We start from the raw sequence: 138,903 nt of genomic DNA on the forward strand, positions 1-138,903 counted from the left end.
GTGTGCCCCAAGCTAAACTTTCTTCATTCCAGTTTTAGATTCATCGCATTTCCACCCTGGGCAGGCCTGGTGTCATGGGAGGCGGCTGGGCACAGACCTGCAGTGGCTCCCACAGGCAGGGGGAGGTGGTCGCAGTCAGCGCTCTTTGGGAAAGTTGGGGTGCAGCCAGGAATGGGTGCGCCAGCCCAGCTCACTGCACCTAGCCCACAGAAGGGGAACAGGTGTAACCCCTCTGCTCGCTCCGTGGTTCCCAGGACGGACCTAGATGTCTCCCAGCTGGGGCTGCGGTGCTGCCTGCTGTGCGAGGGAACAGGAAGAGACACAGGTGATGAACCCACGTCCCATAGCCAACTGCGTGGGGCCTCCTTCCCCACAGGAGCCGGACACAGCCAGCGAGGCCTGCGCACCTCCACCCTCCTCCCTGCTGCAACAAAAGAACGTTTTCCGATGAATACAGTTTTGGCGACTAGATTACCGTCTCGCATATTACACCTCGGTAAAACACTCTGAAGCTAGAGCCCGAATGCGTGCGTCTGGCCAATCCAGAGGCCTTTGGGGAGCCGGTGGCACCACGCTCTAAACATGACCTGAATGTTCCTGCAGAGATGCGGCTGTCCAGGTACACAGAGAGACCCACGTACCCAGAGACCCAGGTACACAGAGAGGCCCAGGTACACAGTGTGACGCAGGTACACGGTGTGACCCAGGTACACAGAGACCCAGGTACACAGAGAGACCCAGGTACACAGAGACCCAGGTACACAGAGAGCCCAGGTACACAGTGTGACCCAGGTACACGGTGTGACCCAGGTACACAGAGACCCAGGTACACGGTGTGACCCAGGTACACAGAGACCCAGGTACACAGAGACCCAGGTACACAGAGAGCCCAGGTACACAGAGACCCAGGTACACAGTGTGACCCAGGTACACAGTGTGACCCAGGTACACAGAGACCCAGGTACACAGTGTGACCCAGGTACACAGAGACCCAGGTACACGGTGTGACCCAGATACACAGAGAGCCCAGGTACACAGAGACCCAGGTACACAGTGTGACCCAGGTACACGGTGTGACCCAGGTACACGGTGTGACCCAGGTACACAGAGACCCAGGTACACAGAGACCCAGGTACACAGAGGCCCAGGTACACAGTGTGACCCAGGTACACAGTGTGACCCAGATACACAGAGAGGCCAGGTACACAGAGACTCAGGTACACAGAGACCCAGGTACACAGAGGCCCAGGTACACAGTGTGACCCAGGTACACAGAGACCCAGGTACACAGAGGCCCAGGTACACAGAGAGGCCCACCTCTCTCCGGTGCTTTAAAAACTTTACCAACTGCACCGACATGGATGGACCCGGCGGGTTGTGTGCTAAGTGAAACAAGTCAGACAGAGAACGACAAATACCTCTGACTTCATGTCTGTGCGCCTCTGGAAAGAAACCAAAGCAGATGAACAAACAAAACAAAACAGAAGCAGACGCATGGAGACAGAGAACAAACTGACGGTTGCCTGGGGAGCGGGTGGGGGTGGTGAAAGGCGCAGGGGAGTATGAGGTGCAAACCCACAGTCATCAAACAAATGAGCCGGGAGGGGCTTACAGAGCGCGCACAGAGGCAATAATATCACAGTCCCTGTGCGTGGTGGCGGGGCACTGGCCTCAGCATGGCGATCACACAGTACCGTATACACCTGTGGAGTTACTGTGTTGCAAATATAATATTGCATGCCAGCTATACCTTAATAAAAAGTTGTTTTTCCAATTAAAGTAATTTTGAAAGTTCGTGGCTCACCAGACCACTGTCACCACAATAAACATTTCCGTGGCGCCGTGAGGTTTTCCCAGTGTTACCTCGTGGAATCACACGGGTGGGGACTGTAAGGACTGGCGGCCGTGGTAAAGAGTGGCTGGCGATGGAGATGACAAATGGGGACGGCTCCCAGCGGGAAGGCGGAGAGGTGGCCGCGGCCTCTCAGGGCCGCTGGACGGAGGGAGGGGTCCGGCTACGGTGCGCGGTGCCTGTTTCGGTGTCAGGAGCGACCTGGACGGAGGGGGGCTCCTCTCAGGACCCAGGCCCAGGGGGTCTTCTTGGGGCACCTGGAGCAGAGCTGGCAGCCCCCGTTGCAAACAGCTGTGGAGGGCGGTGGCTTCCCGCAGGCGCTGTAGACAGTCAGAGAGGCGCCCCTCCATCTTCCTAGAGAGGCAGGTGGGGCTCTCAGTGGCGCTGGGGAGAGAAGGGGTGCTCAGAGCCTCCCAACCAGAGGAGTCCTTCACTGCCGGTTCTGCTCCCTGACCCGGAGGCCGGTTCCGCTCCCTGACCCGGAGGCCGGTTCCGCTCCCTGACCCGGAGGCGGGTTCCGCTCCCTGACCCGGAGGCCGGTTCCGCTCCCTGACCCGGAGGCCGGTTCCGCTCCCTGACCCGGAGGCCGGTTCCGCTCCCTGACCCGGAGGCCGGTTCCGCTCCCTGACCCGGAGGCGGGTTCCGCTCCCTGACCCGGAGGCCGGTTCCGCTCCCTGACCCGGAGGCCGGTTCCGCTCCCTGACCCGGAGGCCGGTTCCGCTCCCTGACCCGGAGGCCGGTTCCGCTCCCTGACCCGGAGGCCGGTTCCGCTCCCTGACCCGGAGGCCGGTTCCGCTCCCTGACCCGGAGGCCGGTTCCGCTCCCTGACCCGGCGGCCGGTTCCGCTCCCTGACCCGGAGGCGGGTTCCGCTCCCTGACCCGGAGGCCGGTTCCGCTCCCTGACCCGGAGGCGGCGCTGCCTTGGGAGGCCCAGCCCGGCCACCAGGAAGGAGCCCCCTTCTCCGCTCTCTCCCAGGCGTCCATGCTCAGGCACTTGCCCATCCTCTCTCCCGGCGGGTCCCAGAGCTGCAGGGAAGCCCCCCACAGAGGAGCCCCGGGACCGGCCGGCGGAGGCCAGGCAGCTCCTGGCGCAGGCACTCAGAGTCCCAGTTAGGGACGGTGGGGGACCCAGGTAGGCAGAAGCTGCAGCCTGAGGACACGCTGATGGGATACAAAACCCAGACGCCAGTGTGGTCTTCCAGAAGCATCCACATGGACTCGGCACCCACACGGGCCACATTCACACTCTTCACTCAAGTAAAGTGAGCCACTTCTGAAATCATTTTAAACAGCTTTTTAAAAAATATATATTTTTATTGATTTCACAGAGGAAGGGAGAGGGAGAGAGAGAAACATCGATGATGAGAGAGAATCATGGATTGGCTGCATTCTGAACCCCCACGCCCCTTACTGGGGATCGAGCCCCCAGCCCGGGCATGTGCCCTGACCGGAATCGGACTGCGACCTCCTGGTGCATATAGGTCAGTGCTCAACCCCTGAGCCAGGCCGGCAGGCACTTCTGAAATGACTTTAAAGGGGGGCATGCTTTGTCCCTGAATAACCTCTTCTATCTTAAAAGGTCATCAAAAACATTGCATACTGGGCTACTGCTTGTGAGAAGTGTCTGAATTAACCCAGAGTCCCCTGCACCGATTCCTGGGCAACTTAAGCCCCGGCCAGAGGAGACCGACCTTGACCGTGGCCGGAGCTCATCTCTGCGGGGTAAGAGCAGCCACTGTGGCCTGGTCCTCCTGCCAGCGTCCTGTTGGTGGCTGAGTGTCACACACCAGCTCCGCTGTGCATTCCGCTTCCTGCCCTACAAGGGTTTACTGAGACCCCCGGTAAAAATCCAAGCTGAGTGGGGGGATGGGGGGACATGGGGATAAGGACACATATGTAATAACTTAATCAATAAAAAAATTAAAAAATATATATCCAAGCTGAGTACTCTGGCTGCTCCCACCCCTCCCAGGCCCCAGGCCCACCCTCGCCCCACCCTGCCCCTCCCAGACCCTCCCTCACTCCTCCCAAACCCTCCCTCACTCCTCCCAGACCCTCCCTCACTCCTCCCAGATCCTCCCTCACTCCTCCCAGACCCTCCCTCACCCCTCCAAGGCCCCACCCGCCCCTCTCAGACCCTCCCCGCCCCTCCCAGGCCCTCCCAGGCCCCTAGAGGAGACTCTCAGATGTGTGTGTGTGTGTGTGAGAGAGTGTGTATGTGTGTGTGAGAGTGTGTGTGTGTGTGTGTGTTTGAGTGTGTGTGTTTGTGTGAGTGTGTGTGTGAGTGTGAGTGTGTGTGTGTGCGTGTGTGTGAGTGTGTGTGTGTATGTGAGTGTGTGTGTATGTGTGTGTGTGAGAGTGTGTGAGTGTGTGTGTGTGTGAGTGTGTGTGAGTGTGTGTGAGAGTGAGTGTGTGTGTGTGTGTGTGAGTGTGTGTGTGTGTGTGTGAGTGTGAGTGTGTGTGTGTGAGTGTGTGTGAGAGTGTGTGTGTGTGTGAGTGTGTGTGTATGTGTGTGTATGTGTGTGAGTGTGTGTGAGTGTGAGTGTGTGTGTGTATGTGAGTGTGTGTGTGTGTGAGAGTGTGTGAGTGTGTGTGTGTGTGTGTGAGTGTGTGTGAGTGTGTGTGAGAGTGAGTGTGTGTGTGTGTGTGAGTGTGTGAGTGTGTGTGTGTGTGTGAGTGTGAGTGTGTGTGTGTGAGTGTGTGTGAGAGTGAGTGTGTGTGTGTATGTGTGTGTGAGTGTGTGTGTATGTGTGTGTATGTGTGTGAGTGTGTGTATGTGAGTGTGAGTGTGTGTGTATGTGAGTGTGTGTGTGTGTGTATGTGAGTGTGAGTGTGTGTGTGTATGTGAGTGTGTGTGTGTGTGAGAGTGTATGTGAGTGTGTGTATGTGTGTGAGAGTGTGTGTGAGTGTGTGTGTATGTGTGTGTGAGAGTGAGTGTGTGTGTGAGTGTGTGTGTGTGTGAGTGTGTGTGTATGTGAGTGTGTGTGTATGTGTGTGTGAGAGTGAGTGTGTGTGTGAGTGTGTGTGTGTGTGTGTGAGTGTGTGTGTGTGTGTGTGTGTGTGGCTTGCCTCACCCCTGCGGTCCTGTGTGCTGGGCGGGGCGTGCGGGCAGCTGGACTCACCTTCCTCCAGGCATGACTTGCTCCACAAGCAGCTTCGGGCACTAAGCTCTCCCCGGTTCTGGGTTCCAGATCCAGTGGCTTTTCTTCGTTGTGATGCATGTGCGAGAGCCAGGCCCGGGAGCAGCCTGGGAAGGTGTCCTGCGCAGGTGGCCAAGGCCCCTCTGTGCCCCCAGCTCCAAACGCCGGGCGGACCCCACAGGGCTTCGGGGCGACCTGCAGGGGCTGCAGGGCCGGTGCAGGTGCGGAGGTGGTGGTCCCTGCAAGGTGGCGCGTCACACATCACCTGGGAACCTCTGCCAACCGGGCAGCGTCCACCTGCCCAGAAGCCCAGCGGCACCCTCCCCGCGCGAGTCCCAGTGACATGCGGGTGCTGTGAACGGTCTCCTCAGCTCCCCGGCGGCCGGGCAGGGCACCCCGAGGTCTCAGAGTCAGGGGTGCTGCCTGGTCCTGGGGGGAGGGTCACACCGCTTCTGCAGCCACCCCACCCCCACCCCCCAACGGAGGGCGGGTCTGGGGTCCAGTCCTGAGGCCCGAGCGCCCCACCCTGGTGGCGACCTGCTCAGGGAGCCCAGAGCCGGACATGTGCTCAGGATGAAGACAGAAAGCCTGGCTCTGAGGATCGCACGGGCTGAAACCACACACTCACGTCTAGTCAGGGAAACGGTGTTTATCTCTGCCAACATTACCTTTTTTAAAAAATATATGTTTGTTTTGACTTGGGAGAGAGGAAGGGAGAGGGAGAGAGAGAATCGGCGGTGGGCTGGGCTGCCTCCTGCTCGCCCCACACTGGGATGGAGCCTGCAGCACTGGCTTATGCCTTGAGGCCTGGAATCGAACCCTCACCTCCTGGTTCAGAGGTCCACGCACAACCGGCGCACTGAGCGGCGAGTGAGCTAGAGGCTGAGAACAAAGCCAGCAGCTTTGACTAGATTTGTCTCCCCCTAAAAAAATCATGTTGTTCCCAGAACATAAAAACACAAGAATAAAAATCGTTTAAAAACACACTTTTTAAATTTAATTTTTTTTAAAATAGCGACATTGTGTGATTGAACATCTCTCAGGAGGAGGCGGTCTGGGAAACACCCCACGCGGGACTCGGTCAGCCTCAGCTCTGGGGCTGAGAGTCCCCGGCTTCTCCGAGGCGGGGAGCATGTCACAGCTCAGCTGCGTGAGGAGCGTTTGTTATTAAAATCAGAGCATTTTGTGGCTAAAAAGGACACCCGAGACTCCATGGGCCCAGTTCCTCTCTTGGCGATACAAGGCCTGAGGCCTGAGGCCCGTGGTCCGGACCTCGCGAGGTCTGGGCAGGTGACCGCCCATTGGGCCAGGCCTCACCTGGTCACGGGTGCACGCGAGCCCCAGCGCAGCCCTCCTCCTCCCACGGTTACACCCCCCGACGGGGAGGGCCACCTGCAGGCGGCACAGCTTCCGGCTGTGAGAACAGTTCTGGGGGCGGCCGGCCTGTGGGCTCGGGCCGGTCCCATCTGACATGACACACGGAAGAGCAAAACCAGGCGAAAACTGCAGCCCCGGGCGGGGCGGCTTCCACGGCAGCCTGAGCCCACGGAGCGCCACATGACTGGGCGGCTGTTCCCGCTTCCCAGGTGAGAAGAGCAAGGCTCCGAGAGACTGACTGATCACTCGGACGTGTGTCTCCAACAGGCCTTCCCCGGGCTAAGCCCGCTCTCTCACCCCCGGTGCTGGGCGGCGTCCAGAAATCCACCTTGGCAACACTCCGGGTTCCGATCAACCTACACTGGGGCTGTGTGCAGCGTGAAGCCCCCCTTTTCTCACTGTCGGGTCTCTTGGGCCAAAGAAAGGGGACCCCTCCCCCAGAGAACCTCTCACAGCTGGAAGGAGGGGTTCTCCCCCCATGTGTGCCTACTTGCCTTCTGCCTGGTGGGTTTGAAGAACTGGGCATTTGTTTCCGAAACCACATGTAGCAAAGACTGATGCCAGCCCAGCGGCCCCAACCATTTCTGCCCCCCCACCACGAGAGCAGCTTTGCAGGGGGTGGGGCAGGGGGTGGGGGGCGGGGCTCCTGCAGGAATGCCACGAGTTACAGCTGCATGTGAAAGCGAGGTCCCTGGCAGCAGCACATCCTATATAATAAAAGGCTAATATGTGAAATGACCAGTCGCTATGATGCACACTAACCACCAGGGGGCAGACGCTCAATGCAGGAGCTGCCCCCTGATGGTCAGTGCGCCAGGAGCCGGGCTCACTGCTGGCGAGCACAGCGGCAGTGGCGAGAGCCTCTCCCGCCTCCGTGGCATCCTCCGAGGGCTCCTGGACTGCGAGAGGGTGCAGGCTGGGCTGAGGAAATCCCCCCCCCCAGTGCACGAATTCCGTACACTGGGCCTCTAGTGTCATAATAAGTGTGCATAGCGACAAGTGTCCCTAGACGTCCACGTGACCCATCGTGAGGCATGTAAACGTCCCATCACTGCGTGGTACACGGGAGACTAACGTCATATTGTTTGCCAGTCACACTTGGGTTTAAAAAATGTTCTTAGACCCCCAGAGTCAGCAGGGCCTCTCCACACCCACCCGGACGGGACGTCACAGGCATCCTTTCCGACCTGAGGCCCCGGGGAAACGTCTTGTGGTTCACACTCAGCTCGGCTGACTCTCAACCAACCACACTCATCTCTGGCGCCGCGCTCGCCACTTTAAAGAACACCCATGTCCTTTCCCCTTTTCCTCCATCTCAGTGGAGAATGCAAAGCGAAAACAAGCAAATAAATAAGGACATCAGTTCCACCCAAGCAGCTTTGTAATTGGTTTAATTTTAAGGCGTGTGGCGTTGATGAGATCACGGTTAACGTCTGAAAGTGCCAGGTTAGCGGTAGTGACAGAGGGTAGTCCGTGCACGGACCCAGTTTGAAGGTGACATCGCAAAACTCGCTTACACATCTGGCTCCTAAGCAGCGGTGACGCGTGTACTGGTGACACGTGCAGACGCCGCGACTCTCCCTGGACGTTGCTCGATGGGTCCCAGACCAGTGAGACCCCATCTGACCTTCCTCCAAACGACCCCCATCGCGCTGGCGCAGTCTCTTCCTTTAATGAGCATTTGAGCGGGAGCCACAGGCCCGATCCGCTCTCCAGGAGGGTTTCTGAGATGAGTGTCAATGTCAGAGGAAGGCGGGCAGGTAACACTGAAGCCCTGGGAGGTCTTGTCCTCCCGCCTGGGGCCTGAGCGGAGCCCCACCGGCCCACACCAATGGGCTGCAGGGACGCGGGCGGGGAGCCCCGGCTGCCAGAAAGCTCTGCCTCAGTGGTTTCCACTTCCTCCCAGCCCGACCGGTTACCAGAGCTGCCGCCGTCGCCGTGAACTTCATCTCTCTGGGTTTTCCCGTCCTGATCCCGAGATGACATGACAAAGGGCAGAGCAGCAGCGAGAACCAGGCTGGCCCACGGGTCACTGAACAGGCGCAGTGCCCAGGCTTAGAGAGCGGCCGTGGGCCGGGATCTAGGGCTCAATTCACCTGTAACCCAGGGCAGGGAATTCTCTCTCTCCCTGCGGCTGAGGCTGAGAGTCCCCCTGGGGGCAGGTCTCCGTGTGAGGGGAGGGGAGAGAAGGCCGGGAGCAGGGCTGGGATGCAGGCTCCCCTGGGCCCTGAGGCGAGGGCATCACCTCGGCAGAGCGGGGCCAGCACAGCTCCTGGTCCCTGCCGGTCCCTGCGGGTCTGTGGACTCCCCCGCTCTCCACCCTGGAAACCCGGTGGCAAGCACCTCCCTAGCCCTGCATGGCCGGCGGTTTGTTCTGGGTCCTCCACAGCGATCCCCGAGGCATCACAAGAGGCCCCCTCGCCAGTCCTTCAAAATAACGTACTGCAGTGTCAGGCAGGAATGAAGTGTTGGGGGGGCAGGACAGGGTGGGGGGGAGAAGAGAGAGACACGGAAGGTCTGGAGACGCCCAAGTCGGTTATCAGTGGTTATCTCAGGGCAGTGAAATTTCAAGTGATCTTTTTCTTCTATCTCTACTCTCTGACATTGTGTAAAATGTTAAAATCGGCACCTGTTACTGGGTAATTACAAAAACAGCTGTTTCATTCTGAAAAAAGTTAAAATACTATTAGAGAGAAAAGCAGGCTAACGACTTGAGAATATCAGAGGCAGACGCCGTTTTCATTAAAGGAGGCACTGAGCCCAAACCTGATTTGCTTTGGAACTTAAACTGCAAAACACGTGCCCTGGGCATCCCGACGCCGGTGACCGTCAGAGGCGGTGACGAAGAGGAACGACAGACGGAGGGGACAGCAGGCAGCGCCGGTGCTGCTCAGAGGCACGCGGGAGGGGACGTGACAGCCCCGTGCCGTTTGGTGGTAAGAGGGCCAGTCTGGGGCGTTACTAAAACGGGGGCGCTCTCTGCAAAGGGTGGCTATTGAGGGAGACGCAGAGGGCACCGTCCAGAGCCGCGCCGGCCGGGCCGGGCCGGGCCAGGCCCCCCTTCACTTCATCCTCTTGGCCACGTCCGAGTAGGCGAGCTCGATCTCCCGGTCGGCCGGGCACGTGTTGGTGAACTCGTCCCGGGCGTAGGCGTTTCTCAGGTACCTGGAGATGCCCGTCATTTCAGAGGGAAATTCAAAGTCTCGGTACCGCTTGGCCACGATCTGAAAACGAAGAGGAGACGGTCAGAGGGGAACCCACCAGCGCGGCCACTCGAGGAGATGGCGCACTCCCTGAGGGGGGCCCTCTGCCACCCCAAGGCCCCGGCGGCAGGGGTGACGCTGACTTCGCAGGGGACACACTGGGGACGGGGCAGGTTAGAGAGGTACCGGCCTCCACACAGTGGCTCCAGGCCATGCCGCCCACAGTTCTCACAGCCACCCGGCTCTGTGTCCCGTGGACTCCCCTGCGGCCCAGGTTCCTCTCCGGGGGCTGTGCTCCCGGGGGCTGGGGGTGAAGGATTCAGGATGGATCTTCAGTTCGGACTGTGCTCAGTCCTCTGTGAAGTCCACGCGGGGCCTCCTGGATCCCACGTGTCTGTGTGAGGCCTGCAGACACCCACCTTCTGCCACTGAGGGTCCTTGCATTGTGGTCGGCCGGGTGCGGAGGACAGACTCAAGTCCTCACCCCGGGGACACGGTAGGGGCAGGGAACCGACAGGAAATGTCACGGACAACACAACAGTGCGATGTTCCCTTGGCTGCAGGGGTGCTGTTGGGGAGGTAGTCACAAAGGAAATATCCCCTGTGAGGATACTGTCCGTGTCCTAGGGCTGCCCTGACAGCACCACGAGCTGGGCGGCTGACAACACAGCTTCCTTCTCTGAGTCCTGGTGGACTGAAGTCCAAGATCGAGGTGTCAGGGGGCCATGCCCTCTGCAGGCCATGGGGGACTGTGTCTGGTCCCCCTCCCGGTTCCTGCCGGTTCCCGGTCCTGTGACAGCGGAATGCCACTCCTCACGGTTTTCGCCCTCTGTCTCTGTGCCCAATGTCCCCCTTTTTATAATCATATTGGTTGGGGCCCCCCGACTCCAATATAACCTCACGTGACCCTACTAATCAGACAGGAACCGCCAAGACCCTGTTCCCAAATCAGGTCACGTTCCAAGGTCCTGGCGTTGGGGTTTCACCATATGAATTTGGGGGACACAGCTCATCCCCTCACAGGGATCTGGGGCTACAAAAACCAGCTCTGATGTGTGCGTTGGATCTGGGGTGTCTGAGTGAAGCCACCTGGGGCTTAACCACAGACTAGAAGGTCTTTGGGCTTGTTTCTCGGATGGGGGGGCGGGGCGGCAGCCACGGACGCGGTGTGGCCGCAAACAGGACGCGTGGCCTGGAGAAAGCCCCTGCTTCGCTTCCCATCTCCCCCGGGAGTCCCTGCCCACTGGTGCCCGTGGCAGCCATCCCACTCTCCCGGTGCTTGCGTTTGCCCGCTTTCTCTCTGCCATCGCGGCTTTTGTTTGTTTTGAATATATATTTTTATTGATTTCAGAGAGGGAGGGAGAGGGAGAGAGATAGAAGCATCAATGATGAGAGAGAAGCATCGGTTGGCTGCCTCCTGCACGCCCCACACCAGGGATCGATCCTGAAACCCATGCATGTGCCCTGACCGGGAATCAAACCGTGACCTCCTGGTTCATAGGCCAACACTCAACCACTGAGCCACCCGGCCGGACAAGGGCATATTGTTTAAACTGAAGGCCTGGGGCATCCTTTAGTGCCGGGGTCCAACCCCAGCAGGTCCAGGGGTCCCCAAAGGTATGGACGGAGTTGGCGAAGAAGGAATGACACAGAGACAGTGTTCAGTTGATCAGCAGCCTAGCCAGGATCTCCACCCAGGATCTCCAGCCAAGTTCTGGTTTGGATCTCCAGAGAGGTTCTGCTTAGGATCTCCATCCAGGTTCTGTGTCCATGTTCTCTCGCTAGGTTCTCCAGCCAGGTTCAGTCACCAGGTTCTAGTCAGGTTCTCTTGCCAATTTCTGTAGTCAGGTTCAGTCCAGGATCTTTTGCCATGTTCTCTCCAGCGAAGTTCTTCTGTCTCTAGGTTCTGTGTAGGTTCTGTCTTCTTAGTTCTGTGTTCTAAGTTCTGTGTTCTAAGTTCTGACTTGTTACATCTGTATTTATACCAGTTGATTCAATCCTATCAATCTCTATTCCAAAGGTTAGGGCGTTTCTTATCTCCATTCCAGGGAGTAAAGATTATGTAGCTTAAGCATGATTGTTCATAGTTAAAGTGATTAATTACCCGCCTGGCACTTAGTTAAGAGGTTTTATTCCCTCCCTAACTTCAGGGGAAAATCCCTACCTGGGGAAACAACCTTTCTCAGAGACCTTGGTTAAAACACATAGTGCCAAGAAGGTGAGCAAACATATTAAGAACAGTATGCCATATATGCCAGGTCCCTTGAAACAGCAAGCATGGACCGGCTCCCGGCACTTTAGTTCAAAGTGACTTTCCCTCTGCGCCCCCTTTTTTTGGTTTCCCTTTCTGTCCCCTTGTGCCTGGTCGTGTCCATCTGGAGCTTCCCTCCGGGTTCCTTTCCACTTGGTTTGGGGCGGTTTTCTCAGGCCCACCCTCCAAGCCCCGGCTCACGCCTGCACCGTCCATTTCTACTTCCTGTGGCCTCTCATCTAGCCTCTACGTCTGAAGTGAGTTATTTGTCTTCTTCCTGAGCTCTGCCTGCCTGATTGTCCTCTTCTCAGTGACGTTATACTTATTTTTGACATCTGCGTGTTGCCTTTGAGTTTTTTTCTCCAAAGATCCATGTACTCCTCCATTTCTCCGAGGCTGTAGAGACGCGTCTGTCTGGAATGTTCCGTAATTTACGGGAGCAATTCTTCATCAGATGCGTGTTTCCACCGCCTTTCCCTCCGGCTTCCCGTCTCCTTACCCTCCCTCCCCTTTTTGATCATCTGCTTCCACATGAGTTCTTTCTGGTTGTGAATCATCTTTGAACAAGGAAGACCCATTGCGCCAACCATGTGCTTAACACCAGTGTGAAGGGCCCAGGGAGTGAGACGGGGCCGCTGGTTGGCCAATTTGAATATTTACCCTCAAACAGTCTCTCCAAAGACTGCTCTACACTCTGTCACAGGGGACGCGTTAGGGTCAGGGTCCAGGGGAGGCATCCTCCGCTCTGAGGCTCACCGATTAGGCAGGAGGCCACCTTGGCTGAAAATGAAGCTCAGGCCCTGGTGTGTGTGGCTCAGTTGGTTGGAGCATCATCCTGGGCACCAGGAGGTCACAGGTTCAATTCCCGGACAGGGCACTTACCTAGGTTGCAGGTTTGATCCCCAGTTGGGGTGCAGTCTGGGCGTGTATGGGAGGCAACAGATAGATGTATCTCCCTCACATCGATGCTTTTCTACCTCCCCCCTCTCTAAAAAGAAAGAAAGGAAGAAAGAGAAAGAGAGGAAGGGAGGGAGGAAGAAAGAGAGAGAGAGAGAGAGAGAGAGAGAGAGAGAGAGAGAGAGAGAGAGGCAAGCTCAGGTCATTTACGTCTCGTCAGCAGCCACAAAGCAAAATGCCACTTCCCTTCTCTCCTCCACTGCACCTCCCGCCCTGTCCTCTGGGTCAGGGGACAGTGACAGAATGCAAACAAGGTGCCACCGTGGCTCCTCCTCCAGCTCTGCCCCCCAGAGGCCTCCGCTCCCAGGTGATCTCCGCCTCCTCGGACAGAGACGCTGTGCTGGCTCTCAGGCTGCGGGATGGACCCTAGCGCCACCCGGCCTTGCTGAAGACCGGACGCATGCCGTCCCTGCGGCAGTCACTCTGGGTGGCGTCCCTCAGTCCTCCGCTGGAGTCTGTCCCTTCCTGGTCGTGTGACAGACGGAGCCAATGCTGGGTTTCAGGACGGGGAATAAATGACAAAGCCCTCTGTCAGACCCTCCTCTTTCACCATAAATCCCTTCAGACTGACTCTCCTGTCCTGTGGGAAATGCTCGGCCGGCGAGACCGCGAGGCTGTGTGGTATCTGAGTGCCAAGGGGCTTTGGAGACTCGGCTGATGGGTTCTATATGGGAGCCATGGACGGCTTTACTTCGCTCTGAATGCTTTGTTAAAACTGAAATGTGAAATGCTTTTGTCACAGGAGCACCATCGCCAAGGCCGCAGGCGGGAGGGTTAACACGCTCTCATTAGGTCTCAGGTGTCAGCACTGGCAACGTTACTTATATTGTCGTTATAACGCTACAAAGCTATTTACTATGCTCTTTTCAGAACCCTCCCTTGTGGGATCAGAAATATCTTTAAGGCTAGAATTTCACAGGTACCTTCGAGCACAACAGGAAAGAGAGAAGAAAAAAGAAACCGGGGCAGGGCAGGGCAGGGCTTGGGCCGGGAGAAGGAAGAAGTGCAGGCAGGGCACGGCGGGGGCAGGGGCGGTGCCCACAGGAGCCTCAGGGCCACAGGCTGTGCGAACCCATCCGTACACCTCTAACTGGTGTGTATTAGAGCACAGCGGCGCTGGGTCGTCTCTCCCATCCCCCATCCTTCTAGACCAGTGGTTGGCAAACTGCGGCTCGAGAGCCACATGCGGCTCTTTGGCCCCTTGAGTGTGGCTCTTCCACAAAATACCGACTTCTGAGCATGGGCCACGAAGTTTCTTTTCTTTTTTATTTTTTTTAATATATTTTATTGATTTTTTACAGAGAGGAAGGGAGAGGGATAGAGAGTTTGAAACATCGATGAGAGAAACATTGATCAGCTGCCTCCTGCACACCCACTCCTGGGGATGTGCCCGCAACCAAGGTACATGCCCCTGGCCAAAATCGAACCCAGGACCCTTCAGTCTGCAGGCCGACGCTCTATCCACTGAGCCAAACCGGTTAGGGCTGGGCCACGAAGTTTCAATCGCACTGTACGTGCGCGCCCGCACGTGGTATTTTGTGGAAGAGCCACACTCAAGGGGCCAAGCCGCAGTTTGCCGACCACTGTTCTAGACCAGTGGTTCTCAACCTTCTGGCCCTTTAAATACAGTTCCTCATGTTGTGACCCAACCATAAAATTATTTTCGTTGCTACTTCATAACTGTAATATTGCTACTGTTATGAATCATAATGTAGATATCTAATATGCAGGATGGTCTTAGGCGACCCCTGTGGAAGGGTCGTTCAACCACCAAAGGGGTCGCGACCCACAGGTTGAGAACCGCTGTTCCAGACCAAGGACCCAGCTCTGGACCCAGTGGGGTATGAATAATAAAGATGCCCTCGGAATAAGACTTCTTCCTGGGGCATCTGAGGTCACTGAGGGCTCAGGGCATAGCAGTGGTGACGACGACCTAGTAGCTGACACGTGTAGGTGACAGGGGCTGGGGTACCCCTGCGGGACAGCCACGGCCCAGCATTCCAGGGGGGACCATCAGCCCCCGGATCTCAGGGCCACTCCTGGAATTCTGAGTTAGACGGTCAGGGGCCAGGTTGAGGGGTTCCCGCTTCCACAATTCCTATGCCTTCCCGAGCTGAAATCAGCTGAAATCTCGTCTGAATTCTCGTGCAGAAGAACCGCAGTCCCAGGGCATCTCTCAACCCTAATGATGCATGACCCGTGACTTTCACTTCACGCGCAACATCTGGGGAGACAGGACGCCAGATGCGGCCGCGGCCAAGCCAGAGAGCTGTCCCTGCTCCCCAGCTGTGGGGTTGATGTTAAGAACTGAGACTGCTGCCCGGCCAGTGTTGCTCAGTGGTTGAGCATCGACCTATGAACCAGGAGGTCATGGTTCCATTCCTGGTCAGGGCACAGGCCCAGGTTGCGGGCTTGATCCCTAGTAGGGGGCATGCAGGAGGCAGCCAATCGGTGATTCTCTCTCATCATTGATGTTTTTATCTCTCTCCCTCTCCCTTCCTCTCTAAAATCGACAAAAATATATTTAAAAGAAAGAAAAAAGGAGAGAAGGAGAGAGAGAGAGAATATGAACTAACTGAGGTTGTTAACCCCCACGTGGGAGTGGGCCGGCCCCTCACGGAGCGTGGCTGCCTGGCCGTCACCACACCCGGCGGCCGTCCCAGTTCATCTCACAGATCCCACTCAGCAGGTCCCAGCCTCAGCGTCAGACGCCGGTGTGACCACGCACCCCCTCCCGTGGCGTTCACATGGAGAGAGCGACGAGGACGCCCCGAGGACGGAGGACACCTGACCCCGCGTGTCTGAACCGGTGGCCGGGCTCCTCGCATTCCGGTCGTGCGCTGTCCCCGGCCACGAGTCAAACGTGCGCGCGCAGCCCCGTCCGGGCGGCGGAGCCACCGACCTTGATGATGTGCAGCTTGGGGAGCAGGTTGCAGTCGGCCAGCGTGAGCTCGTCCCCGTCCAGGAACTTCCTGCCGGACACGGCCACGTCCTCCGCGCCGTTGGCCTCCACCTCGTCGGGCAGAGGGCTGGTCAGGTAGTCGTCCAGCCGCCGCAGGGCCCGCAGCAGGCTCTTCTCGTGGCCTAGGGCAGAGGGGGACGACTGAGCGACAAGGGGGGTCGGCTCCTCCCTCCAGAGGGCAGGGAGGAGGCTGGCGTGGCCTCACTCCTCCCGGGAAACAATTCTGCCGCCTGCCCCGCGCTGCTGCCTACAACCTGCTGCCGTCTACCCCCCACAGCCGCCTACACCCCACAGCCGTCTACCCCCACAGCCGCCTACACCCCACAGCCGTCTACCCCCACAGCCGTCTACCCCCACAGCCGTCTACCCCCACAGCTGTCTACCCCCACAGCCATCTACCCCCACAGCCGTCTACCCCCCACAGCCGTCTACCCCCACAGCCGTCTACCCCCATAGCTGTCTACCCCCACAGCCGTCTACCCCCACTGCCGCCTACCCCCACTTCTGTGTCTAGAACTCACTCATTTCTTCCCAAGTCTTTATGGAAACCCTATCGTGGAGCAGGCCCTGGCGGCAGCATCCCTTAAACTGACTCCAGGTCAGCTGGGCACAGCACGCGGGCCGAGTGGTTCGCCCTAAAACAGCGTCGCCAACCGCTGGTCCGTGGGCCACTGATGGTCCGTGAGGTCCGAAAGGTTGGCGACGCTGCCCTAAACATGGTGCTTTCCGGCTTCCAAGCCCTAGAAGCGCGGTGTCTCTGAAACCCACTGCAGGCCCAGGTGGAGGCACTTTTCCTCATCGCTAGACACAGGCCTCCCCTGTGCCATGAGGCGCGGTTCCCGGGACCCCGAACCACACAGAGGCCGAGGGGAGGCTGGAAGCAGAGCCCCGGGAGGCGGCAGGCACTCACTCTCGTGTGCGTCCTTCTTGGTGTTCTTTATAAACGCTGAGAACTTGGCAAACACGTCATCCCCGGCGGAGTTAGACTCAGGGTGCTGGGTCCCCAGCTTAGGGTACCTTGAAAAATTCAACATGGGGACATGGGGATGTCACAGGAGCGATATTTGAACAGGGATGACACCATGGGGGGGGGGGGGGGGGTCTTTCTCCGAGTGGATACAAAAACAAAAACTTTCCCTGAGTGCTGTCCTAAGCGTTTCGTCTCCAAGGCCTGGAGCCACCAGGGCAGGGAGAAAGGTCTAACCCAGTGGTCGGCAAACTCATTGGTCAACAGAGCCAAATATCAACAGGACAACGATTGAAATTTCTTTTGAGAGCCAAATTTTTTAAACTTAAACTATATAGGTAGGTACATTGTTATTAACTTAATTAGGGTACTCCTAAGGCTTAGGAAGAGCCACACTCAAGGGGCCAAAGAGCCACATGTGGCTCGAGAGCCACAGTTTGCCGACCACGGGTCTAGACTGATTGCTCTCGGCCTGAGCACAGGGCTCACCTGGCCGCACTGGTCTTCGCTCCCTCCCTACTCAAAGGAAGGTGCGGGCCTAGAAGGTTCCATTCCGGGTCCAGGCTCCAGGGCATGGTATGCCAGCATGCTCTCTCCTTCCTTCCAGCCAAGCGCCTAGGACGTGGCCCACCCACACGGCACCGACCACCCCCCACTTCCTGCCTTCGAACCAGACCTGCCAAGCTGCAGGCTCACAGCAAAGCCCGGGCCGCCTTCACTGGGCGGTGGGGTGGGGGGGGGTTCTAGTCCCACCCTGTTGGCTGTGGCGCACCCCGGGGGTGGGGGGGCGGGCAGCGAGGAGTGACTCCCACGGCCAAGGCTTTCGAGCTGCCTGGGAAGCGGGTACAGTGGGGACCGGCCGTGAGGCTGCCCCCTAAGGCCTACCTCGGGGGAGCCAGGCACTCCTCCAAGAACTCCTCGATCTTATTCACGTCCGTCTTGACTTCCCCATCGAACGTCATGAAAGGCGGGTTGGTTCCCGGAGCGAGGTTCTGCAGGTCCGCGGGCTTCCTGAGGGGAGCGGGGCCGGGGGTGCAGACAGCAGCCTTGGTCGGCAGCCGCCAGGGCCGAGCTCCGTTTCCAAGGCATAGCGTGTCCCCCCCATTAAAGAGAACCCACCGTTGAGAGCGTAGAGGAGACGGGGCCTTGTGTGTGTCTCAGGGCAGTGACCGTGTGGCCCGCTCTGGACACGGAGGTGAGAGTGGGCTCTCCCCAGGCCCGGCCAGGAGTGGAGCTCACGGGCCTGTGGGAAGCTATGGCTGACCAGGAACTGGGGAACAGGTTCCTTCTGGCGCCCCAACTCATACTCCTTCCTGATTCCCTCTGACCCGGGCCTGTGACTGCTGCTCACCCACAGTCGGGCCAACGCGGGGTCCTGGCTGAGGATGGACATGCCCGGATAGCGCCGTGTGTGTGTGTGTGTGTGCGTGTGTGTGTGTGTGTGTGTGTGTGTGTGTGTGACTGCTGCTCACCCACAGTCGGGCCAACGCGGGGTCCTGGCTGAGGATGGACATGCCCGGATAGCGCCGTGTGTGTGTGTGTGTGTGACTGCTGCTCACCCACAGTCGGGCCAACGCGGGGTCCTGGCTGAGGATGGACATGCCCGGATAGCGCCATGTGTGTGTGTGTGTGTGTGTGTGTGTGTGTGTGTGTGTGTGACTGCTGCTCACCCACACTCAGGCCAACGCGGGGTCCTGGCTGAGGATGGACATGCCCGGATAGCGCCATGTGTGTGCGTGTGTGTGCGTGTGACTAAGCCGTTATTTCGATAATGCAGGAACCCTGTCTTACCTTTTCAGGTCCACTGTTGTCACATTAAATATGACGCCCTTCAGCCAGAGAATCATGAAGAGGCGCTGAGAGAAGGGGCAGTTGCCAATGCTCTCCCCGTCACAGCCGGCCTGCAAGGGGAGACCACGTGGGAGCCAGCCCCGCAGCCACCGATGGAGGCCGCAGTGCGCACCCAACCACCGCACGTGTGTGAGTGGTCACGGTGCTGTGAATACACCTCCCTAGGCCTCTGGGCCAAGGGGGAGGGGGGGGAAGGGCGAGGACACCCGCACACGTGTCCCCCCCGCCCCCCCCGGCCACGAATACCCGCCTCGCTGGGCCTCCAGTAGCCTTGCAGAGTGTAGGCGGTAAGAGGGAACTCCCTTTGTCACCAAAGGCAAAGCAGAAGGCGCTCTGTCCCTGCTCGCCTCTCCATCACATACCTCCCCCTCCCCCCCGCCCCCGGGTGGCTCTCCATCCTCTCCTGCACACACCTCCCCCACCCCCACCCCCCGCCCCCGGGTGGCTCTCCATCCTCTCCTGCACACACCTCCCCCACCCCCACCCCCCGCCCCCGGGTGGCTCTCCATCCTCTCCTGCACACACCTCCCCCACCCCCACCCCCCGCCCCCGGGTGGCTCTCCATCCTCTCCTGCACACACCTCCCCCACCCCCCCCCCCCCGTGGCTCTCCATCTTCTCCTGCTCACACCTCCCCCTCCCCCCCCCCCCGCCCCCAGTGGCCCTCCATCCTCTCCTGCACACACCTCGCCCTCCGCCCTCTGGGGTGACCGTGCTGAGAACAGACCATCAGCCTGTCCCACCGAGACACCGTCCCGCCCTCTGGGCTGTGCTCGGCTGGGAAGGGGGACTGGGACCACCTGCGCCCTGAGCGCCCTGGACACGATGCAACTTTCTGAGCTCCCTGGGGCCTGCACAGCTTCCACCCCTGCCTCCGATTCCCGGGAGCAGAGAGATGGGAGCCATTGTGCGCACACGGTAGATTATGACACAGGGGGCGCCCAGGGCGGAAGGTAATGAGACCATTCCTCTGGTGACCCGAAGCCGGTCACATCCACCCACATCCCCAAACGCAGGCACAGCGCGTACTGAGCATGCGCCCCACGGAGGAGACAGGCTGGTGGAGAAGAGAGGGGGACACGGGAAACGAGGTGGCGGAAGTCCATCTTCCTCACACCACAGGTCTCCGGCGAGGTTGTGGTGCTGATAAGATGACAGTGGAGCCCGGTAATTGAGTGTTGTGTGGACCCAGGAACCAGGAGGTCCCGGTTCGATTCCCGGTCAGGGCACATGCCCGGGTCGCGGGCTCGATCCCATGCAGGAGGCAGCCGATCCATGATTCTTTCTCATCACTGATGTTTCTCTCTCTTCCTCTCCCTTCCCCCTGTCTAAAAAAAAGAAACAAAAGAAGGGAGGGAGGGAGGGAGGGAGGGAGGGAGGGAGGGAGGGAGGGAGGGAGGGAGGGAGGGAGGGAGGGGCCTCAGGAAAACTGGGCCGTTTCAGGAGGGCTTAGCGAGGTGGGTCCCTGACTTCGGTGTTAAGTCACCGGGAGCGGCTGTTAGTAACGAGATGCCCCTACACGTCAGTCAACAAGAATGAAAGACCCACAACCCAACTTTAAAGCCCTGATCAGCCTGTCCACCAAAGGTGGAACGCCAGTGGCCCTGAGCACACAGGAAGGTTCTCGCCGTCATCAGCCAGCCGCCGGGCAAGCGGGAACCACAGAGGGACCCGCTGCACAGCTGCCAGGCGGCTACAGCGGAGAGGCCCCTCGGGTCTTCCCGGGACGTGTCCACGGAGCCGGGTCCCTTCCCTCGCAGACAAGTCCACGGCACGAACAACTGACTCTAGAGTTTGAGGAACACCCTTCCTGGTACGAGAGGACCTGAGGGTCACCAGCCACCAGCACGCGGCGTGTGGAACGGCTGTGCTTAGAAATGCACGCCCCACGCACCCACGTGGACCGGGGCCTCTGCACCCAGCACGCACCACACCTGCCATTTGGAGGTCGGGCTGGGGAAATGTGCCACCCCAGCGAGCAGCCTGGCGGGTGGGTGGGGGACACTCCCTGGACTTCCCTTTGCTCCCACATGGAAGCACGCGCAGGGAGAGCTGGGATCTCTGACCCTGACACTCACCCGGTGGCTCCCACAGGCCCAGGCCGCGGGCCTGGCACCCAGCAAGCACTGGGACAGCGACAGGGCTCGGCTCCCATGGCTCCTAAGCACCTGGAGCTGGTCATTCCAGAGAGCGCCCCCCTCCCTCCTCCTTTTCGGGGCACAGGTCTACGAGCCTTCCCCTTCCAGAGGCTCCTGGCTCCCAGTAGGAAGAGATCACCCCGTGAGTGACATCCACCTCCACCGTGAGGGAAGAGAATAGATGGTGGGGGAGAGGGGAAAGGGGAAGGGAGAGGGAGCAGGGGAGGTGAGCGGAAGGGAGGGCGGAGGAGAGAGGGAGAGGTACGGAGAGAGTGCAACGCCCTGAGTCCAGGGCAGCACTGTCCTCCCCGAGCCGCTCGCCTCGTGGTTTGACTGAAAACGCAGTCTAAATAGATGGGAGCTCCCTGCCTTTGAGAAATTCTGTAAGTTCAAAGACGTGTGTAATCCTTTCCATTTGCCTGGCAAGCTGAAGTTTGCATTTGGACGCAGCATCCCTTGTCTGGGAGGCAACATGGTCAAGGTCATGGTCACAGGGAAGGTGCTACTGCAGCCAGACCAGACCAGACCAGGAGGGGCGGGGGAGGGGGACGGAGTGGCAGGGGCCCCCCTTCCTAGGAATGTGTGGCCTTGAGCAGTTCGTTTGCTCTCCCTGAGCCTCAGCTTCTGCATTTAAAGCAGGAAAACACTGCTGCCCGCTGCACAGGACTCTGTGTGAGATGCCGGGTCTCCGGGCACCCATAAAGGCAGTGATTATTGTCATTATCATCATCAACATCATCATCGTCACTCTTCCAAACCCGTGAGCACAGAACAGGCAATTATGGAATTTAGGGTCCTTTTAACAAGGCTCGATCCGTCTGATTTTCATGCCAACCCGTAGAATCCTTGAAGAGCCGGTCATTTCCCCCCAAAAAAGAGCAACGCCTCCAATACCTATCCCAAGGGGGATTAACAACTGAAGTCATTTCCTTAATCGCAAAAGCAGACAGGTCTTCCGCCAGGAGGCAAGAGAGCAGGGCCCTGGCCTGGCCCTGGGGTCTGGGAGTCCCCCAGCCTCCGGGCAAAGGCCCAGGGGACCGGGCATCCAGGGAGCTGGGGGTGCCTGGCCCTCCTGGCCTCCTGCAGGGCAGACACTGCAAGGGGACACTTCCTTTGCAAGAAACCGTAGCAAAGGCCTCTGCTGGCGGAGGTTAGAGGGCGAGGCTCCGTCTGACTTTTGCAGTTGCCCTGAGGGAGCCTGAGTGGACCCCATTGCCGGCGGTCCACTGTCGCCTGGGGAGGGAAGTCCACGCGATGGGGTGTAGGCAACACGCCCCGTTGGGATCTGAGGTTCAGCATGAAGGAAGGTTGTCGTCACACAGGGAGGACCCACAGCCTCACTCACCCTTCCCTGTCCAACGACAGCGTTTTTGAAGGAAATGTCCTCCCAACTCCGTGATTCCTAAGGCGACTTTTCAAAACCAGTAACAGCAAACGCGTACCGCTCTGATTCCACGGAGGGTCCCACACCATCACGGGCATCCTGGGTTCAATCCTCACAGACTCTTGCAGGACGTCCTGTTCCTAGTCCCATTTTACAGATGAGGAAACTGAGGCTCAGAGAGACGCCGTAACCCACCCGAAGACACAAGCAGGATTCGACGAACAGAGGTCTCCCTTGTCTCCCAGACTGGATCCAGGCACCGGCCCAGCTCCTTTCCAGGCCTCGAGGTGGAAGCCAGGCCTTTCCCAGCCTTCACTGACAAGCAGTCTATCCCCCCCGCGGTGTCTCCTCCTTTGAAATCTCTCCGCCCTGGTCTCCAGCCTCCACCCTGCCTCCCGCTGGGTCTTTGTCTGGCATTTCTGGGCCTGAATCCTGCTGGCTGCATCCTGATAAGACGCCATTTCCTAAGACCGCTCTGCTGGATGCTATTCAGGCACCAACTGGAACGACCCTGCTCCCAAGCAGGTGCCCAGGGCAGGGACCCCTCCAGTGCAGGCCTTCCTCCTCCATGATGGGGGGTCAGGTGCTGCCCTCAGGGTGGGCGGCAGTGACTGTGACATGATGTGGAAGACACACGGAATCATGCCGGACACTCAGAAACCAATAATCCCCCTCCCCCTCCTTCCTTCCCCTCCTCAGCCCTCCCTCCCTCACCTGTCCATCGCTCCTTATTCTGTCTTTCCTTCCCTCCTTCCTGCCTTTCCACTTCCCAATCGATGCCAGTCAAGCCAGTTACGCTCTTCAAACACGACCCCCTCTCAGGCCCTGCTGTGCCCTCCACCTTCCCATGTCACCTTCCCCTTCAGAACAACTGTGTTCCCCGCCCTGTCCCTCCCCCCCACCTCCCCGCCACGAGCTCCCACGTCGGCCAGTGGCTGAGCCCTCCCCTCCGAGTCCCCTGCTCCCTCCGACTCTGGGCAGCTTCCTGCCCCCTTTTCTGCAGGGAGCTGCCAGTTCAGCACCGAGTTGTTTACTAATTACTTCCTGTTGGTCACATTCCTGGGGTGGCCTCTGCCCAGAACCAGTGACCGCCCCGGAGAGCCTGCCACTGCTCACTTCGTCCCACTCCCGACAGCGCCCACGGCCCGGCCCGGCCAGGCCCACGGAAGTCCCTCCGGCACAACTCACCAGGGAGCAAATGGCATTCCTTTCCCAAAGAAGCCAGGCCCCTCCCCGCGGAGAACGGAGCCCCGGAGGCCCCCAGCCCACAGGGTCCCCAGTTGTCCCCGGAACCATCGCCGCTCTGTCCTCTGCACAGGCGTCCGCGCCCGTTTGCTCCCTCTGTAGGGAACTCCTGCTGGGCCTGAAGGGGACGGTGAGGGTGACAGCGCATTGCTCACCCCACACTGGGGCGCAGACAGGCTTTCTGCCCGACTCACAGCACGCGGAGCCCCCACCCCCATGCGGGCCTGGCACCCGCCCGCAGAAACCAGGGCACCCTGCAAAGCCACACGCCCCCGCAGGCACCCACCGCGTCCTCCAGCAGAGCGGGCCGGGGGCGGGTGCTCGGAGAAGGAGCCCGTGGGACCGGCTCCTAGCAGGCCTCACAGCCACGGAGCACGGGCCGCGTCACAGGGCCAAGAATTGGGTCTGGAATGTTCTTCCAGGCAGGTGGACGCAGATGCCTGACCTTGGCCGTGAAGGACTTTCCGTAAAAGCACCCAGAGAGCACTGCGCCCTCAGCAAGGACGCGTCCTGCAGTGGAAGGACGGTCAGGCTTGCCCTCGCATTCCAGGCTCGGAGAGGTCACGGCGAAGGTCACGGCGAGGGTCACGGCGAGCTCAGGATCCGGTGGGACAAGCTCAGGAGCCGCTGCGGACAATGCCACCAGCTGACTTTCCAAGCAGGTCCGCCCTGACCACAGCTCATTCTGGTCATGGCCGGGGCGGCGCTGGCACAGTGAGAACCAGCTCTGAGACCGCCTTCTGGTGCAGCAGGCCCAGGAATGGCCCCCGAGGTGGCCACAGGCTAACACGCAGAGCCCGTGAACATGTCGCCTTCCGTGGCACTCGGGCCTTTGCCGTGCGTCAAGGCTGTAGACCTGAGGCGGGGGGCGAGCCTGGACGTGCAGGGGGCCAGTCGGATCCCGCCAGCCTTAGAAGTGAGGGCGCCCCCAGTGCGGCGGGAGGACCTGGCGAGGGAACAGCGCTCAGAGATGGGCTCTGAGTGTGGAGGGGGAGCGTGAGCCAAGGCTCAGGCGGCCTCCAGAAGCAGGGAAGACAAAGGCACAGATTCCCCCCACGGCCCCCGAGAAGAGATGGGGGCCGCCGAGGCCTTAATTTTAGCCGAGAGACCCATGTCTTCTGACCAATGGAGCTGTAAGATGGTAAGTGTGAGCTGTTCTAAGCCACCAAGTGGGGTGATTCTAATCTAACCCTTTTGCTGTTGGCGCCCCCTAGTGGTCTGGAGATGCACGTTCAGACTCACCACCACTTATACCGCGTCCATCCCCAATTAGGTTCTGTTGGGAAATGTCACCAGTTCCATTTAACCCCTATCAGAGGCTAAACCTTCCCAACTGGCCCAGGACTTAGGGTTCCTGGACCCTAGGATTTTCTGCTTTAAAATCGGGAAAGTCCTGGAAAGACTAGGGTGTGTGGTCTCCATCCCCAGCCACAGGGACCCGGACAGCAAGCCTGTAGGACCGCGCCTTGATTTGGGATCAGCAGCGGACCTGCACACTTTGTCCTGGCAGGGAGTTGACGATGGAAGGTTTGTGAATTACTTCTCCCCTCTCGGAGCAGTGGAGAGAGGAGGGAGGAGGCGGGTGGGGCGGGTGGGACAGAGAAACCATAGACAAGAGATTCTCGTTTCCTCTCAAAGTGTTCACATTCAACTTTCTCTATTTGTTTGGAATTCTCTAGCTCTTTCGCAAAATTCTTTAGAAAAACATGTAGCTTCCTGCCCTGGCTGGTTTGGCTCAGTGAATAGAGCATCGGCCTGTGGACTGAATGGTTGGAGTTCAATTCCCATCAAGGGCACGTACCTCGGTGCAGGCTTGATTGCCAGCCCTGGTCAGGCGCGTGTGGGAGGCAACCAATCAATGTCTCTCACATCGATGTTTCTCTCCATCGCTCCCTCTCCCTTCCACTCTCTCTCTCTGAAAATCAATGGAAAAGCCCTACCAGTTTGGCTCAGTGGATAGAGCGTCGGCCTGCGGACTCAAGGGTCCCAGGTTCGATTCTGGTCAAGGGCATGTACCTTGGTTGCGGGCACATCCCCAGTAGGATGTGTGCAGGAGGCAGCTGATCCATGTTTCTCTCTCATCAATATTTCTAAATCTCTATCCCTCTCTCCCTTCTTCTCTGTAAAAAAAAAATCAATAAAAATGTATTTTTTAAAAAATCAATGGAAAAATATCCTTGGGTGAGGATTAAAAAAAGAAATATGTAGCGTCCTGAAAAAATAAAAAAGTATCTTTTTCTATTTTTCTTTGAAATATTTATAAGTTTTAAGGAGGCCAGAGGCCTGGAACTGTCTATTTGACAAAGAAGAAAATCTACTACCTTGAAGACAATGAGGTTGGTCTCAGCTTAAGAAAGTTCTGTGGGTTGGGGGCTGGGGGGCTGGTCTGTCTATAATACTTCTTGTTCAGACTGAAACTAGTCAGTTAATCAGAAACATCGTAAGGTCATTGAGGGAATTCTTATGAGAGGGGTGGAGAGCTTTCCTTTTCAGACTGAAGGAGGCGAAGTCCGAGCTTTGCGTTAAGTTTTCAGGAAGAAGGCAGGGATCGCCGGGGTGGTGTGAGAGGAAAGATCTGGAAGAATCCACCTGTCAGGAAATGCCTTCACCAGCCTTCCGTGCAGGCCTGGACTCAGAGGGCTGTCGGGGAAAGCCGCAGCCGGTGCGTCAGTGGTGGTGGTCACTCTTGCCTTCCCCAGGGCCATCCTGGGACAGAGCCCCCACGCCGGCGACCTCTCCCCTCCCCACAGTGTCCGTTCCCCAGACACAGCAGGGAAGGGTCCGTGTTGGTGGCTCCCTCCGCAGCTTCCGGCAGGTGTTGGAGGACGTGGCAAAGCCGAAAGAACGCTCGTGCCTCACTTTATGAACGTTCACTTTGTAAATGTGTGCTTGTCAGGTGTCTTTCCAAAAAGTCCCAGCATGCGTGAGAAGCTGTATTAACTACTACAGCTGGTTGCTATGGCTACGGAAGATTAAAAACTCAAAAATAAATTCCAGAGGACCCAAAGTAGCTTAAGCAATCTTAAGAAGAACACAGCTGAAGGCATCACGCTCCTTGATTTGAAACTATGTTACAAAGCTACAGTGCTCAAAACAGTACAGGACCGGCATAGAAAACGGGAGCATCGCTCAACTGAACAGAAGCGAGAGCCCAGAATTAAGCACACGAATACGCGGGCAATTAACTTACAACAAAAGAACAAAGCAGAGCAATGGGGACGGGCAGTGTCTTTAATAAATGCTGTCGGGAAAAGTGGACGGCCACGCGCAAAAGAACGAAACTGGACCCCTGTCTACACTGCACACAGAAACTAACCCAAAACGATGAGACTTGAATGTAAAACCTCAAGCCATAAAAACCCCAGAAGAAAAATATAGGCGGTAAGTTCCCGGACACCAGTCATGGCGATGACTTTTTGGGATTTGACATCAAAAGCTAAGGCAGTGATGGCGAACCTTTTGAGCTCGGCGTGTCAGCATTTTGGAAAACCCTAACTTAACTCTGGTGCCGTGTCACAGATAGAAATTTTTTGATATTTGCAACCACAGTAAAACAAAGACTTATATTTTTGATATTTATTTTATATATTTAAATACCATTTAACAAAGAAAAATCAACCAAAAAAATGAGTTCGCGTGTCACCTCTGACACGCGTGTCATAGGTTCGCCATCACTGAGCTAAGGCAACCAAAGCAAAACTAAACCCGTGGGACTACATCCAACTAAAAAGCTTCTGCACAGCCAAGGACACCATCAACAAAATGAAAAGGCCACCTACTGAATGGAAGAAGATATCTGCAAATCAAATATCTGATAAAGGGGTAATATCCAAAACACATAAAGAACTCATACAACGTCGTAGCAAAAAAATAAATAAAATCCAATTAAGAAATGGACAAAGGCTCTGAATATTTTCCAGAGATGTCAGACGGCTGAACATGCATGAAAACATGCTCCATGCCACGGACCATCAGGGAGTGCAAAGCGAGACCTCCCTTCACACCAGTGAGGACTCTGATTTTCAAAAACAAGAACTAGCAAGTGCTGGCGAGGACGCGGAGAAGCGGAAGCCTGTGCATGTGGATGGGAATGTGAACCGGGGCGGCCACTGTGCAAAAGAGGATGAAGTTTCCTCTAAGAAATTAAAAGCAGAACCACCATATGACCCAGCAACTCCCCTTCTGGTATTTATCTGAAACACAGAAACACTAACTCAAAAACACGTGTGCACGGCCATGCCTGCCGCAGCATTACGTACAACAGCCCAAACAGAAGCCACCTACGTGTCCCTAACGTGTCACAGTCCTGCTGCGGCCACGCCCACTCACAGCTCCAAATCCAAGCCGGAACCCCATCATTCAGCTTGACGTTTGGGGGAAAGGAAGGCTCAGAAACTGGGGTTCAAAGCTGAGGTGGCAAAGCACCGCTCTTCACGCAGAACAGCGTGACCACGGTCACGGGGTAGGCGCCTGGGGGTGGCCTGCACAGGGAGCCAGTCCACCTCGGAGGAGCGTGGCCGTGGGTCGGTGAGTGCTCTCGTGGGCCTGCCGTGGATCTAAAGGAAAAGGAGGGAGTTCGCGGGTGTACAGGGGCATTCTGACCCTAAGGGGCTACCCGCCTGAGCTGGCCCAGCCCACCGCGGGCACCACGTCACCCTGAGTGGACGGCAGAGACGACATGAGGAGACACCAGCACCAATGCGACAGGGAGGGCCGGCCCCTCGGGCACTCTGGGGGGACGGGGTGCAGGCAGCCGCCGCCTTGGGGAGAGGCTGCCATCGCTGCCGGCATCTGACACGCCTGCCGGGTCCCGGAATTCCAACTCTGAGTCCCCTCAGCGCGGTGGGGACCCTGTGGCCTGGCATCTCTGTCCTGAGAGGCCACCTACCGGTCTGACCGTCCTTCTCCCCCTCCTGCTGGCTCCTCCCCGCTCAGCGTCCCCCCTCTGCTTCCTCAACCTTGTGCCCAGGAGGCAGGAATCCTCAGTGGGCCTGCCCGCACCTCGGCGAGGAGCAGACGTGGGCACAGGGGCAGTGAGGACAGGCCATCCCGCACCTGGGAGGGAGGCGGCCCCCGGGAGAGAGCTGAGAGCTGAAGGCAGAGGGCGCCCTGCATGTGGGACCCTGGTTATCAGTGCCCGGGCGACTGCCAAGGTCAAGAGGGAAGGCTGTGGGGGCGCCTGCAGGCCAAAGGCCAGCGCTCCCCGCTGTGCCGTCCACTGAGCAGTGCGGCTCAGGGATCACCTGTAAGGCTCCTCCGCGTTCTTAACTTTTCTGCCAGGCAGAGGGATGCTGCCTGGACAGGAACCCACCCAGCCACCCAGCCGGCCACTGTCTGCCCCCCCCCCTTGCCTCCCCTCGTCCGCCCCCTAGTGGAGCCAGTGAGGACGGCAGCAGCCACAGGGCCAGGCCCAGGAGCAGGCTCCCTGCAGAGGGCGTCAGACCCATCCAGCTCCCCCACGGAAAGGGGCCACGCCCCCTCCCCACCCCCTCCCCACGCCTTCGCGGTGCTGTTTCCTGGCTCTGCGGCGCACCCTGTGGCACACGCGTTACGCACCCCCCGCCCCCCGACACCCCGTGAGCCCACGGAGGAAAACGCTCAGAGGGCAGCGAGGCCCCGGCAGAAAGGGCAGCGGAGCACTTCTTCTTAAATGAATAAAAGCTCGCACACCTGGGAGCACGTGCTAGCAGCAGCTCGACTTCACCTGCAGAGGCAGCCAACGGTTCAGGTCCGTCCCGTCCGAGTGCTGTGGGCGCGCTCCCCTCCCCTCCCGGCCCCGGCGCCCTGTCCACCTGCCACCACTGAGCCAGGGGGGCCCAGTGGTCCCTCACGCCAGACCGCAAAGGGGATCACGCCGTCCCCATGGAAGCACGCTGCCCAGAACCTCAGCATCACTTCACCGTCCTTGCAGCGCGGCCTCGCAGCGTATTAGAGCTGACGGCTTCCTGGAAGCATAGCTCTGGCCTTTCCGAAAAGCCTCTTCGCCCTAACTACTCCCCCACGACGGGCAGTGCCTCCTCCTTCCGCCTGTCCTAACAACCATGTGTTATCAGAGGATGGGGGCGGCCACCCTGGACCCACGCAGCTTAACCCCTGAACCAACCCGCTCTTCGCTGTAAGCTCCGGCCCTGGGTTCGTGATGTTCTTGTTCATGTCACCGTGGGTGGAACCGAGCCACAAGACGTACACGCACGACCACGTGGAACTCGCTATTTATCCTCATGTACGAATTAGGCTTTGAAACTCCAGGGCTATTTTTAATCCTTATTTAATAATATGGCCCGATACCAACAGAAGCTTTTACGCGGAGATGAAAAGCTATTTCCCTGTAAAACTCTCACAAGGAATTATTACAACAAAGGGCCGCCTTGTTCCGGAAAGCCTGCTTCAGAACGCAGCCCAGCTTACGGACCCGGAGGTTTAGGTTCCTGAGTGGCCACGCAGTGAGTCACCGGGAAAAACGCGGGCGGAAGCGGAGGCCTGGCCACAGGGAGTCCTCCATCCCCTCCCTCCCCCCTCCCTCCACCCCCCACCCCCTACCTGCACTCTGCGAGCAGCCCCGAGCCTCTCCCCTTGACTGTCTCTTCGCTCACCGGATTTCAGCAGCTTGAACAACATAAGCCAAGTGTCCCCTTACCTGTGGCCTCAAACAAACCACCCCAAAGGTGGGAGACACAAGCAGCTCCTGCGCCCCTGGTCCGGGTCAGGAATTTGGACCAGGCTGGACTAGCAGGTCCTTCTGTTCCGTGTGGCTTCTCTGAGCGTGGGCTCTGCCCCCCCCCCCCGCACCCCGCGCCCCTCTATGTGGAAGAGTGCACGTGGCCGGATAAGTGAATGAGGACAGTGTACAAGCACGAGGCAGGCGCCAAGAATTGGGGGGTCCGTGTTGACGATGTACATGTTGCAGAATGTAGATTTTATAATCCCCTAAGCTCTCTCCCTCTCAGCCAGATGGTTTTTACAGACACCGGCTTCTACTTCTAGGGCAGGAGACGGGGTACCTCATGCACACCAAGAAAGACGTGAGTGAAATGACAATGGGCGTCCTTTTTCACCTTAGATTCCGGAAGTTGGGGGAGCAGACAGAGCACCATACAGTGATAGGGGAGCACAGTGTAGCATAACCTCTTTGAGGAGGAAGTTGAATAAAGGTCATCAAATTCTTAACTGTGCACAGCCTTTCTCCCAGCAACCCCAGTTCCGAGAATTTAGGAGAAAGTCCACGTGGCGAGGAACTGAGCCTCCTGCCAACAGACGTGAGTCAGCGAACTTGGAAGTGGGTCCTCCAGCCCCAGTCAACCCTTCAGATGAGGCCACAGCCCTGCCACCATCCCCATGGCAACCTCATGAGTCAGAACAACCCAACGAAGCTGCTCCCGGATTCCTGGACATTCCTGACGGATTCCTGGAAATTCCTGATGCAGGAAAACTGTGAATCAACAATGTTTGTTGTTTCAAAATGCTAATCAGAGTATTTGTCACAGGGCAACAGGTAACTAACAGTGAGGAAATGCACATGTCTGCTTGGACCCGCACAGAACCCTCTGGGCAGGCGGTGAATGGTTCTCTCTCAGGAGAAACAAAGACAGGCTGGGGCAGGAGCAGGCTTGCTGTTCAATGTATTGTATGTTTTTATATTAATAAATGTTTTATTATCCTAATGTATCACCTTTTTTAAAAAGGTCAGTAAGTACATTTTACAAAAGAATGCCATGGACTACCTGAATGACCAAACTGTGTATAAATATGTTTAATCTCTATTTTTACTTTACTTAAGTCAAGATTATGGACTTGGCAGGCAAAAAAAAAAACAAAAAAAAACAAAACAAATTCTAACAATATATATATATAAGATGTTTAGAGCCTCAAATCTCTCTTCCTGTGACCGACACTGATGCTTTACTCAGCAGCCCCTCTGGTCCGCATTCCTCTGCTACTTGGCGAAATAAAGCTGCATCTCCGTGCTCAAGGCCATGCACCCACCCCAGATAATGAGTCAGAGCAGCTGAGGCGAGGGGCCGCAAACGTTTCCGAAGGAGCCTGATGGGAAGTGTGTCACCTGAAGGCGGGTCGGACACCGCCTCCTAGCTCCTTCTGTTGTGAGGAAAACAGCCGCCTCCCCCAGCCATGCCAGGCACAGAGCCACTTTAGGAATCGCCCCGCGTCAAAAAGAAGCAGAGAAAATCAACAGGAGCTGAGGTTAAAGACATTTAAATGTTTGTTTTGGTTTTTTATTGATTTCAGAGAAAAAGGGAGAGGGAGAGAGAGATGGAAACATCAGTGATGAGAGAGAATCATTGATTGGCTGCGTCCTGCCCACCCCCTACTGGGGATCGAGCCCCCAACCGGGGCCTGTGCCCTGACCAGGCATCGAACCCTGACCTCCTGGTTCATGGGTCGATGCTCAACCACTGAGCTACTGTGGCTGGGCCTGTCTCTTTACTTTAAAGAGCGCTCCTGTCTTCCCTGCCCTCCGCCCCAGAGAGGCTCAATGGACATAGGGGTTCCCATAGGCCCCCCTCTATGTGTCTCCCCAACACAACTGAATCCGTATCTACTGCATTTAGTGACAACCGCTGTGTCTGCAGGCCCCCCCGCTATGTACTCGAACTCCCCTGCTCCTGCCTGCCTTCCTATCGGCCTTACCTGGGTGTCTGCTCTGAGCCACCCCCTGAGCTGGGGGCGGAGAACAGTGGGGAGCAAGCTGCGTGGTCCCTGCTGCCGCGAGCTTCCGCCCAGCGGTCCTGCTCCAGCCGCGGGACAGAACACGTGCTCCGTGTCTGTCCACTGAGCTGCACGGTGCTCCGGGAGGGCGGGGCCCAGCCAGTCTCGAAGGACACTGTGTCCCCACAGCACCCAGCGCTCGGAGGGGATAAGCCCGCGCTGAGTCAGCAGGTCAATCTACGCCGCTGTGACCCCTTGAGCCTATACCTGGAGCAGAGCTTCGCATTGCACACATTCCTTCAAGCTCTAGGTTTCCTCTCTGTGTCTGAAACAAAGGGAAACTGATGCTCACAGGACCGCGTGTGCACTGTCTGAAGGTGCAGACACTCGGGGAGGCGGGTCTCTGCGTGGACGGGACGGAGCCGAGCAGGCCCTGGGAAACCAAGGGTATAAAGGACCCGCTGTGAGGAGGAGGAAGGGGAGGAGGGTGCTCAGCTTCTGAGGAGCTCACGCTGAGGGCGAGCACAGTGGCTCACTTACCCCTCGGTCCAGAGCACACGACCCCTCAGCCCTGGCAGGGACCCGGTAAGAGGATCACCCGTCCCGACAGCCCTGTGGGTTCCAACATCTGTCGCCTGCTGCCCAGATGTGTTCATGGAGAAGCATGTCTCCGGCCCTCCAAAGGGACACTGGGCCGGGACAGGAGGGGACAGGTCTCGCGTCTTGCCTCACTTGGCCCAGTCGTACCCGGAAGCCCTGACTGAGTGCCTCCCAGAAGCCCACGGCCCCGCCAGGGCGAGGATGCTGTGTGGGTCTCTCCGTGTGCACATGCTGTGCGTGCACATGCGTGTAAGAGCCGAGCACACATGACGTCCTACCTCAGCTCCCACCCCAAGTAACCCTCACAAACTTCATACACGTGATTTGTAAGCAAGTTGTGCAAGACACTCAAAACACAAATGACAAAAAATATCATGAAAGTCACAGAAGTGCATTTTTTGCTCATATCCCTTCAGAATCCATAGTCCACACATAGTTATGAAAATAACACCCCCATTCCAAGCTCCTGGGAGACCAAGCCCCACAGAGCAGGTCTCAGCATGCTCTCTCCCGGTGACATGTGCTGAGAGCCATAGCCTACTGGTCTACCAGAGGTCAGTCAGATGCTGCTCCCACAGACTCCCGACCCACTCCCATCCTGCCAAAGGTTGGGTGGTGAGACGAAGCGTGGATGGCTTGATTGACTGATTGACTGATTAATTGATTGAGGGAGGGAGGCATTTCTGGGTGACAAATATGCAAAGGCCATCTCTTTCTCGAGTCTCCCTTGTGCCAGCCTCAGCTTCACCTCCCTGGAGAGCCAAGTATGATGGCAAGTCTCCGAGCCCAGCAGCAGCTCTACATGAATAGTCAAATGTACGGTGTCCAAAACCTAACTTCACAAATTATTAGACTCTGGCCCAGGGCTGTTCACCGGCCACACTGAGATTTTGTAAGTCATGAGAAATCTGCCAGGAAATCCGTACCTCAGACGAACGCACCCCTAGACCCTGCCTCCAAGTATACACAGCGGATCAGGAGAGCCACACCTGTAGGTGAGACTTCCTTGGTGACCAAATCCCCACAGCTATGCACGTCCTCCCTCCATGCTCTGTGGTTGGCATGCTGTCGGCAGTTGCTATTACGCCGGTATGTTATTATAGTCGCTCTTTGTTGTTTTGAGTAAAGAAGGAAAGAACCTTTCTTACTAAATATCGCAAGGCTGCCCTATAATTTGGTGACAAATTAACACCACTTTGAGAAAACAAAACTGAAAACCAGCCCGATCAGCAATTAATTTACCATCCAAACTTCAAGGGAGCTTTCCTCGGCCGGTTCTACACGTTTCTGGTTCTTTTACATCCAAGAATACATTCTCACACATTTATAGGATAAGACAACAAACTAATAAGATGGCAATTCTCACTCCGATGGGCAACATCAACCACCAGGTGGCTAAAACTAGGAGCAGATTTTATTATTACGTATTACTGGGCCCAGGTGTCATTACTTGCTGGTATATTGAGAACCGATACATTTATTTTTAAAAATAGGAAAACATGTAAAAGTTAAACGTTCACAGATAGGATGTGGGCAAAGTCATCTCACACCGCGTTTGCCAGGCTGCCATGTGAGGGCAGGGCATCGTCCGGAAGACACTGTGGCCCTCGCCCTACAGAGCAGCTCTGTGAATTCACACTCCAGCGATGGCAGAGAACCCCCATGACACCCTGCCGGCACCTGCCTACGAAACAAACCCAGGAGGGCAGAGTCAGCGCTGGACTCGAGGGTCCAAATAAAAGGGAGCCCAGAGGAGGAACCTAGGAAAGGCTCACCGGGCAAAGAAACCCCATTCGGAACTGCTCTCAGGATTTCAAATCGAGTATCACAAGCTCAGAAGGTGCACAGTCTCAGGGGTTCCTGCTTGTTTTTCACTCTGGGGCCTTTTGTGTTGCTTTGAAAGAGAATGATTTGCCGGATAAGAAGAAAGTGAGAAGCCTCAGCTGTTCTATGAGACCATCTTAAGTGGCCCTCAGAAGTCGGATCAGGCAGTAGTGGCTTGAAAATCAATCTCACTGTTTGGAATCTGTTTGTTTCCTTAAAGGGGGAGGAAAAAAAAGACTGATGAACTGATCACGGGCCAATCATCAAAGCAAAAACTTCTGGCTAAGCTGCCATGATATGGCCCTGCGTCTGCCAACACTAACCACTCAGGAGCTGGGAAAACAACTTTTTACTTTTCCTCACATTCTGATCTCCGGGGAATCGAGGGGATTAGGTGCCCACAGGGGTTTGCCCCCCACCTCCCCACAAAAAGGTACAACAGCAGGGATGAAGTAGGAAGGGGCTGTTTTGTTTTGTGTTTTTTTTAAATATATTTTTAAATATATTTTTATTGAGTTCAGAGAGGAAAGTAGAGGGAGAGAGAGATAGAAACATCAATGATGAGAGAGAATCATGAATTGGCTGCCTCCTGCACACCCCACACTGGGGCTGGAGCCCACAACCTGGTTATGTGCCCTGACCGGGAATCGAACCGTGACCTCCTGGTTCATAGGTTGACACTCAACCAGTGAGCCACGCTGGCCTGGCAGAAGGGAGTTGTTTCTGAGCAAAAGCAATGAAAGTGTGTGAGCGCTAGCAGACGAGCAGTGACAACCCCTGCTGGTACTACGCTTATTTCAAGCCAGGAACTGTTCTAAGCGCTTCCCTTAGTCCTTAAATCCCCACAACAACCCCACTGGGCAGGTACGATTAGTGCCCCCTTTTATCCATCAGCAACAAAGGCACAGAAAGGTTAAGTCACCTGCCCAAGGTCACACAGTGAGAAAGTAGCAGAGCCAGGATGTGATCCCGGACACCCACCAGCTCTCAGGTCCATGCTATGGGTTACCAGTCTACTCCCTCATGCAGGCAGCCACCCATTCACACCTGCATCGCTCCTGGACTGTGCTCCACGTCGAGATGCAAGGTGAGCCTCACACGGCCCACGGAAAAGGCGGGACACGCAGAGGGTAGGGTCCTGTGTGAGTGGGGCTCCCACAGAGGATGCCCAGCCCAGAGTGGGATTGGGGGCGACTGCCCAGCCCAGAGTGGGGTTGGGGGCGATACCTGCTCTGGATCTTGGACACACAGACAAGCAGGCACGGGGCATGGAGAGGGGGGAGGTCAAAATGTAAGGGCAGAAAAAATGTGTCCTCTCAAAGGAAGTTGGCACAGCGGTACCACAGGTGGCAAAGGGTGGGTATACCCAGGCGATGCCTAGGGGGCAGGAATAACATCATGAAGGGCCTGTGGCCTGGCTAAGGAGTGTGGGCTTATGGGAAATTCTACAATAAACAACTGAGGAACTTTACACCGAGAAATAAAACAATCAGATCTGTTTTCCCTGGGCCACTGCCTATCGCCAAGAGACTGGCTGGGAGACTAGTTGGAAGCTGTTACTGTTTCTAAACTGTATCAGAGGCTGGAACCGTGTAACCCAACGAGCAGGTGTGGGCAGCACCTGACCCAGCTGCCCCCTCCTGGGACTGCCCTGCAGACTGGAGCTCCCCAGGCCTTCCTGGGGGCTGTGCCCGCAGGTTACGTCCTGATACAGAATCTCCCAGTTAAAAATGCTCAGAGCAGCACCTGCTCACCAGGAAGAAGCCAATGCCCGCCCTTTCCTCCCTACCCTCCTCGCCCCTGCCCGCCTCGCCCCTGCCCGCTGCAGAAATTCTCACCTTAATCACCTTGGGAACGTCCCTCTTTCTGCTCATTAGAGTTCGCTTACTTTCCCGCAGGGAGGTTAGGCCTTGCCTGCCTCTAAGCCCAGAGTATTTGGGAAGGATTAGGGTTCTCCGTGCAATGCGCATTCCTGGCCCAAAGGCTTTCGCAAGCGGCTTTTTAAACAAAGACCCTCCTGTGAGCTCCAGGGCCGGACCCAGGATGCCTTGTAACCGGCCTATTGAACTGAACGCCCTCAGCCGGTCTCTTACAGACGGTCAGACAGGTCAGCGCTCTCTTCCCATTTGAGGTGAGGGTGACAGCGGGACAGCGAGGCGGCTCCGGGGAGTCACGGCTCCCTCTACTCTCCCCAGACAAGTGTTTAAACGGTCGGTCAATATTATCATTTAAATAGAAGCCCGTGTTCCTCCCAAGCAGACCTCATGGATCCCACCAAGGGGGCCCCTCGCGGGGCTGTGACATGGCCAGAGGCCCTGGCGCCGCTCCCGCCTCCACCCACCAGGTTGCATTGTCCCCGTCATTTTCAGCGCTTCCTTTGCAGAAACCGCTCTGAATGCCAACAGGGCTTGTCGCATTTTTTTAAAACGAAGTTAATTCTTCAATAACCTCCACCCGCCTCTGCTCGCAAACCAGCCAGTCCTTCCAAACCCGCTCCTTTAGCTCCTCCAGGCGCCCGGGCGGCCCCTCCCGCCCGCGGATAGGAGCGCTCAGGCGGGTCCCTGCTCCTCCCTCCGCGCCCGGGAGACCAGGACCAGCTGGGCGGGGCCGTGGGAGCTGGGGAGGCGAGCTTACCTTCACGAAGAGGGTGATGTCGTGCTCCCGGCCCGGGGTCCCCTCCTCGGACGCCTCGCCGTCCTCCCCGCGGCCATTCACCGGCGCCGCCTCCTCCTCCGGGGCGCCCTCCTCCGCCAGGTGGTTGCTGAGCTCCGTGGCCCCGGGCCGCGCGGGCGCCTCCCCGTCCTCGCTGCCGTCGGCGGCCCCCTCCTGGCCCCCGGCCGCGGCCTCCTCGCCGGCCCCACCCGGGCCGCGCACTGGACTCTCCTCCGCCGCCGCCTCCTCCAGCTCCTCCTGGGGCACCCCCTGGTCCCCGTCCTCGCCAGCCTCTGCCCCGGCATCCCCGGGGGCCGCTTCCTCCGACGCCTCGGTCCCCGGGGCCCCGCCCTCCTCCGCAGCTCCCGCCTCTGCACCCCGAAGCTCCCCGACCAGCGCCCCGCGGCTGCAGCCCTCACTCTCCGCCGCTGCCTCCATCTGGGGCTGGGGACCGCGGTGCCCTCCGCCCGCGGGCTCGCCCTCGGCCCCGGGTGCCCCTCCCGCCGGCCCCCCGGCCTCCACCCCGGCCCCCGGCGCGGGCCCGCTGCTCCCCGGCCCCTCGGGGCCCCGTTCCGCCGCCGCCTCTGCCCCGGGGGCCGCGGGGTCTCGGGGCGCCCCCTGCGCCTCCCCCCGCGCCTCGCCCTGCGCACCGCGCCCCGGGCTCGCCTCCTCCGCCGGCTCCGGGCCGCTCGCCTCCTCCCCGCGCCCGGCGGCCTCCTCGCCCTCCCGGGCGCCCTCCGGGGCCTCTGCCTCGCCCTGCGCTCCGCTCGCTCCCCGCGTCTCAGCCCCCGAGTCGCCCGCACGCCCTCCGTCGGGCCCCGCGCCTTCGCCCGCCTTCAGGCCGGCCGTCGCGGCTGCGCCCTCCCCCGCGCCCCGCGGAGCCCCCCCGGGGCCCCCGCGCGCCTCCTCCCCCGTCGCCTCCGGTCCCGCAGCGCCCAGTTCGCCCGCTCCGCCCGCCGCAGGGGCCGGGCCCTCCAGCGGCCCCAGGGCACCCGGGGCGCCCCGCGCTGGCTCCGTGGCCTCGGCCATGGCCGCGGATCCCTGTCCTTGGCCGACGACCCTTCCTGAGGCTGCTGCGGGGCCGGGGGCGCAATCCGCTTTGGGTGGCGGCCCCCGGGTGCGCCGGGCGCGGGGAGAACCCGCGGGGCCCGGGACGCTGCGCCCTCCGGGTCTCAGCTCCTCCACCGGCCCCTGCCCGCTCCGCGCCCGCCCGCCCGGGCCCTGACTCCCGCCGCGGGTCCCGCGCGCGCTGCGGCCGCACCTGTGAGCGCCGGCCGCCCGGGTCTGACCCAAGTCCTCCCGCGGCGCCGTCCAGGGGCGGGGCGGGGTTTGCTCCCCACGCCCCTGCCCCCCGGAGCCCGGCCAATGGCGGCCTTGCTCGCGGGTCCAGCGGATTTCAGCGCAAAGAGCCTGGCTCTACCCGCCGGCCTCTCGGTGTGTCCTGGAACCGCTTTCAGTTCAGAGACATCTAAGTCACCCCAACGCACCCCATCCGAATCCCTAGGCCCCACTGGGCCCCCAGAGCCCAGCGCTCACCCCACTGCGAAGCCCAGGTCCCGCCCGGGTCCGAGGGTGAGGAGGGAGGTCCTGGGGGAAAAGGGAGCGGCCACGCCCCCCTCCATCTGGCAGACCCTGGGGTGGGAGGCGCACAGAGTCGGGGTGGGAGGTGCGGAAAGGGACAGCAAGGAACCTGACAAGCTCAGGGGAGGCCTGCGTGGCAGCCTTGCAAACTCAGACCCGAAGTAGCCACAAACGATGGTCTGAAGTTAAAGCTTTTCTATTAAAAACTGTCTATGGCGGGTAGTCAGTCCTAGGCCGGCACCTTCCCTGACAAAGGTCAACTTGGATCTTAGCCTCTTGTCTCTTTGCATCCAGGTAACACACCTTTGGGAGGTCGGGGTAAGGGGCGGGGGCGGGGGGATGTGTAACTTCCCTTTTAACAGACCCTTCATGGCACAACCATGGCCAGGCCCAGGGCGGAAACCACAAACTCCCCCCTTGTCCTTGCTATCCTGTTAATTGTTGACTGTTAACCACCCTGCACCCGCCCATGTAGAAGGTGTCCATCATTTCACTTTTATCCAATCCCAGAGGTCCCCCCTTTGCTTTCTCCCACCTCCCTCCTCTACCACCAGTGGTTCTCATGTACCCACTCAGCACCTCCTCCTTGGATGGTAATTTGTGAAAACAGGTGAAACCACCTTCCCGGGAGCACTCTCCATCCTCTGAGATTCCGCTTCCTGGCAATTGTCAGTTTGGCTCAATAAACTCACAAAAATTTGTTACAGGTTTGAATGTTTCTTCTGTTAACAGAAGCAAGAGGAGCCAGCTGAGCTGCTCTGATGGGGTCCCTGTGGATGGGGGCCCCTCTTCCCATGTGAAGAGCCCACGGGTTGGGGGGCTGCCCTGGGGGAAGGCTCCCCGAGGTCTAAAACCCGCACCCGTGCTCCCATCTCCGAGCTGTGTGTTGGGAGTTTGGGGAGATGGCGATGGGGGGTGGGGGGTGAAATACAGGATTTGAAGGGGGGGTGGGCTGTGGAAATCACCAGGTTAGGAATCTCCCGGGAACACAGACCGGACATCGTGTCCCTAAACAGGGAAGTGATGCCTAAAATCACATAGAAAGTTGATGAGCCAGGCCAGACCCTTGGGTCTCTGCAGGAACGGGTGGCCCAGGGCGGCCCAGTCTGAAGGTGGCGGAGGAGGGGGTCCCTGAGGACTGACGTGAGGAGCCAGGCTCTTGGTGGCTTTGGTGCTGCCCTGAGACCCAGCAGCGCTCCCTGTCCACGCCCTGTCCACAGAGGGTTCCGTTACCGTAATGATCAGGGTGTCTCGAGAGGTGGACACATTTGGCAAATCACCAGATGCCGCCTTCTCATTCCCATGGCTCATCATCGATGGCGACAAGGCAGAGCCCACTGTCCCCCAGATCCAGGCACGCCCTGAGGACGGGTGTTTCAGAAGAAGGAACCCCTAGGAAGACGACTGGGTGCTATTAGTGCCTGAAACACCTTCATATTCCACAGGGACAGGCTCCCTCAGGGGACAGGTCTAAACCCGACTCGCTTCAGGGTCCCCAGGTCAAGTTCACCACCAAACGAGTTCTGGTCAGCCTGTGCTGCTTCCAGGTGAGGTCCGCTTTCCGAGCCTTTGGGGTTTCCAAGTGCGTATAAGGATTGTTCCCGTGGCCCGTGGACAGGCTCCGGGTTTACTGGCGCTGCTCGGAACCCCCCGAGATTCCCCACATCTGTCAGCTTATTCTTAACAGCCAACCGACGGCCCCCAAGGCTCTGCTTCCACAAAGAAATGAGTTCAAGGCACCTGCCTAGGTGAGCAATAGTGTCCCATCAACTTTTCCTCGGGCCACGTGGACAGACACGTCCTGCCAGAGGAAGGCTGGCATCTCTGGAAACACCTCCAACTGAATCAGCCACGAGGTGATTCACTCATCATCTTAATTAGACAGTTAACTGGTGAGTGCAGGCCTGCGACAGGCGGCCGCTGGCTGAGAGCTGGCTGGGGCATGTCCTTGTAGAAAACAGCACTGAGAAGGCCTATTCTATCCTGGCCACTGGTCCTAGCCACAGGTCCTGGCCACGGGTCCTGGCCACCAGTTCTGGCCACTGGTTCTGGCTACAGGCCCTGGCCACCACTCCTGGCCACTGGTCCTGGCCACCAGTCCTGGCCACGGGTCCTGGCCACCAGTCCTGGCCACCAATCCTAGCCATGGGTCCTGGCACCGGTCCTGGCCACTGGTCCGCATGCCACAGGAGGCCCTTTGGACTCACCCTTTTGTGCTGTCTGGGGCAGTTACTCAGTCAGCACTGGCTCTCAACACAACATCGTCCCATCTGGACCATGGAAAGCAGCATCTGCTACTTTTCAGTGAGTGTCTTAGGAAGCAGTTTTCATTCTGATGTTACATAATTCTGCAAATTTCCGTTTGATTTCCTGTAATTAAACAAATGTATTTGTCTAGCCCTGGCCAGTAGCTCTGTTGATGAGAGCACTGACCCAATACGCCAAGGTTGCAAGTTTGATTCCCAGTCAAGGCACTAGAACAGTGGTCAGCAAACTGCGGCCCCTTGAGTGTGGCTCTTCCACAAAATGCCACGTGCGGGCGCGCACATACAGTGCGATTGAAACTTCATAGCCACACTCAAGGGGCCAAAGAGCCACATGTGGCTCGCGAGCTGCAGTTTGCCGACCACTGCACTGGAAGAATCAACCACTGAGTGCATACATAAAGTGGAACAACAATTCAATCTCTCTCTCTCCCCCCTTCTCCTCTCTCTCTGAAATCAATTAATTAAAAAAAATTAATGCATTATTTTTTAATGATTTTAGGCTCAAAGCTGAAAATAGGGAAAACAGAAAATAACAGAGCTCTTTACAATTTATACAGATCTACAGAGATATATAGTGGAATATATATATATATATATATATGAATATATATCCAATTTTCTTAGCCATTCATCCACCGAAGGATGCTTGTTTCCGTATCTTGATAGCAACAATGCTGCAATGAACACGGATACACACCTACGTTAAAACACGACTCCTACACTCTGTCACCCTTTCTGCCTGGTATTTCCCCGCAGTAGTCATCGGCGTATGACGCGGACTATACGGTGCCTACTCATGGCCTGTCTCCCTCATCCACCCCCTAGAACGCGGCTCTGAGAAGCCTGGCGTGTGTTGGTCACGCTGGGAACAGGTGGGAGCTCGAGAAACACACGCCGAGTGAATGAATACACGCAGGCTTCCCTACGTGGATCCCCCTGAACCCATTTTCAAAAAATGCTTTTCTCCGTCGGTTTTATTCGCTGTGGAACAAGCTAATGTCACAAGACACGCTGTTCAGGGAAGTTTTTATCTACTGACTTTGGTGACTACTTCAGCAAACACTTTTAATTATTAGCAAAGGCCAAGCCAGTTCATAGAAAGGAACACAAAGGAAATAACCAAATACATAGAATCGTGAAGGTCACCGTGGAGTCGGAGAGATTTTTTGCACGTTGGGAGCTGGGCGGCCAGCACCAGATTAGCTATTTCAGTGCCAAGGAGGGTGACCCAGAGGTGGCAGACCGCGGAGGGGCGAGAGGCCACTGCTGGTGACCAAGTGGCCCCTGTAACTGCAGAGTGTTCCTACCCGATGCCACGGAGGAGCCGTGAAGCGGGGCCCCAGGGGACTTACAGTTTCAGGTCGTCGTTCTGGCTGCTTTTCCAGGATGAATGGGCTCAGCCCACAGGGCCCCTCCCCGCAGGCCTCCCGGCCGTGCCCTTGGGCTTATGACCAATCTATGACATTCAGACCAGAGCTTATGGACGCCCCCCCCCCACCCCCCGCCACCCTCCCCACCACCCTGCTTCCTCTTCCAGCGGGTCTGCCTCCTCAAACCTGCCCCCCTCGGCCCAGCCAGGGGTGCTCACAGGACAGCGGTCCCGGGGTACCGGCCCTGGGAAGGGGGCTCTCGCTGCAGAAACGGCCTGAGTGAGGAGGCAGGGACCGGAGCACAGGGTTAGCGCCACACAAGTTCCTGAGGACAGGACAGCAGCCCACGTGAAGGTGCCATGGGGCCCGGCCGGCGTGGCTCAGTGGTTGAGCGTCGACCTATGAACCAGGAGGTCACGGTTCGATTCCCGGTCAGGGCACAGGCCCGGGCTTCGGGCTCGATCCCCAGTGTGGGGCGTGCAGGAGGCAGCCGATCAATGATTCCTTCTCATCATCGATGTTTCTCTCTCCCCCTCTCCCTTCCTCTCTGGAATCAATAGAACTATTTTTTTAATGTAAACTGGATAACATCACTCCCTGCTGTTCCCTCTGAGGCTCCGCTGTGCCTCTCGCCTCCCCTCCTTGGTCTGTCACCCAGAGGCGTGGAGGCTGCCTGTCCCGGTCCCTTCAGACCCCTGGCCCCGCCTCACTGCCCGCTCGCTGCCCCGCACTCAGCTAACCCGGGCCCTGCCCAAGCCCTCGCGCCCTCTCCACGGAGCTCCTTCCGGCTTCTGGCAGGTCCCTGCCGGCCTCGCCTCCTTGAAGCCGCCCTCCCGGACCGGCCTGTGCACAGTCTCTCCTCATCCCCACCCCACCCCCTGCTCAGCTGTTGTCTCTGTGGCTCCTGGGCCCCAGGCGCAGGGAGCCTCCTGGTCTCTGGCCCCGCCAGCACCTGGAACAGCGCCGCCTGCAGGCGCTCATCGCCTAGCAGCAGGCATGGCGATGTGGGTACCAGGAGACTCTGCGCTGTCTGAGCTGACCAGGCGTGTCAGGACCGTCTGCACAGCCCATGTCAGGACCGTCTGCACAGCCCATGTCGGCCCTGAGGGAGCCGATGTCCTCTCACCCTCCCGGACTCAGCCCCACGACTGCTCCCGCTGGCGAGTCCACGCGCAGGTGGAGTGACAGCAGCTGTGAACTGTCCTCAAGGCAAGACCCACAGCCGCGCTCACTTCCCTCCCACCCCCCACCACCCCCAGGATCCAGGAGGAGGTCAGTGCCTTCCTCCTGCCCCCACTTGATATGCACGGGAACCCCAGGCGTTCCCCTGCCAAAGGGGTGAGCGGCGGCTCTGGTCCCCAGCTCCACCCGAGGCGGCCCCGTCCCCACGGAGCCACAGGCTTAGCGCCTGGAGGGGCCACGGACCGTCCCTGGGTCCCTTGGCTCCCAGTTCCCAGGGCGTGACCCACATCGCTGCTCCCATGTCCCCCGCGGGGCTCGCTCAGCCCGTCCGGGGGCCCACGCTGTCCCCGAGCCAGCGCCTGAGGTGGGGATGCATCCAGACCCACGGCGCCCCCTGCCCCCCAACCCTCGGAGGCCAGCTTTTTCTTCCCCCAAAAAACAAAAACACCCCTGCTGGGCCCTCCCCGGTGCCTGGGGCAACCACCCGCCCTGTCAGCAAGGTCTGGGTAACAGAGCGGCCCCCCTCTGCCCACACGTAGGTGCAGCTTCTCTCACCAAGAAACGGAAGCGCCCTGGCCGGCTGCTCAGTGGGTAGGGCGCCCGCCTGTGGACTGAAGGGCTGGGTTTGATTCCAATGCCCGGCCCTGATCGGGGCGTGTGCGGGAGGCAACCACTCATGTCCCCCTCACATGATGTTTCTCTCTCTGTCTCCCCTCCCTTCCGCTCTTTCTAGAAGTCCATGGGAAAATAGCCTTGGGTGAGGACTGGCAAAGGCGGAGGCAGTAACGCCGAAGGCCCGGCTGGCCCCCTGGGAGGCTCCTGGCCACTCCCGAGAGGAAAGAGCTTTTAAAAACACCGGTTCCGTTCAGGTCCCTGGGTTCCCGGTGCCGCTCGACGTTTATTAACATGCAGATTGCCTTGAACCCCGATTTCAAAACGAGCCCAGGGCAGGCCCCCCATCCCCCCCGCCCTGCACTTGGGGTCCGGTGTCCTTGGGCGTGTCCTCTACAACCTCCCGCCCTTTCCTCCCAGCCCCTGGGAGTGGTCCCTGCTCCTCAGCAAAGGTATCTGGGACCAAACAAGAAGTCCTGTGAACAGAACTGGGCTGTGCCTGCACCGAGGGGGGGGGGGGGGCATCCTCCATCGCAGGCGCGAAGGCCCTGTCCACCCGGCCGGGCTGCAGAGGGCCCAGCAGTGTGGCCGCAGGAAAGATCCCTCGGTCCCATCTCCAGAAACGATGCTGCCGGTGCGCCAGGCTCCAGGCCCCGTGCAGGTCCCGTAGGTCCCGGATGTCTCCCTCCGGGTCTCGGGTCTGGGAAGACTGCCCTTTGGGTCAGCCTGGCTCAGGGAGCTCCCACCCCAAAGAGCGTGTGCATGCCAGGCCCTGTCTGTGTTTGAGAATAAAAACTTGGTTCCCGTTAAAATGTTAAGGCCCCGAGGACCCAGTGGGAAGCCTGGTTTTCAGGTAGGAAATCTTGGGCTGTTGGTTCCCTGAAGTTACTCTCCCCCCCCCCCCAGGGGGGAGGGGCGGTTTGTAAAGAATCTGAGTGAGGTGTCTTTTTACCACCAGGCTGTCCTCGCGCAGGAGCGATCCGGACCGGGAGGCCTAACCGCCGGTTGGACGCTGGCGGGAAGGGGGACGTTTGGCGAAGTAAGAGAAAGGGGAAGGGGTAGATGGCAAAGCAGCCCGGCCTGGAGAGACTTAACCCGCGTTGGAGATGCTTATGCCTCCTGACACGCCTCAGGGGTTTGCAGGCCTGACTGTGCGTCCCGGGCGCACTCGTGGGCGTCACATCGGGAAGGATCCTGCGGGGCGAGTGGAGCGTGTGGTACGGGGAACCCTGAGCAGCCCCTCCTCGAACCAGGAAGCCGGGCTTTCCCACCACCGCACAGGCTCACGTTTCAGGAGGAGCTCGGAGCTCCGCCCCGGCTTCTCGGCTCTTGCTTTTATTTTTTTCTGTCGCTTTCACCTTAAGAGCGTGCGCCACTGCAGTGCAGGTGCTGGCTTCGCCTCCCCCGGCACGGAGGCCTCCGTTCACGTTCTCGGCCACGGGGACTGGTTCGACGGCTGTAAGCGGAGCGGCTTCTGAGGCCACAAACCACCAGGATCGTGTACCTGCTTGGAAATGGGGGGTGATGCCCTCGGCAAGGCTGTGAGTCAGCCCAGGAAGGAACCACTCCGTCTCCAAGGCGACGGGAGTCCGCACAAAGCCGTGGTCCCCTCCCCTCCCCTTTCAAGGCTTTGGCAGTGGAATGAGCTGGGCGACCTGAGTACAGCCGGGCGCCACGACCAAGGTCCCCGGAACACACATGGATAGGCTCAGCAGGCTCCTGGGGGGAGATTATAGCTTTGTGTTTTTAAAAAATATATATTTTATTGATTTCAGAGAGGAAGGGAGAGGGAGAGAGAGATAGAAACATCGGTGATGAGAGAGAAGCATGGATCAGCTGCTTCCTGCACACCCCCTGCTGGGGATTGAGCCGGGCATTGAGCCGGGGCATGTGCCCTTGATCAGAATCGAACCCAGGACCCTTCAGTCCAGAGACCGATGCTCTATCCACTGAGCCACACCAGGTGGAAATCAGAGTTTTATATCCTTGAACCTCAACGTGAAGTTTAGCATTTCCTTTGATTATAAGTTGGGGGGGTGGAGACAGCAGTAACTGTATCTGTGATGTTGCCTCCAACTGCAAGTGCAGATACTTTGTATCTCATTCCAGACGGAAGTTGCCTGGTGTCACTCTCCCAGTACTTCAGAACCTCGGGTTATTGGACCTGCCTCTGGGTTCCGTTGCATGTGCGCACCAAGACGTACATAGATCACTGCACTTCTTCTTGTGGTTCTTTTTCCTCTTTAATTCTCACCCAAGGATATGTTCACTGATATTGAGAGAGAGGAAGGGAGAGAGAGAAACATCGATAGGTTGCCTCCCAGACGCACCGCAACCGGGTATCAAACACACAACTTTTGGGTGTACCGGACGCCGCTCCAACCAGCTGAGCCACCGGGCCAGGCACTGGTCTAGTTCCTTTCAATCACACATTTCCTCTTCACATTCGGTATTAATTGCATCTCGATACAACTGGCTTTCTTGGGGACTTATGCATGTTCTTTTCCTCATCAGAAACATCACTCAGAGGCTACACAGGCTTGGCTACAGGCTCCGCTGGCCTGTTTAGACCCACGTCCACGCGGTGCAGGGTTCGGGCTCGGGAAGAGGGGCCGCGTGCGAATGACAGAGATGAGACAAGAAATGATAATTTGGAAGCTGGGGGGCCAGGCAAGAGCCCAACACAACAAGAAGGACTCTACTTGTGCTCAGGCCTTACCATCCTTTTATTCAATTTGGGATCCACCTACAGCCCTTAGGCGGGCAAGTTCCAGTAACAGACAGACTATCTTATCAGTGAGGATTTACATGACGATCTGGTGGGGAAGTTGCTTCAGCTACCATTGTCTCTACTAAACAGTGGGTGCCTAGCCCCGACCTTTGCCAGGGCTCAAGGGTCACCAGCCTTCCGGGTTCCTTGTCCACACCTCTCTGCTAGTGAAGACAATGGGCGGCTTCCCGCACTGACCGGTCCCTCCCTGCTCACCAACTCTCAGACAGAGGCCTGACATGAACGGCACATCATGGCGAATTCGTGTGGGGGGTCGCGTTCCGCCCTTTCAGGCCCCTGGGAGGTAACTGAAATTCTCTCCCCATTTTAAAGATGAGCAGACTGAGGCCCAGAGGAATCAAATCGCCCTGGAAAGCAGCAGAGCCGGGAGTCCAAGCCAGGACTCTCGGACCGCACGGGGGACCCCGGCCATCAGGCCGCCGCTGTCCTTGCTTGTCCCGGGCACCTAGCACAGGTGTCCTGCAAATGTTTGCTGTCGGCCTGCCCACCGCCTGCCTGATTTAATTGTTTGAACAACCACACGAACTCCCCCGCCACCACAGGGAAGCCAGCGGGACGGCACGCGCTCAAGTAACCAGCCAAGGTCAGTGTGAGCTGGGAACGCGGCCCAGCACCAGGAAAGGTCCCATTCCCGCTTCGCCTCCAGCCTGATAACCTTGTCCACAGGTTTGAAGTCATTCCCACTCTGGACATTAAAACCCAGACGTGACCACACCCCCTTTGCCCTTTGCCAAGGCTCTGCGCCCCCCACCCCTGCCCCTGCCCCTGGGTGGGAAGGAGCCTGGATGAGAGGTGCCCCCTCCTGGCCAGGCTGGGAAGAGAGTTCTTTGCCTCAGGCCTGGCTCCCTCCCTCCCTCCCTTCCTCTCCCTTCCCACATCCCAGGAAAGGCAGCAGGCCCTGCCCAGGGTGGCTGGTGGCTCATCATAGAACTCAGCACACACACAGCGAGGGGGCGGGGCCAGGTGAGACACCTGTGAGTGCCTTAGTCCGCCTTTGCCTTCTGCATCGTATGCACCCATTTTATTATATTAAAATGTTTAATAGTAAATATGAAAAGTTATTTCTGCCCATTCAGAAAGAATTTCCAATAATTTTTAAAAAGAGGCTGGCAATTCAGATTTCCCCATGTCTGCCCCCTGAACTTTCTTTCTTTTTTAAAATATATTTTATTGATTTTTTACAGAGAGGAAGGGAGAGGGATACAGAGTTTGAAACATCGACCAGCTGCCTCCTGCACGCCCCCTCCTGGGGATGTGCCCGCAACCAAGGTACATGCCCTTGACCGGAATCGAACCCGGGACCCTTCAGTCCCCAGGCCGACGCTCTATCCACTGAGCCACACCGGTTAGGGCCCCCCTGAACTTTCTTGGTCAGCCCCGGGTCTGTCTGCTGACCTCTGTTCTTATTAAATCCATGGTGTCTTCCTCAAAATGCTGAACCGCCCGCCGGCGTGGCTCTGGGGCTGAGCGTCGACCTATGAACCAGGAGGTCAGGGCCCAATTCCTGGTCGGGGCACAGGCCCAGTTGCAGGCTCCATCCCCAGGGTAGGGTGTGTAGAAGGCAGCCGACCCATGATTCTCCCTCATCATTGATGTTTCTATCGCTCTCCCTCTCCCTTCCTCTCTTAAATCAATAAAAATATGTTTAAAAATACAAAACAAACAAACGCCGTGCTGGCTGGCACACCGTCTGGGAACCTTCCTGAGGACGCGCGCTGCTCCTTTAAAAAGGCCCGCCCTTGTCTTCATCTCCCTTCCCGCAGCAGCAGGCAGGTCTGGTTTCAGGAGCAGTTTTTTCTCCCAGGCCTGACCCTGAAGCGCATTCATTCTCCAGGAAACGTCTGAATGAGTGGCCACCTGCCCTCCCGGCTCCCGGCTCCTGTTTCCCCCCCAACCCCCCCCCCCCCCTTCACAGGCCTCTTCAATCCCGGCTGCTGCCTCATGAGGACCACGGATCGCGTATCCCAGCGGGTGAGCCTGTTCCAGGCACCTTCACCTGGAAGGGGTTTTTGGCAGGTGATCAACCTCCAGGAGCTCGAAGCCTTGATTTGCTACCAGAAGCCGCAGGGGTGGGCAAATGTTTTGACTCGAGGGCCACAATGGGTTCCCAAACTGGACCGGAGGCCGGAACAAAAGCATGGATGGAGTGTTTGTGTGAACTAATATAAATTCAAAGTAAACATCATTACATAAAAGGGTACGGTCTTTTTTTTTTTAAGTTTTATTCATTTCAAACGGCCGGATCCGGCCCGCGGGCCGTAGTTTGCCCACGGCTGCCGTAGTGGGGCCCAGAAGCCCCAGAGTCGGGGGGACAGCCCGCGGAGTTGATGGACAGCCCGCGGAGTTGATGGACAGCCCGCGGAGTTGATGGACAGCCCGCGGAGTTGATGACACGTCCATCATCATCAGTCCGGCTGGCGTGCCTCCATGAGGCCCCGATAAGTGGAATCAACATCCTTCCAGGGGTGGCCCCTCGCGCCCCTCCACGCGGCCGGCTTTTCCAGGCAAAGAGGATCCAGAGTCCAGGCTGGACCCCGGGAGTGAGCGAGAGGGGGCCTGAGGCAGCCGGAGACCCAGGTCCCGAGCTGGAGGGCCTTTTCCAGGGGGTTGGGGGCCATGCGAGGCCGTCGGGGCCACGGCGCCAGGTTCCTCCAGGATGCAGCGCGGATGTTTTCCCCGAAGTAACTCCAGTGCCCTGTCTTTTTAATGCTGCTGCCGTTCCCACGGGAAATACGGCAGCGGGCACCCCACGCGTGTCCAATAACTGAGCAGCCAAACGGCTTGTTCTGTGCGCGCACACGGGGCCAGGGATAGAACCTGCCGTGGGAACCCGTGGCGGTCTGTTGGCGGAATCTCCCTCCTGCGTGGGAGGCTGTGCCAGTGAGTTCCACATGGCGCTTCCAGCTCAGCACAGCAGGAGACAGACAACGCGTGACCCAGTGGCACCTGCCAGAGGACTGACACGGGGGCCGCCGGGGCCACACGCTCACCTGACAGCTCAGGGGCGGCCTGCATGGCGGCCCTGCAAACTCACAGGCCTCAGTCACCACAGGGACTGCCTGGAATTAAACCTTTTTAAACTGAAAAGCAGTTTGTGGCGGGCTGTCGTGTCCCAGCCAGCACCTTCCCTGACAAAGGTCCATCGTCACCATAACGGAGCCTGTCTCTTGTCTTTTTGCAGCTACAATGGCAGACGGTTGGGATGTGAGAGTCTCCCTTTCCTGGCCCCTTGCAGCACAGGCAGCGCTCTGCGGCGGCCGCACACCCCTCCGGGTCGCGGAGCTCACTGCCCACTGGCCGCTGGCCCGCACCCACCGCAGGAAAAGCACGTCGTCACTGAACCTGTATCCAATCCCAGAGGCTCCCGCTGCGCTTCTCCCGCCGCCCTCGCCCATCAATCACCGGGGATGTCACCACCCCCCCACGCTCCTCTCCTGACTGTGATGCACAAACAGGTGCAAAGCTGTCCTTCCCCGGAGCCTGGCCTCAACCCGCAGAGTCTGCTTCCCTACACTTGCCGGCAGTTTGGCTCAAATAAACTAAAAAAATAAAAATTCTTCACAGGCGTGACTGTTTCTCACGTCAACAACACTGTCTAGCGAGCTACACGCGCACGTGCCCTTTGGCCCAGCAGGCCCGCTTCCGGGAATCTCCCCCAGGACACGGCGCGGGGGGCGCGGGAGACAAAGGCACAGGCCCTTCGCGGAGCCCTTCTTCCAGCAGCACAGGCCAGAGACACCCCATCGAACTGCCGGAATCGGCCAGAGCCCGGGTGAGTCAGTTAGGACACAGGGGCACCACGGGATGTAGAAGGGGACGAGGAGTCATTCCCTAGACTAGCAGACAGTAGTATTCATGGGAAGGGCAGCCGGCAGGGCTCAGGGGTTGAGCGTCCACCTCTGAACCAGGAGGTCACGGCTCGATTCCCTATCAGGGCACATGCCCCGGTTGTGGGCCAATCCCCAGGGTAGGGGACGCACAGGAGGCAGCCGATCCAAGATTCTCTCTCATCATGCATGTTTCTCTCTCTCTCCCTCTCCCTTCCTCTCTGAAAGCAATAGAAACATTTGTTAAAAGGGAACATGAGCTCTGTCCCAAGCCCTCCACCCTGAGATGTTTAAGCCAACGGATCCTGCCGCAGCCTCTGGGCTCCCAGCTCTGACCCTCTGCCCACGTCTGTCTGTCTGTCTATCTGTCGGAAAACGTTAGGTACCTGACCACTTGGGCGCCCAATTCTCTTTCCCCTTCCCACTCACCTCCCCCCCCCCGCCCCCCCTCCCCCTCCTCCTTTCTTCCGGCTTTTACAAAGGCATCTGCCCCCTTCCCGGCGCTGGGGACAATATTACAGAAAATGGCCAGTGCCAAGCAGCAACCCACGTTTTTTGAAAGTCTGTCTCCCACCACGAGGGGGCAGTGTTGCCCTGGCTTGCTCTCCGTCACCTGCCATCTGCGAGGGGTGGTCTGACAAAGGGGTTCTCTCGGTATTGAAGGGGGAGAACCCGCCACAATGAGCTGCTCGAAAACCAAAGGATTCTTTTTAACAAAATATGTTTTCTCATTGATTTTTAGAGAAACAGGAAGGGAGAGGGAGAGATAGAATCCAGGCATGTGCCCTGACCAGGAACTGAACCCGTGACCTCCTGGTTCCGGGGTCAGTGCTCACCCGCTGAGCCACACCAGCCGCGCCCAAATGATTCTTTTGACTTGTGTTCTCCAATACTGTCCTGGAGAGATGCAACCTGCAGCAAGTTTACTTGACTTTCTTGCTTTTAAATCACATGTTTTGTGGCCATGTTATTAGGCAATTAAAAAAAAACACCTTAAGCCCTAACCGGTTTGGCTCAGTGGATAGAGCGTCGGCCTGTGGACTCAAGGGTCCCAGGTTCGATTCCGGACAAGGGCATGTACCTTGGCTGCGGGCACATCCCCAGTGGGGGGCGTGCAGGAGGCAGCTGATCGATGTTTCTCTCTCATCAGTGTTTCTAACTCTCTATCCCTCTCCCTTCCTCTCTGTAAAAAAAAAAAAAATCAATAAAATATTTTAAAAAAACAACTTAATATATATATTTTAGAGAAGTTTGGGGTTTACAGAAAAATAAGACAGAAAGTGCAGAGTTCCCATGTATCCTTCAGCACCCCCCCACAGCACCCAGCCTCCCGCTTTTATAAACGTGCAAATGAATAGCTGCTCATGGCAGTTTCTTGGTGAATAGCCCGGAGTGTGAACCATTTGTAGTAATTCCAGGACCAGGAGTGTGAGCTGTGCCCCGAGGCGCCCACCCCCTGCCTGCCCCCCTCCTGCCGTGGCCAGCCCCTCCCTCGCCCTGAAGGAAGCGCTTCACATCCCCTGGCTCCTCACCGGGATGCGGAGGCTCCAGAGGCGAAGGCCTTCCCACGCCGAAGGGGCACAGGTCGGGGACGTGTTCCACCACCGCCCATTCCTTTTCTTCCCCCCACGCTCGGGCCAGCCCTTCCACAGAGGCGACGGAGGACAGGGCTGGGGTGTAGACGGGACGGCCGCCTCGGGAGCTGGAGGCGGACAGTCCTCCGCGGAGTGCTGGTCTCATCACTGAGTTCAACGTGAAGAGGGATGAACACCAACGCACGGGGCCATCTGAGTCGGGAGAGGTCCCCCGAGGGTGGGCACGGATGGCTGAGCATTTGCCAGGTGCCACCCCTTCCTCCGTGGCCTCAGATGGCCCGAAGGACAGCCCGGTGCTGGACAACCACTGAGTCCAGCTGCTAGGACCCCCCAGGGCTGCGCGTTCCTGCCTTTGGCCACCAGGAGACGCCCCACAGCCTCACTGCGAATTCTCCCCGTTCGGCTGATGAAGGAGCGTGTAAATGCTCTCGTTGAAACTGTGCTGCCCTGACTCACACAGAAGCCACACAAGTCAGCTGCCTTGACAGACAGCCCTCAGTGAGCCCCTTTCTAGGCTTGGGAAGGGAGAGGAACCCAGCTCCCAGCGTCCCCCGCCCATGTGGAGCTCCAGCGTTCTGTGTAAAGCCCTCGGAGGCCATGAAAACAGAGCGGGGCTTCTTTTCCAGGAGGAAATTTAAGAATGAAGCTGGAGTAAGGAAGAAAGTTCCTGTCCCTGAAATAGCAACAAAAATGGTGCATCTTTCTATTCATTTCCCGGAGGAGGCAGCCCAGTGGGAGCTCTGGGTCGAGCGGTTCAGGGTCCGTGGGTTGGAGGCGGCTTCGGAACAGTTCATTCCTGTGAAAGCAGCGCCCGGAGAGCCAGCTACTTGCCTCCCCTCTTAGAAAAAATGTTTAAATGGCTATAATTTGCCAGAATGTGCGGAAATGCCTTCGGTTCCTTCAATAGGCGTCCAGCAGGGCCTACGGCTCAGCCCCTTCCATTCCAGAGCAACCAGGAAGCGAGTGAGAGTCCCAGTGACCTCTCCCTCCTGGCAAGGGAATGGGCTGGGTCCTGGCCCGAACCGCTGGCATAACCGGCTGCCTGGCTGGAGGAGGCAGGTGCCGGCCCGGGACAGCGAGCGCAGCCTCGGGAGCCCTGACTCCATTCCATGCGGTGACTGTGGGCTGGTGCCAGCGTGAGGGGAGGAGAAGGAATGGCGGTGGTGGAACTCGTTGCCTCAGACCTGAGCCCCTGAGAGCAGGGTTTTTGTTGTTGTTTATGCTGACGGTTCGTGTGGCCCATTATTACTTTATTTTGTTATTTTCTCACTTCACCCTTCCTCCCACCCTCCACCTTTGCCAACCACCAGCTTGTTCTGTATACCTACGGGCCTGTTTCTATTCTGTTGTGTTTATTCATTTGTTTTATTTTCTTCGATGCCACATCAGCGAAATCATACCATAGTTGTCTTTCTCTGCCTGACTTAGTTCACTCAACATCATACCCTGAACCGTGTCCAGCACGGTCAGGGGTGAGCCTGAGGGGCGGTGAAGGATGAAGAAGACAAGAGAAGAAAGCAGAGCTGGGTGGGACGCTGCTCTCGGATGGAGAGACAGCCCCACGGCCTGCAAGCTGAGTCTTTGTTTTATAGCAGATTCCACGAGGCAAAGCAAGCGGGCTCAAGATGTTCACAACGTTCTCGTGGGCTTCGAACCTAGTCAGTTACATGCACCTGAACTCTATCCAGCCCACATCACTCAGCCACGTGGGGCCACAGGTTCGGGCCATGAGGTCAAGCTCACAACCGTAGCCTTTGGCTGTCATGGTGCTGGGAGGGCTTTGCCAGGAGAGGACCTGCCCTCTCATCAGTCCGAGGCTTGAACCTGTGCAAACGCTGTGGCCGCTCTCCACAATACCCCCTCGGCCTATCGATGTCGTCACGGTCAGGTTTCATCCCTCTTCACGGCCCAGTAACATTCCAGGTGTGCACACTCCACATCTGAAGGGCTCGCCCGCGGTGGGCACCTGGCTGCTTCCCTGTCGCCAGGTGTCAGTGATGCTGTGGTGAACGGGGGTGGGGGGGGGGGGTGCGTGCGCTGAGGGCGCTCTGGCCCCTGCCCTTCCCTTCCCTCGGATGTGGGGAGTCGGACCAGGCCGGCTCTGAGAGCCAAGGAGAAGGGGGGCTCTGCGCCCCAGGTGCCGAAGCAGGAAGCAGGCGCTTAGGTTCCATCGCCAAGGCGGGCACAGGGGCAGCTGACCGCTCCCGGGGAGCCTGAGGATGTGTCCGTGTTTAGGGCGCACAGCTCTGGGATTACACCCCCCCCCCCCTTTCTGATTGATTTCACCCTTAGAGATGCCCGCAAGCATTACTTTCGGGCATGTTTCGAGTGGCTTCTAACGAGATGTTGACAGCCTACTTCTCACCGCTTTCCACCCCTCTCCCCCGCCCCCCCGCCCCCCCGCCCCCGTCAATTGGTGTTCATTGCTGGTGGCAGCCAAGGCAGTGGGCACAGCGCCTGCCCCTCCTAAGCTCATAGGTGTGACAAAGATGGCAGTCGCTGTATAGTTTTCTTTTCTAAAGAAGAATCTGACCTTTTATTACTCAACAGGCTGCGTGCACTAGGGCAGGACCCCTCGGTACCCAGACCTGAAGGCGTGATGCTAACCGTGTACCGAGAGCCTCGGTCGCTTCGCTCTGACACGCTGAGAGCTCTCTGTCACTGGAGACCATGCCCCGTGGCCGGGCTGTCTGAGAGCGTGGCCTGCAGGGCCGCTGCCTGGGGGCGTCGCTCCTCCTCAGGGCCATCCCCCTGCTCCCCACTGAGATGAGCTGGTGCTCTGCCTGGCCACATGCTGCCTTTGCTCTTGGGAAAATCATTCCATTTCTTTGAGGCTCAGTCCTGAGGCTCTGGAGAGATGACTGGCACCTGCCCACGGGGTGAGCTGAGCGAGTTGTGCATGCCCACACACCATTTCAGAGCTGCCCGCATGCAGCCGGCAGTATCACTGGAGCCACGCAGACACTAAGAACTACCTGCTCTTGACTGTGCTGCAGGGGGCGGGGGAGGGGGGGGGAGGGGGCAACAGGGGAGGGAATCCAAGTCACTGAATGTGCGTCTCCATCTGCTTCTTTAAAAAATATATATTTTATTGATTTCAGAGAGAAAGGAAGAGAGAGATAGAAGCACCCGTGATGAGAGATTCATCGATCGGCCTCCTGCACGCCCCCCACTGGGGATGGAGCCGCAACCCGGGCCTGTGCCCTGACCGGGACTCGAACCCTGACCTCCTGGTTCATAGGTCAACGCTCAACCACCGCCGGGCTCCATGAGCTCCACTTACGTCCTGGTAGTGACGGCCGGCCGTGGTGTGAAGTCAGCACAGGGACCTGTCCTCACCCCTCGCCTGGGGCTGAGCTGGCCCTCGCCTCTCAGCTCCGCGCTGCCAGCGGTGCGGGCCTACTGCGTGGCATTTGGGTTTCTGCCTTTCTGGGCGCCTTCCTCTCCCACCTTTGTCTGCGCTGGAAGGGCTTAGGGTGAGCCAGATGGAAAGGGCCTCCGGTCCTCAGGGGAGGACACAACAGGGACCCGCCCGGCAGCAGGTTGGCCCGAGTTGTTTTTCCAAAGCTGCTGCCTGTTCCCCTTTGTTCCCCTCAGAGCGTCTGGCGGGACTGAGAGCTTTCAGCTCTGCGGCGTCCTCCGCTCTGAGCACGTCACCCCTGCCACCCATCCCCACACTCTCTCATTTTCTTTTTAAATATATTTTTTATAAGATTTCAGAGAGGAAGGGAGAGGGAGAGAGAGAGAAACATCCATGACGAGAGGATCATTGATCGGCTGCCTCCGGCCCGCCCCACCCTGGGGATGGAGCCCAGGACCCGGCACGTGCCCTGACCGGGAATCGAACCGTGGCCTCCTGGTTCACAGGTCAATGTTCAACCCCGAGCCACGCCGGCCGGACCCCATTCTGTTATTTTAAAATACCAGCCGTACTGAGATGGAGTTCACCTGCAATAGTGTAAAATCCACCCTTTCAGGCACAGTCAGTGGTTCGCGCTGTTTCCATGGAGCTGTGCAAACATCCCCACTCCGACTCCAGAGCACTTCTCCGCTCGGAAAGAAGCCCGTGTCCTTGGAAGGCATCCCCGCCCCCCTTCCGGCCCCCGGCAACCCTCACCCACTTCCCATCTCCTGGGGTTTGCCTTTCCTGGGCATTTCCTGTGAATGGAACCGCATGGCCTGGTGTGACTGGCTTCTTGAACTCGGCATGTTTCAAGGTTCCCCCATGTGACCTGTCTGAGCGCTTCACTGCCTCGGAGGGTGGTAACAGGCCCGTGTGTGGTGCATCCGGCTGACCCGGCATCGGATGAACCGGGCTGTGTCCACTCCAGCTCTTGTGCAGAAGGACGCCATGCACCTCCGCGTAGGGGTGTTTGTGTGGACACGCGTTTTCCCTTCTCTCTGTTCTCTCGGGTCTCCACCCGGGAGAGGAATTGCTGGCCCTGCTGGCTTTTTGCTGACCTGTTGGAGGACCTGCCGGGTGACACCCCACCAGCCGGGCAGGGGGTCCCCGTGTCCAGGTCCTCACAGCACTTCTAGGTCCTGCACCATCTCTGCCTGCACATCAGCACCCCGATGGGTGTAAGCTTCCAGGGGCCACAGGCTTCTAGGAAGCACAGGACACGGGTACATCGCAGCTGCTCGTGGGACGTGCTTGTGGTCATCATCGGTCCAGCCCCAGCGGAGGGTCGGCCTCCAGGAGAAACCAAGTCTCGGCGCCCGCCTGCCAGAACACGGAGCACATGGACGGCGCGGCCTCTGCTGGGCCCTCCCGGGGTCTTGGCCCACTGACCTCCCTCTGCAGCGAGGACAGAGGCCCGGGTCCTTGGCCGAGGAGGGAAGGGCAAAGCTGCGGTGCGGGGGAGGAAGAGTGCGTTTCTTGGAGGGAGAGACGGGGACCTGTGCTTCCCCGTCAGCCCCTGAGGGCACAGCAGGCGTTTCAGGTCTTCTCTGCCCTACGTGGCAAGTCAAAGCCTCACCGATCACGTCAACGGTGAACAGTGATGTCATGACTAGCGCTGACGTCATGGTCCCGCTCCCTCCTCATTGGCGGCTCCTATAATAATGCAGCTAAGCATCCAACCGCCAGCCCAGGCCACGGGCCGCAGCCAGAGCTGGGTCACACTCAGGTCTCCAACGGTTGGCCCACGTGCTTCCAACGTCTCCGCTGGGGGCCCCGCCGCCAGCCCCGCCACCAGCCGGGGCCCAGGACAAAGCAGGACTGGCCCCAGAGGTCTCTGCCCTTAACCAACATGGCTGCCGGGGCTTCAGGCTGAAGCGGGCTGAGGGTCACGTGAGAAAGCTCGCTCTCTGATTGGTTGTCTCTCCTGGAAGGGCGGGGCACAAGAGCCCAGCGGGTCCGGTCTTAAAGGGCCCGCCGCCGACTCCGCCGGAGCTCCGCCCCCGAGGCCTGGCGGGCGGGGCGCCAAGGGAAGGCGGCGGACGGGGCTGGCGCGGAGGCCGAGTCTCCCGACCCGGGTGGACGCCCCGCCGCGCCGCGATCGCGAGCGGGTTCACCGAGGCCGGCGGCGGGGAGCACGGGCGCCGGGATGGAGGACGGCGGGGCCGGGCCCCCGCTCGGGGAGGCGGCCGAGGCGCGAGCGCGGCCGGGGGTGACGCCGCGGCCCTTCGCGCCCTTCGCGGGGGCGGCCGGCGTGGGCGAGGGCGGCGGCGACTGGAGCTTCATCGACTGCGAGATGGAGGAGGTGGACCTGCGCGGCCTGCCCTGCGCCACCATCGCCTGCCACCTGGACCCACGGGTGTTCGCGGACGGCCTGTGCCGGGTGAGCGGGGAGCGCGCCGTCGGAGGGCGGGCCGACGCCTGTTGCGGGAGGCGGCGGGCGGGGCGGGGACCCCGGGGACGCGGCGACCCCTTGGGCGCCCTGCCTGGCTCCCCGGTGCCGCTGGGGTGGGTCGCGCTCCCCGAGGGCCGGGTCCCCAGCACCTGCCGGCGCGCACCCCGCCCTGCGGGGTCCCAGCGCCCCACCCCCCACGCGAGGCCCCTGCCGGGCGGCTGGGGCGGAATGAGCACCGAGTGGCCGGACCTGGGGAGCGGGCGGCCCCGCACTTGCCAGGGAGGAGGGCGGCCGGGACTCCCCGTGGACTGACTCACCGCCGTCTGCGCCGAGGGAGGGAGGACCGGCCGTGTTTGGGTGAGCGGCTGGGTGAGCGCGTTGCTAATCGCCGGCGGTTGGCCAGTTGGGGTGGAACGGCAGGCGCCCGAAAGGGGCTCCCCTTCTGGGCCTGAGGGGCCTTTACTGGGGAATCTCGCTGCTGGAGGAGGGACATGCCGCCCGCCCACAGGGACACTGGGTACAGGGAGCCCCGCCCGTCCACAGTGTAGACACCAGGGACGCGGAGGGGGCAGGTATGAGTAACCAGGTGCGAGGAGGAGTTTATTTCAAATCTGCAGTTAGCATCAGAGTAAAATGTGGACCACGGAGGTGTGGAATGAAGCCTGTCTTCCAGACAGAGATGCCCAGGCGGAGGCAGCTGCCAGGGCGTAGGGCGTCCCCTCCTGGCTCCGGGCTGCACGCTGCATGCTGCACACACTGCATACGCTGCACACACTGCACACTGTCCACGCTGCACACACTGCACACTGTACACGCTGCACACACTGCACACGCTGCACACACTGCACACTGTACACGCTGCACACACTGCACACACTATGCACACTGTCCACGCTGCACACACTGCACACACTATACACACTGTCCACGCTGCACACACTGCACACACTGCACACACTATACACACTGTCCACGCTGCACACACTGCACACTGTAGACGCTGCACACGCTGCACACACTGCACACACTGCCACACTATACACACTGTCCACGCTGCACACACTATACACACTGCATATGCTGCACACACTGCACACACTATACACACTGTACACGCTGCACACACTGTACACGCTGCACACACTGCACACTGTACATGCTGCACACACTGCACACTGTCCACGCTGCACATGCTGCACACACTATACACACTGCATACGCTGCACACACTGCCCCTGCACACGATATACACACTGTACACGCTGCACACTATACATGCTGCACCTGCACACGCTGCACACAATATATACACTGTACATGCTGTACACGCTGTACACACTGCACACACTGTACACACCGCACACTACACACACTGTGTTCACTGTAAACACTGTACACACTATACACTGCACACCCTATACACATGGTTGCACATACTGCTGTACATGCTGTACATACTGTGCACATTGTACATGCTGTACACATTGCACACACACACTGTACACACTGCTGTACATGCTGCACATGCAGTGCACACTATACACTCTGTACACACTACACATGCTGTACACGCTGCCAGTGAGCTGTGTTGGAGGCTTTTCTAGGGGAGCCACTGTGGAGTGGGGAGTGTGTACTTAAGCCCCATCTACACTAATAAAAGAGAAAAATGGTAATTGGCGTACGGCGCTACCCTTTTCATTGGCTAATCAGGGCTATATGCAAATTAACTGCCAACTGAGATGGCAGTTAACTGCCAACAAAGATGGCGGCTAATTTGCATATGTAGGCACAATGCAGGGAGGCAAAAGGGAAAGCAGGAAGAAGCCCCCTGCCACTGACAGTGATCTGAAACCCAGCCATGATCGGAGAATCAGGCGCCTTTGCCGCCCTGGCCAGTGATAGCAGGAAGTAGGGGTGGAGCCAGCGATGGGAGCTGGGCACGGTTGAAGCTGGCAGTCCCGGGAGCTAGGGGTCCCTTGCCTGGGCCTAAAGCGGAGCCCACGATTGCGGGGCCGCTGCAGCTGCGGGTCCCCGCTGCCTGAGCCGGACGCCTCAGCCAGAGGCGTCCTGCAGGGGCAGGGGCGGAGCCCGCGCAATCGCGGTGCCCCCCGCTGCCACTGCAGGTCCCCGCTGCCCGGGCCAGACGCCTCGGCCAGAGGCATTAGGCCTGGGCAGGGGCAGAGCCTGCAACCGCGGAGAGCTGGGGATCCCCTGCCCAGGCCTGACACCTCTGCCGGAGGCCTCAGGCCTGGTCAAGGGGCCGATCCGGTGATTGGTGATCGGAGGGTGATGAGGGTCAACTCCTCTGGCCGAGGCATCAGGCCTTGGCCGGGGGCTGGGGGTCCCCTGCCCAGGCCTGATGCCTGGGCCAGAGGCATCAGGCCTGGGTGGGGCGGCGGAGCTGGGGATTGGAGGGATATGATGGTCCCCTTGCCCAGGCCTGAAGCCTGGGTCAGAGGCGTCAGGCTTGGACGGGGGGTGGAGCAAGCGATCAGAGGGAGATGGGAGTCCCCTGCCCAGGCACGATTCCTGGGCCAGAGGCCTCAGGCCTGGGCGGGGGTCAGAGCCAGTGATCGGGGGGAGATGGGGGTCCCCTGTCCAAGCCTGACACCTCTGGCGGAGGCGTCAGGCCTGGGCAAGGGGCCGATCAGGCGATCGGAGGGTGATGGGGGTCTACGCCTCTGGCCGAGGCATCAGGCCTGGGCAAGGGGCAGAGCCAGCAATCGGAGGGGTCTGTGGGTCCCCTGCCCAGGCCTGACGCCTGGGCCAGAGGCATCAGGCCTGGGCTGGGGGCAGAACCAGTGATGGGGGGAAATGAGGGTCCCCTGCCCAGGCCTGACACCTCTGTCAGAGGCGTCAGGCCTGGGCAAGGGGCTGATCCTGTGATTGGAGGGTGATGGGGGTCAACGCCTGAGGGCTCCCAGTATGTGAGAGGGGGCAGGCTGGGCTGAGGGACACTCCCCCCCCACACACACCCAGTGCACGAATTTCGTGCACCGGGCCCCTAGTTTGATTATAAATGACTAGAGGCCTGGTGCACAAAATTCCTGCATCGGGGGTGGGGGGGTCCCCCAGCCTGGTTTGTGCCCTCTCACAGTCCTGGAGCCCTCAGGGGATGTCCCTGTGGGGAGTAGGCCTAGGCCATCAGTCCAAAATCCTTAGTGCTGCCGTGGAGGTGGGAGAGGCTCCTGCCACTGCTGCTGCTCTTGGCACCCGTGAGCCTGGCAGCTGTGAGCCCGGCTTCTGGGAGTGCACTGACCACCAGGGGGCAGCTCCTGCATTGAGGGTCTGCCCCCTGGTGGTCAGTGCTCATCATAACGACCAGTTGTTCGGCTGTTCGGTCAATTTGTATGTTACCCTTTTATTATATAGGACTAGAGGCCCGGTGCACAAAAATTTGTGCACTTGGGGGGGAGAGAGGGTCCCTCAGCCCGGCCTCTGCCCACTCGCAGTCTGGGACCCCTCGGGAGATAACGACCTGCTGGCTTAGGCCTGCTCCCGGGTGGCAGAGGACAGGCCCAATCCCTAGGTGCAGCCCCTGGTCGGGCTCAGAGCAGGGCCGATTGGGGAGTTGGGGCGCTGCCCCCTGTCATGCACAGAGCAGGGCGATCGGGAGGTTGTGATGCCACCCTCAGTCACGCTCAGGGTAGGGCCGATTGTGGGGTTGGGGCACCGTCCCCTGTCACATTCAAGGCAGGGTTGATGGGGAGGTTGCGGCGCCACCCCCTGTCACGCACAGAGCAGAGCCAATCGGGGTTGGGGCACTTCCCCCTGTCACGCACAGAGCAGGGCCCATCAGGGGGTTGGGGCGCCACTCTCTATCACCCACAGAGCAGGGCCGATCAGGGGGTTGGGGCGCCGCCACTCTCACACTCAGGGCAGGGCCAATGGGGAGGTTATGGCTCTACCCCGTCACACACAGAGCAGGGCCCATGCGGAGGGGGGTGGGGGGGGTGTTGGGGCGCTGCACCCTGTCACACACAGAGCCGCAGGGCGATCAGGAGTTGGGGAGCTCCCCCCTGTCAGGCACAGAGCAGGGCTGATCAGGGGGTTGGGGCGCCTTCCCCTGTCACGAACAGAGCAGGGTGGATAGGGAGGTTGTGGCCCCGCCCCCTGTCACACACAGAGCCGCAGGGCAGTCAGGGGGTTTGGGCGCTGCCCCCTGTCACGCTGATCCCGGTGCCGGGAGGCCTTGCGGCTCTGCTGATCCTGGTGCTGGGAGGCGTATTACCCTTTTACTATATAGGGTAGAGGCCTGGTGCATGGGTGGGTGCCAGCTGGTTTGCCCTGCAGGGTGTCCTGGATCAGGGTGGGGGTCCCCAATGGGGTGCCTGGCCAGCCTGGGTGAGGGGATGATGGCTGTTTGCAGTTGGTCACATACCCTTCAGGGTGGGGGTCCCCACTGGGGTGCCTGGCCAGCCTGGGTGAGGGGCTGAGGGCTGTTTTCAGGCTGGGGGTGACTGAAGCTCCCAACCGCTCCTTTTTTTCTTTTTATTCTGCGCCAGCTTTAGCTTTGAGGCTTGGCTCCAGCTCTTAGGCCTCCGCTGCTGAAAGTAGGTTTCTGGCCTTTGCTTACAATGTTGCAATCCTGCTGGCTGAAGCCCAGCGGGCAGACTAAAGCAGGTTTCTGGGGTTTTGTTTAGCTTCTATATTTGTTACATAGTTGCTTAGAGTTGCAGCTCAGAGGCCTGCAGCGGCAGGCGGGAATGTTGGAGTCCTCCGTCACTGAAGCAAGCAAGCCTCATGTTAGTTTCAAGCTGCCTGGCTGCCGGCTGCCATCTTGGCTGGCAGTTAATTTGCATATCGCCCTGATTAGCCAATGGGAAGGGTAGCGGTCGTACGCCAATTACCATGTTTCTCTTTTATTAGATAGGATAGGATATGCCCTATACTTTTCAGGAAGGATTTACACTGACTGTGAGTGTAGGTAAGCTTCCATGCATGCAATCTAAAGCAACAATGGTCACAAATACAGGGCCTTCCTCACTCCAAAGCCTTCTCTCTCCCCGGCCAGCGTCTAGCTAGCCTTCCCACCTCTCTCGGGGGGTCCCAGGCGGTGTGTCCAGTGGAGCAAGGTCAGGTCACGCGGGACTGTGTGTTTGCCTGGGGGTCTAGCAAGTTGCAGTCTCACATCCTCCCCAGGAACGCTGCGCAGCCTGGAAATGCTGTGTGAGATGGAGCCCGCGATGCTAGCGATTCATTTCAACAGGCGTTTACCGAGGCTCTGCTGTGGGCGGGTGCACAGCTCTAGGCTCGGGGCGCAGCCGTGTGTAAGACAGCACCTCCTTCAGGGCTGGCGGTTTCCTTGGGGAAACAGGAGGTGACTCGGGAAGAAGGCAAGACTCAGAGGCGGGGCGGGAGCGAGGTCTGGGAGGGCGGGGGCTGCTGTCGCGGGTGAGAGGACCAGGACGGATGCTGGGCAGAGACTGGCTGGCTTCCTTCCAGGCCTTTATTCCTTTGCTCTTCATTCACCGCTCGCCATGTCCCAGGCACTGCTCTCGGCCCGCGGGTAGGATGGCGGACAGGAGGGCTTCCTGCTGGTGTAGGTTCTGGGCTGGAGGAGGAGGGAGTGGACACGGCGCTCCCAGGCAGCGAGTGCAGCCGAGGGAGCAGGAGGGCCCTGTGAGGAGGGTGACCGGACCGGCTGGGCGGGCGGCGTCAGGCCCCACAGGGACCTGCGTGGGTTCAGGAGGTTTTCATAAGCAGCTGGTCCTGGGGCAGGACTCAGGAGTTTGCAGGAACTGAGACGTGAAGGTTTTGTATGAGATGCTGGGCAGGGAGGGTTGGGAGGGACACCCCGACTTGGCCTGGATGCTGAGCAGGGAGGCGGGGAGGGCCTGCTTCCCAGGCAGACGTCTCACCTCTGCGGCGCCCTCACTGGTGGGAGGCGGGGGAGGGGCTCTGTGAGCCGTGGGGTGACCTTTTATGAGGGCGCGGATCCCAGCAGGAGCGCTCCACACCATGACCTAATCACCCGAAGGCCCCACCTGCTGATACTGTCTTTGGGGATTAGGGTGTTTGCATGTGGATTTGGGGAACCTGAGCATCCAGGCCAGGGGTCCTCAAACTACGGCCTGCGGGCCACATGCGGCCGCTGAAAACATTTATCCGGCCTGCCGGGTGTTTTTGCCGCCGCTGTGTGCATAGGAATTTGTTCATAGTTTTTTTTTAAACTATAGTCCGGCCCTCCACCGGTCTGAGGGACAGTGAACTGGCCCCCTGTTTAAAATGTTTGAGGACCCCTGGTCCAGGCTGTGGCAGAGGGCGTCTCACATGCGCTCATGTTCCTCTGGCCTCCGTCACAGACGAAAGGAGGAAGTTGACCCGAACGAGCAGCTCCCGGGGGCTGGTCCTCCTGACACCAGAGCCTCTTCCTCCGACAGGTGGGGCCTGTCCGTGGGATGGGCTTTTGTTAGCGGGTCCTCATTAGCCGTAGTCACTGTTATTGAACATGTTCATCGAGTTTACCTAGAAAATAATAGTAGCGTCGGCCATGGATTCCAGGGCACACGGACCCGTGAACGAGGCCGGTGGTGAGATGTCTGGGTTGTGCGAGTGTTCGCTGAGCCCGCCCACCGCTGTGCCCTGTGAGCGTTGTTCTGTTCTGTTTGCTTGTTGCTGAGAAAGCAGAGCAGTGGGTGAGCCAGTGCCGGCACATGCTGTGGGCCGTGGGCTGTGGGCTGTGGGCCGTGGGCCATGGGCTGTAGGCCGCGGGCTGTGGGCTGTGGGCTGTGGGCCGTGGGCCATGGGCCGTGGGCTGTGGGCTGTAGGTTGTGGGCTGTGGGCTGTGGGCTGTAGGTTGTGGGCCGTGGGCTGTGGGCTGTGGGCCGTGGGCCGTGGGCTGTAGGCCGTGGGCCGTGAGCCGTGGGCTGTGGACCGTGGGCCGTGGTCCCCGGTGCTGGAGATGAGGGGCACCCGGCCAGCACCTGGCCAGCCAGGAGTTTGAGTTCTCAGCTGCTGTTCTGTAGTTTCCGGCCGAGCGGGCAGCTCCTGCAGGAATAGGCGTGGCTGCTGTGCTGCGTTCTCTGAAGCACGAACGTGTACTTGACTGAGAGCGTGTGGACCGAAGGCCACGGCAGACAGCGCTCCCCGGACCCCGGCCCTGCAGCTCCATGACTGCCTGAAGCCACGGGAAGGGCATGTGGGCGTGAAGGAGCTGAGTGGTGCCTCAGGTTCTTCGTGCCGGGAGGCCTGGGCGCCTCAGGGCTCTGTCTGGGGCGGGAGACCCTGGTCCTGGCCGGGAGGGTTTGCCTGACCAGAGTCTCGTGTCGTGAGCGGGTGACTGAGCAGTGGGTCGCTGGCGCCACTGCGGCCAGGCCTGTGCCAGCTCCTCCCACCCCACCCCCCACCCCCCCCACTGTCCGCAATGTGTGTGGGGTTCCTGGCTGGCGCCTCTCTGCCCCCGCGTAGGTTTGGACCTGCAGCCAGAGGCAGGGTGATGGGGTCAGCCTGAGCCCCCCTTGGGCAGGGGGCACGTGAGGTAAGATCTGCCTTCCACGGGGTCCGCCCCGGGCCTTGTCCCGTCCGCCCCGCTGCCGCCCTCCACCCGTCAGACCCAGCCTGTCCTGGGAGTAATTTCACGATCGGGACGAGAGGCCGGGCCGTGCAGCTGGACGGGCTCCTGCTCACGGGGTTGGCCGTGCTGGGCTGTGTCCCACTGCCAGTGCGTCTGGGGCAGCGGGTAGCGAGCTGTGACGTCTGGCCGGAGTGACCGTCGGGTTCTGGTTCCGGTGAAATCCAGGTGTCCTTATACCATTTCCACTTTCCGTCCAGGTGCCACCCGGCTTGTAGTTTCTCAGACTAAATTATGCACAAAATTCCCCTTAAGCTGGAGGGAAACGTGTTAAACCAGCATGGAGCCCGGCCGGCGGGCTCAGGGGCCCAGCGTCGGCCTATGAACCCAGAAGTCAGGGTTCGATCCCGGTCAGGGCACAGGCCCGGGTTGAGGCTCGATCCCCAGTGGGGCGTGCAGGAGGCAGCCGGTCGATGATTCTCTCATCATGGATGTTTCTCTCTCTCTCTCCCTCTCTAAAATCAATAAAACATTCTTTTAAAAAATTATTTTAAAAAACCAGTGCGTCTGGTTTAATTTGTTTGAGATGTTAAGACTGTTGTATGTTTTTGAAAACGACATGGCGTGTCTGTGGAGTTTACTTTAGGAGTTGCCGCTACTTCCCTGGTGTTAGAGCTTCCGCCCCTTCAGTAAGTCCAGTGGTTCGGTGTGGGTCCTCCCCACGGACTGACTCCCTGGCCGGGGCTCCCCCTGCCGCTCACCGGCCTCGGCCTCGGCCCAGCCCCTTCTCCGCAGCCGCAGCAGCAGTAACAGCAGCGGGAATGCCATCGCTGGAGGCTCCGGCCTCTCCAGCCCCGAGACGCGGCCTGAGGGCAGGAGACGGGCTTGTGCTGGACGGAGGACCGCGGGCCCTGTGAGGCCATGTCTGCGCTCCAGCCCCTCCTCCCTCTCTGCTTCCTAAAACCGTCATCAGACGGCACACAGCTCTGAGGCCCTGCGCCTGCTCTGTGACGCCCCGCCCGTCAGCCAGCAGGCGTGTGGGACACTGCTCCGTGCACTTCCTGGGGTCAGGCCTCCTTTCCAGGGCTCTGGGGGGGGAAGGGGGGCGGCCATGAGAAATCAGGCTGGTGGTGAGGAGCACCTGCCGTCTACCACAGCCCCCTCAGGACCCGGGGCCGCCCATGTCAGGGAGACAGCAGTGACTCTGCTGAGTCCTGGAGCTTTGCAGGGAAATGCATTCCCGCCCCTCCTTCCTTCCCCTTCTTCCCTCCCTCCTTCCCTCATTCCATTCCTTCCCTTCCCCTTCCTCCCCTCCCCTCCCCCTCCCCCCTTCCCCTCCCCCCTCCCCTTTCCTCCCCTCCCTCCCCTCCCTCCCCTTCCCTTCCCTTCCCTTCCCTTCCCTTCCTTCCCTTCCCTTCCCTTCCCTTCCCTTCCCTCATTTGTCCCCTTCACTCGTTCACTGAGCACTGTCCTGGGCCCACTGAGCACTGTCCTGGGCCCACTGAGCACTGTCCTGGGCCCACTGAGCACTGTCCTGGGCTCACTGAGCACTGTCCTGGTCCCACTGAGCACTGTCCTGGGCTCACTGAGCACTGACCTGGGCCCACTGAGCACTACTGGTCGGGGCACCGGCTGTGGGACCCCAGGGCATCAGTCCCCACCCCCAAGCCCGGCCCTGGCTACAGGACAGTCAACCTTTTCAATTACATAAGAAGGAAAGATAAAAAGTGTGAATGATAAAATGGCAATAAACACCTGCCTATCAAGGACTGAGTCTGAAAACAAAATAAAGGAACAAGCGAGCAGAACAGACCCGCGGACACAGAGCATTGTGGCGCTGCCCGAGGGGAGGGCGGGCCGGGGCGGGAGGGACCAGCACAGCCGGGCAGTCACGGACCAGTCACTGTGTGCCGGCAGCGCAGGGGAGAGTCAGCCCCCGAGTCGCCAGGCTGGTGCGGGGCACGGAGTCCCTGCTCCCGGGTGCGGGCTGCACCCTGCCTACCAGGCACCGGCCATTTGTGCCACATATTTTGTGAGCATCACTTTGTCATCCTCCTTACAGCCTTGTCAGATAAATACTGTATTTGTTCTTCTCCCTCCAGCCTAGGAGGCAAAAAGAACCCTAGCAGCTCTGTTCTAGCACCAGCCAGCGCTGGCCACCAGGGGGCGGGCGTCACGTACATTGTGCATGGAGCCTGGTGGCTGACTATTTCAGGCATCCAAGCCCTCAGCGCCTTTTCCGAAGGGAGAAGCCAGGCCTGGGGCCGCCAGGAGCTGTTACAAAGTTTGAACCATGGAAGCAGAAGGCACCCCACACAGCGCCCGGCCGGGTTTCCTTTACCCGAAGGGGCCCTCGCGGAGGTGGCTCTGTCATTCCCTGGGGTGTGTACATACATTTCCCACGATACCTGCCCGTCATGGCCAGATCCCTGCCTTGGTGTGGAGTGGTGTGTTTTAAAAGCTGGGTGATACCGTGTAAAGAGGGTGGGCCCAGAGCCAGTCAGCCCGACTCAAACGCCAGCTCTGCCGGCAGCGTGGCTGTGTGGCCTTGGGCAGGTAGCTCCCCACTCTGTGCTTTGCTCCCTTCACTTGTGAAGTGGGGTGTGAGGGGGAAAGGCTACCACATACGTGCCTGGCAAAGCGTGGTGCCGGCCCGCGGTCAGTGTTTAGTGCCGTCGCCCTTTTGTCAGATCATTACGCGCAGAGGGCCGTGTCTGTGCTGCTCACTGCCCCCGTCTTGTGCCCAGGACGGCGCCTGCTGTGCCGCGACGGAAGTAAAAGCAGCGTACAGTGAAGGCGCTGCTCTTTTAAGTCCATTAGACATTGAGCCTTATTTTTCCAAAAGCACTTGAGGCACCTCTAGAGGCGGCGTGAGCTGCTCTGGGCCAGCAGAGCCCGTGGCTCTAAGGTCACCGCACCGATGTACGTCCGTTACACTTGTCAGTACTCAGAACGGCTGTGATATCCGCGGAGTCTGTTGTACTGAAAAGGATGTTTTTGCTACAAAGTTGAAAACTACTTAAGAAATGAAACACTTAAAAAAAAAATCTCAGATAAGATAATGAATATAAGAACCTCATAAACTCGAAGGCATGCCATCATTCTTGCTGATGAGCAGTCCTAGCTGCCTGGCGCAAGTAAGATAAATACTGGAATCGGAAAATACACGCCATGTTTGCTGGCGGTCGCCCCCCCCCCCCCCCGCCCGCCCTTTCCTCTCTCTCTTCCCCCCTCCCGCCTCGCTCTCATTGCTCTTCGAATGCCTTTTAGGGCCCACACAGCTCCTTTCAGAACGTGCTTGTCATCTGCTAAATCTCCGCTGCACCTGCCAGCCGGTGGAGCGAAGGTGCTGTCCCTCTTTGGCACGTCCCATCCGAGAGGGCCCCTCAGCCGACCTCCTCATCTCCGCCGCTGTTTGCAGCCATCAGCCCGGAGAGGCGCCAGCGGCCTTCCCCTGTGAGCTGCGCGGGCTCAGGCTGGGCAGCCAGCTGTGCTCAGTTATAGCGAATGAACCGTCTTTACAAACTTGGTTCTTACAGACGCAGCGCAGCGCCCAGCAGTCTGGCCCTGGAGCCCTAATCCCAGGTGCTGCGCATCCGCCGCCCCAGTGGGGACGAAGGGAGCGAGGGCTTCAGCACTGGGGACGGGCTCGGGTGCTGGGGACCAGTTCTCTGCCGCAGGGCCAGGATGACATGCCCCTCTCCAGCCTAACCGCCAACTTAGGCAAAAGTTACCCACCCGTTGTGTTGGTTCCCCACTGGGCTGGCCGGGGGTCCGTGGGGCTGGCCGGGGGGTCCGTGGGGCTAGCTGTGGGGTCTGCGGGGCTGGCCATGGGGACCGTGGGGCTGGCCGGGGGGGTCCGCGGGGCTGGCTGTGGGGTCCGCGGGGCTGGCCGTGGGGTCCGTGGGGCTGGCCGTGGGGTCCGTGGGGCTGGCTGTGGGGTCCGTGGACCTGTGGGGTCCGCGGGGCTGGCTGGGGGGTCCGTGGACCTGTGGGGTCCACGGGGCTGGCGGTGGGGTCCGCGGGGCTGGCTGTAGGGTCCGTGGGGCTGGCTGTGGGGTCCGTGGGGCTGGCTGTGGGGTCCGTGGACCTGTGGGGTCCGCGGGGCTGGCCATGGGGTCCGCAGGGCTGGCCGTAGGGTCCGCGGGGCTGGCCATGGGGTCCGCGGGGCTGGCCGTAGGGTCCGCGGGGCTGGCCATGGGGTCCGCGGGGCTGGTCGTGGGGTCCGTAGGGCTGGCTGTGGGGTCCGTGGGGCCTCGGGGAGCCTTCCTGGGGTGCACCCTGGGAATAAGCGCCACCTGCTGAGGGCCAGCTGGGCCCTGCCGTCTGTGCTGCGGGAGCGAAGGGCAGTTATGAAAGTAACGTTTGGTCATAAAGATAAAGACGGACATTGACAACCCCATCCTCTGCTCTCCGCCCGTTTCCTAGAGGCGGCCTCTGTGAGGTTTTCTGTTGGGGTCCAGCCCCAGCACGTCCAGGGGTCCCCAAAGGTGTGGATGGAGTCGGCGAAGAAGGAATGACACGGAGACAGCGTTCAGTTGATCAGCAGCCTAGCCAGGATCTCCAGCCAGGTTCTGTCCAGGATCTCCAGCCAAGTTGTGTTTTGAAGCCAGGATCTCCAGCCAGGTTCTCCAGCCAGGTTCAGTCGCCAGGTTCTGTCTTTTATTGTCTTGTTACATCTGTATTTATACCAGTTGATTTTAATCCTGTCAATTTCTATTCCAAAGGTTAGCGCGTTTCTTATCTCCATTCCAGGGAGTAAAGATTATGTAGCTTAAGCATGATTGTTCGTAGTTAAAGTGATTAACTACCCGCCTGGCACTTAGTTAAGGGGTTTTATTCCCTCCCTAACTTCAGGGAAAAATCCCTACCTGGGGAAACAACCTTCCTCGGAGAGGTGACCTTGGTTAAAACACATAGCGCCAAGAGGGGGAGCAAACACTTCAAGAACAGTATGCTATATACGCCAGGTCCCCCGAGACATATGCTGTGCAGATGTTTCTTCCCTGCAGCGACTGTGTCAAGCAGCAAGGACGGACCGGCTTCCGCCAGTTTCCCATGTGCGCCTTTCATGTATGCTCTACACATGTGTAACATGCAGTGTCTGTACAGACACAAGTTCTTACAGTGTGCTGGATGCACTCCTTCACCACTTGCCTTGAAAGTCGCCGTGGACATCCTTCCAGTGAGCTCAGTGCATTGCTTTGATGACTGGCTGGCCTTCCATGACCAGAATAGACGTGATTTAAGCAGAGACATTTAGGTTGTTTCTAGTTTTTTCTCCTGTATAAACAGTGTTGCAAGCAGCATCCTTAAAAATAATAAGTGTTTATGAGATGCTTTTGTTGTTGCTGTTAATCCTCACCTGAGGATATTTTTCCATTGATTTTAGGGAGAGTGGAAGAGAGAAGGAAAGATAGAGAAACATCGATGTGAGAGAAACACATCAATTGGTTGCCTCCCTCACGTGCCCCGACCAGGGCCCGGGCCGGGGAGGAGCCTGCCACCAAGGTACCTGCCCTTGACCGGCATTGAACCCGGGACCCTTAGGCCTGCAGGCCGACACTCTATCCACTGGGCCACACTGGCCAGGGCTGTGAGATGCGTCTCTAGGAGTGAAATTTCTGAGCGGGGGTGTGGTTATCTTGCATTTTGATAGACGCCAATTGGCTGTCTGTGGTTTCCAGTCCAGCTCCCGTCACCTGCGTGCACAGTTCTCTCCCCGCCTTCTCGTCAGTCCCAGGATTGTTCTCTGTCCCGCCGGATCTCAGGTGGAAAGACGATCTCACCTTTAATGCTTATTGGTCATTTGTCGTTGATTTTTTCTACAAATTGATTGCTTATATCTTTTTGCTACTTGTCTGGTAAGGTTTTGGTCTGTACTTACATGAATTCTGAGATTTTTATATAAATTAAGGAAATTGACACTTTAACTCATAAATTGCAGTGTGTCCTCCAGTTGGCCACTTGATTTTATGTTTGTTGTGTGGGTTTTGTTGTTTTGCCCCAGAAGTTTTCATTCTTTTTGTTTGCAGTTCAGATGGAGAAACTTCACCTTCCCATCTTCTGCGCATCCCTAGAGAATCCTTTCTGGGCCAAAATGTAGGGGAGTGTGTTTCCTTCTGGAGCTTCTGTATTTTTACTTTGACGCGTGCCTCTCCTCCGTTGGGGTTTGGTATAAGGAGTGAGTGCAGTTTCGGGTTTCTGTTTTGCACGTTACCCGCGGCTTCAGCGTTGCTCCCGAGGCACTTCTGTCCCTGCAGATTGGAACTGGCACCTGAATGGTCAGCTATGCTGGAGCCAGGCTCTTCTGCTGACCTTTGCCCGTCTCTGAACCAATTCCATGCTGCTTTAGCCTATTTAACAATGAATAGGACTAATTCTCCCCCATTCTTTGTCTCCTCAGAATTTATTTTCCTGGCCAGTTTCCTTTGCTTATTCGTATTCTCACTTGTGAACTTTAAGCTTATTCTGTTACGTTCAAGCTATCTTCCACCCCCTCGAAGAAGGAAAACAAAGACACACCCACCAGCCTGTTGGAGATGGCGGAGGCTTCTTGGAGGCGGGAGGCCCTTAGGGAGAACCGATAACATTGGATGTCATGTCAATGTTGCTCTTCTGCGCTGTGAAGCCATCTTTTATGCCATCGGTACAGGTTTGGCGTCTTCATACAGACCCTACCCTTAGCGTGTGGCTGGGTGCAGCCCTGCGCTTTATGCGCTACCCACGTGGCACTGCCGCCTGGAACGGCAGTGGCTGCAGACGGCTCCTGGTCTCACGCGGACCCTTTAGGGGAAAAGCGATAGCATCTACCCTGGGCCACAGCTCGGTGTGCATGGGTGTGACTTACCTGTAGGTGTCTTTGACGAATCCTTTTCTGTTCCATACCTGGCTACACACAACACACATACCCAGCTTTCTCTCATTGCTTCACGTAGGCTCTGACCTTGCATTCAGTTCTCCTTTTAAAAATGTGACTTCCAGCCCAGCCCATGTTGCTCAGTGGTTGAGCATCGACCTATGAACCAGGAGGTCACCGTTCGATTCCCGGTCAGGGCACATGCCCAGGTTGTGGGCTCCATCCTCAGTGAGGGGCGTGCAGGAGGCAGCTGATCCGTCATTCTCTCTCATCATTGGTGTTTATCTCTCTCCCTCTCCCTGCCTCTCAATCAATAAGAATATACATATTTTCAAAAGTGACTTCCAGAATGTTGTGTGAGCTGCATGTCCCCACGTGCACGGTCTCCACGGTGCCCGTGACGCCCCCCGTGCTGGTGGGCACGGTCTCCATGGTGCCCATGAAGCCGCCCGTGCGGGTGGGCGCGGTCTCCACGGTGCCCGTGAAGCCGCCCGTGCTGGTGGGCGCGGTCTCCACGGTGCCCGTGAAGCCCCCCGTGCTGGTGGGCGCGGTCTCCACGGTGCCCGTGAAGCCCCCCGTGCTGGTGGGCGCGGTCTCCACGGTGCCCGTGAAGCCCCCCGTGCTGGTGGGCGCGGTCTCCACGGTGCCCGTGAAGCCCCCCGTGCTGGTGGGCGCGGTCTCCACGGTGCCCGTGAAGCCCCCCGTGCTGGTGGGCGCGGTCTCCACGGTGCCCGTGAAGCCCCCCGTGCTGGTGGGCGCGGTCTCCACGGTGCCCGTGAAGCCCCCCGTGCTGGTGGGCGCGGTCTCCACGGTGCCCGTGAAGCCCCCCGTGCTGGTGGGCGCGGTCTCCACGGTGCCCGTGAAGCCCCCCGTGCTGGTGGGCGCGGTCTCCACGGTGCCCGTGAAGCCCCCCGTGCTGGTGGGCACGGTCGGTGTCTGCACCGCCAGGGCGTTGGCCTCTGACAGTCTGAAATGTGGTTGATGAGGCAGGAACTGAAGTTTCCGTTTTGTTTAAATTTAATTTATTTTCACTGAAATAGCCACAGGAGGCGGTAGCCTGGGTTCCTCAGTCATGTCGTGAAGGGGAGGCTGTGAGCACTGGGCAGGACCTCGAGGCCGCTTGTGCACCGGAGGCGTGGGATCGGCTGCAGGCCACGCAGCCAGTTCATGGCCACAGTGAGAGGAGGAGCCGCCTGCTCTCCCCTCCACGCCTCTCCCCTCCCCCCCTGCCCTCTCCCTTCTGCCCTTCTCTCCTTTCAGGGGCCCCAAGTCTCCCGCGCAGACCCACACGCAGCCCGCCCCCGACCTCCCGAGTGGCCGACCCAGGGCGGCTCCAGGCTCTCCTGTGACGGGCAGTGCCCGGGCCCGGAGGTCAGTGCCCGCTGTGCGTGCAAGGTCTGCTCTGGCCCCGTGGGCACCGGGCTTGGGCCCAGCACCCTCAGGAGATGCCAGTGGCAGGATGTGTGGGCCCTCTGGTCCTGCCCATTAATAGCCCAGCCCAGGGGACGGTGAACTCGGGGCTGCCAGCCAGACCACGGCGTGGCCCCTGCCCGTGCCCCTGCCGCAGCCCATGCTCCCGAGGGCGCGCCTCCGGGCTGGGGCTCCGCTGCCTCTGGTCGCTGCCCCTGGGCTCTCGGCCGTTGCCACTCTGGCTGCTGGGCTGTTGGTCGGCAGATCTGCGCTCCACTCAAGTCAGGCGACGTCCTCTGTGCTCGCCCACGCACACGGAGCACTGTGGTCCTTTCCATTCTGCAGCAGCTGGGAAATGGTCACTTGTCCCCGATGCCGAGGAGGGTGCGATGCAGGTGACCCCGACCCGCAGCCTCCAGCCTGAGCATGGACACATGTAACCAGCCTCCAGCCTGCGCATGGACACGTAACCAGCCTCCAGCCTGCGCATGGACACATGTAACCAGCCTCCAGCCTGCACATGGACACATGTAACCAGCCTCCAGCCTGCGCATTGACATGTAACCAGCCTCCAGCCTGCGCATGGACACGTAACCAGCCTCCAGCCTGCGCATGGACACATGTAACCAGCCTCCAGCCTGCCCATGGACACATGTAACCAGCCTCCAGCCTGCGCATTGACATGTAACCAGCCTCCAGCCTGCGCATGGACACATGTAACCAGCCTCCAGCCTGCGCATGGACACATGTAACCAGCCTTCAGCCTGCACATGGACACATGTAACCAGCCTTCAGCCTGCGCATGGACATGTAACCAGCCTCCAGTCTGCGCATGGACACATGTAACCAGCCTCCAGCCTGTGCATGGACACATGTAACCAGCCTTCAGCCTGCGCATGGACACATGTAACCAGCCTTCAGCCTGTGCATGGACACATGTAACCAGCCTCCAGCCTGCGCATGGACACATGTAACCAGCCTCCAGCCTGCGCATGGACACATGTAACCAGCCTTCAGCCTGCGCATGGACACATGTAACCAGCCTTCAGCCTGCGCATGGACACATGTAACCAGCCTCCAGCCTGCGCATGGACACATGTAACCAGCCTCCAGCCTGCGCATGGACACATGTAACCAGCCTCCAGCCTGCGCATGGACACATGTAACCAGCCTCCAGCCTGCGCATGGACACATGTAACCAGCCTCCAGCCTGCGCATGGACACATGTAACCAGCCTCCAGCCTGCGCATGGACACATGTAACCAGCCTCCAGCCTGCGCATGGACACATGTAAGCAGGCTTCCTGTCACCGTCTGCAAAGCAGGCTCGTGGTCACGCGTGACGAGAGGCTCGGCTCTTTGTCACGGCAGAAGATGCAGAAATGCTACTTGGTCAGCGTCCTGGGAGGAACCACCCATATCTTAAGCCAAATCATCTTCATAGCGATTCCATTATTTCATAATCCGTGACGAGGCATTTAGAGCCGGCAGCGAGGTGAGCTCTGCGTGCGTATGGTCAGGGTGACTGTGCCTCGCCCGGCAGCCCTGGCTCTCTGCCCACCTGTGGTTGTGGGTGGGGCTGATTAGCATGATGTCAAAACACCTAAACCTGCCTGGCCAGTGGCTCCGTTGGTTGGGCGTTGTCCTCGCACCAAACGGTCACGGGTTCAATTCCCGGTCAGGACACATGCTCGGGCTGTGGGTTCAATATCTGGTCGGGTACGTATGGGAGGCAATCCATCGATGTTTGTTTTCTACTCATTTTTTTCCTTCTATTTTCTTTGGGTTACATCTGTTGTTCTGTTTTCTTGTTTTTTGAGATTAATACGTAAATTATTGATTTTCAGTCTTTTCCCCCAATGTAATGCATATAATGCTATAAATTTTCCTCTAAGTATGGCTTTTGCTGCATCTTATAGCTTTAATGTGTCATATCTTCATTATCTTTCACTTCAAGATATTTTCTGATTTCCATTGTAATTTCTTCTTTGAATTCTTTATAAATGCATTGCTTTCTTGCAAACATTGGGGGATATTCTAGTCACCTTTTATGTTATTGATTCCTAGTGTCATTCCAGCGTGTGATCAGAAAACACTCTATCTCAGCCCCTTGACACTCTTTCAGATTTGCTTCATGGCGCCACAGAGAGCCAGTGTCGATTGCCTGGAGGAGAGGGGCAGGCTCGGTGGTTGGGTGTAGCACGTCCTGTACTTCCAGTTAGCCGGGTTCCTTGGTGGTTGCATTGTTCGTGTCATCGTCACCTTCCCAAGTTACGTCTTGTCTAGCTCTTGCTGAGAGGAGTGTTAACAGTTCAGCTGTGACGGATGGATTTCTCCTTTCTGACCTGTCACCGCCTACACCATATTGTTAGGTACATGCAGTTTCAGAATACCTCTCGGGCCAAGTGGAGCTCCCGTCGTTACTAAATGCCCCGCTTTGCTGCGAGGAATGCCTCTCGTCTCAGCGTCTGTCTGCGCGGTGTGAGACAGCACTCTGCTTCCTTCTGATGAGTATTCATGTGGTGTAGCTTGTCCTGTTCTGCTTTTTGTCATCTCAGTGTTTTCCTATTTGTCCCACTAATTTTATATTCCTTTTTCGTCCTTTCTTGACTTCTTTTGAGGCAATTATCACTTTCTCATTGTTTCATTGTTCCACTCTGCTAGTGTGCTTGCTGCACGCGCCTTGGCTGCTCTGTGAGGGCCATTCTAGGGATCGCAGTGTCACCTGGGCCCACTCAGGTCTCATAGAAACGACAGAGCAGAAGTAATATCTCAGCACATGCTGCTTCTGGAGCGCGTGCATTATCATTCTGCAAACGCCTTTGGTCTGCAGCTGTCTGTCTAGCCAACTGTCTGTCCATCAGGCACTAAAGACCGAGGGCTGTTAATGTGATAATCACCCAAGTGGCTGAAAAGGGTGAGGTTGGAATCTTCCATAACCTTTAGAAATTTCTTAATCTTTTTTGAAATTCTGTTACTAATTTTCCTAGAAAAAGAAAAAAACTGTTTTGAACAATAACGTATAATTATTTTCACCAGAACCAGAGAGCACAGTGCCTGTAAAAACTGAAAGCCTTGCCCTCTCAGCACACACAGGCGCGGCCAGTAACTGCCTGTCAGGCACGGCCCGCAGACACCCGGCCGCCTCCGCTTTCATTGCTGAGGCCACACGCTCCCTGGGGTCGGGGGTCCGTGTGCATCTGGTCGTGGATTCATGATGCTCTTCTGAGCCTAGTGATGGAAGTCAGACTGAGACAGTGCCGGGTTATTTCAGAAACACCACCGGCGGGCGGGCGGGCGGGCGGTCCATGCTGCTGCCGCGGGGAGAGGAAGCCCGGCTGTGACTCCTGTGCACCTGTAGGCGCATGGTCCTGAGCAACAAGCAGGGTACGAGCTCCTCGGTCTTCACCCCTTTGGACTGACGTCCTTCACCTTTCCCTGCCCGTCCCCAGTTCCCCCCTCACCCCGCGATGTGATGGAAGCCTTCATAGGTGTTCCCATCAGCAGATCCTGTTCTGTGGGCCTGACATTCCCGCTGCCGTCAGTAGGGGGCGCTTGGTAAAAGAGCCTTTCACAAGGGGCTGTACTGAGGACTCATCCACAAGAACAGACTATAATCAGGAAGATTCATTCATCCGACAAAGTTCAGGTTTTTAACCCGCGTGGCACCTGCTTTCTTGGTTTGGGAGGAGCCTTGGGGGGAGCCTCCGGTGATGGACGGCTTCTTTCCTGCGTTATTTGCGCCGATAAATTCATTCTGAATGAGACGTTTCGGATATTTCTAGCTCACTGAGTTTCTGATTTCATTTTTGTTTCTTAAGATCGTCTGAGGGCTAGGAAGGGATATTAATAGGGATTATTTGAAATAAGGTATGAGATTTTTCTGCCTCTAGAATATGGGCAACAGTTAAAGTCAGCAAAGCACCCCGGATGGCGCTCGCACACTGTCCCTGGCTGTCCCTCCTCAGTGGGAGCTCTGGGAGAAGTTGTGTATGCGTGTGTGTGCACAAACGTGTGTGTATGCATGCGTGTGCTTGGTATGCCCGTGTGCGTGCATGTGTGTGTGGTTTGTTTTCAATGGCCAGCCTCGGGCCTCTGCAGTGGCTGCCCTGGTCACGGAATGGGTAGACTCTGGTGAGATTTATCAGCCAATGGAGATTCAGAGCGAAGCGGAGGCTCCACGTCTGGGTTTGCTGGGGCGAACGACACCAGCGCACCACAGACCGGGCGGCGGGAACAGCGCCCTTACTCTCCCACAGCCCGAAGGCGAAGGAGGCCAGGGTGCCCCGGCGCAGTCTCTCCGCAGCCTCTTTCCAGGGCTTGCAGGCGGCCACCCTCTTGCCGTGTCCTCGTGTGGTCTTCCCTCCGTGTGCACGCCTCTGAATTCCCATTTTTGTCCTAATCTCTCTGATGAATTGGGCCCCCTGAAAGGCCTCTTTTTAAGTTAATGCCCTCTAAAGGCCCCATCTCCACAATAGTCACCTTGGGAAGAACGGGTTAGGACTTCCTCCTCATGTCCTGGGGCCCAGTGCAGCCTGCCGCACTGTCGGGTAATTCTAGCCCCAGTGGAAACAGGCGGTGGCGGTTACGGGGCCGGGCTGTGGGCAGAATGGGGAAGTGCTGGTCAGACGGGTGCACTTTCAGTTATGAGATGAGTTACTTCACAAGGAGACTGCAGTGCACAGCATGGCGACTGGAGTTAGTGATACTGTATCACGTGCTTGACATTTAAAATAGTACTTTTGTATTGATTCCTAAGAGGAAGGGAGAGGGAGGGAGAGACAGAAACATCAGTGATGAGAGGGAATCACGGACCGGCTGCCTCCTGCACGCCCCCTACCAACGATCAAGCCCACAACCCGGGCCTGTGCCCTGACCGGGAATCGACCCGTGACCTCCTGGTTCCTAGGTCAACACTCAACCATGAGCCACACGACTGGGCTGTACTTGACATTTGCTGAGAGTAGATTTAAGTGTTCTCACCACACACACACACACAGGGGGTAAGTGTGTGAGGTGATATATTGATGAGCTTGATCAGTGATTATTTCACTGCATATAACTCATCATGTCCATCTTAAATATATTTTATTCGTCAGTCAGACCCCAATACAGCTGGGGAGGGGTTACCTACAAGACTTTATTAGCACGGTGGTTCCTGAAACAAGCAGCGGGTTGTTCTCTCTTTCATACGACGACTCGGCCAGATTCCAACGTGTGTGGGTGGGACAGGGGGTCCCCACACCATCAATTCTCGGACACCAGCTGGTCCTGCGGTTCATCTCAATTCTCACACTGTCCACCTGGAGATAACACCAGAGCCCAAGCAGGTAAGGGCTTAGTCCTACAAGACTGCCCCCACCACACACACGCACACGCACACACACGCACACGCACACACACCAGGTGCAAGTCCACGCAGGCCGGGGCGGTGGGCCTGCTCAGGTTCCTTTGCATTTGTGTCCTCATCGGTGATACGATGCCACCTCAGAGGGGCGTCCTGGGGCCAGGGCAGGGACGTGTGGTCACGGAGCCGTCCGCGAACGCGCGTGTCAGTGGCCTGTGTCAGTGAGGGCGCCACCTGTCCCTCCTGCTGGCCACCTCTCTGTGTGAGCGCCTCAGGCGCCTCCCTCACCGGCCCCCCTCACCTCCAGCCCGGTTCCGGCTCTCCGTGTGAGCTGGTCTGCACCGACTCACCTTGAGAGCAAGAGCATCGCTTGTTATAACCGGGGGAGGGGGGGGAGGGGGAGAGAGGAGGGGATGATGTCACCAGCCAGCTGAGTGTGGTGGGGCGGGCGCCAAGGTGAAGGAAGAACTGTGTTCCGTCCGTGTTGCTGTCCTTGCGTGGGGCGGCCTGGGCCATGGGGCCCCAGGTGTGGACGGCAGCGAGGGGCCAGGGGGCCGTGGCAGAGAGGGGCTCACTCTGACCGCGGGTCCCAGAGGCCCCAGGACCAGCTGGGGAGCAGTGACCATGACACTGTCCAAAAACTCCTCTGAGGTGCAAGGACAGTTTCAGCAGGTGCCCTCCAAGTCGGATGGGGTGTCCCCTTCCCTCCGCTCGTTCCTCTGTCCGTCCGCCTGTCCAGTTCCACCTGCCAGCAGCCGCGTGTGTCCCGAGGTGGCGGATGTTTCTCTTCTGTGCTGGAACCCTTGTCCCTGTTTTCCTCACAAATTGGTTCTAAACCCTAAAACCCAGCGCGGGGGGTTGAGGCCGGTCCGGCCCAGCAGGACCCGCGGTGCCGGCCAGGCAGGGCCAGGTTCCGCCCGCACAGGCCCAGCTCCGCCAGCAGGTGCCCGGCGGGCGCGGCCCCGGAGCCGCAGGGGCGCCTCATCCGCCCGCCGCCGCCTCAGTCCGCCCGCCGTGCTGAGCCTCGAGCTGGGACCCGACTCCCGAGCAGCGTGTGCCCTGTTCCCAGCCTCCATCGTGTTCGTCTCCGGGCGCCGGGCGCTTCACCACAGACGCGAGTCCTGGCATCTCCAGTGACGGGCGCTGTGTCTCCGCGTCCCCGCGCACGGCTCTCAGACCCCGTCCCCTGAGGGGCTTCCCTCTCCTCCCAGAGCTCCTCCGGGTTCCAGACCCACCTCGCTGTGTCTCCGCGCCCCCGCGCAGGGCTCTCAGACCCCGTCCCCTGGCCGGCCGCGCTTCCCTCTCCTCCCAGAGCTCCTCCGGTTCCCGACCCACCTCGCGCCCTCGTGGGTTTAGGCTTTCTTTTCACTGGGCCACGTCCACAGACCGTCTCCCCCCCGAGACCATGCGCAGCGAGCTGTCTTCCTGAGCGTTTCTGAGAGCGCCTGCCCGCCTTAGAGTGGGTGCCCGCCTTAGAGTGGGTGCCCGCCTTAGAGGGCCTGCCCGCCTTAGAGTGGGTGCCCGCCTTAGAACCCGCGCCCGCCTTAGAGCGGGTGCCCGCCTTAGAGCCTGTGCCCGCCTTAGAGGGCCTGCCCGCCTTAGAGTGGGTGCCCGCCTTAGAACCCGCGCCCGCCTTAGAGCCCGTGCCCGCCTTAGAGCCTGTGCCCGCCTTAGAGCCCGCGCCCGCCTTAGAGCCCGTGCCCGCCTTAGAGCGCCTGCCCGCCTTAGAGTGGGTGCCCGCCTTAGAGCGCCTGCCCGCCTTAGAGCCCGTGCCCGCCTTAGAGCGCCTGCCCGCCTTAGAGTGCCTGCCCGCCTTAGAGTGCCTGCCCGCCTTAGAGTGGGTGCCCGCCTTAGAGCGCCTGCCCGCCTTAGAGCCCGTGCCCGCCTTAGAGCGCCTGCCCGCCTTAGAGCCCGTGCCCGCCTTAGAGTGCCTGCCCGCCTTAGAGTGGGTGCCCGCCTTAGAGCGCCTGCCCGCCTTAGAGCCCGTGCCCGCCTTAGAGCGCCTGCCCGCCTTAGAGTGGGTGCCCGCCTTAGAGTGGGTGCCCACCTTAGAGCGCGTGCCCGCCTTAGAGCCCGCGCCCGCCGCCCGCAACTCCTGGCTGGTTTCCGCCTGCAGCCCCGAGGGAACCTGGCTCGCAGATGCTGTGGGAAGCACAGCTTGGCCAGGGTGGCCGTGGGAGGCTGCCGTGGCCTCGCACACCCGGGGGTGGCGGGTGCTTTGTTCCTCTGAGAGCATCTCCCTTCATCTCGGTGCGCTGAGCCCTTCCTGTCCTAAGACGCGGCCGTGGGCCGGAGGGATGGTGCTGAGCGTTTCTTCATCTCCTCTCGTCACTCACTCCTCTTCGTTCGGGAACCCGGGCAGTGGCTGTGGGGGTTTCTAAATGGGTCTGTGTCTCGTGTGTTCTATCGCCGAGTGTTTTCATGACACGATAATTTTAATTTTTCAGTGTTCTCTTAATTAGGGAAGCGGTGAACACAGGCACCGCAGTGATAAATTAAAGTAGGAGTAATTGTAAGTTGGAGTCAGACTGGGAGGAGGCGGGAGGGAACAGCTGAGGGAACAAATGAGGCGACGTCTTGGGAAGAGGGAGGACGGCACGATCGAGAGGGAGTCGAGATGCGGAAGATGTGGTGGGGAGACGGGGACCCGCTCCGGCGTCTGGGCCCGACGCTTAGGAAGGAGAAGTGGAGTCACTGGCTTCACCGAAGACTCTGGGGCACGAGAAGGTCTGAGCCACCTGCCGAGGCAGCCAGTGAGCAGCAGGCACCTGAGCTGCTCAGGACGGACGGGTGGGACCGGCCGCCTGGCTTTGTAACCTCCAGGGATTAGAACCTGTGACAGGCGGGGCATGGGAATTGGGCAAAGCAAACACGGTGACAGGACGTGCATGAGGGACCTAACCAATGGGCACAATGTTTCATCAGTGATGGTCAGTGCTGAGATCAGATCCATAATCCTGCCTCCATCCAGGGCCATGACTGAATGTCCTCTGCGCAGCCCCCCTCCCCCAGGTCACCGTCCCCATCACCATCACCCTTACTGTCACCGTCCCCATCACTGTCACCATCCCCATCACCCTCACCGTCACCGTCTCCATCACCATCACCTTCACCGTCACTGTCCCCATCACCATCACCCTTACTGTCCCCATCACTGTCACCGTCCCCATCACTGTCACCGTCCCCATCACCATCACCCTTACTGTCCCCATCACTGTCACCGTCCTCATCACCGTCACCCTTACTGTCCCCATCACTGTCACCGTCTCCATCACTGTCACCGTCCTCATCACCGTCACCCTTACTGTCCCCATCACCATCACCGTCCCCATCACCATCACACTGTCCCCATCACTGTCACCGTCTCCATCACTGTCACCGTCCTCATCACCGTCACCCTTACTGTCCCCATCACCATCACCGTCCCCATCACCATCACACTGTCCCCATCACTGTCACCGTCTTCATCACTGTCACCGTCCCCATCACCATCACCTTCACCATCACCATCACCCTTACTGTCCCCATCACTGTCACCGTCTCCATCACTGTCACCGTCCCCATCACCGTCACCCTTACCGTCATCGTCCCCATCACCGTCACCGTCTCCATCACCGTCACCCTCACCGTCACCGTTGCCATGCCAACGTGGGTCCCAGGAAGGACTGAGACAGAGAAGAACTTGGGAGTGTTTGGTCCCCAAGTTTGAGGGTCTCTGCCAAAATCTTCCCGTCCCCATCACGTCCATCTCAGAGCAGCAGCCGTGGTGACCCGTGGAAGCAAAGCCTGGCCTGAGCGCGTGCTGCACGCCGTTCCCGCTGCTGCTGGCGAGGCCTCGGAGCGGAGCTGGGAAACCTGAGCGGTGAGCTCGGGGTTGAGAAACGGTCTTGCTTTTGTTTGTGGTCATTGGTAATGAGGAGCCTTTAAAATGAGCTTTCCCTGAACCCAGACATAAACAGCAGTGGTGCTGCCCATTGCCTCCCGGTCCTGCAGCCCCCGCCCCCGAGTTCCCTGCACCCCGGCACCCCCGCCACACACTCCGAGGATGCTCCCACTTCACCATGATGGCACCCAGCCCCAAAGAGCGCGGGCAGGTCACACCTGCACCCTGTCTGCCTCACCCCACCCCCTGCTCAGTGCACTGTGTTCTCCCCGCCACCCGAGAGGCAGCGCGCCCTGGGCCAAAGTCACGGATGGGCATCAACCTCGGACACCCGAGCCCCCAGGGGACGGGAGGAGCCATCGCCAGAGAGGGTCCCCCCGGCTTCCTCACCGTGGTCCCTGGGAAATCTGTCTGTCCCAGATGCAACCTGCCCTCCCGTGGGAGCGCCGTCCTCTGCGCGTCTCCCAGCTGCCGCCGGTCCGGTCCTCGGCCGCCGCGCCCCGTGCTGGAGAGGACGCCTGCAGCAGGCGATCGCCTCTGCCTCCGCCTGCACCCATTCCGCTAGTGGTCATTACGTCAGGGCTTTGCTAGGCGTGCGAGGAGCAGCAGTTTGCCGTAATTTACCAAATTAAATAAGTTGTCTTCATGATTCATTGTAGTCGTGTAATATTTTTCTCTGTAGTCTCTGCCTGGTTTTAATTTAAAATGAATTGATTGGCATTATTAGGGCAGTTTGGTTTCTTTAATTAAAAGTGCATTCATGCTCTGACACGATACTTATTTAAAGAGGTGGATTAAGCTTCGTTTTACAGGCTGCGTTTAGTCAGTTCTTCAGTGCTGAGCTGTATGTTTCCAGCGTAACTTCATTAGGAACCAGCCTGCGCTCGCCCGATTTGAACGTCCGCTCATGAAGCAGCTTCCTGGGCGAGACCTCGTCATGATCGCGGTGACTTTGTGGGTTTTTGTTAAAGTTCCCAACCGCTTGAGTCTGTGATGGGGAAGGACTTTTAAACATATGTCCTGCAATGTCATGCCAGTCTCTGAACAAAAGCATGTTCCAGCACCGCCCAGGGTGCCAGGCTGCTGTCACTGCCACGGCACCAACCCGCCTCTGCCTGGCATCACTGCTGCCCTCACAGCAGAGGCACTTCTCAGACCCAGTTACAGCTTCACGTCCCTGTGCGGTTGGGAAAACGATTCTACCAGCCCGTCTGATGGTAGAGCGAGGTCCTCTGACGGCGTGGGGGAGGGGGCGGTTACATCACAGAGAGCACCTCTCTCCTGCCAGGTGCACGCAGACGGGTTCTGGGGTTGGAGGTAGGTGTGGGCACAGGCATGTCTAGATCAGGGTGGGCTCTGAGGTTGGAGGGCAGGTGAAGGCACAGGTGTGTCTAGAACAGGGAGGGCTCTGGGGTTGGAGGGCAGGTGAGGGCACAGGCGTGTCTAGAACAGGGAGGGCTCTGAGGTTGGAGGGCAGGTGAGGACACAGGCGTGTCTAGAACAGGGAGGGCTCTGAGGTTGGAGGGCAGGTGAGGCGCCAGCAGGCCCTCGCCCGAGGCAGCCGCAGAGCTGAAGCAGGAGGCCAGCGCCGTGTGCAGGTCAGGCCTCCTCCTCCTGCAGCCGCGGGGCCTCAGAGCTGAGCTCGGCCCTGGGGGGAGGCTCAGGCCCGTAAGAGCTGTTCCGTGCATTGCCACACGGACCTGCCCAGCTCCCCAGTCTCAGAGCTGAGCCCCGCCCTGCCGTTGCCTGTCGAGTCCAGTTTGGTCCTGACTGTGAGAAGGACCAGCCAGATGCACGAGAGACACGGACAAGACCCATGTCCCTCGGTTCTTTGTCCCGCAGCAGCCGGAAGTCTGATGGACACGGCCAAGGAGAAGCGTGGCTGCTCCCTCTTTTCCTCTGGAGTCGCCACCTCCTTCCACAGCAGCAGCCCTCGCCCTCAGTGAGGTTTGCGTGTGGCTGAACATGGTGCCTCCTGCCCTGCCCAGGGACAGGGATGGGTCGTCCCCGTGTGCGCTCGCGCTCTGTGCACACGGATGCACACCTGTGCGGGGTCTGCCCGCAGGGAGTGCGCGCTGAGGAGGAGGACGCGGGGAGCAGGAGGAGGAAGCACGGGGCGTTGGATCAGCCACTGGGGAACGAGGACGGAGGAGCCGTGTTCTTTCGGGGAGCGGAATGGGGTCCCTGCCGTGTTTGTCTTGTAATCAGGACGTCCCATAGACCCACTGTCCCCTCCCCTCACGTGACCGTGCGACAGTTCCTGGGGGGCGCCTGGCCCGCGGTGGGAGCCCAGGCAGTGATGACCGAGGAAGCAGAGTGTGTGGGAGAAACATGGGGTGCAGAGTCGTTGGTTTCCGGGAGTATGAGGAGGTCCCCAAGACCTCAGTACACGCTGCTCCAGGAGGCGCCCATGGCCTTGAGCAGGAGCGCGAGCCCGAGCGCTGACCCTGAGTGCCCGGGGCCGAGCGCGGGGTGACTTTCTGCCTCCACCCTGAGAGCTCGGCGCTTGGGTCAGCTTCCCGGCCGGCCCGCGGGAGCCGTGCCCTCCGCTCGCACCCCGGAGCCAGTGCACCCGGTGGGCGCGGGGCCTGGCGTGACCGGCGCCGGGGTTTCCGGTGGATCCCAGAGCTGGGAAGGCCCGGGGCTCCAGGGGACCCGTGTCCGTGGGGCGTGCAGTCGGCCAGGCCGGACGCTGTGGCTTCCGCTGCCGACCGTGGGGCAGGCTGGCCCGGGCAGGGGCCAGAGTGACACTTCTGAGTTAAAATCCCCGTTTCATCGGTGTCACACTGTGCAGCTTCTCCTCTTTTCACAACCGGTTCCTCAGGCAACTAACTGTAAAGTCCCCCAGAAAGAAGGAAGCCTTTTCCAGAAAGTTCTTGCAGTTCTGCTTTTTAGCATTCACACCCCCAGGTCAGACCAGCACAACTTTTTAATGGAGGAGGAAGGCGAAACCGTCCACAGGCGTTTGTGTGCGCGCGTGCTTCAGAGCAGCCCTGGCTCAGCTCAGCCAGCGGCTGTGGGCGCTGCGCCCTCTGGCCTCACCGAGCCCCGCGTTGTACTGAGAACAGCCGTTTACAGTCGCCGCTGGGCAGCAGCGTCCGGGCAGGGCTTGGGCACTTTTCTCCCGTGGACTTGGGGTCAGAGCGCTGCCTGGCCTGGCTCGTCTGTGTCTCTGTTTCTCAAACTCGCCCGGCTCTCGTGTGCTTCCTGCGCGGTTCCTCTGCGTCGGACATCTTGCCGGTGTCCCAGTGCCTCGCACATCAGTTTCTGTTTTGTCACGGAAACGGTTAAAGACCTGCAGAGCCGTTGCCAGGGGCACCCTGTGTTCGTCGTGCAGAACTCCCAGCATCCCCTTCGGGAGGAAGGTCCCGGAGGCGAGGCCCCCAGATCGGCCCCTGGAGCTGGAGGCCGCGGGACAGTGTCCACGGTCCCTCCTGCGCGTCTGGGTTTTGTTCTCACTCTCGATGCCCGTCGGTTCTGAGTGTGAAGGTGGGAAGTGGGAGGGAAGGTCAGGCTTTTACATGTCACAGAATCCCGGCGCCCTTTGTCCTCGGGGCGGTTTCCCAGAATGGCCTCCTCACACAGTGCCCAGCCCTTCCCCGTGGGTGCCCTCACCCGCACCCCAGCCCTTCCCCGTGGGAGCCCTCACCCGCACCCCAGCCCTTCCCCCATGGGTGCCCTCACCCGCACCCCAGCCCTTCCCCCATGGGTGCCCTCACCCGCACCCCAGCCCTTCCCCCATGGGTGCCCTCACCCGCACCCCAGCCCTTCCCCCATGGGTGCCCTCACCCGCACCCCAGCCCTTCCCCATGGGTGCCCTCACCCGCACCCCAGCCCTTCCCCCATGGGTGCCCTCACCCGCACCCAGCCCTTCCCCCATGGGTGGCCCTCACCCGCACCCCAGCCCTTCCCCCATGGGTGCCTCACCCGCACCCCAGCCCTTCCCCCATGGGTGCCCTCACCCGCACCCCAGCCCTTCCCCCATGGGTTGCCCTCACCCGCACCCCAGCCCTTCCCCCATGGGTGCCCTCACCCGCACCCCAGCCCTTCCCCCATGGGTGCCCTCACCTCACCCGCACCCCAGCCCTTCCCCATGGTGCCCTCACCGCACCCACAGCCCTTCCCCATGGGTTGCCCTCACCCGCACCCCAGGCCCTTCCCACCATGGGTGCCCTCACTCGCACCCCCAGCCCTTCCCCCATGGGTGCCCTCACCCGCACCCAGCCCTTCCCCCATGGGTGCCCTCACTCGCACCCAGCCCTTCACCCATGGTGCCCTCACCCGCACCCCAGCCCTTCTCCTGTGGGAGCCCTCACCCGCACCCAGCCCTTCCCCATGGGTACCCTCACCCGCACCCCAGCCCTTCCCCCATGGGTGCCCTCACCCGCACCCCAGCCCTTCCCCCATGGCTGGGTACCCTCACCCGCACCCCAGCCCTTCTCCTGTGGGAGCCCTCACCCGCACCCCAGCCCTTCCCCCATGGGTACCCTCACCCGCACCCCAGCCCTTCCCACATGGATGCCCTCACTCGCACCCCCAACCCTTCCCCATGGGAGCCCTCACTCGCACCCCAGCCCTTCTCGTGTGGGAGCCACACCTTCGGAATGAAGGGTCTCCGTAGAGTCATGAGCTGCAGTGTCTGGGACTCCGGCAGGTGGGGGTTGTAGTGGAGCTGAAAGTGCCTAGGACCTGACTTCTTGGAATAAAGGATGAATTTGGGGAAATGTTTTAACGATCTTGACCCTTTTATCAGTTTGGAGGCTGAGACCAACGAGCTCACCGTGTTCCCTTTAAGACATGTTCACTGAGTCGTCATAGACATCGGGGCACGCGTGTGCTGAGCCGGCGTTTGTCTCAGGACTCAGGGAAGACATGTTTGGGCCCAGCCACCGGGAGCCGTCAGAGGCGTGAGGGGGCCTGTCCACGCTGCCCGTGCCCAGGCGCACGACCTTGGACACGACCTTGGACACGGGTCCGAGCTCACCGAGCCGCCTGCCCGAGTCCTCGCAGGGCGCCAGGCCTGTGGAGAGACCTGCCGGCCACACGGGTGGGCTGCAGGCCGCTCGTCGGTCGGTCAGAGCTGCACAGTGACCTGGAGAGTGGGCCCCTCTCAGGAGGGCCGGGCCCTCGGGGGACCCAGCTCCAGGGCTGTGACTGCCTCACTCCCTGGAACAAGGGCTGCTTCAGAGCCCACCCAGCAGGACGTCCATGTACCCCACAATTTTCTTAGCTCCTCCTCCGCCTCCTCCTCCTCCCCCTTTTCTCCTCCTCCTCCCCCTTTTCTCCTCCTCCACCTCCCCTCCTCCCCATCCCCTCTGCTCCTCCTCTTCCTCCTCTCCCCTCCTCCCCCTCCTCCTCCTCCCCTTCCCCTCCCCTCCTCCTCCCTTCCCTTTCTCCTTCCCTTCCACCCCTTTCTCCTCCTCTTCCTCCCCCTCCCCCTCCTCCTCACCTGTGAAGGTGACAGAACAGCAGGGTCTGAGGGAGCCCCTGACACGGGAGCCGGTGCCATGCAGTGGGCAGATGGTGTTCAGCTTCCCGAGGCCTCTGACTTTGGGGCAAGGCTTCCTTTCCCCAATCCTGGCCCCGTCCCAGCTTCCCGAGGCCTCTGACTTTGGGGCAAGGCTTCCTTTCCCCAATCCTGGCCCCGTCCCAGCTTCCCGAGGCCTCTGACTTTGGGGCAAGGCTTCTTTTCCCCAATCCTGGCCCCGTCCCAGCTTCCCGAGGCCTCTGACTTTGGGGCAAAGCTTCCTTTCCCTAATCCTGGCCCCGTCCCAGCTTCCGGCGTTTCCAGGGTCTCCGAGGGGATGGCTGCGTTTCCATCTCTCGCTGTGATGGCTCCTGGGAGCCTGTCCAGTGTGTGTGTGACGTGCTCCGATGGTGCTGTGAGCAGAGGGTGACTGTGCCTGAGGACTGAGGCCTCCTGCTCCCACCCTGTGTCCTCCTGGCGGCTGGACGGTACCCTGTGTGACTAGGCTCGCCCCCTCCGGGCCCGGCCCTCACTGCCTGGGCTCTCGGGGTTCAGACCTCGGAGCTGAAAGCTTTGATTTGGCAGCAGATGGGCGAGACCAGAGGTGGGACATTGGGCCCAGCGTCGCTTTTTGTTGTTAATCCTCACCGAGGACATTTCCCCCCATTGCTTTTCAGAGGGAGGGAGGGAGGGAGGGACATCGATGGGTAGCCTCCTGCACGCGCCCCAACCAGGAGTGGGGAGCAAATCTATAACCCAGGTGCGTGCACTTGACAGAGAATCAAACCCATGACCCTTCAGTGCACGGCTGGTGCTCTCACCACTGAGCACACCAGCCAGGGCCCCAGCATTGCTTCTGCCTGAGCTGGGGCCGGGAGCCGGGGCCCTGACTCTGGACAGCGTCCTTTCCCAGGGGCCCTGGTCCTGCTGCTCGAAGCCCTTCACAGGCCTCCCGGAGCGGAGCAACACAACCGTGATCAGAAGTTCAGTTCAGTGAACTGTGTGGGGATTGGTGCCTACAGTGGACGGCCGGACTTCTTAAGTACGGGCGAGCTTTCTCTAGACCATCTCCTGTCTCGGTGATCTCGATAAGCCTTTTCTGGGCCGTCCAGCTCCCCGGCCCCTGCGCCTCAGCCACCGGGCGTGGAGTAGGCGCAGGCCCACAGGTTTAAGACGCCCGGGCCTGAGGCTGCTTCCTTAAGAAGGTGCGACCTCGCGCAGCCCCTGGCCCTCGCCTTTCTCCGGCCGCTCCTCCGGGGTCAGTGCGGGCAGCGCGGGGACAGCCTCCCCGGAGCCCCGACGTCTCGAGAATTGTCCGTGCGTGGGAAGAACTGCGCCTTTTCCAGCAGCATCTCGTGGGCCACAGGCCCCTCCTGCCGCCTGGACTGTGGGCACGGCCTGGCGAGGGCCGCGGGGGATCATTTGTCACTATTGTAAGACTTTGTCTCAGGCCGGGAACGGCGTCACTGTCGCTTTGCTCCAGACTCTGATTCTGAGTCGAACATCCAGGGGTCAGGCATGACGTCATCCTCTGTGAGAACATATGCTGCCTCTCCTCATCTCTAAGCCAGCGGTTCTCAACCTTCCTCACGCCGCGACCCTTTAATACAGTTCCTCATGTTGTGGTGACCCCCAACCATAACATTATTTTCGTGGCTACTTCGTCACTGTCATGTTGCTGCTGTTATGAATCGTCATGTAAGTATCTGATCTGCTCTATGTGTTTTCCGACGGTCGCGGCCCACAGGCTGAGAACCGCTGCTGACGCACATTCAGGGCGGACGTGTCCAGGGTTTATTCTTTTAATCACTGTCTGGAAATTTAAATCCCACCAGCTGATCCTCGCTCATAGGCACTCCCCAGGCCGGCAGCTCAGCGTCTTCCCAGGCGGACGGCGCGTGTGACGGGCAGGTGTTAGCGCAGTGCGTGCGGGCTCTCCGCGTGCCGGGCTGGCTCTGTCTCTGGCCCTCCCCTGAGTCACCCCTGACCTGAGCAGTCACCTGGTCCATGAACCGCGATGCAGGGCGGCAAGCAGCCAGGCCCGAAGGTGCCCTCCTGATCCTGACACTTCCAGCCCTTCTGTGTCTACCGCCTCGTCTCTCATCACACACACCCCTCGGCGGGCCTGGGGACACGCAGCACGGAGGACTGAACGGGCCGGTGGCATGAGTGCCCTGCTGGCTCCCCACCTCGCAGCCTGAACCCTCCTTCTCTGAGTGTGTGGCTGCCACCCACTGCCACAGCCTCGTCCCTCCCCTTCCCCGGGGGCTGCGCCTTCTCAGCGTGAAGACAGTCACTTCCGCTCTGGGTCCTCTCCTCTCGGGGACCCACGGCCGACTGACCTCAGGTCTCCCTTCTGAGGTTCCCCCAGCCCACTGGCCTCCCCGCCAGCCTGCAGGGAAGGGCCCAGAAAGGTCCGAGGACAAGAGGGGCTCAACTATAGTGACCAAGGCGACATTGCGAGTTCTGCAGACAGAGGCGGAGGAGGCTTCAGATTCCTTCAGGGGGAGGTGAGGAAAGAATCGAGCCCTAGCAAGGTTGGCTCAGTTGATAGAGCGTCGGCCTGTGAACGGAAGTGTCCTGGGTTCAATCTCGGTCAAGGGCACGTAAGGCTCAATCCCTGGCCTGGTCAGGGCGTGTGCGTCGCTCTCTCACATTGATGTTTCTCTCTGTCTCTCCCCTCCCACTCTCTCTAAAAATCAATGGAAAATATCCTCGGGTGAGGATTAGCAGAAATACTAGTAAATAAGATGAAGAATCGAGAAAGAATGTTCGCCCGGGGCTGTCCCAGCGGGAAGCCTCCCTAGGTCTGGACCAGCCGAATTGTTGAGCCCAGTGACAACCTTCTTTTCCCTGATTGTCCAGTGGAAAGAGGTGACATCCTAGTGGCTACTTTATGACCATGGAATTTTCAAATAAACCAGCAAATCATTATTTTAAGGTCCTAGGAAATGTGACTCAGGGCTTGTCACTATTTTTCCGAGGAGGAAACGGTGGCAGCTATTTTCTGCAAGAGGAGATCTGCGCTTCCCAGCGCCGCCCGCCAGCAGGCCTCCCCGACGCCACCGGCTTGAAAAGAAACAGTGTTCGCAAGGTGGGAGCAAAAATAGCAATTGGCACGTCTGCTCCCTCGACAGTGCCCGTGCCCGCGGCCTGGGAAAGCCTGTCCTGCTCCCTGGGGTCTTGGTTTAGATTCACAGTGGTTCTCAACCTTCCTGATGCCGAGACCCTTTAATACAGTTCCTCATGTTGTGGTGACCCCCAATTTCATTGTGACAAATTGAACATCATTAGAGCATAGTGATTAATCACAAAAACAATATGTAATTATAGATGTGTTTTCCGATGGTCTTAGGCGACCCCTGTGAAAGGGTCATTCGACCCCCAAAGGGGTCGCGACCCACAGGTTGAGAACCGCTGGTTTAGAAAGGAAGCTCCCCCCCAGCCCACCGCCAGGAGCGGCATCTGAGGAGCAAGGGGGTCCTGGCAGGGAGTAGCTTGTCCGGCATGGTCAGCATCTGTTAGCGGGCGTGCAAATAGGAGTGAGCGCCCTCCAGCTTGGGGGGGGCAGGTACCACTCCCCCCCGCGTGTGTGTTAAAGCGCCGTGCGCACCCCTGGCCGCGTCTGGGTGGCTGGGTGTGTGGGAGGGGATGGGAGCTGTCCTCACAGTCCTGCTCACCGTTTTCTTCCGGAGACTTTTCCCTGCAAGCAGGAAGGCAGACGCAGACAGGACTCGGCCCCGCACACCTCTGCGGGGCGGTTGGTGAGAGCGGTCGCTCAGTCGGGCACCTTTACAGTGTTACACGGGCTCGAGTCGGCGGCTGTGTTCGTGTCCTGGGGCTGCTGCAACAAGGCACCCAGCCGGGGGCAGGAGTCCCGGTCTCAGGGGGTCTCAGGGCCGGGAGGCTGGGAGTCCGGGGGCAGGCGTCCGCGGGTGGATTGTTCCTGAAACCTCTGCCGGGCTTGCAGAGGGCTGCCTTCTCCCTGGTCTCACTCCGGCCTTCCCCTGCGCGCGCCCCTGGGGCCCCTGTGCTCACGTCTCCTCTCCCGAGGGCACACATCTGCGGGATGCGGCCCACCTCACAAAGCGTCTGTTTACCTGCGGAAGGCCCTGTCTCCATATGCAGTCGCCTCTGAGTGCTGGGGGTTAGGGCTTCAGTACGACTTTCGGGTGGGGGACACAGTTTGGCCCATGACAGAGTCTTAGGAACCCCTTTGAAATTGTGGAACAGCTTTCTTAGACTCAGGTTATTTCGCAATTCTGTTTCTTTTCTAGAAGGGTTCTGTCTTCCTCCTAATGGGGGATGGCGCTTCTGGCTTTTTATTTTGTGGAAGAATTGCAACAACATAACCTAATTCTCTAAAGGTTATTTGTGGTCATTGGAGGGTCTTACTTTGTGAGAGGAAGTCTTTCGAAATGCATCGGGGTGTTCTACAGAACAGAACGGACCTTTGCCACTTAGGAGTCCTGGCTGTGGGTCCCCCGTCCCCACTTGCTCCTCCTCACCGTCTGCAGAGGCCACTGCCAGAGTTGCAGGTGTCCCTGAGGGACTGTCAGCTCCTCATGGTTATGATGGATCTGTTCCTGGCGCAGTCCCTGAGTAGTCAGTGCCTAGCCCGTGGTGTAGATATTTGGTGGCTGGGTAGATGGATGGATGGATGGATGGATCATGGATAGATGGCTGTCTGGCTGGCTGGATGGATGGTTAGATGGATTGATGGTTACATGGATAATGGATAGATGGACGGATGAATGGATGGTTGGGTAGATGATAACTGGATGGTTAGATGGATAATGAATGGATGCATGGATGGATGGATGGATGAATTGATAAAAATGGCAAACCACTTCACACCTACTTCTGCTCAGAAGTATTTCAGAAGAATGTTAGCCATCAAGGCTACGACCTCCTCCTAGCCCTCGGTCATTGTCCTCCACCCTGTGCCGCACTCTAGGGACCGCAGTTGTAGAAGCCACCAGTGGGGTTAAACCTCATCTGCTCTGTGTAGATTGGAAGCCAGGCAGGCCTGGCCAGTGTTTATCCCCTCGGCTGGAGGGCACAGCGCCGCCCTGGCTGTGGGAGGGGCCCCACCACTGCTCCTGGTTTTGAGCAACCACAGGGCGTCGTCTGAAGAGTCACGTGCAGACTCAGAAGCAGAGCAGCATCACCCGCCCCGCCCCAGGTTAGGACGTGAACATCGCTCTAAAGGGATGAACACGGTAATTATAGAAAGCCAGGGGCTCTCCTAGAAAGTGACTCCCTCCTTTGGCCCAGCACCTTCGAGGTCCGCGGACAAGTGAGTCAGGAGGCACCAGCACACAGCAGAGCAGGCACGGGCAAGGCGCCTGCGTCACTGGCACAGACACTGCCTTTGCCATCGTGCAGGATGGAGACAGGGAAGAGCCTGAGCGACTGGAGGCCATCGAGGGAGCAGCTGGCAAACGGGATCTCGCTGCTCCCTGTGTGTGACCACAGCCCGTTGGTCAGCAGTTCGATTTAGCAAAGTCGCCAAACCCACACACAAGAAGCACGCACAGAGGAAAAGCAGGCGTTCCTTTTTGTTGATTTCAGAGGGGTAGGGAGAGGGGGAGAGAGAGAAATATCAGTGATGAGAGGGGATCATCGATTGGCTGCCTCCTGCACGCCCCCTACTGGGATCGAGCCTGCAACCCGGCATGTGCCCTGACCGGGAATGGAACCGTGACCTCCTGGTTCATAGGTCGACACTCAGCCACTGAGCCACGCCGGCCAGGCCAGCATGTGTTCTTTGTAACTGCTTTATACTCTGTGCTAGCTCTTTGCTTGGGTTTACAGTATGAACTTAGAAGAAGTGAAGTTTTTACTCAGATGGCACTTGGATAGAAATTAACATTCTTTAGCCAGCACACTTTGCACTAAACAGTAATAGGTTTACTGACAGCCTTAACCGGTGTGGCTAGTGGCTAGAGCGTAGGCCTTCGGACTGAAGGGTCCCAGGTTCGATTCCGGTCAAGGGCATGTACGTTGGCTGTGGGCACATCCCCAGTGGGGGGTGTGCAGGAGGCAGCTGATCGATGTTTCTCGCTCGTCGATGTTTCTAACTCTCTATCCCTCTCCCTTCCTCTGTAAAAAATCAATAAAATATATTTTAAAAAAATAGGTTTACTGATAGATGTAGAATTCATAGCAGTTTTTTAAATTTTCATGAATAATGTTTTTCAGTTAAAACAGTATTTCTCATGATGTCAAGCAAACTTTCAACTTTTATTACAATAAAAAGACAGACTTCTAAAGTACCATAATGGTATTTAAATTATATCTCAGTGAAGCTGTTTAACAAGTACTATGTTCATATTTCAAAATTTTCAATATTGAAGAGAATTTAAATCCTAACATGTACTGATGTAACCTTTTTGATCATTTTTACCCTTTAGAAAGCTACTTTCCCAGTTTAAACCTGAAAACCCAGCCTTCCTGGCTGTTAAAGAGCTTTTACAGAAATCAGAGAAATGGCATTTGATTAAGAGAGCCGATTTGATCGTGGGTATGTTAATTTCAAAATTCTCAGTCATGCAGCGCACATCTAACCACGCAAAACAAACCCTGTGGGCAGCCTCGGAGGCAGGCAGTGCGCTGGCGGCAGAACACATCGACTGTCGTAATTCAGGGCTGCTCAGAAAGGGGGGTCCCTGGACTCTGGCTCAAAGACCCGGCCCCCAAGCTGAGTGACAGTGGGTCCTCGCTCGGCTGCTGTAACAAAACCCTGTGGTCTGGGCACAGGTGCTTATTTCTCAGCCTGAGGCCAGGGAGTCGGAGTTCAAGGTGCCCGCGTGGCCGGGCTCTGGGGGCGCCGTCTCCGCTCCCACCTGGCGCCCTCACCTGGCAGAGGGAGAGCGAGCCCTGTTGCCACCTCCCTTTCCGGTCAAGGCCTGATCCCATCCTGGGGCCCCACCCACATGGCCTCACCGGAACCTGATCCCATCCCAGGCCCCTCCTTCCCGAAACCGTCACGTGGGAGTTGGCTTCAGCATGGGAGTTGCGGGGTGCAGGGGGGGACCCCGATTGAGTCCATTGCGTGTGTGCAGAGAGCAGTGGGTCCAAGCAACAACCTGGCTGCGTGCGAGCCCTTCCTTTGGCTCCACTGGGGACACCCCCTCCGCACCCCTCGTTCTCTCCAGGTGCCGGGACCGTCCCCGAGCCTGGGCTCAGTTGCCCAAGTCCTCGGGCACTGGGGGCCCAGCCGTTCCCTGACTGCACTGCTCCTTGGTCCTGGGGGGCTTGAGTCTTTCTGTGGTCACAGCACCCCCAAATCCACGGTCTTGCTCACCACATGGACCTCTCAAAGGCACAGACCCCAAGCTCAGAGGTTTGGGGAAGTGTCCTCCATGCAGGGACGTCTTGGTTAACCCGAGAGCCATTCTCCCCAGTCACGCCGCTGACTCATCGTTGTTCCGCTGTTTGGACTTTCCAGAAAGGACGGAGTGAGCGGCTGATGCCTTTCCTGTTTCCCCTCTTAGTGGGAAAACACACCGTCTTTCCCATGTCGAGTGGAACTGAGCGGTTCTTGTAAAATCCGCCTCTCGGGGGAAAGCTGCTGTTCTGGACCCGCTGCCTCCTGGCCTCCGTCCTGGTCCCGGGAGGCGGCTGAGTCGGGGAGCTGCACCTCCTTGCTCGCCAGCATGGAGGGCACTGCGTGTGTCTCCACACTGCAGAGGAGCCGGCTGTTTAAGCTGCATGCATGTCTCTCACACTCACACTTGCCATATCTTCACATCAGCTTCTACAATAAACAGGAATTATAGGCCTGTTGACAATATACTAGTAGTAGCATCATTATTGGGATTTTTCAAATCATGTAACGCTCAATTTTACCAGTAAATCATTTCCAGTTAAAGCCTATTTACTTTGAAACAAAGAAAATGGTACCTACATGTGTTATGTAAAAGCTAATGATAAGAAACAGAGAACAAGTACTTAGAGCTGATATTTTTATATCATTTCTTAGCAACACTTACAAGTTCTCCGCCTGCTGGCCCCGTGAGAGGGAGGCCCTGGGTAGGCAGGTGGTTAGTGTGTGCGTTTAACAGAAAGAAGTGAACAGGTGCCCGGTGTGATTCCTGGCCGTTTCCCGAGTCGCTGAAATGTTTAATCTGTAAGTCACTTTTTCCTTACGGTCCTTCAGCGGCGGAAAGCGCATGTGTGTGGTGGCATGTCACGTGTAAGGGGCTGCATGTGGTTCGAGACGGGAATCTTCCCGCATCTCTGCACGCGCTGGAACGGAGCCGTGGAGACTCGGACACCGTCCGTTGGGCCCTTTGGAAGTGACCGGTGTCAGAGGCCACTGCGTGGGAAAGGCTTTGCTTCCTGCTGGACGAGGCGTGAATTGCGTGGCGCCCGGGGCTACTCTTAGGGCTTCGGATCCCAGGAGGAGCCGCTGGGTGGCGCTGAAGGGGCTGCGGGCAGCTTATCGGGGCGGCATGCCAAGGCCCGGGCCCCACGGGGACAAATTGCCGTGTCCCCGACGCGATGAGTGTGGCTGTGGCGAACAGGGAGGGAGAGCCTGGGCTCCTCGGGGACTAGGACTCGGGGTCTTCCTGCCTGCTCGCTGCCGGGGGTGGGGGGAGAGCTCCGAAGGCACACACTGACCGTGTCCCCTCCGCCAGGCCCGCAGCGCAGCACTTTCCTCAGAAACCGCAGGAGCCCAAGGCACGCTTCCTGGTGTCCATGGCAACCTTCTTAGTCACAGCTCAGGCCAGGTTGTGTGGGACCAAGGCTCCTGGCCTCCAACCACAATCTGGCTTGCGAACGTCATGCCGGGGTGCAGACTGTCCTCCTGGTTTGGAAGTGTGGGTCCCACTGTGATCTCCCAGGAGGGCCAGAGGCTGAGATGACGTTAGGGGGCTGGGGTGCTGGAGGGCAGGGGAGAAAGGTGAAGAGTTTAAGCAAAAACAAACAAAAACTGCCGGAAGCCGGTCCATCCTTGCTGCTTGACACAGTCGCTGCAGGAAAGAAACATCTGCACAGCATATGTTTCAAGGGACCTGGCGTATATAGCATACTGTTCTTAATATGTTTGCTCCCCTTAGCGCTGTGTGTTTTAACCAAGGTCACCTCTCCGAGAAAGGTTGTTTCCCCAGGTAGGGATTTTTCCCTGAAGTCAGGGAGGGGATAAAACTCCTTAACTAAGTGCCAGGCGAGTAGTTAATCACTTTAACTACAAACAATCATGCTTAAGCTACATAATCTTTACTCTCTGGAATGGAGATAAGAAACGCCCTAACCTTTGGAATAGAAATTGACAGGATTAAAATCAACTGGTATAAATACGGATGTAACAGGACAATAAACACCAGAACTTCTCTGGAGATCCAGACCAGAACTTGGCTAGAGATCCTGGCTAGAGATCCTGGCTAGGGTGCTGATCAACTGAACGCTGTCTCCATGTCATTCCTTCTTTGCCAACTCTGTCCACACCTTTGGGGACCCCTGGACCTGCTGGGGTTGGACCCCAGCAAAAAACCTCACAGACACAGCAGCATGGTGGTTACCAGAGGGAGGGGTGGGGAAGGGAGAGGAGAGTGAGGGAGCATAATGGGGGGGAAGGAGACTTGGCTTGGGGTGGTGAGCACAGTACAATATGCAGACGATGGGGTAGAGGACTGTTCGCAGGGATCCGTGTGTGTGGCCTTGGATGAACCAGCTTACTCACTGAGCACCTGCTCCTGGCTCAGTATTTGGTGATTTCTTTGACGACGAGCCTTTGGAAGGAACTCCGTTCCTCGCTGTTCGCTGGGTCTCCGTGGAGTCGGCACTTATCTGCATGTGTATTTGCGGAAGGTCTTCCGTGTCCCAGGCTCCGAGGCTCGGTCTGCCCTTAGGTTCGTGGGGAAACCGATCCATGAAAATGGGATACGTGCCAAGAACTAGAGGTTCCCAGCGCCGTGAGAAGAGGTGGTAGTTGTCATTGGACCCAGTCTGAGTTCAAGAAGGCGCACAGCGGGTCCTTCATAAATGGTGGTTGAATGAATGAACAAATGAGTGCTTTTCCTTGGAAGTCTGTTCTTAAGTCCAGACAGCCACACAAGAATCTGCTCAACGTACGTGCTCAGAACATATGTCTCCTCTCCAGACGGGCGGCACCCTGCCCCACAGAGCCCACCTGTGCGGGACTTGCCCGTGGAACCGATGGCTGCCTGGAATTCCCCCCACGGGGCGCGTTCCTGTGCGGCTGAGATTTGGTGTCCAGACTTTCTGATTAAATACAACTTCGCCGGGAGCCATACATTACACAGCTGCCGCTGCTAACGCTGCGGTGGGGAGAGTTCGTTGGTAACTAACATTCCAGTGTCGTTGGAAGGGAGGCGCAGAGGGCAAGGCGTCCCAGCGAGAAAGGAGCAGGCCCGGGTGTCACCCTGGGACAGCAAGGAGAAAGGGGGGGACAGGGAGAGGGAGGAGTAGGTGTGGGGACGTGGCAGTGGCAGGAGGGGCGTGATGGTTTTGCTCAGAGAAGGCATCGCACCGGGGTCATGGGCAAGGCCTGGATGGGAGATTCCCACAGGACATGGGATTCCATGCCAGGCCCCTCGGGCCCCTGGTGTGCTGTGAGAAGAGCTCGCGCGGAAGCAGAGCTTGCCCGCTACCTGCTGGCGGAACAGGGCACAGTCACACGGCTTTCCGGGCAGGCTGACCACCTGACTCTACAGGGAGTGGATGCTCATTCTCCGCACCTGGTCAGTGGGCATTGCACCATGAAAGGCCCTTTGAGAATGTGTTGGCATTTCAGTCTTTGCCCACAGCCGGGAGGATTTCCTTGGAATAAATTTCTCGGAATGAAACTGTTGGGTCAGTATTCAGGGTTTGAGTTGACCTGGTTTGTGCTGGAAGTTTAAATGGATGAGTTTACTACTTATTTTACCATATTCCTTTGAATTTCTTGCACGGATAGCTGATCTGGAGTAGAATCAGTGGTGTTTTCATGGTGTCCACTTTAAAGTCTGCCATATTTGTGAGAGATTTTAAATTTTAACTTAGGGTACAAATCTTTGAATTTGGGTCTGGTTGGTTCCTTGAATTTAGGTCTAGTTGAATGGTTGGTTGGTTGGTTGGTTGATTGGGTGGTTGTTTGATTGGTTGGTTGATTGGGTGGTTGTTTGATTGGTTGGTTGGTTGGTTGGTTGGTTGGTTGATTGGTTGGTTGCTTGGTTGATTGATTGGTTGGTTGGTTAATTGTTTAATTGGTTGGTTGGTTGGTTGATTGGTTGGTGGTTTAGTTGGTTGGTTGATTGATTGGTTGGTTAATTGGTTGGTTGGTTGATTGGTTAATTGTTTAGTTGGTTGGTTGGTTGGTTGATTAGTTAATTGTTTAGTTGGCTGGTTGGTTGATTGGTGGTTGGTAGATACTGTAACGCACCCCAGGTCCCTTCAGGAATAAAGGATTTGTCTCCCAACTGCCCTTGGCAGTCACCCCCTTTGGGGATCACTTCAGCTCAGGAGAGCCACCTTCCTAAGCCCCGCCTTCTCAAGGTAGCCACTTCACCCAGAGCTGACCTGCGTGAGTATATCAAGGCCCAATGTTTATGCTCCACTGGGGTCATCCCATCTCCAGAACTCCCCACGGGGTCAGAGAGGCTTCCCCTGGGACCACATTGTAGTTCCACTCTCCCTCTGCTCAGTCTCATTTTATTCCTCCTCCCCTTCCGTCCCCTCTGCTCATCCCCTCTCCCTTTCCTTCCTCTCCCCCCTCCTCCCCTCACCCCTCTGCTCCTCCCTTTCTCCCCCTTTTGCCCTTTCCCTCTCCCCTCTCCTCCCTCCTTTCCCTCTCTCTCTCCTCTCCTCCCCTCCCCTGCCCCCTCCTTCCCTGGGCCTTATCCCAGGAGCCCTGCACAAGGACCTCTAACCCAGAGTCTGGAAGCAGCCTGTGCCTGTTGGGTTTGCTGGTACAGGGAGTGGGGGTGGGCTCAGCAGCCCCAGCAGTTGGTCACTGTAGGTGCCACATAATTCCCCCTCTGGAGAGGGCAGCACTGCCATCATGACCTCCCTCAGGACGGAGGAGCCCAGGGCAGCTCAGCTCATGAGACTTCTTAAAAGCTTGAAGTTACCAGGTGTACCAGTTAATAATGACAGATTTTGTAATCAAAGAAAACATGGTAATTTCAAGACAAACGTCAAAAGTGCTTCATTCAAAGTAATGTCCTTCGCTAGCTACACATTTCCCCCATCTTTCAGGTGATTTGTGGGCACCATCCCAATAGAACTTTTCTTGTTTCGAGGCAAACTATTCAGAGATCCAAATTCCACTTCTTCGTACGTTTTGAAGTGCTGCTCAGAAAGTGCGTGTGCCATCGATAGGAACAAGTGGTCATCTGAGGGAGCAAGGTCTGGTGAATACAGCGGGTGGGTTAACACTTCCCAGGCAAGATCTTTTAACATGTCTTTAACTGGTTTTGAAGTGGTCGTTTCACAATCAAAGTGTGGTTCAAATTGATTATTTGTTGTCGGTAGCGATCAGTATTAACAGTTTCACCTGGTTTTAGAAGCTCATAATACACCACACCTTCCTGACCCCACCAAACACAGAGCCCTGTCTTCTTTCTGAAGCAGTTTGGCCTTGCAGTCGATGTTGGTGATTGACCTGGATCAACACATGATTTTTTGCATTTGGGATTCTCAAAATAAATCCACTTTTCATCACCAGTCACAATTCCATGCAAAAAAGACTTTCTTTTGTGCCGTTGAAGCACATAGCAGCCGGGTGCCTACAGCCATCCGGGTACCCATAGCAGCTGTGTGCCTACAGCCATCCGGGTGCCCACAGCCAGCCGGGTGCCCACAGCCATCCGGGTGCCCACAGCCAGCCGGGTGCCCACAGCCATCTGGGTGCCCATAGCAGCCTTGTGCCTACAGCCATCCGGGTGCACATAGCAGCTGTGTGCCTACAGCCATCCGGGTGCCCACAGCCAGCCGGGTGCCCACAGCCAGCCGGGTGCACATAGCAGCCGTGTGCCTACAGCCATCCGGGTGCACATAGCAGCTGTGTGCCTACAGCCATCTGGGTGCCCACAGCCAGCCGGGTGCCCACAGCCAGCCGGGTGCACATAGCAGCTCTGTGCCTACAGCCAGCCGGGTGCACATAGCAGCTCTGTGCCTACAGCCAGCCGGGTGCACATAGCAGCTCTGTGCCTACAGCCAGCCGGGTGCACATAGCAGCTCTGTGCCTACAGCCAGCCGGGTGCCCATAGCAGCCGGGTGCCCACAGCCAGCCGGGTGCACATAGCAGTTCTGTGCCTACAGCCAGCCGGGTGCACATAGCAGCTGTGTGCCCACAGCCAGCCGGGTGCCCACAGCCAGCCGGTGCCGTGAGTGAGGCACACACAGGCTGGCACCAGCCCTCCTGCACAGCTGTTCGGGCCCAGGTGTGGTCCCTGTGGGACTGTGCCCTGCCTAGCCGGCACCAGAGCACAAGTAAAAACCATGAACTAGAGCAAGAGGGTCCGGAGAGGACCGGACTATGGGGAGCTATCATTTCATGCGCAGCTGCTGGGCTCCACGTCCTCTGCCCGCTGTTGCCTCCCTCAGCGGGGCAGGCCGTGCACTGAGAAGGTACGGCGGTGGCTCATCTTCCTGTGCTAGGCAAGGACTGAGGTCATCAGAAACAAGAGTTGATGGGATTTCGAGCGCCCTGGGAATTTAACAAACGAGATGAAATCTTGTAGGAACTGTGACGTCTCTGCAGGAACTCACTGTTCCTGTCTTACTCCCCCAATCCATTGGTTCTTATTTCACTGCATTTCTTCCTTTTTCTTAATGATTGCAGTTTTTCCTTTCTTTCCACTAGGAGGCTTAACAGAACATAGTTGCCATTCTGCTAAAATGATGGATGAGTGAATGGATGGATGATGGATGACAAATACGTGCATGGATGGATGATGGATAGACAAATACATGATGGATGGATGGGTGGATGGATGGATCATGGATGCATGAACAGATGAGTACTAGTCATCTTCACCGGAAGGAGCAATGGGCAGTCACCGATGTGCTGGCAGTAGGAGAGGACGGTGATCAAGCTGGGCTTCAGGGAGTGAGAGGTGGGATCACACACTGTTTGGAACAAAAGGGAATTGCCAGAGCGCGGCTGGTTAGGAAGGCGTGTGGTTGCGGAGGGCTGCCTTAAACGGGGTGCCGGGTGCAAAGCGGAGATGGTACAGAGCACCCACTTCCCTCCCCACTGGCCCGCCTAGCACAGGGCCTCTGGGAAGTCCAGCCAGAGGCCTGAGGGAGGGGGTGGGGAAGTGAGCTGCAGTCCCAAGGGCGCTGATGCGCAGTGGGCATGGCCTATAGCAGGGGTCCTCAAACTTTTTAAACAGGGGGCCAGTTCACTGTCCCTCAGACCGTTGGAGGGCCGGACTATAGTTTAAAAAAAACTATGAACAAATTCCTATGCACACTGCACATATCTTATTTTGAAGTAAAAAAACAAAACGGGAACAAATACAATATTTGTATTTGCATGTGGCCCGCAGGCCGTAGTTTGAGGACCCCTGGCCTATAAGCGTGGAATCTGCAGTCGCAAAGCCCAGTGCACCCTCTGAACCTCAGTATCTCTATCAGCAAAATGGGAATAAAAATGCAACTAACATCAGCCGTGGTTTGTGTTTTAGGCGCTGTGCTAGGCACATTGCCAATGTCCGACTGTTTAGTTCTCACCAGGACTGAATTTCATATTAACCCAGTTCATGTAGAAAGGTGAGGGCAGGGCACTCTCCTCAGACAGGAAATGGTGCGGCTGAGGAGAGAGCCCTGCGTTCAGGTAGCAGCTGAGGTGGGAACAGTAGAGCCACAGGAGAGGAGGCCGCACACAGGAGAGGAGGCCGCACACAGGAGAGGAGGCCGCACACGCCGTGGAACAATGGAGCCATTCCATCACCTCGGCCAAAAGCGTCTCCACCAGGCGTGTCACCTCCCTGCCCACGGGATCTTTTGCGAATTTCTTCATTCTTCGCTCTGCTTTGGTTTGCACAACCAAGTCAAAACTCGCTTTCCCCGTGGTCCCTCGGCAGGTTTCAGGGTGCCGCATTCTTGATGAGATTGTAACTCCCTGGGGTTTCTAGTGGGCGCGCTGAGGTCACCCTCATAGTGTGCCAGGAATGCTGTGATGGCAGGGACGGAATGCAGCAGCCACCTCAGTTTTCCCCCAGAAATAGTAACTTCTTAATGAACGTATGCTCTCACTGCTGGAGCCAGAGCCGGCCAGTGTGGCTGGGAGACTCATTGGAGACTTTTCTGATGAGAGTGGAAGAAATGCAAAGCATCTAAGCTTTCCGCTGGCCGAGGCATTCATTCCTCCTCTCATTCCCTTGTACTGTTTTCAGTGTCACTTCCGAGTGCCGTTCTCAGTGTGCTTGTCAGGAGTCTGATGGGACCCTGCCTAGCCCTGCTCTCTCCACATCACCCGCCTCCACGCGGCCCACGGCGGGGAGGCATCGGTCCGAGCCACAAGGTGTGCAAGCAGGAAGCCAGCTTTTCACTTACCGTCTTCTCGGCAGCCTTAGAGGGAATCCAGTGTCTTAGATTTGAAGTGTGTACTGAGTTCCCCACTGCAATCAGGACACGGTTCCACCCCCGAGAGTTCATGCTGCTCATAGCTCGTGCCTGCTGCTACCCTGGTCCGGGCACTTCCTGACCCGCTTTCTGCTGCTGTCGGTTAGTTTGGGCTTTTTGTTTATTGTTATTATTAAAGTTTTATGTACACAACATTATAATTTGACAACTGTGTTCAGTACAAAGTGCTCACCCCAAAAGCCTAATTACGATCCATCACCCTACAATCGACCCTTCACCCTTTCTCCCACCCCCAAGCCCTTCCCCTCTGGTAACTGCCCATCTGTTCTCTGTGTCTAGGGACCTGGTTTGGTTTGGTTTGTTTTAGATTCTGCATGTGAGTGAAATCACACAATTTTGTCTTTCTCCTTCTGTTTTATTTCATTAACATTATATGCTCGAGGTCCATCCATGTCATCACCACTGGGAAGATTTCATTCCTTTTCTGTGATTGAGTAGAAATCCATTGTGTCTCTGTGCCATCTCGTTATCCATTCATCCATCGGTGAACACTCAGCTGCTTCCATGGCTTTGCTCTGTGAATAGTGCTGCCATGGACATAGGGTCCACGTAGCATTTCAAATGAGTGTTTTTGTCTTTTTTGGACAAATGCTCAGCCGTGGAGCTGCTGGATCATACGGTAGTTCTGTTCTTAACTTCTTCAGGAACCTCCACGCCGTTTTCCCTGGTAGCTGCACCGACTTGCATTCCCACGAAAAGGCTCCCTTTTCTCCACATCCTCCCCAACACCTGTTCTTTCTTGTCTTTTTGATGACGGTCATGTTAACAGGCGTGAGGGGACATCTCATTGTGGCTGTAACGTGCGTCCCCTGATGATTAGTAATTTTGAACATCTGTTCATGCTGTCGCCATCTGAGGGCTTTGGAATGCTCTGCTCATTTTTAATCAGTTGTTCGTTTTTCTGTTGTTGAATTGTATGAGTTTTTTATATATTTTGGACATTAAGCCCTGATCGGATGTACCATTTGCAAATATTATCTCCCGTCCAGTACGTTGCTGATGATGGTTTCCTTTGCTTCACAGAAGCATTTGAGTTTGATATAGTCTTATTTGTTTATTTTGAAAGTCAAAATTTTTAATATGTGCTTTGGGTCGATTTTTATTCTCAGTAGGGAAAATCACTGTTTACATAGTAAATTCTTTTGCATAGGACGCTTAGAAATCCAAGTTCATGTGCAACAGACATGCGGTCAGAGCGCGGGCGTTCCTACAAAACTGTCAGGTCAGTAGATAAAAGGACACAGAAATGAGCTCAAAGCAGTGTTACCTGCGGCACAGGGACAGGTGCCCGCCTCCCTCCCTCCCTCCCTGCTCTCCCGCCTCCCTCCCTGCTCTCCCGCCTCCTCCCTCCTCTCCCGCCTCCCTCCCTGCTCTCCCTCCTCCCTCCCTCCTCTCCCGCCTCCCTCCCTGCTCTCCCGCCTCCCTCCCTCCTCTCCCGCCTCCTCCCTCCTCTCCTTCCTCCCTCCCTCCTCTCCCTCCTCTCCTTCCTCCTCCCTCCTCTCCACCTCCCTCCCTCCTCTCCCGCCTTCCTCCCTCCTCTCCCGCCTCCCTCCCTCCTCTCCCTCCACCCTCCCTCCTTTCCCTCCTTCCTCCCTCCTCTCCTTCCTCCCTCCCTCCTCTCCCGCCTCCCTCCCTCCTCTCCCTCCTCCCTCCCTCCTCTCCTTCCTCCCTCCCTCCTCTCCTTCCTCCCCCTCCTCTCCCTCTCCCGCCTCCTCCCCCCTCTCCTTCCTCCCTCCCTCCCTCCTCTCCCTCCTCCCTCCCTCCTCTCTCCTCCCTCCCTCCCTCCTCTCTCGCCTCCCTCCCTCCTCTCCTTCTTCCCTCCCTCCTCTCCTCCTCCCGCCCTCCTCTCCTCCCCTCCCTCCCTCCTCTCCTTCCTCCCCTCCCGTCCCTCCTCTCCCACCGCCCCTCCCTCCTCTCCCTCCTCCCTCCCTCCTCTCCCTCCTCCCTCCCTCCTCTCTCGCCTCCCTCCCTCCTCTCCTTCTTCCCTCCCTCCTCTCCTTCCTCCCTCCCTCCTCTCCTTCCTCCCTCCCTCCTCTCCGTCCTCTCCCTCCCTCCTCTCCTCCTCCCTCCCTCCCTCCTCTCCCCTCCTCCCTCCCTCCTCTCCCTCCTCCCCTCCCTCCTCCCTCCCTCCCTCCCCTCCTCCTCCCTCCCTCCTCTCTCGCCTACCCCCATCCTCTCCTTCCTCCCTCTCCTCCTCTCCTCCTCCCTCCTCCTCTCCTCCTCCCTCCCGCCCTCTCCTCCTCCCTCCCCCCTTCCGCTCCCACCGTCCCCCCTCCCTCCTCCGTCCTTCCTCCCTCCCTCCTCTTCCTTCCTCCCCCCTCCTCTCCTTCTCTCCCTCCCCTCCCTCCTCTCGCCACCTCCCTCCCTCCTTCCTTCCTCCCTCCTCCCTCCTCTCTCCCCCACCTCCCTCCCTCCTCTCCTTCCTCCTCACCTCCTCCTCTCTTCCTTCCTCCCCTTCCCTCCCTCTCCACCTCCCTCCCTCCTCTCCTTCCTCCCTCCCTCCTCTCCCTCCTCCCTCCCTCCTCTCTCGCCTCCCTCCCTCCTCTCCTTCCTCCTCCCTCCTCTCCTTCCTCCCTCCCTCCTCTCCCACCTCCCTCCCTCCTCTCCTTCCTCCCTCCCTCCTCTCCCGCCTCCCTCTGGCTGACCACCATTTGAGCCCCTGTCCTTGATGTGAAAGTGGAGCCTCAGGTTCCACTGAAGTTGGTTCCATCCGAAGGCAGGTGCAGAGAACCACGTGTTTGTTAAGCTGTCGGGCAGCCCAGTGAGGATCGGTCCTTTATCCGTGTTTCTAGGAGAAAGACAGTGAGTGAGCCAGTCTCCAGATCCCTCCGTGCTCTCCTCCCTCCCGCGTAGGGACCGGCACTGCATCCGGGCGAGCACACTTGCCTGGGGTGGACAGAGAGGCCCGGTGTGGCCGCAGCTGCTCTGGAGCGCGAGCCTGGTGTTTATAGAGAAGACGGTGGAGCTGCCTCTTCTCCCTCCTCCCATCGCCTCCCCTGTTTGCCAAGGGGCCCAGGAGGCAAGGGCTCTCAGAGAAGGTCCAGCCCCGAGGAGCGAGGAGCGTGTACAGCTCTGCATCCTTCTCCTCCTCCCTCCCCCTGCACCCCCCCAGCACCTCCCACACCCACACCCAGCACCACCTGAGTGCGTGTGCCTCCGGGACACGCCGCCACTCAGGCCCCAAGCGCGCTCCCTTCCCAGCGCCGGTCCCCTGGGTCCCCTGGGTGTTGGATGCGTGCTGTGCTGTCCTCGGTGTGGCCCCCTTTTCTGGAATGCCTGCATGCGGACCCTTTGGGTTGAGAGCTCTGGCTATTTGGCAAAGTGAGCGCCATGCCTGGGTCCTTCCATAACCGCACCGGCATGAGCGCTGGGCACTGAACCCAGCGGCGCTCGTCCATCCGTCCATCCGTGGGGCAGCCTTCCTGGCTGGAGGAGCTCGCGTTCCTGGTCGTTTCCGCTGCAGATGTTCTTTTCTGATTGGCTGACTGTGGGTTCTTAGAAGTTAATCTAAACGTGAGTGGTGGGTCCGGTGTGTCTCTAGCACAGAGGGTGCTAATGAAGCTGGGAGGGTGGAGAGGACAGGGCCCGCAGGCAGAGGGACCTCAACTCCCAGATGCTCTGCAGACCTGACCTCTGACCTGAAAGGGCCAGCTGAGCTAGCCTTCCGGCCTGGGGTCCTTTCCTCCCACTCTTTCTCCCTTCCCTAGGAAAACACCCAAAAACTTTTAATCACATGATCTCACTCATATGTGGAACCTAATAAACAAAATAGATCCAGAGACACAGAAGCAAGGAGCAGACTGCGGAGTCTCAGGGAAGGGGGAGGAGGGGTGGGTGGGCAGAGATCAGCCAAAACACTGCACGTGTGCGGACCCAGGGACAGACAGTGGGGGGAAGGCAGGTTAGAAGAGGTCAATGGGGGGGGGGATGTAAATACTCTCAACAATAAAGATTATAAATTAATTAATTAAATAACAACTTTCCGTCTCTGAGTCTCAAAGCCCAACATCCCCTTAATGTTCCTTTCCTCACATCAGACACCGGTTCCGTGAAATGTGTTTGCAGCTTCCTCTGACTTCAGTAGCTGTTAGAAATGATCAGTGTTGCGGGTTCCTCCTCCTCAAATCACAACGATCGAGTTTTCCAGTGGAAACCCTGCATTGCACAATCCCCGCTGTGGGATCCAAGTGGGAATCGGGACATTGGCCGAGAAAGTTCAACTGCTGGGGGGTGGGGTGGGGGAGGGCGGGGGAGGAGCTGTATTTCAAAACGAACTCCACTTCTTTCTTAAAAACAGTTCACTGACCAAGACAGATTTCCAGTGTTTCTCACCCCCACCATCCTCAGGAAATGCTGGCCCCAGCAGCCGGCCAGGCTGGCTCCCAGGCTCCCCAAAGCCGGACGCTCCGGACGAAGGCTAATTGCTGTTTACTGCAGGCCTTCCTCCTTTTCTCTGTAACATTTTCCATCTCAGGGGGCGTCCATTCAGCAGGAGCGTGTCCGAGCGTGAATGGAATTACTACCAGTGGAAAGTATGCTGCCAGGAGCGGTGAGAGAGCAGCTGCAGGCACAGGCGCAGATTTTCCATCCTCCTCTCCCCAGCGCAGGGCAGGGCCGGTGACTAAGGCGCTGACGTCACCTCTTTCCAGGAGAGGCTCACACTGTCCCTGTCGGCTCAGCCTGCGGCTCCTCGGGGCTCAGGAATCTGCTGCCCAAACCGGATGCGCCCGGAGCCCAGCTTTTTCCCGGGGGCTGGACCGCTGGCTTTATAAGCGCGGGCTCCACGGAGAAGCCCAGCCTCTCAGAGGAACCTCGCTCTCGCTCTCGCTCTCGCTCTCGCTCTCGCTCTCGCTCTCGCTCTCCGGTGCGACCCTGCGTCTCTCGCCCTCCCCGGGAGGAAGCAAGATGCATTTCAGAAACTTTAACTACAGTTTTAGCTCCTTGGTTGCCTGTGTGGCAAACGGTGACATCTTCAGCGACAGTGACGCGAGGGTAAGGCTTCTGGTGCAAAGCGAGTTTTGAGTTTTCAAAGCTTGACGCTGGCTGGGACTATTCCTTCTTTTCTACTTCCCGTCCCTGCGCTGTGAACTGAACGTGCGGGGTGGGGATGTTGCTCTCCGGTGGCTTTGGGGGTTTTGAAGTAAATCCAGAATTTGTTGAGCCTTAAAAAGCAAGTGTTCGCCCACGGGCTGGGCTGGGGAGGGACTTCCAGAGCTCGGTGAAGCCGGAGCCCTGCCAGCGCGGGAGGCGGCGTGGGCACCGCTGGCTCTCCTTCTGGGCAGACTGTTCGGAGGGAGGGCGGAGTGCAGAGCACGCTTCGCTGTGGCCCCTGGAGTTCAGGAGAATGATTTTATCTTGGGAAGTGAGGCTGCGGAGGTGGCTGCGTGTCTGCAGCCACACAAGCAGTAAAGCTGGGAAATAACCCCCGTGCCTCCGGGAGCAGCTCCAGGGCTGGCGGTGAGCACCGTCGGTCAGGTCCGTGGCCGTAACCTCCCCGGAGGAGATGTGCGGTTTCCGGCAGCACCTGCCGCCCGCCAGCTCCGCTGTGTGCGCGGAGGAATGCTCTGTTGCAGCACGTGCTGCTGTTCGCCGTGTGAGTCAGACCTGCTTTCCCGCGGCACAGGGGCCATCGACAGCGATGGCCGGACGTGCGCTGAGGGACAGGGCACTTACAGGAGGGGCCGGGGGCGGCAGGCCTTCACAGATGGCGCGCGCTCTGGTCCTGAGCCCTGGCTTGTCTTCTAAAAATACTCGCCCAAGTCACCTCTGCCCAATTATGAATCATAACTTCAGACCTGCAGTCCGTCACCGTGCCTGTTACTGAGGCCGTGCGGAACTCCCAGCGCCGTCAGGACCCCCGCGGGAGGTGCCCGGCGGGGAGGTGGAGAGGCCCTGGCCGCAGTGAGGTCGCGTGGGCTGCACCCCGTGCTCCGTGCTGGTCTCTCTCAGTCCTCGCCTCTGCAGTCGCCCGGGGGAGAGTACAGAGGTGTCCATCACCGAGAGGAAAGCCAGGCAATTCCAAGAGCGGAAGTGTGTGAGTTCCCACTCCCGCCTCACAGCCGCTGGTGGAGTCTCCCGGTGGCTGGCATGGGGACCTGCCCCAGCCCTGCCATGTGGATCGGGCACTTGCCCGGGGCCATCCCTGCCCTGTGCCCAGCCCCGAATGTTCTAGAACAGGGGTCCTCAAACAAAGCCAGTTCACTGTCCCTCAGACCGTTGGAGGGCCCAACTATAGTTTAAAAAAAAAAAACTATGAACAAATTCCTATGCACACTGCACATACCTTATTTTGAAGTAAAAAAACAAAACAGGAACAAATACAATATCTGTATTTGCATGTGGCCCGCAGGCCGTAGTTTGAGGACCCCTGGTCTAGAAGATGCTTTTCTCTCGCATTAGGCATCCCCTCTGCCCTCTGCAGAAGCAGGAGCCTCCCAGAGGTCTCAGGTCCCTGTGGGCCAGCTCTGTCCTGCATCTCCCGTGCAGAAAGCAACTGTTCAGCCCAAACACTGCAAGTTCTTCCAGGCCTGACTGTCCACCCGCTCCCTCTCTGGCTGGAATCCTGAGGGGCTGCAGTGGCTGCCCCACGCTCCCCCCGAAGGACACCCCCAGTGCCCCCTCCAGCGGGAGAGGGGGTGGTCTTCTCAGCCTCTCCAGGAGGCCGCTGGCTCTTTGCTGTGCCGTCACCTTCGCTGGCCCCGCCACTGGAGACGCGCACGGATGGGCGGAAGCCCGCGTGCGGAGGTGGGTCGCTGCAGGACCTTGGCTTTTAGGGCAATTGTTTTAGTTCAGAAGCAGCAGGCTGAGTGAGAAAACAATGGGGGAAATTTTTAACCCCCTTCCTTTACATTAAAAAGCTCAAGACTTATTACCTGGTTTTCCAGGTCAACAAACACGGCTTTCTCAAGTGAGCCGCCTGCGTCTCGGCCCGAAGAGGCTCGGTGGGCACAGCCCGGTCCTGCGCTGGTGGCAGGGACGGGGTCCCAGGCGGGGCGGTCGCTGGCTCGGGCCCTGTCAGGCCTGGCAGGGGACGGAGCACACCTCACTCTCCGTTACAAACAGCGTTCCTGTGACGCTGAGAAGTGTTGATTGGTAATTGTCCCGCCGATTGAGTGAGCTTTGTCCGTCCTGGATTCGTCCTTCCTTCTGACGCCATCTCTCTTCTCCCGGGGGTTGAGCGAGGTTCCGGGGTAAGAATCCGCTTCCTCCTACAGAAACATCACGGAGCGGCTGTCCAGGGCCCGGTGAAGGCATTTAACTCCTTTTATCTTTGCTTCCCAGGCCAAGTTCGAATCCCTCTTTAGGACCTACGACAAGGACATCACCTTCCAGTACTTCAAGAGCTTCAAGCGCGTCCGGATCAACTTCAGCAGCCACCTGTCTGCCGCCGACGCCCGGCTGCGCCTGCACAAGACCCAGTTCCTCGGGAAGGAGATGAAGCTGTATTTTGCGCAGGTGCGTGGGGCTCATCGGCGCGCGTGCTTCTCCGTCCCCGTCCTCGTCCCCCCCAAGAAAGTAGCCTGGACAGTGATAACGCCCTGCATCGATTTAAACCCGAGACTCCGTCCTGAGAAAGGCGAACCCATCCTCCAGGTTTCCAGGCCTCCCCTCTCCAGAAAGCGCAGGTTCTGTGACAGTGACTTCACAGGTGGCCTTGGGTGGAGTGTTGATGGGCAGGTGGCAGCCTGCCCTGGGTGGGCGTGGCCCCGGCCCCCAAGACTTGGGCAGTAGGTTTCTGAGAATTTGATGGGGGTGCCGCCCCCCCAGGGGCCCGTGCCCGTGTTCTCGGCAGCAGCCAGCACTGTGGGCCGCGTTTGCTTTGCCTCCTGCTCACCACCCTTCCAGTGCCCGGGCCTCCATGGGAGGTGACCACCTTCAAGGCAGCCCACAAAGTTCCATTTGATGGCTTCTGGGGTGCCACTCCCGGTTAAAGTGAGCCCCGCGGGGAGCGGGGAGCGGGGTGCGGGGTGCGGGGTGCGGGGTGCGGGGTGCGGGGTGCGGGCTGTGTTCCCCAGGCAGGGAGCAGCCCCTCTAGGGAAGCTGCTGAGTAGAAAAGGCCAACTCCCTGGACTTTAGAGCGGGCGCCTGCCCCGCCCCGCCCCCTAGTGGTGAGTGGGCGCAGGTTTTCTGAGGGTGCCTGGCTGTGAGCTGCTCCTGGCTGCCCTGGTGGGTTTCCTATAAATAACAGCTTAGTCCCTCCACCACGTGTTCTGATGGTTCAAGTAAATGCCTGTGCAGATTGTGGGGGGAGGGACCGCCCAGTGGTGAGATTTGCTGCTCAGCCCCCTAAGCGCTGCTAGAACTTCTAAGCTCCAATAGGATCAGAGGTGCTTTGATGGTGGGAGCTGGTCCCCGGCCCTGCCTGGTCCTGAAGAATGACGCACCTGCGGTGTGAGGAGCCGGGAGGAGCGCGTCCAGGCTCATTCTGACTGGACCATTTATACACAGACTGTCTCTGTCCATTCTCCCTCTGCCTCTGAGCCTGAGCACTGCGAGCCCCAGTCCTGGCAGGCTCCCCTGAACCCGAGCCCAGACACCCTTTGGGCCTCTTTCCACGTGGCCGACCTGGCCCTGTCCTCGCACCTGCATTGGGAGCAGCTTTGCGGCTGCTGCATCGCCCCCCCCTTTCTCTCCTAGACGCTGCACATCGGGAGCTCCCACCTGGCACCCCCAAACCCGGACAAGCAGTTTCTGATCTCTCCTCCCGCCTCACCACCTGTCGGCTGGAAGCAAGTGGAAGACGCCACCCCCGTCATAAATTACGATCTCTTATACGCCATCTCCAAGCTCGGGCCAGGTGAGCGGGGCCCCCAGGCCAGGTGAACGGGGTCCCAGGGCCAGGTGAACAGGGTCCCAGGACCGGTGAGCGGGGTCCCAGATGGGGGGGTAAGTGAGTGGGCCCCGGGGAGGGGGGCAGTGGCGAGGAGAGACAGTGCGGAGGGCCCAGACGCAGGTGCTCGGGGTCGGAAGGTGTGGCCTCCCCACTGTCCTTCCCACCCCGTGTGACTGGTGCCAGCGAGAATCACCCGTCCGCACCTTCAGCTTCAGTGGAACTCGTGGGGCGGGCGTGCTGCCTCTGGCCTCGCTCCTTAGGGAGGAGCACACAGGGAGGGAGGTGGTTGTGGGGACCGAACGCCAGGGCCCCTCCTGGCCAGCATCCCGTGACCCCGTCCTCACCCACTGACACAGGCTGTGTGGGCTCCGCGTGGAGATGAGCGTGGACTGTGGGAAGGAAACCAGACCCCCTTGGAGATGCTGCCTGTGGGAGGGTCCTCTGTCACTGCCTGACTCTCAGCTCCCTGCCCAGTGTCGGGGTGCAGAGCCACTGGTCACAGGAAGGAAGGGCCGAGCCCCCCGCACCCCTCCTGCCCCAGGGGCTGCTCCCTGCGGAGCTGGCCAGAGATAGAAGGCTCCAGCCCCCGAGGGGACAAGGTGTGAGCCTCGGGGGCACCGGCTCCCTGGCCTCGGCTCCTTTGTGAGACGGGCTCTGACCCCCGTGGGGCCTGGGAGCTCCCACGGCGCCTGGCCCCGGCCACGCTCAGCTCATGGTTTCCCGAAACAGCAAACTGTTGGGGGCGCCTGGCCGTGCGGTAGAGGGTCTGGGGAGGAGGCGGGTGTGGGGTCTCGGGGTGAAGAGGGGTGGCCCCGCCTGGCCCCTGCAGCAGAGGAGTAAGTGCTGAGCCGTGGCCCCTCGTTTCTCCTTGAGCCGCAATCAGATGTCCTCGGCCGAGGGTTTCAGTTTCTCGGCCGTCAGCAGTTTCATATGGAAAAGGTTACATTTCTGAAATGTCCTGTGCGGTGGAGGGCAGGGATCGGTTACCGACTGCCCGTGGCGCGTGAAGGTCGAGGCGGGCGGCCGGCTGGTGGCATGTGCTCCCACAGCTCCTGCCAAGGCGATCAGGCTGAGGGCTGGAGTCCCCGGGCAGAGCAGGGGGACAGGGTCTCCCCGGGCAGAGCAGGGGGGACGGGGTCTCCCCGGGCAGAGCAGGGGGATGGGGTCTCCCAGGAGCAGAGCAGGGGGACGGGGTCTCCCCGGGGCAGAGCAGGGGGACGGGGTCTCCCCGGGCAGAGCAGGGGAACGGGGTCTCCCCGGGCAGAGCAGGGGGATGGGGTCTCCCAGGAGCAGAGCAGAGGGACGGGGTCTCCCAGGAGCAGAGCAGGGGGATGGGGTCTCCCAGGAGCAGAGCAGGGGGGCCGGGCCCCTGCAGGGGGGCCGGAGTACACGCCCCTCCACCTCGGGCCAGGCTGCTGGAGAGGACGCTGCTGAGGGAGACGCCTCTGCCAGCACCTCCCCGCGGGGGTTCAGGGAGAAGCTGTGGTAGAAACAGACTCCCTAAAACCAGCGTGCCCTGGGCTTCCTAACGGAGCCTGGTGACTTGTCATAGTCTGGCTGTGCTTTGCAGCCCACAAGATGGCAGAGGTTTTGCACACGTAGTCCCACCCCCGCACCCTCTGGGTGGCACCTGATGGGTAGGCTGGAGGGTGTGTTAGGAGCACTGTGGCCAAGGTTGCCCGTGACCGTCGGACCCTCCGGGCAGCTCTCCCCCAGCCGAGGCCCTGGCGCCTTTCAGACAGTTACAGCCTCCCGGGCTCACTGCGACTGAGCAAAGGCATCTGCCCGCCTGTGGTGGGTGAAGGCGCCTTCCGCGTGGACAGGAGGCCCCGCGGGGAGGCAGCGGCCCTGCCCACGGCTCCTCCTGTCTGGAAGGCGCCACCAAAGCCAGGCCTGTCCGGGGCGTGTCCCCATCCCCTCGGCCTGCGCAGGAGCGAGGCCGCGCCGCCCGGACACTTGTCCCTGCGCTCGCCCTTCCGCTCTCGCCCGAGTGACCCCGCGCCGCTCTCTCTCCAGGGGAAAAGTACGAGCTGCACGCGGCGACCGCCACCACGCCCAGCGTCGTGGTGCACGTGTGCGAGAGCGAGCAGGAGGACGAGGAGGAGGAGATGGAAAGGACGAAGAGGCCCAAACCCAAGATCATCCAGACCAGGCGGCCGGAGTACACGCCCCTCCACCTCAGCTGAGCGGCGCGTGCGGTCCCGGTCACACCGGAGGAATCTTACTGTGAGGCGGCCTCGGCCTGGGAGGGCTGCTGGGCCGCAGTGCGGACAGTCCCGCTCTCGTTGTCAGCGGAGGACCGGGCTTGGTCTCCTGGCCCCGACCGCATCGCTGTGCGTGGCCCCGGATGTCCGCCAGTCACGCAGCTGGGTCATCGCACACGGACCTCAGGGGGCGTCTCACGCAAACCCGGCAGCAGTCCATTTTGTCCCTTTCCCAGTGGTTCTGGTTCTGCCAAGGGCAGGCTGATCCCCAGCAGCCCTCGGGGTAGACCCTCCGGGGTGAGTGCCCGCGACCACGAAGCATCTGAGGCGGGAGCTGGGGGACCGCAGTGCCGTGTGGACGCGTGGCGCCCCCTCCTCCCTCCCGCCCAACGGTCCTGCATGTCTGTTACCGGCCCCGGAACTAACTGTCCGTGCCGCTCCCCCTCGTTCTGCATGTCGGGAGATCAGCGTGGGAACTGCCACCTTTTCGGCTCGCGGCTCCTACTGGATCCGTGGCTCGGCGTCCTGCCGGTGCAGCCTGTCGCCGTGCTCACTGACAGTCCATCTGAGGGTCAAGGTGGGGTCCCTTCCCGCGTCAGAGAACAGCAGGCTCCCCGCCGGCCTCCGGTGGGTGAGGCGTCTCGGCGCAGGCGACTGGGGTTGGCGTCGGTCTGTCTGTCTCTTTCACACAGTGTTTATGATTCCTGGGAATGGCTGGGTAAGGTAGCTGGGTTTTGCCCCATGGAACATTGAGGTGAACTTGTAAATAAAGCCGGTGGCATCTGTTCACACCTGCCGTGCACCTGGTGGAGACACGTGGCAGAGGGAGCCCAGCTGGTGGCGGTGGCCCCCCGGGGCGTGTGCGGTAGGACTCGGAGGTGTGGCTGGGCAGTGGGCGCCGGACGTGAGCGGGACACAGTGCCTTCCCCCTCGTTCACGCGGTTCACTCTGACGCTCCTCGTAGTTGTACGTCTGGTAAGCAGGTGTTCTGTTCTGGCCTTAAAGCACCATGACGACGTCTGTCATTTTAAACTCCTCCCGCTGCCGAGGAACAGCGCGGCTCTGGGGCTGGGGCTGGTTCTCTTTAAGGAAGCGAGCACGTTTGGTGGTTCATGTAAGAAACTGACTGAATGTTCTCAAAACCCTGTTTACAGTGCTCGGCGGGGGCTGGGCTCGGGGTTCCCGGCGGAGAGCGTACCTGGCGGCCAGCCTCCGAGTGTCTGATTGACTGCTTTCTACAATAAACCGCACCGCGTGCTCTCATGGAAGTGACCTGCCTGTCCTGTTCTTTCTGACGGTCCGTCTGTGGACCCTCTGAGTCCATCCAGTCTCGGGAGGACCGTCCCTCGTCAGGCCGAGTTTAGAAACTGCTGCCTCGTGGCTGTGGCTCACGGGGTCCGCCACCCTGACACGCCACTAGTGATGGGGACAGCGGAGGGCATGCGGAGGGAGCAGACGCCACCGGGAGGGGACCCTGTCCCGGCACCTCTGCCAAACGGCAGCGCTGTGACCGTCACTCGAAAAGTGGGCTTTTCTGTTAGAAAAAGACGCCCATGGGAGATGGGAAGTCACAGAGGCCGCTTCTGTCCGAGAGTCTGTCCGCACGGCAGGCAGCCTCGGCCGGGACTCTCCTTACAGATGGGGGGGGGGGGGGGGGCGGCGGGGTGTTCAGCCGACCTCACCAGGATCTGTTGCTGGACGCCAGCCAGTGGCAGGCATCCTGAGCGAGGTTCACGTTCATCCTTTTCCCATGAAAACTACATGCTTCTCCCCTCGGCGGCAGCCTCGTCCCAACAGCACGTGCGTGTTTTAAAGCCGCATGTGCGGGAGGCTGAACCTTGCTGGGAAACCCACACTTCGGTCGCGTCTGTGAGCCTGATGCTTGAGCAGATTCACTAGTGGCCATGGGGGGGGGGGGCTGTCACTGATGGTGCCTTAGAGTGGCTCGGAGCCCAGGGGTGGCCAGAGGCGCTGGCACAGTTGGGGGCCCGGGACCCTGTTTCATAAATCACCTGGAAGGAGGTGAGGCGTGGCCTGACCCCTGGCTCCCGGCAGGTCCCCTCACTACAGGGATGTCCAGGCGGTTGGTCCCACTGCGGTGAAGCAGGCAGACCCTGATGCAAATCATTCACCTCCCTCACCCGGACAGTGTCCCATAAGCTGTCCAATGGCAGGTACGTGGGGCCGTCTCCGCTGAAATTCCACCCCCGTGGTGCTCGTGGTCGCTGGTCACCAGGCTGATGGACATGAGGCCTGGAGTCGTGAGCGTGCCCAGGCCTCCGGGGTTTCTCAGTCCCCGCCTGTGAGGGGCTCAGCAAACGCAGAACTGACAGGCACACGCGGCGGGATCATGCAGAACACACCCTGCCGTGGACTGGCGTGTTCCTCAGGAGATCCCCACAGAGTATATTTCTGAGCTGATGGTGAGGAGACCCATCCAAGAAAAAGATGAGCCCCCGAAACGGACACTCCGTCAACGTGGAGGGCAGGAGACTGAGTGCAGTGCAAGCTCGTGCAGCTGTGAATCCTCGGCAGCAAAGCCTGACCTGCAGCTGCAGGCGTGTGGGACTTGACGTCTCCAGCGTGTGAGTGAGTGCGCCCGAGGGAGACCCAGCGCGTGGGTGAGTGCGCCCGCGGGAGACCCAGCGCGTGGGTGAGTGCGCCCGCGGGAGACCCAGCGCGTGGGTGAGTGCGCCCGCGGGAGACCCAGCGCGTGGGTGAGTGCGCCCGCGGGAGGCCCAGCGCGTGGGTGAGTGCGCCCGCGGGAGGCCCAGCGCGTGGGTGAGTGCGCCCGCGGGAGGCCCAGCGCGTGGGTGAGTGCGCCCGCGGGAGACACAGCGCGTGGGTGAGTGCGCCCGCGGGAGGCCCAGCGCGTGGGTGAGTGCGCCCGAGGGAGGCCCAGCGCGTGGGTCAGTGTGCCCGCGGGAGGCCTGGGTCATCAGAGAGCTTTAATTTCAGGCGTAATGCACAGAGCTCACTACAGAGGAAACCGATTGTATCAAATATCCGTAGCAAAGAGTTAACACCCTGGACGTGTGAGGACAGAAGTGAGTCGCAGCCGGCGTGTCGCCCTCACAGGTTGCGGAGCCTGAGGAGCATCTGCCTACCGAGCAGCGTTCATCGCAAGGTCAACAATCCGCATAGAAGCTACACATCAGCACTTTACCTTCAAATCATCCGCGGAGTTTAGAATATAATAAATGCGAAATACATCCTTTCTTCCCGGTTCTCTGGCCTTCCGCTCCCAAAGCAGGAGACCGGGGAGTTTGTTCTGCCGCCACCCCTCCTGGCAGGCTCCAGTCACATCTGTGACCCCAGGGAGGGGGATCGGACCCTCATACCCCCTCTTCAGTGCTCCCTTCCCTCTGCTGGTGAAAGGTCACCTTAATCATGGCTTTGGTTTTTGGTGGTTTGTTTTTTTATATATATTTTTTTATTGATTTCAAAGAGAAAGGGAAAAGGGAAGAAAGAAAGAAACATCAATGATGAGAGAGAATCATTGACCGGCTGCCTCCTGCACGCCCCACACTGGGGATCGAGCCCACAACGCAGGCATGTGCCCTGACCGGGAATTGAACTGTGACCTCCTGGTTCATAGGTCAATGCTCAACCACTGAGCCATGCCAGCTGGGCATCACAGCTTTGTTTGCGAAAGTAAGAAATGATTTGTAAGGGATTAAGGTGTGGTGTCTACATTCGGCATTTCTTTTTCTTACAAGATTCTGATTAGAGATTCGATGACCATTCTGCATAGCAAATAAGAGCCGCGCAGTCTCTCTAAGGGCTGCTCACAGCTCCCTGGTTCACAGCACCAGGCCCCCCTCTGGCTGACATTCATGTTCTGGTGATGTGTAATTCTCAGTGTTCCTAGCTCACCAGGGTCTCCTCCCTCGGGACCCTGGCCCAGGTTTTCTCTGACCAGAACATCGCCCACTGCCCCAGCCCAGCCCGGATTAACGCCCATGTCAGTCCTTCTCCCGTCTGTGAGTCAGCAGCAGCTTCCACCAGGCCCCGCCTGCAGTGCTCAATAAATACAGCGGAGTGGTTAACTGGCTTACTGACATTGCTCTACAAGCCCCATCACTAATCCTCTCCCCTTGAGAAAGATCCCAGATGCTCCTCCTGCACCTCCCACTGTACCCCATATTTCCCCATTGTGATATGTTTTCTTAATTATAATTTTTAAATTGTTTGTCTTCCTTGTTAGAATATAAGTCAAGTGGAGGCAAGATTCCTGGCTCACAGTAGACATTCAACAGTTATTGGATGGATGGATGGATAGATAGATAGATGAATGGATGGGTAGATGGGTGAGTGGATGGATGGATGGATGGATGGATGGATGGCAAGGTGGGTGGGTAGGTGGGTAGATGATGGTTGGTTGGATGGATGAAGGAAAATGGATAGGTGGGTGGATAAGTGGATGGATGATGGATGGATGGATGGATGGCTAGGTGGGTGAGTAGGTGGATAGATGATGGATAGATGGATGGATGAATTGATGGATAGGTGGATGGATGGGTAGATGGGTGGATGAGTGGATGGATGGATGGATAGATAAGTGGGTGGGTAGGTGGATAGATGATGGATGGATGGATGGCTAGGTGGATGGATAGATGATGGATGGGTGGATGGATGATGGATGGATGGATGGCTAGGTGGGTGGGTAGGTGGATAGATGATGGATGGGTGGTTGGATGATGGATGGATGGCTAGGTAGGTGGGTAGATGATGAATGGATGGATGATGGATGGATGGATGGATGGATGGATGGATGGATGGATAGATGATGGATGGGTAGGTGGGCGGGCAGGTGGATGGATGGATGGATGGGTGGGTGGATGGGGATTTAAGAGGCAGAGGAGTTAGAGGTCACTGAGAAGGAGTACAAATCGTGAGGAATGCTTTCCTCTTTCTAGTGAATAGAGCCATAAGCATCTCAGTGTTTTAATCCAACAAATTTCCAGGCAGCTGGAGCAGTAAGAATGAACGAGAAAATAGTCGTAAGTGTGTTGGGGTAGACAATAGATGAGGACAGAAAAAATATATATTTTTTAAATTTTCTTCTTAAAATAGAGTGATTGACTAGAAGATGTGACTGGGAAGAATATAAGAGGACTTCTCAGGTGATGGGAGTGGTCGGTGCCTTGACTGAGCAGCGCAATAATGGTGTCAGTGACAACACAGCAGTGGATGAATGAATGAATGAATGAATGAATGAATGAATTGATATATGGATGGATGGATGAGTGGATGGATGATGAATGGATGGATGGATGGCTAGGTGGGTGGGTGAGTAAGTGGATAGATGATGGATGGGTGGGTGAGTAAATGGATGGAAAAAATCTCATCAAATAGCATACCTTAAAGGGTAGCATTTTGTTACATGCAAATGTGCCTTAATAAAGTTGACTTAATGGTTTTGTTCCTTTTTATTGAGTTTACTGGGGTGATACTGGTTAATAAGGTTACACAGGTTTCAGGTGGACAGTTCTGTCATACATCACCGGTATGTTGTATTGCGTATTCACCACCCCAAGTCAATCTCCTTCCATCACCATTTATTCCTTTACCCTCTTCCACCTTCCCCCGCTCCCCTTAATGTTTTAAAAATCAGAATAAAAGGAAAAAGCTTCAAATCTTGGACAACGGACAGAAGTCTGGAGAAGGTCTTAGCTCTGGTCACACCCAGTAGAAAGGTTTTCGTGTCTGACGCTGTACAGAGCCTTAAGCCAGGCGGACAGCCAGCCAGACAGCCTGGTCAGCCTGAGATTCCAACAAAGCTTTCCTAGAAGAATTCATGTGTCCACGGCACTTTAAAAATCAACTTGGGTCACATTTCTTTAAAGTATAGTATATGACTAATTTTGGGGTATGTGCGGCACCAACACCCTGCTGCTTCCAGGACAACATACATGTGGTCAGTGTAAATGGATGGATGTTGGCACCACCGTTCGTGACAGCCCACATGGCCATGTGGCCTCGGGCAGCGGGACCAGGAACATACATCTCAGCAATGCCTTTGAAATGAATGGGCTGTTGGAGAAGAAACAAGAAAAAGACCTACTTCCCACGAGGTCTATTTCATTTCTGAAGCTTCTAAAACACTTTTCCTGCAAATCACACCAAAAATGCCCCATTCTCTTCCTTAGGGAAATACATTTTAAAGCTACATGGATCATTAGCAACCATTAAAGAGTGGCTCCCATGCTATTGGCATGGTTATGCCTTCCCAAATCTAATGCTTTTCACGTGGTTTTATGGCCTCAGTTGCCAAATAACCTCTTTTAACTGAACTTGTCTGAATTCATGATTTTTATAAGGTAGAAATTGTGCCAGTTTCAGTTTCAGATCTTTGTGGCAGGTTGTGAAGTTTGAAAAATGGTGTCTTGCAGAGGTACCCATGAGTGGGCATGGAGAAGCTCCTTAAACTCGTCGCGGTGAAAAATCAGGAACGGAGGGCCCGGCACCCTTTCCAGTCTTATTACACACCCCTCACTCCAGCTGTGGGACGCTGCCCGGAAACAGCTGGGCGGGGGCGGGCCTCACCTGCAGGCCAGGTAAGCTGACTGAAGGCCACCAGACAGACAAGCACCCGCTGTCCTGCAGAAGACAGAGTGGTCCTGGACTCGGAGGGAAGAGACCAGAATGTTCTGCCAGGTTCCTGAGATGGCCTGAGGCCGTGTGAAGGCTGCAGGTGCCTGAGGGGCACTGGGAGACCAGAAAGGAGTAGAGAAGGGGGCAGTCCCAGCCCCTCGAAGTCAGGCACCGCTCACCTTCCCCCTGCGTCCTAGCCCGGACCCCAGGGCGCAAACGGGGGTGGGCGTGCACCTCTGCTCCCAGGCCCCCACCTGCAGTGACCACCCACCTCCTGAGAGCTCAGTCCTGAAGGCCTGGAGACTGGAATCTAGGCAGTGAGCAGCAGGAGACGGCCGGCCCCAGCCAAGCCAGCGGCGCCCCCTGCCGCCGGTATTGGGCTTTGCACACCGAGCGCACAGGAGGCAGCCCAGAGCTTGGGGACGAGGTTCTGGTGGAGGCTGAAGTTCCATGGCGGTTGGAGGGAGGCAGGGAGCAGACCTGGCAGAGCTTGCGGGCCACGTGGGAGAGGTAAGAGCATCCTGGCTGGGCCCCACCTATCAGGTGCGCCCCCTGGGAGACAGGAGCCGCCGCAGGACCCCAGCTGGCGGGGAAGGTGAGCTGCCGCCGGGAGGGAGCGCCGCGGGGGAGGGAGCTGAGGGCAGGTCCTGCCACTGCCAGGAGGTGAGTGCTGCCCACAGCGGCGTGAGCCCAGAGGGGGCCTACAGGCCTCAGGAGACCGCCTGCCCTGTGGCCAGGCCAACACCTCGGCTCAAGGTGGCCTCCGCTGGTGAGAGATGCTGAGCTGCGGCCCTGCGCCTCTGTGAGCGGCAGCCCCCAGCCCACCTGGCTCCCCTCACACCACCGGCTGTGTGCTTCAGGCTGTGCTCTGTCAACACTGAGTCCCTGTCTCCTGTTTAGCCAGCACTTCTCTGGGCAATAGGATCAGGAGGGGGAGGGGTCTGAGAGGGATTACAGGGGCTTTGCCCTTGTCACTGCCACTCAAGGTCGTCCTTTTCCACCTCTCTCTGCTCTTCGGTCTCTGGCATCTTTCAGTCAGTTCCCAGAAGACCAGGCGGCAGCATCCACGCCCAGAAGTGAGGCAAATGCAGGTGCAACAGGCTGCCCACTTCTGGACCTGCGCTCCGAAAGGCACCCAGAGGTCACATGTTCAAAAGACAAAGTCCTCTGTGTCCCAGGCCTCCCCACCCACCGAGGCTCAGGGGAACCACAGCTGACTTTGACTTCTTCACCTCTGGGGATCCACCATCTGACTGTTCCCGGGGGTCTAAGGCAGCGGTTCTCAACCTTGGCTGCACATTAGAGTCACCTGGGAATCTTGTTAAAATCCTGATTTCTGGGCCTCATCCCCTGGAAATTCTGTTTCTTTGTTATGGGGTGGGGCCACAACATTGAGTAACAAAGAAACAGAATTTCCGGAGGATGAGGCCCCGAAATCAGGATTTTAAAAAGATTCCCAGGTGATTCTAACGTGCAGCCAAGGTTGAGAACCACTGGCCTAAAGTCTTGTCAGCAGAAGTAATTTACCTCCCAGGAACCTGGTGATTACCTTCATGACAGACGTGCTGTTAACGAGGGGCTGGTGAAACACCAAGGTCATTGGTCTGTGAGCCAGGCTGTCCCTCCTGCAGAGTCCGTGGGCCCGTCCCCCCCCCCCCCCACGCAGGGCACGGCCGGCTCACCAAGTCCTATTCCCTCCCCAAGGATGTCACGTGTTCTCATAGGTGTGTGTGCGTGTGTGTGTGTATACACTATATATATATATTTCAAAACTAGAAAAATAATTGAGAATAATATCATGATCTAACAGTATCTCTACATCTTGCAATATGCCCACCAGAAAGTACACACACACACACACACACACACACACACACACACGCACGCACACACACACACACACGCGCGCGCGCACACACACACAATCATTCCAGGTCCAAGTGAGGCCCTCTCCCCTCCTGGGCTCTGTCTCCCCGCCCCCGCTGCAGAGCCAGCTGTGACCACGAGCCGCGGCCGTTACTTACAACCTCACGTGTGTCTTTATACTTGGGCTCAGCTTATAAGTCTGTAAGCAAGGCGCAGCTTGCTTTCCTGATGGTCAATGTTAAGAATTGGTATATTTTAGGTATAACTTGGAAAATTACTTTTTTTAATCCAACATTGTTTTTTATTTTTTAAATATATATTTTATTGATTTTTTTTTTTTTACAGAGAGGAAGGGAGAGGGATGCAGAGTTAGAAACATCGATGAGAGAGAAACATTGATCAGCTGCCTCCTGCACGCCTCCTACTGGGGATGTGCCCGCAACCCAGGTACATGCCCTTGACCGGAATCGAACCTGGGACCCTTCAGTCCGCAGGCCGATGCTCTATCCACTGAGCCACACCGGCCAGGGCCGCACATTGTTTTTACATCTGCCAACGTGGATGCACAGCCTGATTCACTCTTCATGCATCCTGTCTTCTTCCTATCGCTGAGCGTCACTGAATCACACAGAGAACAGAGTCAGCTCATTGCATTAAAGAAAGGGAACCATCCGTGTAACCACCAGCCAGGTCACCAAGGAGAATGAGCCCTGGCCACTGTGCTCAGTGGCTGAGCAGCCCCCCACGTGCCAAGGGGTCACCTGTTCGATTCCCAGTCAGGGCCCAGGCCCAAGGTGCAGGCTCGATCCCCAGCAGGAGGCGGACAGGAGGCGGCCGATGATGCTTCTCTCCCTCTCCCTTCTCTCTCTCTAAAAAATCAATAAAAACATATTAAACAAAATTTTATAAAGAACTAGAATAATATTTGCACCCCAGAAGCCCCTCACATGACCTCATCCCATAACCACCTGCCCACTTCTCCAAGGGCACCTGCTACCTTCTCACCATAGTTCCCAGTTTAAAATCTGTGTGGCAGGAAGCGGAGTCCGTAGGCTTGTGCCTGGTTTGCTTTGTTCAGTTGGAGAGCTGTGTCTGTGCTTCTGTGTAGCAGCAGTTTGTTCATTTTAAATTCTTTTCTTTTTGCCCTGGCTGGTGTGCTCAGTGGTTAGAGCGTTGGCCTGTGTACAGAAGGGTCTTGGGTTCGATTTCTGGTCAAGGGCACATACCTCCACTGCAGGTTTCCTCCCCAGCCCCAGGAGGGGCACATGTGGGAGGCAACCATTCAATCTCTCTCTCTCTCTCTCTCTCTCTCTCTCTCTCTCTCTCTCTCTCATTTCTCCCTCCCTCCCTTCCTTCAACTCTCTGAAAAGCAATGGAAAAAATATCCTCAGGTGAGGACTAACAAAAATAAATAAATACATAAATTATTGCCTGGCCGGCCGGCGTGGCTCAGTGGTTGAGCGTCTACCTATGAACCAGGAGGCCACGGTTTGATTCCCAGTCAGGGCACAGGCCTGGGTTTCCGGCTCCATCCCCAGTGTGGGGCGTGCAGGAGGCAGCCGGTCAATGATTCTCATCATTGATGCTTCTCTCTCTCTCTCCCTCTCCCTTCCTCTCTGAAATCAAGAAAAATATCTTTTAAACAAATAAGTAATGCTGTAAGGAACACGTGGGTGCAGCTGTCTTTTAAAACAATAAAATAAGTGAATAAGTGGATTCTCTTCTGTGTAATACACTCTGTTTTTTAGAAAAGTGAGGCTTTTCAGAAAAAACGGGGCGACAGTCCTGGGCGCGCCCGCCTGCCTCACCCCGGGTGGCCTCCTGTTGGAGTGGTGCCGGCGCTCTGCCCCTGAACCAGCATTGGTGCCTCAGGCACAGAGCTGTTTGGTCTGGTGTTCTTAGCCTTGCCTGTGTCCTGCTCTGCCCGGGACCCGTGGCACTCCCCCGCCAGGTCCCCAGGCTCCGCGTGGCCGGGCCAGTGTCTCGGGTGAGCGCCTGAGGAGGGCTGCCGGGAACGCGGCCTCTGTCTGGCGGTTTCTCATGGCCAGGCGGGGGCACAGGTGCTGGGGGCCACAGAGGTGAGGCTGTTTTCATCACACCATTATCAGCTGCAAACCGTCGGAGTGATTTATGACAGCTGACGGCCGTGGTCACCCGCCTGAGGTCCTGTCGTCAGGTTTCCCCCTTAGAGTCACCTTTTCTCTCCCTTCCACACGTTGCAGTGGACGGGGGTCGATGCACAGCCCACACGTGGCGGGGCGGGGGGCTGCTCCCTCTCTGGGGGCAGAGTATCTGCGGAAGCTGTTTGGCGGGGAGATTGGCCTCTTCTTCCTCGTTTATTTATAGTCAGTCATTCATCTAGATCAGCTTGGACTGTGGGTGTTGACGTTACACATTGAGCTATAACCCAGTGCTGCTTTATTTTGTTGCTTGAAACTTCCCTATCTCCCAGGAGCGGGCCCTGGCCCTTTGACTGAAGAACAAACAGTGTCAGAAACCAAGGCCTGGTGATGAGGCTGCTCTGGTCACTGAGAGTCACTTCTGTGGGCCCCCCGCTGGCAGAGCAGGAATGAGAGGGTCTCACTACATCATGAGGTGCTGTGGATTCAATTACATTGGCTGATGGTGCTATCACACTCAACTACGTCCTTACTAATTTTCTGCCTGTCGAATCTATCCATTTTCTGAGAGGGGAGTGTTGACGCCTCCAACTGTAACAGCGGGTTCTTCTCTCTCTCTTTGCAGTTCTACCCGTCTTGCCTTATGTATTTGGATGTTAGACGCATACCTGCTAGAGATTGTTATGGCTTCTTGGAGAATTGACTCCTTTATCATTCTGTAATGCCCCTCTGTGTCTGATCACTTTCCTTGCCCTGAAGTCTGCTCTTCTGAGATTAATAACTGCTGTGATTTCTTTTGGTTACCGTTAGCATGGCATATCTGTCTTCATCCCTTTACTTTTAATCTATATCTATCTTTATATTTAAAGCTGATTTCTTATAGACAACATATAGTTGTGTCTTGTCTTTTGTTGGGGGGGGGGTTGTGTCTTGTTTTTTGATATACTCTGACAATCTCTATCTTTTAAAAATATATATTTTTAAATTTATTTCAGAGAGGAAGGGAGAGGGAAAGATAGAAACATCAGTGATGAGAAAGGATCATTGATCGGCTGCCTCCTGCTCATCCCCCACTGGGGATCAAATCTGCAACGCAACTGGGGCATGCTCCCTGACCAGGAATTGAACCATAGCCTCCCAGTTCCTAGGTCAGCGCTCAACCACTGAGCAATGCCAGCTGGGCAACAATCTCTGTCTTTTATGTTTAGAGCATTGGCATTTAAAGTGGTTATTGATACAATTGGATGAATACCTACCATATTTTTGTACTGCTTGCTATACATTGCCTTCGTTATTTGTTCCCGTTTTTGTCTTCCATTCTTTTTGTGCATTTTTGGTTTTAACTGAGCATCTTGTGATTCCATTTTCTCTCCTTTCTTAGCATATCAGTTCTACTCTTTTTTTTTGTTTGTTTCTTTTTTTTTTTGTTAGTGAATTAATATTGAAGACGCGATAGCGTGTAGACGGAGCGTCCGGTTAGTGAATTAATATTGAAGACGCGATAGCGGGTAGACAGAGCGGCCGGTTAGTGAATTAATATTGAAGACGCGATAGCTGGTAGACGGAGCGAAGAGGGTGGAGGGGTAGCATACGGGTATCAGTTCTACTCTTTTTAAGCTGATTTTTTTAGTGGCTTCCTTAGAGTTTGCCGTATATATTTACAATTAACCAGGTCCACTTTCAAATAATACTATCTTAGTTCACGAGTAGTGCAAGTACCATATAGTAACAAAACATTCCTACTGCTTTCTCCATCCCTTGTATCATAATGGCCATTCATTTCACCTATACATAAGCTATAATCATCTAATGCATGTTGCTATTATTTTAAACAAACTATTACCTGTTAGCTCAGTTATGAATATTAAAAGTTTTTATTTCATTTTCACTCATTCATTGTCCAATACTCTTCCTTTTTTAAAAATATAGATTCAGGTTTCTGAACTATATATCATTTTCCTTCTTTCTGAAGAACTTCTTTGAATATTTCTTGCAAGGCAGGTCTACTGGAGACAAATTCCCTCACTGTTTGCTTGTCTGAGATGGTCTTTATTTTTCCTTTACTTTTGAAGGATAATTTCACAGGATACAGAATTCTAGGTTGGTGATTTTTCTCTCTCTCAACACTTTAGCTATGTCACTCCATGCTCTTCTTGCTTGTGTGGTTTCTAAGAAGTAAAATCTAATTCTTATTTTGGTTCCTCTTTTGTAAGCCCTTCCCCCATCCCTGGCTTCTTAGAAGATTTTTTTTTCTTGATCTTTGACTTTCTGCGGTTTGAATGATATACCTAAATATATTTATTTTGGCATTTATCTGTGTGTGTTCTCTGAGCTTCCTGGGTCTGTGGTTTGGTGTCTGACATAAGTATGGGGAACTCCCAGTCATTTTTGTTTCAAATATTTCCTCTGTTCCTTTATCTCTTTCTTCTCCTGGTATTCTCATTACGCATATATTACGCCTTTTGTAGTTCTTGGACATTATGGTCCGTTTTGTTTTTTTAAGTCTTTTCCTCCTTTACCTTTAATTTCTGGAAGTTTCCATTGATATACCATCAGGGATTCTTTCCTCAGCCATCTCCAATCCCATGCATTCTTTATTTCTGTTGCAGGTTTTTGCTTGACCTCGCATTTTAAAAAGTATTTCTTAGAATTTTTCTCTCTCTGCCTAAACTACCCATCTTTTTTAGCATGTTAAGCTACTTTTCCCATTAGAGCCCTTTGCATATTAATTAGAATTACTTTACATTCCTAATCCCTAATCTGATCATTCCAACATTGGTGTCATATCTTAGTCTGTTTCCAGTGCTTGCTGTATCTCATCACTCTATGTTCTTTGCTTTTGGAATGCCCTGACATCTTTTGCTGAAAGCTGGACATGACATACTGGCTAAAGGAACTTGGTAAATAGGCTTTCGGTGAAGTGATAAGGGTAGGGGCAGTGGTTAGGGTGTTGGCCCTACACTGAAGGGTCTTGGGTTTGATCTCTGGCCCCAGCCCATGTGGGAGGCCACCAATCACTGTGTCTCTCTCACATGGATGCTTCTATTTCTCTCTCCCCTGCCTCCCTCCCTCCTTTCCTTCCCCTCCCTAGAAGTCAATGGGAAAATATCCTCTGTGAGGATTAACAACAGAAAGATCCTAGATGCTGTGAGCAGGTGAAGAAGCCACATAGCAGATGGACCTGTGCCTCCTTCTTTCATGTCTGTGTTCCCCTCCTGCTCTCGCTTCTGCACAGAGGAACCCACAGCGGTTCTGCAGCTGCGCTGAGTCCCACTCCCTGTGCTCCCACAGCCCAGGCACGGCTCCCACGGCTCTTTCAATGGGAAAGATCCGCGCTGAACTCTTCAAACCTTGACTGAGTGTCTGCTGTTTGCTGGGCACAGGATAGATGCTGGGTGGTGATCCCTCTGGTCCCAGGAGCATTAAGGATGGTGATCCCTCTGGTCCCAGGAGCATAAAAGGTGGTGATCCCTCTGGTCCCAGGAGCATAAAGGGTGGTGATCCCTCTGGTCCCAGGAGCATAAAGGGTGGTGATCCCTCTGGTCCCAGGAGCATAAAGGGTGGTGATCCCTCTGATCCAGGAGCATAAAGGGTGGTGATCCTACTGGTCCGAGAGCATAAAGGGTTCCCCCCACGAGAACCGTCCTCAGGGAGATGCTGGCTGCAGGTTCTGAGAACCAGTCTCTCCTCTGTTCCTGCAGCCCGGGCAGGTGCGCACGCAGGCTGGGCCGGCGCCGACATGGAAGAACCAAGCTGCTAACCAGCCATGGAACTGCCGCCACAAGCCACACGCAGGCGGGTGTCCAGGGAGCTCTGCGTTCGTGGGCCAGGCATGCGGCCCTGCGCTGCTCGCCTGGGGGTCACGTGCTGGGCCCCTGGGCACCGAGCAGAAGCAGAGGAGCGTGCCCTCCACCAGCCAGCTCCCCTGGCGGGCACAGTGGCAGCTCCCCTGGCGGGCACCGCGGCGGCTCCCCTGGCGGGCACAGTGGCAGCTCCCACAGTTCAGGGCAGCTGAACGTGGGGCTCCATCCTGGACCGGATCAGACGTGGTATTTGGGGGTTCCTGTCCCACGGTGAACCCGAGGACACTGGTGCCCACCTGAGGCCAGTGTGGCTCCAACATCCCGTCACATCAACTGAGGCTCGGTGTTCGGCTGGTGATGGGTCTCCAGCTCCACGTTCCAGACCCTCGTGCTTCTAGAATCTTGGCCTCAGGCAACAAAAAGCCAGGTTCCTTTTCCAGGCTCCCACCCAGGTCCCTGACCTCAAGCCCAGGGCTGGCTCCTGGCTGCCGTCTGTGTGGTCGCACGCTGGGTGCGCCCCGGGGCCCACCTTCCTGCTGACCGCGGACAGAGAGCCCGTGGGTCGGAGGCTCCCAGGCTCCGTGCTCTGTGTCCGCGAGCCAGGCCCGCTTTCTATTTTTATGCCTTATCGGCCGTGGCTGTGCACTCGGCCCGGGAGGGATCAGAGCTGAGCACTGAGCCGTCGCGTCCAGAACAGCCTGCTGTCCTCACGCTCCCCCTCACGGCCTGCGGCACGGCACTCGGCGAAGCTGTTTCAGGTCCACACGGACGCAGGGGGTCCCGCGAGCAGGCCTTCTCCAACAGAACCGAAGAGGCCACGTGCCTCGGCTCCGGTTGGTGAACGGACGGTCGTCTGCCGGCCGGGCCCCGCAGGCCCCGAGTCTGCGCCAGGTCGGTTTTGAGGGCAGCTTTGCTGCCAAGAGAAGTAGAGCCTGCACAGCCTGGCATCTGTGAAGACAAGCCCCTCCCCAGACACGCGGTGTCCACGAGTCCTTGGGCTTCTGCAAACCCCGAGAGCAGCGGAGGATGAAGGGCTGCTCTGCCACCGCTGCGCTGGCGTGACGGACGCGCGCCTCACACCCATGCCTCCTGCTTACCCTCCCGGCCCAGCGTCCCGTTAAATCAACTCGGCTCAGCAAACGTTCACTGAGGCTCCGTCGGGCTCAGGCACCCCCTGGTCTGCTCTATGCCTGGGCCAGAAAGGGGCACCCCCAGATCACGGATAGATGAGCAACCATTATCCAATCAAGAAGTAATCTATGGCCTGGCCGGCGTGGCTCAGGGGTTGAGGGCCGACCTATGAACCAGGAGGTCACGGTTCAATTCCCGGTCAGGGCACATGCCCGGGGTGCAGGCTCCATCCCCAGTGTTGGGTGTGCAGGAGGCAGCCAATCAATGATTCTCTCTCATTATTGATGTATTTCTCTCTCTCTCTCCCTCTCCCTTCCTCTCTGAAATCAATTAAAAAATATTTTTAAAAAAAGAAAAGAAAGCTGGTGAGTGGACCACTGAGGACAGATGGAGAGGGTTACATTAGCCCAGGACCCCCTGTCGGATTCCGGGGAGACGCTGCTGTGCGCTGCCTTGGGCGGGGGCTGCAGCAATGAAAGGGGAGAGTGGTCCTAGGAGCACTGGGTGGGGAGGGCTGCAGTCAAAGGCGATGCCTGTGCCATTGGAACCAGCACAGCTGTCCCCAATGGGGAGAAAAGGTCACTTCTCCCAGAAAGTCTTGTGTGTGTTGGTGGCAGGGGATGAGGCCGGTGGGGAGAGAAGGGGGCGGGCGTTTTAGCTCTACTCTGCAGGGGCGGGGGGGGGGGGGGAGTTGGACATAGCTGATTGGGTGCCTACACCCTGCCCATGTAGGAGCTCAGTAAATATTGAACTGGACTGACTAGTGATCAAAGAAGAAATGTACTTATTGAGAAAAATTCTTTCTTAAAAAGATTTTTGTTGATTTCAGAGAGGAAGGGAGAGAGGGAGATAGAAGCATCAATGATGAGAGAGAGTCACTGATGGGCTGCCTCCTGCACACCCCACCCTGGGGATCAAGCCCGCAACCTGGGCCTGTGCCCTGACCGGGAATTGAACTGTGACCTCCTGGTTCATAGGTCGACGCTCAACCACTGAGCCGTGCGGGCCGGGCAGAGAAAAATCCTAAGGAAAGGGGTCTAAGCTCAGGTTAGGACAACACCTAGAGTGAGGGTTCCATCTGAGAGGCAGGGGGCCACCCAGACCCTTTCCCTGTTACAGATGGCGCACGGAGGGGCGTTTGGCGTTTGCTTTTCTGAAGCTTCCCTGTACAGGTTTCCTCTCGCCCTCCTCCGCGTCACCCCAGCACCGCCCAGACTTCTCCCCTCATCATCCGTTCCTCCTGGGAGACCTGCAGCCGCCACGTCCACCCATCAGGCGAGGGCCCTGCCTGGGCACAGGAGCCACGCCGACGGCCACGAACAGTCACATTTCCAGAAAGTGACCGTGGTGCACGTTCCCAGAACGGCTGCCCGCGCTGGTTAGACTCAGGCTGGCCAGTCCTCCCACGCAGGGACCCTGGCCACACACGCCCTGTGTGACCGGGAGCTGGAGGCACACCAAGGTAACGTCACGCGTGCAAGGAGCCGGAGAGATGCTAATCTCAGGCGGCAGCTCCGTCCCGGCTAAGCCCTGGCACAGGCTGCTTTTGTGCCTTAAAACCCGCAGCGCGTAAAGGGACTCTGCCTCCCCCTGGGCCCTGGACCCACTGGGCTTAAACATCACATAGGGACAATGTTTATATTGCGACGTCAAGCGCCGTCCGCATGGGGTAGTGAGCTTTTGCCGTGGATCACATTCCAGACTGTAATTAACGTATCCACGTTCCCATCAGCACAGCCTATTCCAGGACAGAGCGGGGGGGGGGGGGGGGGGGGTGCTGGTATTTCTTTGGGAAATGTTTCTTAATTGGTTTTGTGTTCTGTTCATAACAAGGTGAAGGTTGTGGTTATTTGTCAGGTGCAAGGGCAGCTGGGATGCCCGAACGGGTGAGCCCATGGCCAGCTGCGTGTGTTCCCTGGGTGACGCAACGCTGCCAAGGGTTAGTGCCAACGTCCCAAGACTCGGGCAGAGGCAGCTTAAGTGACTATTTTAATGGGCAGTCATTTTTCTTTTAAAAAAATATATTATATTTTTATTGATTTCAGAGAGGAAGGAAGAGGGAGAGAGAAACATCAACCATGAGAGAGAATCACTGATCGGCTGCCTCCTGCTCGCCACACACTGGGGATGGAGCCCACAACCTGGGCCTGTGCCCCGACCGGGAATCCAACCCTGACCTCCTGGTTCATAGGTCGATGCTCAACCCCTGAGCCACGCAGACCAGGCCCGGGCCTTGTCTTTTCACTTAACATTAACCAGGGAGCCCTCGTGCTGTTGCAGGTTATTTCCTACGCATTGTCTCAGTGGCTGCATACGCTCTCCCACGACGTAGTGTGATGTTCTGTCCGGGGAACCACAGGTAACTGTTTTCCTAGTTGAGACGTTTAGGTTCTAGTATGTGAGTAGAACTAGGAAGAACCTTTCCTATGTGTGGAGCTTTCCCACGGTTCAGGTCCTCTCCACAGAACGGATTCCACGCAGGACAATTTCACAGCAAGGCTGTGGACGCTTTCAGACTTTCAGAGTGGCCATGTGGGTGCTACTAGCACCCAGGACGCAGGGGTGCCGCCAGGCTGAGTCTGAGAGGGGCAACGCTGGATGGACCCCTCGCCCAGCCCCAGGAGAAGTGATGGGCCGGGGAGACCGCGGGCTCCGGACAATTTGTCTTGGCTCAGGGCAGGAGCTTTGCCACCGGCCGCCTGTTGTGGGACTTGCCCCAGGTGTCTGTGTGTGTGGGGGGAGGGGACATTGCGTGGTTTGCCCCTCTGAGCGAGAAGGGCAGTTCCCAGGGCCCCAAGCACTTTGGAGCACAGGTGCCAGGGCCTGATTCCCGAACGGGGACCCCGCCAGCCTGGTCCTCAGCTGCAGCCCAGGCAGGGCCGACACCCACCCGCAGGTGCTCAGTAAATGCCCAGCAGGTGCGGCCACAGCTGGGGGGCGGGCGCCGCTCAGAGAAGTCAGCGGGGTTGTGAGCGGACTTGGAGCCATGGGGGGAGCTGTCTGCAGGGCGCTGGTTCCGAGGGCTGGGGATCCCCCCTCTCCCCCCAACAGGCAACAGCGCTTCTCGCCTGCCAGCCCCCAACTCCGGCAGGGAGGCCTGGCTGGCGGAGCGGTAACGGGACCTGCTGCCGCTGGAGCCAAGCGCTTGGGCAGGCGCAGGAGACCGGGCGGCAGCAGGCGGCCTGGGGTCCCGGACCGCGGGGGGCGGGGCGGGGCGGGGCGCCCGCTGGGGGGGAGGCCACTCCCGCTGGTGGGGAGGCCCCGCCCGCCCGCCGCGCACTGGGCCTGGAGGGCGCCGTCCGGGCTGGGCTGTCGGTGCCCTGCGCTCGGCCTGCCCGCACGTCACCGCCGCGCACCCGCTCTCTCGGCGTCCAGACCCGGTAAGTCCAGGGCTCCTCGCGGGCTCACGGTGCCCCCGACGGGCGGCCCGAAGGGGACTCCAGGGACCGGTCTGAGCCCAGGGCGCCCCGGGCGCCCCCAGACAGGAGGCGCGCGACCCGGCGGTGGAGGCTCCCTGCTCTCCGTCTCCCCGCGGACCGCAGCCGGCACAGAACCTCGGGCACCTCCGTGAGGACAGCGCTGCCGCTGCTGCTGACCACAGACGCTCTTGCAGGGAGTTTAGGAAACACCCAGAAGCTTCCACAGGAAGGGAACCCGCACCACCCGCCCGCCGGGGCCGGGGCCGGGGCCGCGAAGGGACTTGGGGTGCCGGTGGCTGCTGGCTGCCTTGGCGAGGAGCGCGCGGTCCCGGCGGGTCCCGGGAAAGGCAGGGGGCGGAGCGCACGCCGGTGTCTGATCTGGAGTTCGGTGCCGGTGCCGGCACACGGGCAGCTTCTAGAGAAAGTTGGCGGAGGCAGCCACGTGCTGGGGAGGCCCCCTCCCTCCGTCCCCCCCCCCGCCCCCGCCCCCGCGGGTCTCCAGGCTCCGGTGTGACTGAGTTTAGGTCGAGTCTGCACTGGGGTGAGGAAGGCGCGTCCAGCTCCATGGCGAGGGGCCTGTGCCCGCGCTGTGGCCACGGTCACGGTCACCGCGTGGGAGCTCCGTGGGCCCCGCTGCTTTCGTCACGGGATGAGCTGCCAGAGGCGCCGCGCTCCGGCCTGGTTCCGCCCACAGCACAGACCCGCCCGCCTCATGCTGTTCCGCAGAGGGTCCCGGTGGGTCCCGGTGGGTCCCGCAAGGCTCTCCAAGTTCCCAGAGCGGTCGGTGTGCCTGCCTCCCGCGGGTCAGTAGGACGCGAACTGTTCCGAAACCCAAGTGCCCTCGGCGGACATCAGCGGACTCACCGTGGTCCCCCCGGACCCCCACCCCACCTCCACGCCCCTGCAGGTGGAGCTGGGAGAGCTCTGCGTGTGCGGGCGTCTGTGTGTGCGGGTGTCTGTGTGTGCGGGCGTCTGTGTGTGTGGGTGTCTGTGTGTGTCTGCATGCAGGCATCTGTGTGTGCGGGCGTCTGCGTGTGCGGGTCTGTGTGTGCGGGCATCTGTGTGTGCGGGCATCTGCGTGTGCCGGCGTCTGTATGTGCTGGGGGTTGAACACACCACATGCCTGCGTCCTGGGAGTATGTATGGTGCTCCTACCGCGGCCAGACACTGTTCCGGCCTCCAGGCTGCCATGGGGAGCAAGGCGGGCAAAGACCCCTCCGAAGCTCACGTCTTGGTGGGAGACAAACACTAAACAATGTTACCTGAGCAGGTGAGAGCGCAGGGGGAGGGGAAGCGGCGCCCAGGAGTGGGGAGGTGGGGGGGGGGGGGACATTGTGCTGCTATCAGTCGCCATGCATCACAGCTTCGGGAGCAAGGTGGCCGATATTCATCACACACATTTCAATACGCAAAACACATACTACTAATGGAATACATACATAATATAAACAAAAATGGCTTAACTCAGTGGTTCTCAACCTCCTGGCCCTTTAAATACAGCTCCTCATGTGGTGACCCAACCATAACATTATTTTCGTTGCTACTTCATCACTGTCATGTTGCTGCTGTGATGAATCGCCATGTCAATATCTGATCTGCAGGATGGGCTTAGGCGGCCCCTGTGGAAGGGTCATTCGCCCGCCAAAGAGTCGCGACCCACAGGCTGAGAACCGCTGGTTTAAATTTTACTGTATGAAAACCTGCCATGTGGATAGAGGCTTTCACTTGTTCTCCCCGCCCCCCATCTCCTCCCAGAGTGCATTAGGCTTTACCTGTTATTTGCCCTCACGTTGCCTTGCTTCAGCCCTAGCGCTCTGCCCTCCCATTTGGTTGGGCAAACCGGCCTGGCAGCACCTGGAGTTGGAGTGGGGCTGGGTGAGCAAGTCCCACCTCGCCGAGTGCTGGCAGCAAATGCCCAGACCAATGGTAACAGGGCCCGTTAGGACAGGAGGGATGGGCAGGGCGCTGTGGGGGTCAAAGAGGGCAGGCGTCAGGATGGGGTTCACAGGCGAGGGCCCAGTAGAAGGTTGACAGGCAATATGGTGGCCACGCCTTTCTCGCAGAGAAACTGGCAAAATCGAGAGGCAGGAAGTGGGGCTTGTTCGCGCCCCACAAAGCCCTGGGGGTGGCCAGGGTAGACCCCACTGGTCCCGTGTTCAGAGGGAAGCAGGGCTCCCTGCATGCATTTAACCTGCTGAAGGAGAGTCCGCTGCCTCCCTCCCTGTGACCTCCCCTGCCCCCGGGGCCGGGAACCTGCTTCACCCCCTCTCCCCACCAACTTCTCGTCCTGTCCCGTGTGGTTTGATGGCCCCTCTCCCACTCCAGGTTCGCATTTCCGCCCCTCACACCCGAAGCCCCTCCCCGTCACCCCCGGAGAGGCTGGGAAGCGCCTGGTCCTCTGAGGGACCCCTGCCCGCCCAGGCCCCGCAGGGGGAGCAGGGAGCCCAGTTGGCTCTTGGACAGCAGCTGAGCCCTGTGCAGGCTGCATCTGCGTCCTCCTCCCTGAGACCCTGACTGCCCTCAGGATGCGCTGCCCCCAGGAGGCCACATGGGAGACCCAGATGGAGCTGGCGACCACCGGGAAGGGTTGGGCCTGTGGGCTCATTCCTGCAAGGAGGCCGTGTGTCTCCAGAATTCGGACATGGTGTCCTGGTGAGGATGCGAACGGCTGACAGCTGCTTCAAAGGAAAATTGGTGCATGGAGTTCTTTTTTTAAAACTATACTTTTATTGATTTCAGAGAGGAAGGGAGAGGGAGAGGGAGAGAGAGAGAGAGAACCATCAGTGATGAGAAAGAATCATTGATCGGCTGCCTCTTGCACACCCCACACTGGGGATGGAGCCCGAAACCAGGGCCTGTGCCCTGACTGGGAATCGAACCCTGACCTCCTGGTTCATGGGCCGATGCTCAAACACTGAGCCATGCCGGCTGGGCAACTCATAGAATTCCTGACCCACTAAGACCATATCCACCCACATTGGGCTTTTCCAGAACTGTTTTTACCCCGAGTTTGCTTCCTGAAACAGCTCAGGCCTACTGATGGTTTCCAGGCCTGATGCTCTTTCAAGAAAATGCTGGAGGAATGCTGTTATGATAGGAATGTCCCTCCCTCTCTCCCCAGTAAGTACCTGGAGGCCCGGGGGGCCCAAGGGGCATAGGGTCCATCTAGGACCGAGCCGGGCTGGACCTCAGGATCCCAGACTCCAAGCCTGACTCCCCCGCCCCTACTCAACCCAGGACCTGTCGCTCTGCGGACACAGCGTGGGGCCCCACAGCGCCGGCCGGCCGGGCCCTGCTCAGGAAGCATGCAGAGGTGGTGCTGGGAAGTCGCTCTGAGAGCTCCCGGCTGCTATCGGTGCTGATAGGCGCAGGGCCGGACCATGTGGGGGGATGCAGGGCTGCCTGGCGCCCCCTGCCCCGCGCTGGCACAGAGGGGCCTCACAGAGCCAGGGCCTGGGGTCCAGCAGTCTCCACATGCACCTGTGAGTCAGCATAATGTGCACCTGTGAGTCAGCACAACGGCCGGAGCCCCCAGGGATCCTGGCAGCTCTGGGTCCGAGCTCTGAGAATGTGCAGCGCAGCCCGAGCATCCAAGGGTTGTGTTTGGAGCCAGAGCCTCCGGTTCCTGCTGCTCCTGCGCCCCAGTCCCTTCAGGTGCGAATGGCGGTGGCTCCCCGTGGGCAGGGGACCCTGATGGCACATTTGGGGCCGGAGCCAGGCCCATGTGGTGCCGGGAGCCGGTCCATGCTTGCTGTTTCAAGGGACCTGGCATATATGGCATACTGTTCTTAATATGTTTGCTCACCTTCTTGGCACTATGTGTTTTAACCAAGGTCTCTGAGAAAGGTTGTTTCCCCAGGTAGGGATTTTCCCCTGAGTTAGGGAGGGAATAAAACCTCTTAACTAAGTGCCAGGTGGGTAATTAATCACTTTAACTACGAACAATCATGCTTAAGCTACATAATCTTTACTCCCTGGAATGGAGATAAGAAACGCCCTAACCTTTGTAATAGAGATTGATAGGGTTGAATCAACTGGTATAAATACAGATGTAATAAGACAGCAAGACACAGAACTTAGAATACGGAACCAAGAGAGTCAGAACTTAGAATACAGAACTTAGAACACAGAACTTAGGAGAGACAGAACCTAGGCACAGAACCTACACAGAACTAGAGACAGAAGAACTTCGCTGGAGAGAACATGGCAAAAGATCCTGGACTGAACCTGACTACAGAAATGGGCAAGAGAACCTGTCTAGAACCTGGCTACTGAACCTGCCTGGAGAACCTAGCAAGAGAACATGGACACAGAACCTGGCTGGAGAACCTGGAGAACCTGGCTGGAGAACCTAGCAAGACAACTGGCCACAGAACCTGGCTGGAGATCCTAACCAGAACTTCGCTGGAGATCCAGACCAGAACTTGACTGGAGATCCTGGCTAGGCTGCTGATCAACTGAACGCTATCTCCGTATCATTCCTTCTTCGCCGACTCCGTCCACACCTTTGGGGACCCCTGGACCTGCTGGGGCTGGACCCCAGCAATGTGGGTAGACCCAGTTTTACTAGATCTGGGAGGCCGGTTCCTCAGCTTTTTTGAGCCCAAGTAGGACACCCATTCCTCTGTAAAGACCAGACAGCCGCCTCTCCTGCACTAAGTCTTTGCATTTAGGTGCATTTTTGAGAAGAGGCGTGGCCTTGGGTGCGTCCGCTCCCCTCTGTGGATCCTAGTTGCCTGTGAGTCGAGGTGGTTGGGGCCGTG

At 58.1% G+C, this 138,903-nt stretch overlaps 4 protein-coding genes across 7 annotated transcripts in view; 3 read left to right on the forward strand and 1 right to left on the reverse strand.

The window, feature by feature from the left end:
- Positions 1-7,743: 7,743 nt before the first annotated feature.
- Positions 7,744-38,371, reverse strand: CLIC6 (chloride intracellular channel 6). The gene is made up of 6 exons (XM_036351882.1): positions 37,049-38,371; positions 18,501-18,610; positions 17,595-17,720; positions 16,653-16,759; positions 15,683-15,864; positions 7,744-9,593 (listed from the first exon to the last, which is right to left on the reverse strand). Exons 1-6 carry the CDS (start codon positions 38,093-38,095, stop codon positions 9,432-9,434), a joined length of 1,734 nt encoding a protein of 577 aa, XP_036207775.1. The 5' UTR covers positions 38,096-38,371; the 3' UTR covers positions 7,744-9,431.
- Positions 38,372-57,696: 19,325 nt separating this feature from the next.
- Positions 57,697-116,476, forward strand: RCAN1 (regulator of calcineurin 1). Of its 3 annotated transcripts, none has more exons than XM_036347470.1 (4): positions 57,697-58,074; positions 111,449-111,622; positions 112,805-112,964; positions 115,017-116,476. In XM_036347470.1, the coding sequence occupies exons 1-4, from the start codon at positions 57,841-57,843 to the stop codon at positions 115,184-115,186; spliced, it is 738 nt and encodes a 245-aa protein (XP_036203363.1). In that variant the 5' UTR covers positions 57,697-57,840; the 3' UTR covers positions 115,187-116,476. The 3 variants fall into 3 exon arrangements, with proteins under 3 accessions (XP_036203363.1, XP_036203362.1, XP_036203361.1); XM_036347469.1 differs by lacking the exons at positions 57,697-58,074; positions 115,017-116,476 and adding exons at positions 108,482-109,159; positions 113,357-114,166; XM_036347468.1 differs by lacking the exon at positions 57,697-58,074 and adding an exon at positions 108,502-109,159.
- LOC118675194 (gibberellin-regulated protein 14-like) lies at positions 72,674-79,532 on the forward strand. The gene is made up of 2 exons (XM_036347471.1): positions 72,674-76,784; positions 76,907-79,532. The coding sequence occupies exon 1, from the start codon at positions 72,808-72,810 to the stop codon at positions 73,438-73,440; it is 633 nt and encodes a 210-aa protein (XP_036203364.1). The 5' UTR covers positions 72,674-72,807; the 3' UTR covers positions 73,441-76,784; positions 76,907-79,532.
- A 17,520-nt stretch (positions 116,477-133,996) lies between the features above and the next one.
- KCNE1 (potassium voltage-gated channel subfamily E regulatory subunit 1) overlaps positions 133,997-138,903 on the forward strand; it is an 11,403-nt gene continuing 6,496 nt past the window's right edge. The window contains exon 1 of one of the 2 annotated variants that reach the window (XM_036352299.1): positions 133,997-134,101. The gene's annotated coding sequence lies outside the window, so the exon portion shown is untranslated. Of the gene's footprint in view, positions 134,102-138,572 lie in introns of those variants that run through there. The other variant, XM_036352300.1, reaches the window with a different exon arrangement.

This window comes from Myotis myotis, unplaced genomic scaffold (genome assembly GCF_014108235.1).
Source record: "Myotis myotis isolate mMyoMyo1 unplaced genomic scaffold, mMyoMyo1.p scaffold_m19_p_2, whole genome shotgun sequence".
NCBI classification, from domain to species: Eukaryota; Metazoa; Chordata; class Mammalia; order Chiroptera; family Vespertilionidae; genus Myotis; species Myotis myotis.

Coding starts and splice junctions, on each gene's coding strand:
- CLIC6 (XM_036351882.1), bottom strand. CDS start 38,095: ATGGCCGAGGCCACGGAGCCAGCGCGGGGCGCCCCGGGTGCCCTGGGG. Junction 18,611..37,048: donor ACATCACCCTCTTCGTGAAG/GTAAGCTCGCCT, acceptor CTCCCCTTGCAG/GCCGGCTGTGACGGGGAGAG. Junction 9,594..15,682: donor CCAAGCTGCACATCATCAAG/GTCGGTGGCTCC, acceptor CTTCGTTTTCAG/ATCGTGGCCAAGCGGTACCG.
- LOC118675194 (XM_036347471.1), top strand. CDS start 72,808: ATGTTGTGTGAGCTGCATGTCCCCACGTGCACGGTCTCCACGGTGCCC.
- RCAN1 (XM_036347468.1), top strand. CDS start 108,518: ATGCTGGCCCCAGCAGCCGGCCAGGCTGGCTCCCAGGCTCCCCAAAGC. Junction 109,160..111,448: donor TCAGCGACAGTGACGCGAGG/GTAAGGCTTCTG, acceptor TTTGCTTCCCAG/GCCAAGTTCGAATCCCTCTT. Junction 111,623..112,804: donor TGAAGCTGTATTTTGCGCAG/GTGCGTGGGGCT, acceptor TTTCTCTCCTAG/ACGCTGCACATCGGGAGCTC.